Source organism: Musa acuminata, chromosome BXJ1-5, assembly GCF_036884655.1.
Source record: "Musa acuminata AAA Group cultivar baxijiao chromosome BXJ1-5, Cavendish_Baxijiao_AAA, whole genome shotgun sequence".
NCBI classification, from domain to species: Eukaryota; Viridiplantae; Streptophyta; class Magnoliopsida; order Zingiberales; family Musaceae; genus Musa; species Musa acuminata.
Genome location: NC_088331.1, coordinates 39,472,524 through 39,615,468, shown reverse-complemented (window position 1 = coordinate 39,615,468; position 142,945 = coordinate 39,472,524). Strand labels below are relative to the sequence as shown.

The following is a 142,945-nucleotide window of genomic DNA, read 5'->3' as shown; positions in this document are numbered from 1 at the left end:
TTTTTTAATTATGCTCTTTAGAAATCGAATATTTGTATTATATATCTCATAAAAAAAATTATAGTTTTACAATTCAAAAATTAAAGATTTATGACTTATGTTCTCATTTATAAAATTAATTAATTTAATTGATTTTCATCAAATATTTTTATCGGACTAAATCGTGACTATATCTTGACAGCTTGATTAGATTTAGATTAAGTTTTAATATGATTAAAAAAAATTAAATTTTGATCAATCTTAATTTTTTGACTAACTTAATTGATATGATGTTTAGTTTAATTTGAGTATACCCAATTAAATAGGTTTGGCTAGTCTAAGGGTTTCATGCGAAATTTTAAAAATATAAATTATAATATTCTTTTATAGATTTTTTATATGACATATTGATAAAATCTTGCATGTGATAATTAAAAATATAATAATTATTTTTAATATTTATTTGATTATTCACATAAATATGTTTAAAATTATTAAATAATATTTATTTTTTTATATAAGGGTACAATTTATGTTTCATAATGATTGCAATTATCATATGAGTTATTATTTTGTATACCTGAATCAATGTAATGAGAAGTTCTAAGGATGGTTATATATATCTTGAACATGATTTTTAGTAAGTCAATTCTATCAAACTTTTTTTGAGTTATGGATTGGTAGGAAACTCAACTTAAGATATTTACATATTTATGATTATCCTAAAGAGGTAAAGGTTTTCAATTCATATAAAATTAATTTGGATTCAAGGACTATTTTTGAATATTCTATAATCTATCTAGAAAATTTTAAAGAGGTATATATTTGATTGTCATAATCATAAGGATAATTGAATATGGTAATAGAAGATTCTTAGAAAATAATAAATCAGTGAAATTTAAAATCTCGAAAGTTAATCTTGATATTGAGAAAATATAAGTTGATACTCCTTTATCATTTATATTCGAGAGATTATTGTTCCTTAAGTCACCACAAGAATTGATGAGGGTGAATAATAAAATAATTTTGATGAACTCATATATTATATTGTTGTCATCGCTAATAATCTTATAGAATAAACATAATTGATAGTTTTGATAATATCTCAAAACGAAAAGAGATATGTCATTTTTTATTATTATGTGGTATATTTATAAGAATTAGATTGTGATATATGAATTAAAAGATCTCTTATTATTTTCATAATTAATGAAAAATAATGATTCTGAAAATTAATATGATGCAATAAAAATAGAGCTGAAATTAATGAATCAAAATATTTGAGAACTCATTGAATTACGTGTGCCATTGGTGAGACTCGTGCGCATACGCAAAGTGGAACACAATGATGGTGACAACTGCGATGACGTTCTAGAGTTTTTTTTTTTATTAACCTAAAAGAATATTTTTACCCCTTAGAAATAAGATAATTTCAATCTGTGTCCTTTAAATATATTTTTTAATTATGCTCTTTAGAAATCGAATATTTGTATTATATATCTCATAAAAAAAATTATAGTTTTACAATTCAAAAATTAAAGATTTATGACTTATGTTCTCATTTATAAAATTAATTAATTTAATTGATTTTCATCAAATATTTTTATCGGACTAAATCGTGACTATATCTTGACAGCTTGATTAGATTTAGATTAAGTTTTAATATGATTAAAAAAAATTAAATTTTGATCAATCTTAATTTTTTGACTAACTTAATTGATATGATGTTTAGTTTAATTTGAGTATACCCAATTAAATAGGTTTGGCTAGTCTAAGGGTTTCATGCGAAATTTTAAAAATATAAATTATAATATTCTTTTATAGATTTTTTATATGACATATTGATAAAATCTTGCATGTGATAATTAAAAATATAATAATTATTTTTAATATTTATTTGATTATTCACATAAATATGTTTAAAATTATTAAATAATATTTATTTTTTTTATATAAGGGTACAATTTATGTTTCATAATGATTGCAATTATCATATGAGTTTTTCCTTATGTTTATTAATATTTAATAATTATTATAATTATTATTTTATTATTTAATTATTTTAGTATATGTTAGATTGAAGAATTTTAGTGAATATTATTTATAACTCATATCTAGGCTTATGAGATATGAATTATAATAAATAATTTATCATATATAAGATATTTTAAATTATATTTTAAATTATTACATTAATCTTATAGTCCACAAGTGGTCTAGACTAATAAATTATAAAATTATATTAAAGAATTAATCTTAAATAATATTAAAAATAATATTTTTAATGATATATAATTAAGAGATTTAAATAATTAAAAAAATATAATCTAAATTATTAGGCAATGAGGCAGGATGATATTGTTTTAGATATTGTTGTAGTTTAAAATTAAATACTCTAAGTTAGCAATATTATTCCATAAGGATGACATCAATGTTCCACAAATAATTTTGTGTGAACATTAGATATATTAATATTTCACCCAAAAATAAAATAGAGGTGATATCAATAGTTTAATATTTATTTAAAATCTCAAAATATTAATATTATATTATTTTATTATAGTGATACTTCTTCCATGACGTTCTTATAAATATCCATATATTTTCTAGATTAAATTATTATAAATGGCTTAATCATATATAATTGACAAGGTTTGTTAGACCTTAATCAATCTAGTTGAAAAGATCATGAACATAACTACTAAAATTTCTATGGAATAAATAATTGAGATAAATGAAAAAATCTAAAAGAACTTAATTTTATGATAATTGCTAATATTATTTAGACTTCATTATAACTTACAACTAGAACACTACAATATTTAATAATTAATTTAAATATATTAATAATTCATTAGCTGACATATTAATGAAAGAACCGATTGAAATTCAAGATTATATCATCAATATGACTAATAAAGTTATAAAGTTAAGTGCATTGGGCATGAATGTAATTGAGTTCTTTTTTATATATTTTTTAATTTTATTTATTCTAATTTGATTTATTTAAAGTTTATTATAATAAAATTAAGAATAAGTAAAACTTAAATGATGTGACTAGTACTACCTAGGGAATAGGTAACAATAAAAGACTAAAGCATAATTTATCAAATAAATTTATTAAATTTATAAATATTATATAAACTCATAAAAAAAATTTCATATAAAAATATTACTTCTATGACAAGAAATGCTATAAGAAGAACAATTATAAGATTTGATATAAAAGGGAAAAATATAAGTCTGACTTTTATATATTACAAATCAAACATTTTAGAAGTCTTTTTCTAACGTATGTTAGATTAATACTAACATTTCAATTTATGTTACTAATAATAAAGATTTATTCTAATATGAGAATCAAAAGAGTATGAAATATTTATCATTACAAGAATCATCTTAAAGTAAAAGTAATAGTAGTTGATACTTACTTATGTCTAAAGATAATTCATTTGATGGATCTTATGGATGCATGTTATGTTTTTATAATTCTAAAAGATTGGGTTCTTTATCTAGAATTATCAAGATATTATTATTTTTTAGTTATGTACTCAATATATTTAGGATTCAATAAAAATTAACTTTTGAATTATGTATAATGGTTTGTATAGAATTAATATGAATATTAAGTTTATAATGATCCTATAGTCAAATATTAGAATAAAGCATAATTTCATAAACTCTTTGAGATTATACATGTTTCTATATATAGGTCACTCAATATTTTCTGTTTTAGTGAAGAGAGATATTTTATTATATTTATAGATAATCGATTGAGATATGACTATATATCTAATTCATGTATGATTTCATACTATTGACACATTTTGGTATATATAAATAAAATTAAAATATAATTAAATATAAAAGTTCAAATTATCATATCTAATATGTGATAAATTTAATGGTAATAATAATGAACCTAATTAAAATTTTATTTCTTTTGCTAGATTCCTAAAAAATAGATATTCAATTTATATTGTCATATGCTCCATAACAAAATAAGATTGTTGAAATATAAAATCATATTCTTATAGATATTGTTACGAGTATGATGAGTTATTATTTTGTATACCTGAATCAATGTAATGAGAAGTTTTAAGGATGATTATATATATCTTGAACATGATTTTTAGTAAGTCAATTCTATCAAACTTTTTTTGAGTTATGGATTGGTAGGAAACTCAACTTAAGATATTTACATATTTATGATTATCCTAAAGAGGTAAAGGTTTTCAATTCATATAAAATTAATTTGGATTCAAGGACTATTTTTGAATATTCTATAATCTATCTAGAAAATTTTAAAGAGGTATATATTTGATTGTCATAATCATAAGGATAATTGAATATGGTAATAGAAGATTCTTAGAAAATAATAAATCAGTGAAATTTAAAATCTCGAAAGTTAATCTTGATATTGAGAAAATATAAGTTGATACTCCTTTATCATTTATATTCGAGAGATTATTGTTCCTTAAGTCACCACAAGAATTGATGAGGGTGAATAATAAAATAATTTTGATGAACTCATATATTATATTGTTGTCATCGCTAATAATCTTATAGAATAAACATAATTGATAGTTTTGATAATATCTCAAAACGAAAAGAGATATGTCATTTTTTATTATTATGTGGTATATTTATAAGAATTAGATTGTGATATATGAATTAAAAGATCTCTTATTATTTTCATAATTAATGAAAAATAATGATTCTGAAAATTAATATGATGCAATAAAAATAGAGCTGAAATTAATGAATCAAAATATTTGAGAACTCATTGAATTACGTAATAATTATATAAGAGTCAATTTTTAATGGATCTTTAGGACAAAATGTGACCCAAAGGATAAAATCGAATGATATAAAAGTAAAATTTGTATTCAAATATTTTACTCATAAAGAATATATTGATTATTATAAGATATTTTCTCTATTTTTTTAAAAATAAACTCATTAAGAATTGTTATAACATTAGTATTTTATTATGATTGTAAGTTACATCATATGAATGTAAAAATAAATTTTTTGAATGGGGATCTAGATTTATATGGATTAACCTAAATGATTTATAGAGAAAATAAAAAATATAAAATTTAATATATAAATTTAGGAAATCAATTTATGACTATAAATAATATTTTAGGCAATGATATATAAAATCTTGATATTATTACTTTTTTTAAAATTTAAAAAAATATTATTAATCAATATTTATATATGATGATAAATAAGAGAAAGCTTGTTATATTAGTTTTGTATGTGGATAATATTTTTAGTTGTTAACATTGATCTTGATTTATTATATAAAATTAAGAAAATTTTCACTAAAAATTTTAAGATGATTGATATGAATGAGGTATATGTTATTAGCATTGAAATATTAAGGGATAAATCTTTAGGACTATCTCAAAAAAGATATAATAATTAAAATTTTGAGAGATTTAGTATATAGCTTTTCTAAGCTAATAATAAAAGTAAAAATTTTAGTAAAAAATAATTTTAAAATGACTTGAAAGAGAATAAAAAACTTGAGTTTTATTGTATTGTTTGTTAATTTATTTACTTAAGACTTATAACCTAAAGTGTTTGAAAAAAATATGTTCTTATTATTGGTTTTGTGAATAACCCATAAAAGATATAATGATATATGTTTGAGAGGATATTATAATTGATATTCTTGTTTACATAATTAAAGTCATTTATTTTTATTATTTTATTCATATTTATGTATGTATATATTATGGTTGGATGTGTATAATATGATTGTTCTGATAAGATAAACTACAGTAGTTATTTTAAATTATACTAGGAATGGCTAATAATATTATGATAGATAAAAAAAATATGATATTTATGATATTTAACTGCTATGACTCATATTGCTAGTAAGACTTATTATGATATTATGTTTATTAGACTTAATTGACTTGCTTTATAAAATTTGTGTGCACATATAAATTTTTTGCAAAGCTTTTGAATCTAATTAAATAAATTTATTTTTAAATAATTTTTTTATTTTATTTATTTTGATTTTATTTTTTATATTTTATCAATTAATAAGGTAAGTGAGGGAATGTTAGATTATATAACTCTATTTAATTAAATAAGATATATTATAGATTTGATTAGATTCTAATTATAGTTATCGATAAATAGAATAAAAATTTAATTACGATAGATTCCTTATAAGATGATTTTAATAGGAGAGGCTCTTATAATTATAATATTATATTTTTTTTATTTTTGCCTTAAAAGGACATACCATAAATTTAATCAATCATTATTGTATTGTGAAAGATAAAAAGAGATAAAATAAAAAAAATTAATTTTCTTTATAGATTGACATCATTATAATTTTCAAATCCAACTACAATATATCTATATATTAGATAAAAACTTTATGCATAGCATCAAAAGTAGATGTCACAAATTTAATCAATTATTATTTAATTTTAAATTTTAATATTATTTTTTAAAAATAATAATAATATAATCAAGATTATTTGATATTACTTTTTAGAACGTCACACTCCACTACTTATCACCATCGTGGTTTCGGTCGTCTGCCGGCATCAGTTTGTGATGTTTTGCGTCAGATAACAGATTCCATCCAAAAGGATAGATATCTGATCTATTCTTCTCTCCCTTTTGTTCTTGGTTGTTCATAGACACAAACAGCGCTACTTTTCACCATCTTGGCATCGGTGGTCTGCTGGCAACCATTCCCATCAGTTTCAGGTGATGTTTTACGTCAGATAACTGATTCCATCCAAAAGGATAGATATCTGATCTTTTCTTCTCTCCCTTTTGTTCTTGGTCGTTCATAGACACATACAACGCTACTGATTCTTTCCTCCGCAGAGACCGAGGAGAGACATGGAGATTAAGGCTACTGCTTCGGCCATGGTGCTGCTCCTCCTCCTTGCTTGGTGCTGCAACGTTCATGTTGAAGCACAGGTGCCGATCCCAGCTAAGATTGATGGGTTTGTGTACAGAGGAGCTCCTGTTTGGGGGCACTCAGTGGTGGTGGAAGCCTTCTTTGATCCTTTATGCCCTGACAGCAGAGACTCATGGCCGCCACTGAAGAAAGCCCTGCGCCACTACTCTGATCGCCTCTCGGTCGTGGTCCACCCCTTCGCACTGCCGTAACTGTTCCCTGCTTCTTCTATCTTCTGCTCTTGTTGGGGTTTCGTTCTTGTTCTGCCTTCTTTGTAGCCATGGTGAAATCAAAGACGAGCAAATTTAGCCAAATGGTTTAGCTTTTCTTGGGTTGATTCTGTAAACCAGCTAACTAAATCATGATTTAATGACCATTAATTGATTTAGCTGTCATGAGTGTGACAACAGTGTCATCTCCAAGACATGGAATGGGATCTTGGAATCATCAATCTTTTGCTTCCTTTTTCTTCTTCCCCCTTTATTCCTTGCATAAAAGACCTTTGTATTCTGACTTGTTTTGGGTGTTGCAGTTACCACAGCAATGCTTTTATTGCTTGTCGCGCACTTCACATTGCCAATAAGCTCAACGCATCCTCAACATACCCACTGCTGGAGCTCTTCTTCAAGTTTCAGGTAAAAGTCTTCGATACACAATCTTATATAAGAAAACATTTCTTCTCTGTTCATCATCAAAGTAAATGAGGGATTTGGATTCTCTTCTCGAATTTAATGGTTAATCAATGTATGCTGCTGTGATCAAAACCTGCAATTAAGCAGCATATTCATGGAAGTCCAGTACTTCACTATTTGGAGAATTTTCATTAGTGGTGAATGATCTTAATAAATATTTAATTCTCAATATATTCGTTGAAGGTGGAATATGATGGTTCAGAGTTGGCTGTTCTTTGCTGCTCTCTTCGGTTGAGCCTCCGTGACTTCTTTCACATAACAAAAATTAACTCATCTACAAAGCCTCCCCTTTTCGGTTTTGGATTCGAATCAAAATTGAATCTCAAGAACATTAAAGTCAATGTTGTTTGTATTAGCTTAACTTGTATTATGAACAACTCATTCTTAGATACTTGAAATTTGTTATTTCAGTAGCCTTACCATCTTAGCAAAGTTGGAATTTTTTGTCTTGTCAGGCTTAATGCATGTTTCAGATGACAAATCAGCATTTGTGCTGCTCAGCTTATTGAATTCCTATGCTAATCAAGTGTATGAAAACAGGAAAAGTACTATAACCAGCCAACTTATAATCTGCCAAGAGCTTCCATAATCAAAGACATGGCTCGGCTAGCGGTTGCAGCTATCGGCAAGAACTCATTGTCGACATTCCTATCTGGTTTTAATGACACAAGAACTGACTCTGCAACAAGGATTTCCTTCAAGGTGAGTATACATAAGGTTGTGTGAGTGTGCGTATGTGTTTCATTATTTCCAGGCATCTGATGTCCATTGTCCTTTCTTTTTCTTTGTCCTTCCAGTATGGATGCTCAAGGGGAGTGACGGGCACACCTTTCTTCTTTGTCAATGGAATGCCTCTATCTCAGTCTGGCTCAGAACTGGCTTACAAGGAATGGAGAAGCATTATTGATCCACTTCTAGAGAGGCAAATTTAGATGGTGAAGGAAATTCAACTTGTTTCAAGATTCAATAAGATGTTGGCAAGGAAAGGTGGAATAATCTTTCTAATTTTTGCAATAAGAGCTTGATGATGAACTACTTGTAGAACATACCAATATGTGATTTTGTGGGTTATTGTTTTAGTGGAGTAGTGTGATTTATCAGATTTGTATTACAAATTGAGATTAATTAACTCATTATGACATCGTGACATATCCCATCTTATAGTCGAAAATTTATTGTTTATTGTGTCAATATAAAAGAATTGAGATGTTCATGTTTTAATATTTGACTAGTGCTGCATATTCTTCCCCTATTATCTTTATCAGTGTTATTAGTATTATCATGAACAATTTTATAATTTTCAATATTTATATTATCATTTTCATGGTCATAACAAACATCATTTGCATGATTATTATTATTATTGTAACGTTATGAGACCTTAACTTTTTACTAAGAGTAAAATCTCGACTTCAAGATCCATTATCACAAACATAAATTAATATTCATTGTAATTACAATAATAATTTTTATAAAAAAAAAACTAGAAACAATTTCTAGTACTTATAGGAAAAGTTTTTCCCATCCAAGTCTCATGTCTTATGACAAGTCAAGAGGTTATTCTAAAATTAGATTATATATATATATATATATAAACAGTATGCTGTGTATAAACCTTCAAAAAATTATAAAAATGAAATACTAATGCTTTCATATGAAATGAAAATAAATCAATTCTTCATGTAACTCATTATCTAACAAGAACTTATAAGTCATTATAAACAACAATAAAAACTCATTAAGCAATATATCTTAATCATATACATTAAGTGTCAAAAGACATCTTCATATAACATACGCATATATCAAACAAATGAACGAAGAAATATACTCCAAATGATATATTTTATATTAGCGAAGAAGAATGAAAACTCATATTATACTCTTAACAAGGAATATAGTAGTATTTATTCATCAGTCGACATTCTTTTGAATAATATATATATAAACTTCTTTTAGATACATATACAAGTCGTCACGTCTAGTAACCCATTAACTCTGAAAGGGAATTGCCTTATTAGTACTAACCTATATATCATTTGTAGGAAAACAAAATCTTCATACTTTATCTATCATAAATGTATTATACGAAAATAAACAAAATTATTCATTTTTATTTATTTATGTATGTATTCAAAATTATTTTATACTGGCTTAATCCAGTAGTGACTTCACATTCCTAATTAATTAATTTCATTCCTAATCTTTTCGAACAAACAAAGAAACAAGAATTAATTATTAATTATTATTTTTTTTCTTAATTACCTTGCATAATTAAAGAAATATATTATGTTAATTAAGGTAAACTCTATTTATGATCATTTAAACTTTTGAATGGGATGAAAAGAAATAAATTATGTCATCAATTTTGTCACCAACAGATCTTGATTCCTTATTATTACTGTTATTGTTCCTATCGACGATTATTATCACAACTTCTATCACCATTATCATAAAAATTGATGCTATTTCGTCATCAATTAAGCATGATTGCTTCCATTATCTATTTTTTATCGGCCATCACCACATAACTTCACCGTAATAATCACATTATAACTATTGTTATTACAGTAATTTCATTGGAATAAATACTAATAATATTCTTCAACAAAATTACTAAATATTTAATTGATCAACTCCCATCCTCGTTAGCATATCCAACCCAACCCAACCCAACCCAACCCGAATCTTATTTCTGCTCATCTCAATTCGGGCCAAACCAAACCAAACCAAACCAAACCAAACCACACAAAAACAGAGTCCAAATCTGGCTCGATCCAAGGTTTGGCTTGTTTCACCTTAACCCGACCCACTATCGACCCAGTCTAATAATGCGAACACCGAAGCCATAAATAAATAAATAAATGAAGATTTGCTGATAGTGAAAGTTATAATTAATTGAAATTGAATTCAGTGTTTTGATTAAAAAAACTATAAACTCCTTAAAAATATCACGACTAAGAATGTTTTTTATTATCATTTTTAAATGAATAATAAAAAAAATATTATAATATTTTACGTAAAAAATACCAGGATTTGTCAGCCTTTATTTTGATATATACCAAAGTATTTTGAACTTTAATTCAAAATGACTTAACTTATAATAAGGTTAATAATTAAGGTTCATAAGAATTTAAATTTATTAAGACCCAGTTACAATATTCTTAAATATGATTATAATATTTTTAATTTAGTTGAAAATAAGAATTTTCCGTTATTTTTCAATCGGTAATCTCTTTTATTTTTTCTAAATAGTATATCCTAATTTAAAAAATACTCAAAATATCCCTTTAAATTTTTTGCTATATTTTTCACCCCCCTTTTTTTTTATCAGGTTTAGATTGCTACAATATTTTTATTTAGCTTATTTATAGTATTTTTCAATAGTGCTTACGGTATTTTCAGAACTTGTAAGTGAAATCATATTATGTTTTTCTTATCATGATTACTCATATATTATCATGATATCATATTTTTAAATTTTTATTTAATTAATTTAATTAATGTTAGGAGTTTATTTGAATCATTTACGAATAGGTTTTATAATATTTTTATTATGATGCTCAAAATATTATAATAAACTAAATTTTAATTTTATTCGGATGATGTTATTCCTAAGTCATTATAAATATTTATTTGAATCGATATATCAAATAATTTTTAGTGTGTTTTGATTTTATTTGACTTATTCATATTATTTTTATTATGGTGATCAAAACAATGTAACAAGCAAAAAATTTCTAGGAATAATTTAGATATATTTTTTTTAATTAAAGGTATTATTTGAAAATAAAAATAAAAATGAGAGATATCGATTGAAAAAAGAAATCTAAAATATAAATATTTTCTAAAAAAAATCTAAAAATATTATAATTATATTAAAAATATTATAACTAATTTGAATAAGGTGATCTAACTACATTTATCTAGGAAACTCATATTTTTATCATTTTAGGATGTAGAGGCTCTCAGGTATATTTTGGAAAATAAGAGACGCTGTACATTAGAAACGGGTCTTTTCCGAAATATCGTCTTCAATTATATATATATATATATATAAACGTAAAAAAGAAAGGCGACAAATCAGGACGAGTTTTCCTTGGACGAGAGCGAAGACGCCGGTGACCAAACCCTAAGCCTAGCCTCGCCCTCTCCGCCTCATCGTGAGCTGATCTCTCTTTCCCAGATTCCACCTTCGTACCGTTTCCTTTCTGTGATTCCTGATCTGTTGCGCATTATTTTCTTGATATTTTCTAGCATTTTTAAAGTTTTTTCGAGAAGAAGAAGGAAAGATGACGGCCGATGTAGAGATGGAGGTCCAGGCGCCGTCCAGTTCTGTACCCTCCGCCACTGTTCCTTCCACTCTTCAACGTGCGAATCCGAGCCAAAAAGAGAAAAGAGATAACTCTGTTCGAATTCCCTACGGTTTATTCGTCTATTTCTGTTATTATTGATGTGGATTTGGTGCAGATTTGAAGGAGATCGCGTCCTTGATCGAGACTGGCGCGCAGGGCAAGGAGGTGCGACGGATCGTGCGGGCTGTGCGCCTGACGATGATGCTTCGCCGAAAGCTCAGGGCGTCTGTGTTGTCCGCGTTCCTCGGCCACGTCCTCCCCTCGGGCTCCGAGGCGTTTGCTAAGCTTTCTTCATTTCTTCCCAAGGTACTATTTCTTCTTCGTCATAGCTTCTTGTGTAAACTTTTCCTTTCTTTCTTCCTGTGGTTAGGCTACAGTGTTTCTGTTGATTTATTCTCTATGAATCCTTGGTCGTCCAATTGTTCGATTAAATTGAACGTGTTATCCCAGCAAAGATTTGGTTGTGCAAATCTGTCTTGCTGTTGATTTATTATCTCTTAGGTTATAATATCTCGACAGTGCCCCAAAAAAGGTTCTCTTGTGTTGTTTGTGTTCCAAGTTTATTCGCATATTCTACATGGGTATAGTCTTAGCCAGAGAAGGGTCGCTGTTGCCCGTCCTAGATAAACCCAGAGTAGAAGATTTTCCATGAGTTTTGGGAGGCACAATTTCGAAGAACCATATTTAAGTTGTAAGGAGGGCTTCGGTCTTCAACTGTTTATTTGTCTGTATAACTATGCACAGGTCTTCTTTCTTTTGTCTTCTGTTTCTTCTTCTGAATTTAAAGGGTATTGGGATTCGTCACTCTTTGTTGGTATTATTTCTTGTTCCTTATTAAATAAATTCGTAAATGAATATAACACTATCCTATAAATTTTTGTGTTGGTCTTGGTATGCATATACCTATTAATTATTTAAAATTTACTGTACAAGTCTTCATTTCTACTCGCTTAATATTTAATTTGAATATTTTAACTGAACTGTATATGTGATCGCGAATGCTTCTGGGTTTTACATATGTTCTATGTAGTACCTTGACCGCTTGCATACGGATGCTTTTATATGACTTGCCCTTCTGGTAATGCTTAATTTCAATTTGGAGATATGATCTCTTATGACCTTTTTTCTGTTTCAAATGACACTTGGTTTGCAAAATGCTAACTGCATTGGAGTAGAAAACACCTATCTGCTTTTCAATTAGTAGGAAAATGATGAAAAAGTGTCGATAACTACTCATTTGCTTGTACAAGAGATTTTGTTCTTATATTCTTATTTTGTATAGATCTCATTAGATAAATATGCTCTGTGATGCATGAAATCCATTCATGATGCATTGAGCGTGACATCTCTATCTCATCAAGAAAGTTTGACCAATTTAGTTGTTTTTTCCTCTTCAAAGGATGATGAGCATGACATGGATGTGGATACAGCAGCATCAGCTGTACAAGGTCCTGCTAAGCATTGTATACCGGAGCTGGAAATTTTTTGCTACTTGATTGTTCTCATATATCTGATTGACCAACAGAGATACAATGAGGTGACTCTTCATTTCCTTGTTGAAATTGAAGTTATGTCCTTTCTTAAATCTTTCTACACCTGTTGTGTACCAGGCTAAAGCATGTTCTTCTGCTAGCATTGCTCGCTTAAGGAACATAAACCGAAGAACCGTGGATGTTATAGCTTCCCGTTTGTACTTCTATTATTCATTCAGTTATGAACTCACAAATAGTCTTGCCGAGATTCGTGGGTATGTACAATCACCTTATATGTCTTCGTTGCACAATATTTTAGTTGATTTTTATAGGACAGTTGTGAGTTGGATCTTTTTACTGATGTCTTTTAGCTTTGATAACATTATTTTTCCATTAGGACTCTTCTTGCATTGCATAGGATGGCGACCTTACGACATGATGAGTTGGGTCAGGTTTGTTGGTTGTCAAGCAGGAGGGTTGTATACTCTTATGAAAGTTCATACTGGCTAATCATAATGGTTGGTTGCAGGAAACCCTTCTGAACCTTCTACTTCGCAATTATCTCCATTACAACTTGTATGACCAGGCAGAGAAGCTAAGGTCGAAAGCACCACGTTTTGAGGCACACTCGAATCAACAGGTAAAATCTCTAAGAACTTTCTGTTTCAACGTTAAATCTGAACAATTTGCCATAAATTTCATTGTCTTTTCTCTAAGGTTTATATTTTTTTTCTTCTTTTAAATAATTCTTGTGAGTTATGACATTTATTTATGTAGCTGTATCACAATGTTTATCATTCTAGGAGCATAATGGTTTCCTGGATTCTTTCTGTGGTTTTCCTGTAGTTCTGTCGGTATCTCTTTTACCTTGGAAAAATAAGAACCATTCAGTTGGAATATACTGATGCTAAAGAGAGCCTTCTGCAAGCTGCTCGGAAAGCTCCAGTTGTGGCCCGTGGATTTCAAATCCAGTGCAACAAGTGGGCAGTCATTGTCCGTTTACTTCTTGGCGAGATCCCTGAAAGAACTGTTTTCATGCAGAAAGGCATGAAGAAGGCTTTGACACCATACTTTGAGCTAACTAATGTGAGTTGTCAGTGACAGATAAACATTACTGGATTGCAATCTTAGTTATTGAGATGCTTATTTTTGTGGTTTTAGGCTGTGCGGATTGGAGACTTGGAGCTATTTAAAATTGTTGCAGACAAGTTTTCAGGGACTTTCAGTTCAGACAGGACCCATAATCTGATTGTCAGGCTACGCCACAATGTGATAAGGACTGGACTCCGCAATATTAGCATTGCATACTCTCGGATTTCCCTTGCTGATGTAGCTAGAAAACTGAGATTGGACTCACCGAATCCTGTGGCTGATGCAGAGAGCATAGTAGCCAAAGCCATTAGAGATGGGGCAATAGATGCAACTATAGATCATTCTAACGGATGGGTGGTCTCCAAGGAGACCGGGGATGTCTACTCCACCAATGAACCACAGATTGCATTCAATTCGAGGATTGCCTTCTGCCTCAACATGCATAATGAAGCTGTGAGAGCACTGAGGTTCCCACCAAACTCCAACAAGGAGAAAGAAAGTGAAGAGACGAGACGGGAGAGGCAACAGCAAGAGCAGGAGCTTGCTAAGCATATTGCAGAGGAAGATGATGATGATTTTTAGTTGTCTTTAAAAAACGTAAATCAGGTTATTATGTGCTTCTCCTACTTTGGAGCTGTTGCAAAAGATTGTGATGATACTCAGCAAAAGATTGTGGAATATAAAACTAGTGATGCTGTTGTCTTTGCTTCTTATCAGACCTCGAGGTTTTGGCATCTGTGGTGGTTCGAACTGAACCCTATCGGTAAACTGCTGAATTAATTATTGCATTTTCTTTATCCATGTTGTATTTAGTGATGTATGAACCCTATCAGAAAACTGCTGAATTAATGATTGCATTTTCTTTATCCAACTTGTATTTATGATGCTTTCTGTCGCTGATACGGCGAAGCCATTATGTTATTTTAGGTTGCTTGAAGCAACAGTGATGGTTTGAACCGAATCCTATTAGGTTGTTTGTTATCGGAGTTGTGTTCGATGATGCATGTTAATTTAGGTTGCCCTATGCAATGCCTATTTCACTTATATAAGGGGTGGCTGTACCTATGTTGTCTCATTTTGAATTGAAATCGTAGAAAATCTTATGATTAAGGGATTTGAATCCTATAATCAAGGGATTTTATAATCTTATAATTAAAGAAATTTATTTTTTGTTTTAGATCACTCAGTTAATATCAAATCAGTCCAAAAAATAAATTAAAATTAAATTATATAGAATCAATTTTTTTTAGTTAAACAGGTTGTAATCACTCTCTCTCTATATATATATTTTTTTATATATAAAAGATTAATGAATAAAAAAATATATTTTATTATGTTCATGGTATCCTGGTTCTTATACAAAGAGTTTTTCTTCTTTCTTTCGGCCATAAATGCTGAAAGTCTCTTTCTCTATTCTTCTATTTTATCATTCTTCAGATTAGTCCCAATTACTTCTTTCTTGTCAGAACTACTTCTTCTTTTCTTGTCCCAATTACTTCTTCTTTCTTGTTTACTTATGTGAAACCTATTCTATTAGTGTGGAGGAGAGAAGATGAAACCAATGATTTTATCTCTACCAAATAGTTTACATGATTATTCATTCTTGATTATAATGCATAAACTCAACTGATAAAACTTTTTTCATTTGTCTCAATCTATAAAATTGTATATTTGAGAAAGAGAAAATATTAATTATTTGATTGTATATTTGAGAAAGAGAAAAGATTAATTATTGGATTGGATTAACAATAACACCTGTAGTGGATTATCCCAAGTTCAAAGTATAAGATTCTTAAAATTATATGATCAAAGCATTGATCCATAAACTCTATGGAACTAGAAATTGACCAAATATATATATTTTTATTAACAATAAAGGAGTTTTGAAATGATGTGGCTGAGACATATGAAAAATTCAATCCAAGTAATTGAGATTACAAACAAGATTAGAGAGCTTAAACAAAGGTAATATTAGTATTATAAATATTTAGACATAGATAGAAAAATAGATTGACAATATAGATTAATCGTTTATGTATCGTAAATAAAAATCAATTAATATCTTTTCGTAAGCAAAAGACGCAAACAAATATAAAGTATTTGATTTCACAATCATCGCTTTGATACTAATTGCAAGCATAAAAATCATAATATATTATTATTTTATAAAAAAAATTAATGTTAAAATCTAAAATCAAATAATAAGATATCTAACTTTACGATGCGTATCTTTGGTGCCAGTCAAAAAGTTTTTATCTGATCTATGAACGCACTGTTGTTGGATCCGAAAGCTATAGTTATATCGATCTACAAAGAGAACTAGACTCGTCTTCTCTTTTTTTTTTTTTTTTTTTCTTTCATAAGATTGCTGATTTATTTTGGGACAATAGGGATTCGAGAGAAGATATATAATATTTCATAAGATTGCTGATTTATTTTGGGACAATAGGGATTCGAGAGAAGATATATAATATTTTGGGACAATAGGGACTCGTCTTCGCGAATTCACAACTCCACATATCCAATTATTATGTGTATAGTTTCTATGAGGTTATGTCTATTATAAATGAGAGTAGAGGATATAAGATAAGTATTTATGAGATTTTCTCTCGTCAAAATAATCTCCTAAGAAATCCTAAACTTTTTTATTAATCAATAACTATAATCAGAATTTAATCATATTCATAATATATTTTACTTAATTAGATAAGATCATATAATCTAATTACATCATTACATATTCTCAAAGTTAGATCAAAGTCGGAGAGCCAACTTAAAATCAACATTGAGTTCTCACATATATGCATACAAGTAATTTTTTTATTTTTATGACAACGATAGGAAGAATTAATATTTAGTCTCATCATCAGTGACTTCCCAACTTTGTTTCAGCTAATCAAGTTCAAGTGCCATTTCTGTTTTGTGTAGGTGTTTAGCGAGAACACATTCAGCATTCCTACATGTTTAATGGTGTCAAATTATCCACTAATCCAATGAATATACCACTTATAACTCCCCATACGCAGGCTTAGCATCTCCAAATGATATTTCTTTTGTAAAACTAATGTTTAGCCATTTTCTAGAAAAAACAAAAAAAAATAATTGTCAATTGGTGAAAAAAAGATTTCATGTGGGATTAGGGAATTTAATCCATTTATGATAAGCAATTACAAAAACAGAAAAATATCAAAAAGAATACATTATATTTATTTCTTTTCATAAGTTTATATGATAAGTAAGCTCAAGACTTACGTTAATCTTTGTAACAGTTGAGATAAATACAATGATATTATGTATTAATGCACTTAAAAAGTTTCTTTTTTATGATAATAAGGTTATTCAAGATAATAATATATATTTAATTCAAACTTGTTATTGGTAATTATGTGGTTAACCTAAGTTTCTCAGACGATGTTAATGAAACTATTATTTAGGGAGACTATATTCTACACCATAATTAATAGCGATAAATAAGCTATTTCAAAAAGCATGAAGGCTTTGTAAGGGTTAATGTGTAAAATAGCCGAAAAAAGTAAAAATAAAAATGATTTTGGTTCTGTTATGTCACTGTCATTATTATATAGTTTTGAAGGTGAGAGAGAAAATTGAGTGAGAGAGAGAGAGAGAGAGAGAGAGCGCAACAAGGACGGCGTGAAGGAGGTCCTTGTTGCTCTCCCACGCTCCTTCGTGCTGCTGCTGGGATCTTGCGATCCCTCGTTCGAGAAGGAAACTATGAGTCATTGAGTGTCCACTTCTACGTCTTCGCCTTCCCCGCCCCTTCGATCGCCGAAAGCTCCCCTGATCGCAACCCTAGCCCTAACATCTCACCTCTCCACCTGTCCTTCCATGGCCACCGCCGCCGCCGCCGCATCGTCCTCATCCTCCGTTGACGCTGATCCCTCGTCAACCTCCGCCTCCCCACGCGCCGCACGGACCGTTCGCCAACCCTGGTCCCACGTCGTCCGCGGCGAGTCTGAAACTTCTGCGGCCGCCGCCCTACCTCCCCCCTCCTCTCCTCCGCCTCAGCCGCAGGCTGCCACAATCCCCTCTCCGGATCCCTCCGATCGGTCACCTCGGAAGTCGCCGCCGGAGGACGTGGCTCCGTCGTCATCGGAAGCTGCCCGCGGGAAGAAGCCGGCGTGGAAGCGGCCAATAAATGGGGAGATCGAGGCGGGCGCCGCCGTGATGGGGGGCGCCGCCTCCTGGCCTGCCCTCTCTGAATCCGCCAAGTCCGCTTCCGGTACCAGATCATCGTCGTCCGATGCTTCGAAACCCCTTTCCGATGGACCCCTCGCTGTGCCCCCGGTGAGAATTTCGAAATCTTGATCAAGAACCCTTATGTTTTAGATGGAAGTGGTCTGAATCTATGCATGCTGTTCTGGTTATTTATTATTATGGTTCTATCAACTTCGTTACCAAAATTTGCATGAACTTTTAGATTGAAGTGATCTAAATCTATGCATGCTGTTCTGATTATCTATTATTTAGGAGCCTGCAATTTCAACTGCTTCACCAAAGCCTAACTCGAATCCATCTTTGACCCCGAAGCCTAACTTGAATCCATCTTCAACCCCAAACCATGTGGCATCTGAACGCCATCAATCAATGAATCAAGGTGGCGGTAGTGGAAATGGTGCCCTTGCCGTTCGTGAAGCGGCATTGCCCTCACCACCACCGACTTCAGCACCACTGCCTCAGGTTAACCTGGCCATCCAGACACCCCAAGCACCCCCAGAACTCTCGACTCAAGATCAAGCTGCTTCCAGTTTGGACCATGGTTCCTGGGGACTTGGATTGGGATCACAGACATACAATGGTGGTGACCACCATAGAAGCTATGGTGGCAACAGGCGGTGGAACAATGGTGGTGGTTCTGGGTCTCATAACAGCAATTATGGCAATCGCCGTGATCAGGAGCGTGGTGGCTATGATGGATATCGTAGGAATACTGGTGGGAGGGACTTCAACATGCAGCAGCGAGGTGCCCGGCCTTACTTTAGGCCACCACATGTTGTGAACCCATACCTCAGACCGCTCCCACAGGTTCGACCTTTTGGGAATCCCATGATGTACCCTGGTAAGCTCTATTTTCTCAACAGTTGGTCCTTCTTTATATTGCTGATATGGTTCTTCCATTTGTCATGATGGTGTTCTTGATTTGCCTGCAGATATGTCTTCTCCTGTCATTTATGTTGCCACTCAGCCACCTCCTGGGGTTCCTTTTGTTCCTCATCCAGTGGTGCCCCCTGCAATGTATATCCCTGCCATTGATCCGCAGCGTGCTGCTTTATTGAAGCAGATAGATTATTATTTCAGGTGACTATCTGGTTCACCACGAAATTGTTATATTGACATAATTGAAGGCTTGTTTAGGTTACTGTATTCTTTATTTTTAAACAATTTTCAGCTCGGACAATTTGTGCAAAGATATTTATTTGCGGCAGAATATGGATGATCAGGGATGGGTCCCAGTATCCGTGATTGCTCAATTTAATAGAGTGAGTCAACTTGACAAATATTAATACCATGTTTTTATTTTTCCTATCTTCATCCAAAATGTTCTTCTGACATCTGCTGATATATTAACTTGGTTGCATTATTTTTTTGGTGTGGATAAACAATGTGTACTTTCTTATTTGATCTAGAGAGTGGATGTTTTGTCTGCATGTCAAAATTCCAAATTCTCTGCATTTGACTTTTAATCCATAATGTACGTATGTATGTATATCCAGGCATTTACTGTTCATGCTCATATTTGACAAAACAGTTATTGTTTTAACAAAATTGTATTTTCACTATATAATGTAGTTCCTTTAGTTGTTTTATAAAACATTTTTTGGACAGATTGCTTCTTATAGAGGAACACAACTAAGCTACTGAAATGTTGACACTTATGCAAATTGTTTTTTTCTGAAATATGGAATGGAAGATTGTTGCTAACGTGACAATTACGTTAGGGATCCATATGGGTTCATGTTAGTTCTTTCAAGGCTATTTGTTTTCATCATCATTGGACTTGTGCAATATGGACTTTCTGGTTTAGATTTTCTGCTGGAGCTGTGATCATGAGGTTCTAGTATGTTTTTTGCAAGGAACATTATCCTTGATGGTGTTATCTCTATAAGTTTGGATAGCATGAAGCATATATTAACCTGCTATTGGCCACAGGGTTTGAAGGCTATTGTGAAATGTTGATAATATGGAATGTAAAGTTTATTCCATTACTTGTTTGGAGTCTCGACAGTTTTGATGTCATTGCCTAGAGTACTTTTACAAACACAAGTAATAAAAAAAATGAACAATCATAATAATATTTATGACTCAAAATCTTCTTCCAGTATACTTGAATACAATTTATAAGCAGGCCTCAATGGAACTTTCATAGTAAAGATAAGTTCAATTACATGTTCAAATATATATTCAAGTCATGGCACATTTTTATATTATAATTCTACTACAATCATACACACTTGTTAATAGTTGACCTAGCTAAATTTGTCCTAAAAGAACCTAAAACGTGAAAAGAGAAACCTTCACTAGAGCAACACCACTCTTGGATCATCAAGTGATCAATATATCAGAGAAATATTCAAGTAAAATGATTTACATGGCCTATCAACTTGTCATTCTTGGCTTATCCCTTTGTTTAATCTCTCCTTCAATTTCTTTAATAATTTAATATCTTCCTATAGCCTAAGTAAGTTTATCATAATCTTTGGTTTCCTTTATATGGTATTTATATTCTTTTTATTTTTCCAATGCAATGTAAGTACACTTATTCTATGAAATCATTAGATAAAGTACATGTTTAACTTTAAGACTTATTTCTTGTTTAAGTGATTGTACCATTGGCCAATAAGTCATTTTACAACATCTTTGGCATTGCGTTAACCTTTGATTATAGTTTGGCTCTATATTCTCAGAGCAGTTCATTGTCAAGCTTTAAGCTCCTTATTGCAACATTAGAGTTTTTATGAACATGGATAGAGTATCTCTGACCCTGTTTGGATGTAAATGTGGATATTTCTAAATCTTTTAGTCATGGATGAGACCTGTGAACATTCAATAATGCATGGAATATTTTTTTGATTTCCTTTGTTGCGATCTTGTTATATATTTTTATACTTTGTCTTGTACTTATCAGAACCTTGCCCCATAGTTATTAGTACTGGCCTGGCCAGGCCAGCAAAATCAGGAAACAGACCTCTAATCGGATCAGCTTCGCTTAAAACCAGTTTCAAGCTGACCTGGTTGGTTTTTTGTTGCTTCATAGGAATTGATTGAGTTGAACAAAACCATCCTGGTTTTCGTAATTTGATTAGCAATGACTAGATACCCTCTACACTAGGTATCACTTTATTTTATATTGAGGATGTTTTAGTTAAGGATCACTGTCTCATTCTGACTAGCAGTGTTCGTCCTAGCTTGGACGGGTATGTACCAGTTTTCAGGAAATTGGGAAAAAATGGCCGAAAATGGCTGAAAAATTATTAAAAAAACATATATAATCCTAATTTAATGCAATTGCAATTCAATTTCAATAAAAATAAATTGCAAATGAGTCATAAATGGTCAGTAATTATAGGTTTTTAGAATGAGATAGCAAATTTAATGTTTTTGGATTGTTGAGGAGTAATTTGAATGAGTGAGGAAGAGAGGGAATGATGTAGGATGAGAAGCAACAATTTTTTTTTTATGATAGAATCATAAAAAGAGAGAAAAAAGAGATAATAAATGGAAGATACTAAAAAAAAGATAACTACCAGATTTGCTCTGGCTCAATATGCGAACTTCTAAGATGAAGGTCTCGCACCTCTACACGTCTCATATGTGGACGATGGAATCATTCCATCGGAAAACAAATGTGGTCTTACACCACATACACACAAGGTGGGAAAGAACTCAATTCACTGATTCATGTTTGATTGATTTGCATTGCAATGGTCTTGCCCTTTTTTATAGGCTCTAGTACAAGAATAAAAAGGAAAATAAAAGAATAAAAAAATTACAATTGCATCAAATTAAATATTTGATATCCTCTTTCATTTGAGGAAGGTATGAGAAATAATTTTTCTCTCTTGATGTTCTTGATTGATAGATTTTCATCTTTACAAAGATGAATCTTCAATTAAGATTCATAATCTTTAATCAAAAACAAGTTTGATTTCTTTCATCTTTTCTGCATTTGCTTTCTTTTTCTTTGCCTTAAGTAGATGTTTCCATCTGACAACTTATGACATGCAAAATGTCTCTAACTAATAAAATTTATTCAAATAATATATAAACTAAATTGCTCCTGCATCAGGGAGAAATAGTATGTGGAGTGAAAGAGGGGAGGGAGAGGGTTTTAAAAGAGGGGAAAGAGGCTAAACCAGGGGTCCAACGGTCAAATTGACTATTCAACCCGCATGATTTGACAAAACATATTCATACGAATTTGACCGTTATGACCTATATCTCTTGGTAAAGGTTGAGTTTCTATTGTTTCACCTTATACACTCCCACTTGATGCGTGCCCATCGTTGGGTGGACCGGTACTTATTGCCCATATTGTATTGGGGATACGACGAACCTTGATTTTGATTTCTTAATTATTTTGAGGATAAAGAAAAAGTATCTTCAGTTACTGACTCTCCAACCACCCTCTTTCTTTCCGATCATTCATTCCCTTTCTCTAAGGGACAACATTGTTTCTCCCTCTATCCAGAGCCCTTCTCCCCCACTCATTTTATATCGTCAACTACCCTCTCTCCCTCTCTCTTTACCTTTGCTCCTGGTGTCTCTCTTCAATGATCCTCTCTCTCTCCCTCTCTGACTGGCCTTTGTTCCTTTCTTTTCTCTAGTCACTCTTTCTCCCTTTTCATTCGTCCTCTCTTTAGGTGGAGCTTGCCCTAATTTTCCATGAATTTTAGTAGTATGATCGGTCGATCGGATTGAATTTGGAGCAGATCATTGTCCAATCCAGGTCTGATAAATATGTTTTTTTGCCACTCTAAATATTTTTTGTTTATTTCTGTTGGAATTTGAATGAGATTTGATGTTTGAAGTTATTATATTCCAAAAAATATGGTGCAATGGATCAATACTTGCATGGTCCAGGATATTCAAGTGCAGGTTATTAGTAAGCCCATCTTGCCTTGTATACATACCATGATAACTGTATTGCAATTCTGAAATGGAACTACTTGAGGCATTTCAATATCTCATCAGTCTCATCAATGTGTAACACATAGACCATAATTATTTTCTAGATCCACCCATTGTTCCATGTGTACATCTCTTGCACCATGTACATGTAGTCATATATTTTACTGGAGTGATTGGCCTTACATACATAGTACTAGGTCTGCACTATTACCACTTGACAAAGTCTGAAAATTATGTGGGTGAAGCCTTGACAAAGAAAGATTACCCACTGATATACAAACCTGAATCATAGCCTACCTCCAGTGTGGGTCTTTTTTGGGTGACACAACTGGTTTTGATAATACTGTTCTGCTGTTGAAAACATAATTGCTGATGCAAATATTTAATTCTGGCATCACGGCTATTTTAATATTGGTACCCTTTTTGTTTCTGAGTAAACCACAATTCATGCAACAACTGGATCTGGTCTTTGTATTTTAAGTGAATGGCTCAAGTTATCACTCAAAACAACTACTGATTAATACTCATATGAACTTAAGATCAAGCATACTTCTACCAAGGTTTCCCTGGGGAGTTACTTTGAAAATTATTCAAGCAGTCCTTGTCTATGATGCTCTTATTAGATCAGATAACAAGCCATTATATATATTGGTTTCTGTCACGGAAGTGCTTATGAAGTTGGGTTATTGTTCAGAGTTGTAACTTTATTTGGAAGATGTACCTGATTCTTACAATGTGAAAGGCATACACCATGGTTATTTTTTCTCCCTGACATACATTAGATGGTGTTTATTATGATTTCTTCTTTTATATAAATTGACCCTCTTTATATCCTGGATTGCTGGAAGCCTTGTGCACTAGACTGAATCAATTATTTGTGCCATTTTTTTTGTTTTTCCTTTGTTGATAATTTAGTCATTTTTGTGATCCAGTTGGTCAATGTGATCTACAAATCATGTACTAGGCACAACTTTTATGGTTAATCATCACTAAGTCATTTTTGTAATCCAGTTGGTCAATGTGATCGGTGTATCATCTGCTAGGCACAACTTTTATGGTCCACAGTGGCTCTAATTGATAAATAGTCATTCTCCTATGTATGGTTTGAAATGCTCTCATGTTGGTTCCCTTGATCCTAATGAAATTATCTTGGTAGTCTTTTGTCATTTTAATAAATTTTGATTTAATAGTCTGTCATGAATTGTTTTGTTTGCTAGTTTTTGCATGAAACTACTGTTTTATGATCTGTGAATCATAGACCATATGTTTTTTCTGACTTAAGCTTTATTATGAAGAATTATGTCTGAAACCTCTACTTTATATATCTAAATATTGTCAACTTCCTCTTGTAGCTAAAAATTGCTAATATGTTATTTGGTGGGTCCTTAAAACAATCATAGAAGGGACATAATATGTTACGAATGCCTAAATAACTGATATGCTTATGGTATTAGTTTTTATATCTTAATTATATATATATATATTTTCTGGATGTTTTGGTTCTTTCGAGGGTGGGCCTTAGTACAATGGTAAAGTTACTCCTTTGTGACCCAGGGAGATCAAGGTTCGAGTCACAGAAATATGGCCTCTTTAAATATTTAAAAGTAAGGTTGCAAATATTAACCCTCCCCAGATCCAGCATTGGGGGGAGCCTCATGCATTGTGTATGTCCTTTATGTTTTGGTTCTTTTGATCTTTCGGGTTTTGGCTTCTCGAATCTTTTAATCTCATTAAACTTTTAGGATATTCTTTTCTTAGCATGGGAAATTGCTTTTCCAATTGTTTACAGGTCAGGCAATTAACAAACAGCACAGAGTATATATTGGATACAGTGCGGTTGTCAACTGAAGTGGAAGTGCAGGTACCTCACATAAATTTCATTTTTCTTGCCATCAGCTTTTGTAATGCTTTTTGAAAGACAAATAAATGATGGGCTTGCTCACTGTGACCATCTTTAAATCACCTTTCCGATTTTGTCCTTTCAAGCCACTTCTTCAGAAAAGTAGAACCTGCTAGAATGAGAGTTATGAACTTGGTAAACATGACATCATCCTGTGCCTGCATTCTGTACATTTCTTGCTTTTTACAAGCCTAATGAAGATTTACACTCTCTTTGACACACACCATGGACTTATGCAGATGCAACTATTATATCTCATCCTTTTTTGGCACATGGTTATTGCAGGGTGAGAAAATAAGAAAGCGTAATGACTGGATGAATTGGATTCTGCCTTCCGGTCAGTCTACAGGAACATTGAACTCTGATAATTTGTCAGCGCGCCTGCGAACTGTTGACCTAGAGGGGAACTCTCTTCGGGGTAACACGGGAGTACCAAATTATAGTGAGGTAGTTCTTAGTAGATCGGCATCTGGGAACTTGAGGAATCAGTTACAAATGGCAGTAAATCGAAATGATGCCAATAGACGAGCCACTGGACTAGCAGATTCACATCCGACCAATTCTGGAAGAAGTTTAGGCAGGAGTGACACGTTTTGAAGTTTACTCTTCACAAATGGATAAGCATTATTGGTTGTCTGATGAGGGTTATGTTTCTGCAACAGAACTTGGACTTTTTTTTTTTTTTGTGTCAGTTTGAAGAGGAAATCAAAACAACAAAAAACAACAGAAAAATCTAAAAGAAAGAAAAGAAAAGAAAAGAAGCAAAAATGGGAAGTACAGATTGAATTTAGAATTATGAGGTTCTATAGTGCATTTCTGAGCTGTTGGTCAGTTATTTTTTGGCTACCAACCTTTTCTTTCTTCTTGAAGAGGGGTCTAAACTATTCTCTTTTTTGGGTTCTGAGGATGGAATTGGTCATGGTCACTCTAAACTTCTTCAACTAGATATTTATTTCTTGATTTGTTTATTCTCTTTCATTAAACAAGAAACATAGTATTCTTAACAGTACTCGTTCTTTGTTACCATTTGAAGATTTTGTTTAAACTCCGATCTTTTGAGGATTAAAAGTTGTTTCACTTGTTAGTATATAAAATAGTTGCCTGGTTGGTACATACTATCGGTTCATGGAATCTGCTATTGCTGGTGAAGACCGACTGGTATGTGCCTTCCCTTTAATTTTCTTGGCAAATCATCGTTGTTGCCCCACTCAGTGAATCAAATTATCAGGTCATGTGGTATTCAGATAAGCTTTTAAGATTGACTGTATGCAGTTTAATGTTCGATCCCCCCACATGAGAAGAAGGTGAGGGCATTCACCAAAGCTTGCACCTTTTTTCCGACGGACTGGCTACGAACAGAATCGTGACATCACCATCGTGCAAGGGTCTTTGCTACCGTCAGATCGTTGATCGACAGACCTGGTTCCATCTGATTCCGTTTGGCCAGAGTTTGCATGGGCACTTTGGGTACATCGCTCCCTTATCTCGCCTTGCTTCGTGGAACGAGCGGTGCAAATAACAGTGGAACGAAGCTTCTTCCATCGAGGGACCCGCAGTTTGCCCTTTCTCTCCCTCCTCTTATCAGTTCATCCGGCCATGAATCGATATGAACCAAGCAACATTACTCGATGAGCTTGTAAAATAAGAAGATAAGAGATCGATCGCAAATTCTCAAGACCTCCCCTTACCGAGCTATATAATTAAGAAGCCAAACAAAATACAGTAGCAGTTCCACTCTCCCCACTTCTCAAGTCTCAACCGAAGATGGCGAAGCCGATATCGATCGAAGTCTGGAATCCCAGTGGCAAGTACAGAGTTGTCAGCACCAAATCCATGCCCGGAACTCGTTGGATTCGCCTCTTGACAGACCAAGACTGCCGCGTCGAGGTAAACCCTCCTCCTCCTCCTCCTCCCAGGTCTCGATTCTTGTTCTGATCTTGATACAGAGCTCGCTGTTGTCCTCTGTGCTTGTAGATATGCACTGAGAAGAAAACTATACTGCCCGTGGAGGACATTCTCGCACTCATCGGCAACCGATGCGACGGAGTAATTGGACAGGCAAGTAGATAGTTGCTTGTTGTATGTATGTGTGCGTGTGGAGAAATATTTGTGCTGCTTTCTGTGGTTTGGTTAGCTCTGCTGTCTCTGTGCCGCAGTTAACAGAGGACTGGGGAGAGGTGCTGTTCTCGGCGCTGAAGAGAGCTGGAGGATCTGCGTTCAGCAACATGGCAGTCGGGTACAATAATGTCGATATCAATGCTGCTAACAAGTACGGTATTGCCGTCGGGAACACCCCAGTAAGTTTCATATGGACAGACTTCACAGTCTTTGTCTTCTTGGCCATGTTGTTTCTGATCTGGTTAGTAGAAAAGGTTATACTGGAGGCACGATTGGAGTAACAAAGAACTTGGTCGTTTAAATATTAATCACCATAATATCCTTTAGATTTTCTTTTGCTTTGTGTTCACTGTCATGTGGGATTGATATGGTGTACGCAGGGTGTTCTTACAGAAACAACGGCTGAATTAGCTGCTTCACTTTCACTGGCAGCTGCCAGAAGAATAGTGGAAGCAGATCAGTTCATGAGGGCGGGCTTGTACGACGGATGGCTTCCCCACTTGTATGATCTTGGTCATTCTTCTTAATTTTTCAGCAGTTATAATGAACTCTGTTATCCACAGATGAAAAATATATCTTTTTTTGATCAAATGGCTCCCAACAGGTTCGTCGGAAACTTGCTGAAGGGGCAGACAGTGGGAGTAATCGGAGCTGGCCGTATTGGTTCTGCATATGCCAGGATGATGGTACTAATCCCATTTTGCTTCTCTGTAAATTTCACTTGATTCTGTGCTATTAAGTAATGAAACAAATGATATCCTACACACACACACACACAGAGGCAAGGACAAGATTTGTTTAGAAAGCAAAATTAAAGGCTATTCAATAAAAAGCCACAGTACCAGAAGGAAAAGATCAATTATAAAGTGCAGTATTACATTATGAAGTTTTGAATTGCATCAACAATGAAAATATGCATAAAGTGTTTTGATTTGAAAAGCATATAACATGGCAATGACAGATTGAGGGCTTCAAGATGAACCTGATATACTACGATCTGTATCAAGCCACACGGCTAGAGAAGTTCGTCACAGGCATGTTATCATCGGCACCTCTTTCTTTGATAACATCCCCATGAGTTGAACTTGTAGTTAAGCATTCATCGTTCTTTGTTATCTCCTGTTCAGCATATGGACAGTTCTTGGAGGCAAATGGTGAACAACCTGTTACATGGAAAAGAGCTGCATCCATGGAGGAAGTTCTCAGAGAAGCTGATGTGGTTAGATATATTTCTGTATTAGAAACATGTTCAAGCTGTAGTTTGTATTGTTCACAATTTTAAGAAAATTAGCTCTACTACTGGAATAAGCTGAATTAATTAACTATATGCAATTTACAGATAAGTCTTCATCCGGTTTTGGATAAGACTACATATCATCTTGTAAACAAAGAGAGTCTGGCCATTATGAAGAAGGTGAATCTTCCTGCTCTTTCTTCTATCAATATAATGAACAGAAACATCACAGTTCAGGTCTTTAATTTTCTTAAAATTAATGGTCTATTACAGGAAGCAATCCTTGTGAATGCAAGCAGAGGACCAGTGATTGATGAAGCTGCTTTGGTTGAACATCTGAAGGCAAATCCAATGTTCCGAGTTGGGCTCGATGTTTTCGAGGTAATGATATTCCTAATTTTTTGATGGAAAAAAGAGAGGAGAAAACAGATCCTAACTGCTTTCATGTTTAAAATTCACTGGAGAACAATGACACAATGTACTGATCAGTAATGTGTTCTCAACAGGATGAACCTTTCATGAAACCTGGACTTGCTGAACAGAAGAATGCTGTTGTTGTGCCACATATTGCCTCTGCCTCCAAGGTGAGAACACAAAGAGACAGAATTAACATATACATTGCAGTTTTCTTTGTTCTCAACTTGGTCTTAGCTACTAATCCAACCTTTTCATCATCGGTTCAGTGGACGCGTGAAGGAATGGCAACACTTGCTGCTTTAAATGTTCTTGTAAGTTCAATACACCTAAAATATATATATTCTTTCTTCTTATTTGATCAAATAAATGTTGTTGCAAGTTCAGTACACCTAAAATGTATTTTCTTCCTTCATAATTGATCAAATAACTTATCGATCCACATGCTTATAATAAAAAATGTAACTGAAGAGACTGTTTTTTTTCCTCTTGCTTGCATGTGAGTAGGGAAAGATAAAAGGATACCCAATTTGGGGTGATCCGAACCGGGTTGAACCATTCTTGGATGAGAACTCTCCAGCTCCTACCGCATGTCCAAGCATTGTCAACGCGAAACAACTTGGTATTTGAGTGAGTTTTAGTTGGATTTGTTATCTGCTGCCCTCTGATTCGTAGGCTTCTTCCTAAACTGCTAGTTTATCTTTGTAGGCCTGCCCAGTTCCAAACTTTGATGGCAGAAGAACATGCGAATTGAGATGAAGACTGTGTGTGTCACATAGAGCAATGCATAAATATGAAATCTTGTGGATGCTTACAATCCTATGATGTATAATTTGCATTCGCTGACTAAGTCTTGCTTACTTGCATATACGCTTAAAAATCCTTCTTGGCCATGAAATGCTTGTTAAACATTATAATAACAATGACAAAGTCACAAGTCTCTTTTAGATCTTTCTCTATTTCTTCTCGTACCATTAATATTAATCATTTTACCTCTTCTAACTATCGCATCCGGAGATCTCTAAAGCACATGCCCATAGTTGTTTATGAATAAAAGTATTTTTTTTTCTTTCTCGATTGGGAATATATAATCAACCAACAATGCACGCGTCATGTAAGGCCCATGGGGAAAAAGATCTAGATGACTTGACACTCGATTGCCTATGTGGATAGAAGTCTAAGGGGCAGCGGGTCGATTATTAACTATCTCCCTTATGAAATATTCATAAGAATATACTTGAGAGTCCAAGGGCCAGCTCGGGTCGATTACAAACTGCTTCCCTTACAAAATATTCATATGAATATTCTCGGGAGTCTAGAGACAACTTGGGTCGATTACGAATCGCCTCTTTTGCAGAATATTCATAGGAATATTCCCGAGAGTCTAGGGGCAACTCGAGTCGGTTATGAACTACCTTCCCTACGAAATATTTCTAGAATATTTCATATCTTTAAGGTCATGTATAAAAACATAACCTCAACTTTAGGTAAAAGGAGAGAAAATCGAGAACTTAGACCTAGAGAAATTAACCTCGGGTCTAACTTCAAGTGTTAGAGAGACCAACTCGGGAAGCCTCTCCTGACTTCGATCTTTATGCAGGTGATAACTCAGGAGAAGACACTTTTCATCTAGGATGACTCCACATATACGAACTAGGGCCATGTTGGGTTGATAAGGATATCAACAACATTTTCCTCCAATACCTAATAACTTCGCACATCCATCTCAATATTCTCATCTTGGCATCATAAACTTTTTGTATATATTATTTCTTAAATTGCTCAACACTCATATCTATAAAATATTATTGGTTTCATAATTATTTTACAAAATATTTTTTAATCTCAAATGTATCCGATGATCATACAAGACTTTTGATGTCACGAGCTAGAATTGCCTAAGTCATAAGATACTATTGCGTTACGCATCCATAAAGGGTTAGCCTAATTACAACCTCACTCAGGTCTCGGAGAACTTGTAAAAGAAATAGTTTCGAAAATAGGTGATGAATAAGTCCCGATGTCTCACAAAGAGGGTAATTTTATGACCAATTCAACAAACACTTGGTATACAAGAAAGAAAAAAGAGGAAGGAGAAAATAAGGACTTTAGCGAACAAGTTCCTATAGGCTTTACGTGTGATATGGCAAAAAATGGTAAACCCCACTCCCGGCGACGCCCCCTGCACGTGGACAGGCGCGGCGCCCCAGGGAGAGCAACGAGGGCAACGGTCTGCGTCCGGGCGTTAGCCTCACGGAGCCCGCAGCCCCTTCAGTTGACCCAGCACAGTAGGACGAGACAGAAGTGGGTAGCGGTTGAAGCTCGCCCATACCCTGTGATCCCCCGTTCCCATACGCAACGTCCTCAGCGATGTCGGACACCATCAGAGATACGGCCCCGACCGACGGGATGGCGCAGCCGAGGATGCCGGGTTCCCCTATAAACGTCCTCAAGCCAGAAGGAAGAGGTAAGGCTGAATTCCCCAAACAACCGCCATCGCATCTCTCTAACTTGATCGTCGGAGGGGTCGGGTCGAGCAGACCCGACCATTGTGCAGGTATCAAGCCGAGGTCTCCCGTCCGGGACGTGCCGGCGATCCCCGCTCGGGAAGAGTCGCCGCATCGCCCCGAGTCCGAGGCCGCACCCGACCACCCCGGTGGAGACGAGTACCGCCCCAGGGAGATCCCCGCCATTCGGACCCCCGAACGAGCCGAGACGACCTCCCGGGTCACGGCTAAGAAAAAAAGGGTGTTTATACTAACTAAAAAAAGGTGTTTACACTAACATAATGGCGCTAGAAGGAGGGCCGGTCCGAATGTCAAGCGATCCACAGGCTCACTCCGACGAACCCCCAGCCATCCGGTCGCACACGACCGACGCGACGGAGGAGCACCCCCAACAGGAGGGAATTCGGGACGAGCGCCCCGCCGCGACCTCGGAGCGCTATTGGCGATTATTCAACGATCCGGGCCTATCGCCTCCCGTCGCCAATCCCGGTGGCCCGTCACCCGTGCCACCCGAAGCCCTCTACGACCTCACGCACCAGGTTCGGGCCCTTACGGGAGTAATGCAGACCATCATCCCGCTGGTCTCTCCCCCGACGTCTTCACACTCAACCTTACCCCCACCGCGGCAACGGCCCGCCGGCGCTCAAAACGCCGCACCGCTCCTCGAGTCTCCCGCTTCGCCTCCGCGCCGATCGACCCGACCCGGGAGCCGAGGAGCGGAGGAACCAGCGGCGCACCCGACGCCCGTAGCCCCACTTTCAGACTCAGCGGAGGGCCTGTGGGCCCAGCTACGCCTCGTAGGCCGCCGGCTGGACGAGGTGCAGCGCGAGGTTCGCCGGACCGGGGGAGACCCGGGGGCCGAACAACACCAGGGGTCCCCCTTCATCCCCGAGATTCAAGAGCAGGCCATCCCGCCGCATTTTCGGCTCCCGTCACTAGATGCTTATGAAGGTGCCACCGATCCGGCAGACCACGTGGCTGCTTTCCGCGCCCAAATGGCGCTATACGGGACGTCCGATGCCCTGATGTGTAGGGCGTTCCCGACAACCCTGCGGGGCCCAGCCCGAGCGTGGTATAGCAATATGAAGACCGCGACCATCGCCTCTTTCGACCAGCTGGCCAGGGACTTTGAGCTTAACTTCCTGGCTCATGCCAAGCCGAAACCGTCGGTGGCGATGCTCCTCGGGCTCAACCAGAGGGAGGATGAGCCCCTTTCTCACTTTGTGAACCGCTTCACCACACAAATCCGCGGGCTATCTGATGCTCACCCTTCTTTGATGATGCAGGCATTCATGATGGGCCTGCGCCCTACCCGATTCTTTTGGTCTCTGGTGGAGCGACCCCCTACTTCGGTACCCGAAATGTTGCAGCGTGTGAACCAGTACATCGCTGCCGAGGCATGGATGGTCGGGAAGCGTGACGAGCGCAAAAGGGTCAAGCCAGAGCAGTCCCAACAGCAACAGCCCGCCACCTCCCGGCGCAGGGCCGGCGGCCTCAACGATGCGGTACCTAGGTCCCCTCCTCCGGGCCTGAACTCCTCTCGGACCGAGATATTTCTCCATATTAAGGAGAAAGGCCTTCTCAAAGACCCCTACCCGATGAGGAGTCCGCACGAGCTCGCGGACCGCTCCAAATACTGCCGTTTCCACCGACAGCCCGGTCACGACACCGAGGAGTGTCGGGAATTAAAAAGGCAAATTGAGGAGCTCATCCGCCGAGGACACCTCGGTTCATACCTCCGACCAGACAAGGAGCTCTCGCCACACCCGGAGGGCCCCATCGAGCGACACATAGATGTCATAACCGGCGGGCCGGCGTCCGGAGGGAGTTCCACGGCGGGTGGAAGGGCATACGCCAGGGCCTCCCGGGCTGAGGATTCCAAACCCAAAAAAGGTCCCGAAGTCACCTTCCCGACCGAGGGATCTGAACTAGCCGAGCATGATGACGCACTGGTGATATCAGCCAGAATCGCCAACGCGCAAGTGAGAAGAATCATGGTCGACACTGGAAGCTCGGCCGATATACTTTATTGGGACGCCTTCCAAAAGCTCGGCCTGGTAAAGGAGAACATGAAGCCGGTATGCTCAACACTCACGGGGTTCACCGGCGCCTCAACCTTGTCACTAGGGGTCATCACCCTGCCCCTAACTTTGGGAGCCTTCCCGAAGGCAAAAACTGTGATGACCTCCTTTCTGGTGGTCGACCTCCCCACGGCATACAACGCCATCCTAGGACGGCCAACCCTCAACAAGACCCGAGCCGTCATCTCAACTTACTATCAAACCATCAAGTTCCCGACCCACGATGGGGTCGGGGAAGTGGCGGGGAACTCCTGGGAGTCCAGGCGCTGCTACTTGACCGCTGTGTCATTCAACAAGAGAGCAAGGATCCAATCCCCGCTGGAAGACCCCCGGGAGGGAAAAAAACCAACCCCCCGCCCCGAGCCAAAGGAATCCACTGTCGACTTGCCACTGGTCGAAGGAAGGCCCGATCAAACAGTCAAAATCGGGTCGGGACTCCCCGAAAAGGAACGACAGCAGCTCGTCGGCCTTCTGCGAGTCAACGCCGACATCTTCGCTTGGACGCCAGCTGACCTAGCAGGAGTCCACCCGGAAGTCGCGCTGCACCACCTGAACATCTCGTCCGACGCCCGGCCGGTGAAACAGAGGCCCAGGCGGCAGGCCCCGGATCGGCAACTGGCCATCCGAGAAGAAGTAAACCGGCTTCTGGCGGCCGGTTTCATAGAAGAGGCAAGGTACCTGTTAGTGTAAGTAACTTTTTTAGCCATGGCCTCAGGGTCGTCGCGGCTTGGTTCGGGTCCGGAAGGCGGTGATCTCCTTGGGGGCGCTCCTCGAGGTCTCCCGGCGGCCGAGCTCGGTGGTTCGGGTCGGGAGGTCGGTTCGGCAGCTCGGGTCACCCGGTCGGGTCGGCGGCTCGGGTCGGGAGGCAGCTCCGCCGCAGCTTCGGGAAGAGGCAACACCGTCTTGCACCTGCACACAGGTCGGGCCGGGAGCTCGGCCCGACCCCTCCGACGATCAAGTTAGAGAAGGATGTGGAGGGGATTGTGGATGAGGCAGAAGAAGAGCCTCTGAGGGTTGTGTTTGAGTGAGTTCCTCCCACAAGCTCGGCGGTTCGGGTCGGGAGGTCGGGTCGTCCCGGTCGGGAAGAAGCTCCGCCACAGCGCCAGGAAGAGGCGACACCGTCTCGCACCTCCGTCTGTTGAGTGTGTCCTCCCCCTCTTTGCCAAGGGCTCGGGGGTATTTATAGAGGAGGTTTGATGTTACCGCTGGGGTTGTGTGGGAGGCCGAGCTGCTGCAGGGTACGGAGAGACTCGGGCAGTGTGTTGCTCAGGGGGTTGCGTGGGAGATCGGGGGATCGCAGGGTATGGGCGAGCTTCAACCATTACCTGCTTTTGTCCCGTCCGGCTGTGCTGGGTCTGCCATTTTTTGCCATATCATATGCCCCGCCGAAAGGAGCTATGCGTCGGTTTTTGCATGCAGGGAGTCCGATGCATGGCTTCTTACTTTAGGTAGGCTGTTCATGCGGATCTGAGGGGAATGACGCAGAAGGGCCGGTCGCGCGAGCGCGTCTCGAGAAGCATGACGCAGGCGGGCAGACCGCGCAGGCGTGGTCTCGGGTGGCGTAAAGCCGAAGAGACGAGGAGCACGACGCAGGTGGGCAGGCCGCGCAGGCGTGGTCTCGGGTGGCGTAAAGCCGAAGAGCCGAGGAGCACGACGCAGGCGGGCAGGCCGCGCAGGCGTGGTCTCGGGTGGCGTAAAGCCGAAGAGCCGAGGAGCACGACGCAGGCGGGCAGGCCGCGCAGGCGTGGTCTCGGGTGGCGTAAAGCCGAAGAGCCGAGGAGCACGACGCAGGCGGGCAGGCCGCGCAGGCGTGGTCTCGGGCGGCGTAAAGCCAAAGAGCCGAGGAGCACGACGCAGGCGGGCAGGCCGCGCAGGCGTGGTCTCGGGTGGCGTAGAGCCGAAGAGCCGAGGAGCACGACGCAGACGGGCAGGCCGCGCAGGCGTGGTCTCGGGTGGCGTAAAGCCGAAGAGACGAGGAGCACGACGCAGGCGGGCAGGCCGCGCAGGCGTGGTCTCGGGTGGCGTAAAGCCGAAGAGCCGAGGAGCACGACGCAGGCGGGCAGGCCGCGCAGGCGTGGTCTCGGGTGGCGTAAAGCCGAAGAGCCGAGGAGCACGACGCAGGCGGGCAGGCCGCGCAGGCGTGGTCTCGGGTGGCGTAAAGCCGAAGAGCCGAGGAGCACGACGCAGGCGGGCAGGCCGCGCAGGCGTGATCTCGGGCAGCGTAAAGCCAAAGAGCCGAGGAGCACGACGCAGGCGGGCAGGCCGCGCAGGCGTGGTCTCGGGTGGCGTAGAGCCGAAGAGCCGAGGAGCACGACGCAGGCGGGCAGGCCGCGCAGGCGTGGTCTCGGGTGGCGTAGAGCCGAAGAGCCGAGGAGCACGACGCAGGCGGGCAGGCCGCGCAGGCGTGGTCTCGGGTGGCGTAAAGCCGAAGAGCCAAGGAGCATGACGCAAGCGGGCAGGCCGCGCAGGCGTGGTCTCGGGTGGCGTAAAGCCGAAGAGCCGAGGAGCACGACGCAGGCGGGCAGGCCGCGCAGGCGTGGTCTCGGGCGGCGTAAAGCCAAAGAGCCGAGGAGCACGACGCAGGCGGGCAGGCCGCGCAGGCGTGGTCTCGGGTGGCGTAGAGCCGAAGAGCCGAGGAGCACGACGCAGGCGGGCAGGCCGCGCAGGAGTGGTCTCGGGTGGCGTAAGGCCGAAGAGCCGAGGAGCACGGCGCAGGCGGGCAGGCCGCGCAGGCGTGGTCTCGGGTGGCGTAGAGCCGAAGAGCCGAGGAGCACGACGCAGGCGGGCAGGCCGCGCAGGCGTGGTCTCGGGTGGCGTAGAGCCGAAGAGCCGAGGAGCACGACGCAGGCGGGCAGGCCGCGCAGGCGTGGTCTCGGGTGGCGTAAAGCCGAAGAGCCGAGGAGCACGACGCAGGCGGGCAGGCCGCGCAGGCTTGTCCCGGGTGGTGTAAAGCTAGAGGGCCGAGGAGTTCGGCGCGGGCAGGCTGGCCGTGCAGACGTGTCTCGGGGTTTATGGAGCCGAGGGGCACGACGCGGGCGTACTGGCGGCACTGGTCTGTCTCGGGAACATGGAGCCAAGGAGCACGACGCAGGCAGCTGGCGGCGCAGGTGTGGTCTCGGGCATTACGCGACCGAGGAGCACGACGCAGGCGGGCAGACCGCGCAGGCGTGGTCGCAAGGGCCATGCGACCGAGTAGCACAATCAGGCGGGCAGGACGCGAGGACGTGGCCTCGGGCACCACGCGGCCGAGGAACACGACAGGCGGTCGGGCCGCGCCGAGGTGGGTCTCGGCAGAGATTGGCCGAGGTGCTCGGTGCAGGCAGGCTGCGACCGAGGGACGCCGCTTAGGCGGGCAGGCCGCGCCGAGGTGGGATTTCGACAGAGAGTCGCCGAGGTGCTCGGTGCAGGCAGGCTGCGACCGAGGTGGTGGGCTTGGCAAGCATGGAGCTGCGGTGTTCGGCGCAGGCAAGCCGCGGCCGAGGGGCGTGAACCAGGTGGATATGGCCGTGGAGGTCGGCGCGGGCAGGCTGGCCGTGCAGACGTGGCTCGGGGTTTATGGAGCCGAGGGGCACGACGCTGGCGTACTGGCGGCACTGGTCTGTCTCGGGAACATGGGGCCAAGGAGCACGACGCAGGCGGGGTGACCGCGCAGGCGTGGTCGCGAGGGTCATGCGACCGAGTAGCACGATCAGGCGGGTAGGACGCGAGGACATGGCCTCGGGCACCACGCGGCCGAGGAACACGACAGGCGGTCGGGCCGCGCCGAGGTGGATCTCGGTAGTGATTGGCCTAGGTGCTCGGTGTGGGCGGATAGACCGCGCATGGGGCCGAGGCAGCGTGCAGCACGTTGGCTGCGCATGTGGCCGAGGCAGCGATGCTGCTTGCCGGCTGCGCATGTGGCCGAGTGGCCGAGGCAGCGAGGCAGCAAGGCAGCATGTTTGCATGAGGCCGCTCGCTGGCTGCGAACGAGGCCGAGGGGCCGAGGCAGCGTGCTGGCCGCGCATGAGGTCGAGGCAGCGAGGCTGCGCGCTGGCTGCGCACGAGGCCGAGGCAGCGAGGCAGCGTGCTGGCTGCGCACGAGGCCGAGTGGCCGAGGCAGCGTGCTGGCTGCGCCCGAGGCCGAGTGGCCGAGGCAGCGAGGCAGCGTGCTGGCCGCGCATGAGGCCGAGGGGCCGAGGTAGCGAGGCAGCATGTTGGCTGCGCATGAGGCCGAGGCAGCGAGGCTGCGTGCTGGCTGCGCACGAGGCCGAGTGGCCGAGGCAGCGTGCTGGCTGCGCCCGAGGCCGAGTGACCGAGGCAGCGAGGCAGCGTGTTGGCCGCGCATGAGGCCGAGGGGCCGAGGCAGCGAGGCAGCGTGTTGGCCGCGCATGAGCCAAGTCTCTCAGGCGATGCCATATCTCTCCTCATGCATGCCGCGGCCGAGGAGCTACTTGCGCGCGCATAGAGGAAGTCTCGGGCAAGCCGTGGCCGTGGAGCTCTCGGGCATACAATGGCCGAGGAGCTACTTAGGCCGCGTAGAGGAAGTCTCGGGTAAGCCGTGGCCGAGGAGGTCTCGGGTAGGCTGTGGCCGAGGAGCTCTCGGGTAGGCTGTGGCCGAGGAGGTCTCGGGCACGCTATGGCCGAGGAGGTCTCGGGTAGGCTGTGGCCGAGGAGGTCTCGGGTAGGCTGTGGCCGAGGAGGTCTCGGGCACGCTATGGCCGAGGAGGTCTCGGGTAGGCTGTGGCCGAGGAGGTCTCGGGCACGCTATGGCCGAGGTGGTCTCGAGTAGGCTGTGGCCGAGGAGGTCTCGGGCACGCTATGGCCGAGGTGGTCTCGGGTAGGCTGTGGCCGAGGAGGTCTCGGGCACGCTATGGCCGAGGTGGTCTCGGGTAGGCTGTGGCCGAGGTGGTCTCGGGTAGGCTGTGGCCGAGGAGGTCTCGGGCACGCTATGGCCGAGGTGGTCTCGGGCACGCTATGGCCGAGGTGGTCTCGGGTAGGCTGTGGCCGAGGTGGTCTCGGGTAGGCTGTGGCCGAGGAGGTCTCGGGCACGCTATGGCCGAGGTGTTCGGCGCGGTCGGGCTGGCCGCGCGCATGGGACGCGGGCGGTTTGGCCGGTGCGTGAGATCGAGGGGTCCGAGGCGCGCGGGCTGGTCGCGCGCGTGAGGCCGACGCGGACGGGTTGGCCGCGCGTGTGGGGCCGAGTGGCTGAGACGCGCGGGTTGGCCGCGCGCGTGCGGCCGAGTGGCCGAGACGCGCGGGCTGGTCGCGCGCGTGCGGCCGACGCGGGCGGGCTGGCCGCGCGCGTGGGGGCCGACGCGGGCGGGTTGGCCGCGCGTGTGGGGCCGAGCCGCGCGCGTGGCCGAGGAGCTCGGGACGCACGGGGTGGTTGCGCGCGTGGCCGAGGAGCTCGGGACGCGCGGGCTGGTCGCGCGCGTGGCCGAGGAGCTCGGGACGCGCGAGCTGGTCGCGCGTGGCCGAGGAACTCGGGACGCGCGAGCTGGTCGCGCGTGTGGCCGAGGAGCTCGGGACGCACGGGCTGGTCGCGCGTGGCCGAGGAACTCGGGACGCGCGAGCTGGTCGCGCGTGTGGCCGAGGAGCTCGGGACGCACGGGCTGGTCGCGCGCGTGGCCGAGGAGCTCGGGACGCACGGGCTGGTCGCGCGTGTGGCCGAGGAACTCGGGACGCGCAAGCTGGTCGCGCGTGTGGCCGAGGAGCTCGGGACGCACGGGCTGGTCACGCGCGTGGGGCCGACGCGGGCGGGCTGGCCGCGCGCGTGGGACCGAGGGGCCCGAGGAGCCGAGACCGGCCCCAGAAGTCGCTGCTGCTGCTGGTGTAGGTCGGCTGCAGCGGAGCAACCAAGGAGAAAGCTAACGTACCATCATTTCGGGCCCTCCTTCTAGCGCCATTATGTTAGTGTAAGTAACTTTTTTAGCCATGGCCTCGGGGCCGTCGCGGCTTGGTTCGGGTCCGGAAGGCGGTGATCTCCTTGGGGGCGCTCCTCGAGGTCTCCCGGCGGCCGAGCTCGGTGGTTCGGGTCGGGAGGTCGGTTCGGCAGCTCGGGTCACCCGGTCGGGTCGGCGGCTCGGGTCGGGAGGCAGCTCCGCCGCAGCTTCGGGAAGAGGCAACACCGTCTTGCACCTGCACACAGGTCGGGCCGGGAGCTCGGCCCGACCCCTCCGACGATCAAGTTAGAGAAGGATGTGGAGGGGATTATGGATGAGGCAGAAGAAGAGCCTCTGAGTGTTGTGTTTGAGTGAGTTCCTCCCACAAGCTCGGCGGTTCGGGTCGGGAGGTCGGGTCGTCCCGGTCGGGAAGAAGCTCCGCCACAGCGCCAGGAAGAGGCGACACCGTCTCGCACCTCCGTCTGTTGAGTGTGTCCTCCCCCTCTTTGCCAAGGGCTCGGGGGTATTTATAGAGGAGGTTTGATGTTACCGCTGGGGTTGTGTGGGAGGCCGAGCTGCTGCAGGGTACGGAGAGACTCGGGCAGTGTGTTGCTCAGGGGGTTGCGTGGGAGATCGGGGGATCGCAGGGTATGGGCGAGCTTCAACCATTACCTGCTTTTGTCCCGTCCGGCTGTGCTGGGTCTGCCATTTTTTGCCATATCAGTACCCACAGTGGCTCTCCAATGTAGTCCTTGTCAAAAAACCTAATGGAAGCTGGCGGATGTGCGTTGACTACACTAGTCTCAACAATGCTTGCCCAAAAGATTGCTACCCCCTGCCAAAGATCGACCAGCTGGTCGACGCCACGGCCGGCCACGCCCGACTCTCGTTTATGGACGCCTTCTCCGGGTACAACCAGATCAGGATGGCACCCGAAGATCAAAAACATACAACCTTCCTCACCGAGCAAGGGATATATTTTTACAAAGTTATGCCGTTCAGGTTAAAAAACGCCGGGGCAACCTACCAGAGGACGGTGAACAAGATGTTCGCCCGCCAGATCGGACGAAACATGGAGGTATATGTCGACGACATGATCGTAAAGAGCCGAACGGCGGAGGCTCATCCCTCCGACCTGGCAGAAACATTCGACACTCTGCGGAGGTTCGGCCTGCGCCTCAACCCCACCAAGTGCGCCTTCGGTGTGACCTCGGGAAAATTCCTCGGATTCATCGTACACGAGAGAGGGATTGACGCAAACCCGGAAAAGATACAGGCCATCAGTGACATGCGGCCTCCTCGGACGATCAGAGACCTGCAGCGCCTTAACGGGAGGCTAGTCGCTTTATCGCGTTTCCTCTCCCGATCGGGAGATCGCTGCCACTCTTTTTTCCGGGCCCTGAAGGATCCGAAGAACTTCCGATGGACGGCGGAATGCGAGACGGCCTTCGAGCAGATGAAGCTACACCTGGCCAGCCTCCCTCGACTCGCTTCGGTCTCCCCAGGGGAGAAGCTGAGTCTCTACCTTGCCGTCTCTCGGCACGCGGTCAGCTCGGTTCTAGTCAAAGAAATTTCCGGCGATCAACTACCGGTCTACTACGTCAGCCACATGCTGAGCGGGCCAGAAGAACGCTACCCGCCGATCGAAAAGCTGGCGCTGGCGCTCGTCCTGTCGGCGCGGAAACTCCGCCCCTACTTCCAGGCCCACCCGATAGAGGTAATAACCGATCAGCCGCTTCGGCTTGTCCTGTCCAAATTCGATGTTGCAGGGCGTCTCCTCAAATGGGCAGTGGAGCTCGGCGAGCACGACATACAATACATACCTCGGACCGCCATCAAAGCCCAATCCGTGGCAGACTTCATTGCGGAGCTGACCCCGAATACCGGCGAAGAACTCGAGCCGCTGCGCGATACCTGGACCCTCCACGTAGATGGCTCGGCCAACGCGAAAGGCGCCGGCGCGGGTCTGGTACTGACAACACCTGACGGCCGCTCGATCGAGCGCTCCTTCCGCTTCGGGTTCAGAGCCACCAACAACGAGGCAGAATACGAGGCTCTCCTGGCGGGGCTCCAGTTGGCACTGGAAATGCAGGTGACCGACATACGCGTCATCACCGACTCGCAGCTGGTGGCTAGGTAGCTCGACGGCGAATACGAGGCCCGGGACCCGACTATGGCGAAATACCTAGCGCAGGTAAGAAGCCTGGCCGCCAAGTTCGCCCATTTTGAACTGTCGAATGTTCCCAGGAGCGAGAACCAGCGAGCCGACACCCTGGCTAAACTGGCGTCCGGCCCGTCCCCCTGGGCTCGACCCGAGACCGAAGAACTCCCCCGCCGAGCCATAGAGGTCGTCGCCACCGTCGCTCACGGCGCGCCGGCCACTTGGGTACAGGAGATGTTACGCTTCAAGCAGGACGGGACCCTGCCCGACAATACAACTACAGCTCGGCGCTTGCGTCGGACGCAGGCGTGGTACACCGAGGAAGGAGGACGGCTGTACAAACGGTCTTTCTCGCGCCCCCTGTTGCGCTGCCTGGAGCCGAGCGAAGCCTGGACGGTTCTGTCCGACATGCACGAAGGGGCTTGCGGGGAACACATAGGCGAGCGAGCCCTGGCGCACAAGGTACTCCGACAGGGGTACTACTGGCCGACCATGCGCCAGGACGCAAAAGCTCTCGTGCGGCGATGCAGCTCGTGCCAGGAGCACGCCCGTACCGCCCGACGGCCGGCGGTCCTGTTCACCCCCGTCGACTGTGCCTGGCCATTCGCGCAATGGGGACTGGACATACTCGGGCCTCTCCCGCCCGCCTCCGGCCAGCGGAAGTACATAATCGTGGGAGTGGACTACTTTACCAGATGGGTCGAAGCCGAGCCCCTAGCAACCATCACGGAGTCGCAAGTGAAAAGGTTCGTATGGAGAAACCTCATAACCCGTTTCGGCCTGCCCCAGTCCATCGTCGCCGACAATGGACCGCAGTTCGCCGGCAGGAAATTCCAAGAGTTTTGCGCCAAGCACAAAATTCAACTGAGGTTCAGCTCGGTGGCTTACCCCCAGGCGAATGGGCTAGCTGAAGTAACCAACCGGGCCATCGTCGACGGACTCAAGAGAAGGGTATCCGCTACCCGATCGGCTTGGATTGACGAGCTCCCGAGCGTCCTGTGGGCGCTTCGCACTACCCCCAAGACCTCGACCGGGGAGTCTCCCTATAGCCTCACGTTCGGGACCGAGGCCGTGTTGCCACCCGAGGTAGCCGTCTCGACTCCGCGGACGGCAGACTACAGCGAAGAAGCCTCGGGCGAAGGGCTCCGATCAAACCTGGACCTGCTCGAGGAAAGACGGGCCGACGCACACCAGAAAGCCCTTTCTTACAAAAGAGCCGTAGTGAGGGTCTACAACCGGAGCGTGCGACCCCGGTCGATAAAGTTAGAGGACCTGGTCCTGCGCAAAATCGAGGTCAGCCACCCCACCCGAGTAAGGGGGAAACTGGCCCCAAAGTGGGAGGGACCCTATCGGGTCATCGGAGTATCCCGAACGGGGACATTCAGGCTCGCAACAATGGATGGCGACCCCGTGCCCCGGACTTGGAACATACAGAACCTTAGGAAATATTTCGTCTGAAGAAATAGACAATACGCAAACACAGAAAATCGGAGGAAAAGATCATCTTATTAAAAAGGAGGGGATACAGAAGCCAAAACCCATACACAAAACCCTCACACCCTCGTCCCCGACATACAAAAACGACCCTCACTCCTCTCCCGGAGTCTTCGGGCGGTCGTCGAACGGCACGTCCTCCGGCATGTCCACCTCCAGGTCCACGGGGTGAGAGGCGAACGGATCCCTTTCCACCTCGGAGCCGGGAGGGCACGAACCGAAGCGACCCAGGGCGATCCTGTATCCGTACTCGTAGGATACTCGCCCCATTCGGGTCAGTCCGAGCTCAAAGTTCTCGGACTTCTTGTAAGCTTCGATCGCCTCCTTGTCCTTTGACGGGCGGAGGCGAACCTCCTCAGCCAACGCCTCGGAAGCAGCGCGGGCTTCAGCCTCGGCCTTCTCCGCCCTCTTGGAGAGACCAAGCGCCTCTGACTTCGACTGGCGGAGCTCGGCCCGATCCAAACGAAGGAACTCCTGGAGCTCCTTGACCGAATCGCCCGACCGCTCGAGCTCTGCTCGTAAACGCGCCACTTCTTCCTCGGAACCGGTCGCGCGTTTTTCCGCAGCCGCTACCGCCTCGGGGCCCGACCCAGTCCGAATCTCCTCTAGCTGACGACACAACTCGGAGTTGCGCTCGCTGAAGTCCCAGATTATCTGGCCAGCGTCGCGCACTCGGTCCATCAGCGCCGTCGAATAATGGAGGCCCTGCCACAAGAAAATAAGGGTCAGCGCACAGTCGCAGGGATGCCCGGAGTTAGCGAAACGCTTACCAATGTCAGAAACCTCCCCGCCTTGCTGAGCATGGTCTCCGAGGGCAGGGTGTATAGGTCCCGAGCCAGGTCGGGGTGGAGCACGCCTCGAAGGAAGGCGGCCGAGGGATCTCCCCCGGCCCATACCTGGTCCCCTCGGGACAGCCCCTTCCATCGGGCGACCAGCGGGTCGGAAGCCTCCCCTGTCGGAAGCTCGCCCATCACCGCTGCCCATAGGGGCTCGTCGGCCCCCGCGCGTAGCCCGCACAGATCATCCACCGTGGGCAGGTTCGCCCTCTTCCCGGCCGCCCCCTGGCTAGGCCCTTCAAATCGGGAAGGCCCCTCCTCCCGAGTGGTCCGCTTGGCACCCACGATTGTTGGAGGAGTGGTCCCCGCCTTGGTTTTCCCCGGACCCGTCGTCCTCGCCTTCTTTGACGGACGTCCCTCGGGGATCTCCAATGGGGCACCCGCCGAACCGGGCAACGGGTCGGCTGGGGAACGCGGAGGGGAAGCAGCGGACTGGCGCGGGGAAGAAGCCGACGAAGAGCGACCACCACGGAGGGACAGGAGCTTCATTCCTGCGAAGAAGACAAGCGAAACCGTCACAAACTGTGGAAACAAATAAAACGTGGAGAACACCCTCTATAAACATACCCCCGAAAGCCGGGCTAAGACCCGCCTCGGCTAGCCACTCCTCGGTCATAGCTCGGATGGCCTGAGAGCCGGGAAGGATTGCCCGAAGCCTCTTCAAATCCCGACACTCCTCGTCGTTCAAGTCCGGGACTATGTTATCTATCACCCTCACCGCCCACCGAACCCCGAAGCCCCAATCCCTCGGCCAGCTGACGTAAAAAAACCGCCCCTTCCACCCTTTATTACTCGAAGGGGCTCCCCCGACGCGAAAGCCAGCCCGGGCCGACACGAAATAGCCCCCCGGCCCCTTGAGAAGGCGGAAACATGAAAGAAAGAGGTTTCGGGTAGGGGTGATGTTAGCATAGTAACACTCCCCCAAGAACGCTACCAGGTACCGCCATGAGTTAGGCGTCACCTGGGAAGGCGAAATCCGCCAGAGAGATAGGCAGGAAACAATGAGAGGGTGAAGGGGAAGGCGCAACCCAGCCTCTAGGGCATCTTGGGTCAGCGCAAAACCTCGGGGGATCGGGTCGTATGACCGCTGCCCCGGATCAGGGGCAACCAGGACAAACTCCTCCGGGATGTAATAACGCTCCTGGAGCTTTTCCAGCGACGACCCGCTCACCACCGAGTCGAGGTCGTGCGGCCACATTAGCGCCTCAAGGGCTCGCGCCGCCTCCTCGTCCGGGGAAGACGGAGGCATGCTCTCCCGGACTCTGTCGAGGGACGAAGGCGAAGAGACAGGTGAGAAGGACATTCCTTACCGGCTTTTGGAGCGAACAAGAGAGACGACGAGGGAGCGACTGTGGGATAGTGGCGTGGGAGAGGAGAAGGTGCGATGGCAGAAAGAAACGACGAGGTCCAAGACTCAGCAGCAGAAATCATAAAACGGGCAGGATACGCCATTCATGTAAGGAAAAACCCGCCGAAAGAGACGTCCCTTCGTCTCCCCCTAGCGGCCGACAGCTCATCCGCACACCCGCTCGCATCAGGGAAGACCAACGAACACCCCATCATAAATGCGGACCCAAAGCCGCTGCAAGGAACGACGTGGAGAACGGCCACTACGACTTCTCAACGCCTAAAAAGAACGACGATCTTGCCTCACGCTCCCCGAGACCACCTCCTCGGCGCGGCCAGCCCGCCCGAGACGTGCTCCTCGGCCGCATGTTTCCCGAGACCACCTCCTCGGCGCGGCCCGCCCGCCCGAGACGTGCTCCTCGGCCACATTTTCCCGAGACCACCTCCTCGGCGCGGCCAGCCTGCCCGAGACGTGCTCCTCGACCGCATGTTTCCCGAGACCACCTCCTCGGCGCGGCCAGCCCGCCCAAGACGTGCTCCTCGGCCGCATGTTTCCCGAGACCACCTCCTCGGCGCGGCCAGCCCGCCCGAGACGTGCTCCTCGGCCACATGTTCCCGAGACCACCTCCTCGGCGCGGCCAGCCCGCCCGAGACGTGCTCCTCGGCCGCATTTTTCCCGAGACCACCTCCTCGGCGCGGCCAGCCCGCCCGAGACGTGCTCCTCGGCCGCATGTTTCCCGAGACCACCTCCTCGGGGCGGCCAGCCCGCCCGAGACGTGCTCCTCGGCCGCATGTTTCCCGAGACCACCTCCTCGGCGCGGCCAGCCCGCCCGAGACGTGCTCCTCGGCCGCATATTTCCCGAGACCACCTCCTCGGCGCGGCCAGCCCGCCCGAGACGTGCTCCTCGGCCGCATGTTTCCCGAGACCACCTCCTCGGCGCGGCCAGCCCGCCCGAGACGTGCTCCTCGGCCGCATGTTTCCCGAGACCACCTCCTCGGCGCGGCCCGCCCGCCCGAGACGTGCTCCTCGGCCACATTTTCCCGAGACCACCTCCTCGGCGCGGCCAGCCCGCCCGAGACGTGCTCCTCGGCCGCATGTTTCCCGAGACCACCTCCTCGGCGCGGCCAGCCCGCCCGAGACGTGCTCCTCGGCCGCATGTTTCCCGAGACCACCTCCTCGGCGCGGCCAGCCCGCCTGAGACGTGCTCCTCGGCCACATGTTCCCGAGACCACCTCCTCGGCGCGGCCAGCCCGCCCGAGACGTGCTCCTCGGCCGCATGTTTCCCGAGACCACCTCCTCGGCGCGGCCAGCCCGCCCGAGACGTGCTCCTCGGCCGCATGTTTCCCGAGACCACCTCCTCGGCGCGGCCAGCCCGCCCGAGACGTGCTCCTCGGCCGCATGTTTCCCGAGACCACCTCCTCGGCGCGGCCAGCCCGCCCGAGACGTGCTCCTCGGCCACATGTTCCCGAGACCACCTCCTCGGCGCGGCCAGCCCGCCCGAGACGTGCTCCTCGGCCGCATGTTTCCCGAGACCACCTCCTCGGCGCGGCCAGCCCGCCCGAGACGTGCTCCTCGGCCACATGTTCCCGAGACCACCTCCTCGGCGTGGCCAGCCCGCCCGAGACGTGCTCCTCGGCCGCATGTTTTCCCGAGACCACCTCCTCGGCGCGGCCAGCCCGTCCGAGTGGTGCTCCTCGGCCGCATGTTTCCCGAGACCACCTCCTCGGCGCGGCCAGCCCGTCCGAGTGGTGCTCCTCGGCCGCATATTTCCCGAGACCACCTCCTCGGCGCGGCCAGCCCGCCCGAGACGTGCTCCTCGGCCGCATGCTTCCCGAGACCACCTCCTCGGCGCGGCCCGCCCGCCCGAGACGTGCTCCTCGGCCACATGTTCCCGAGACCACCTCCTCGGCGCGGCCAGCCCGTCCGAGACGTGCTCCTCGACCGCATATTTCCCGAGACCACCTCCTCGGCGCGGCCAGCCCGTCCGAGACGTGCTCCTCGGCCGCATATTTCCCGAGACCACCTCCTCGGCGCGGCCAGCCCGCCCGAGACGTGCTCCCCGACCAAAGCACCTACGCAGCGCGGCCTGCTCGCCCCGGACATGAGTCCTAATCGCGACCCACGAAAAGAACCGTCGCTTACCGATCAAAAGCCATGCCTCGAATCCCCACCGTCCGATGCCGAGTCATGGCTTCCTTGGGGGGGGGGATATGATATGGCAAAAAATGGTAAACCCCACTCCCGGCGACGCCCCCCGCACGTGGACAGGCGCGGCGCCCCAGGGAGAGCAACGAGGGCAACGGTCTGCGTCCGGGCGTTAGCCTCACGGAGCCCGCAGCCCCTTCAGTTGACCCAGCACAGTAGGACGAGACAGAAGTGGGTAGCGGTTGAAGCTCGCCCATACCCTGCGATCCCCCGTTCCCATACGCAACGTCCTCAGCGATGTCGGACGCCATCAGAGATACGGCCCCGACCGACGGGATGGCGCAGCCGAGGATGCCGGGTTCCCCTATAAACGTCCTCAAGCCAGAAGGAAGAGGTAAGGCTGAATTCCCCAAACAACCGCCATCGCATCTCTCTAACTTGATCGTCGGAGGGGTCGGGTCGAGCGGACCCGACTATTGTGCAGGTATCAAGCCGAGGTCTCCCGTCCGGGACGTGCCGGCGATCCCCGCTCGGGAAGAGTCGCCGCATCGCCCCGAGTCCGAGGCCGCACCCGACCACCCCGGTGGAGACGAGTACCGCCCCAGGGAGATCCCCGCCATTCGAACCCCCGAACGAGCCGAGACGACCTCCCGGGTCACGGCTAAGAAAAAAAGGGTGTTTATACTAACTAAAAAAAGGTGTTTACACTAACAACGTGCAAACTTATAAATCTAATCAACACTTAACACTATCCCAAACCCTCGTTAAGTCCTATGCCACCTGAGTAGTTTTAGGGTGCTGAGATAGCTAACGTTTCGCATCACATTATAGCCTATAAAAAATAAGTCATGACATGTGAAAACTAAACCATTCTAAGATATAAACCATTCTAAGTAAAAACATATAAAAACAAGGCAAAACATATTATCAAACATATGTACAAACAAATAAAAACGATGAACAGTCCATAGACAAAGGTGATGCTAGTACGCAATGACCGTTCATGACATTCTCTCTCATTTAAACTATCAACACCCTCAACGACTCTTGTTGGTAGGCTTTGATGATTACTTCTTCGTGTCGCAAGACATCTTAAGGCTCCCAACTGGCTTTCGTTCAGAGAAATTTTTATCACTTCACTAGGTACTCAATTTGCTCTTCTCCATTGGATAGCTTTGTCTTGTAATATGGTAAAATGACTTCAACTCATTTTTCATAGGAGGCTCTAGAGGGGGATATCCGAACTTGAGTACTTTATGAAACATCTTGTGGATTTGAGTGTTATGCTTTCAAATTGCTCACGTGAAGGACATTATGAATTTTGAGCTAGACTGGTAGTTGCAATTTGTATGAGACAATGCCTACACTGCTGATAATTGAGAAGGACCTTCATACTTGCGCATCAATCCCTTGTGCACTTTATGCCTAAATAACTAGAGTGATGCTGGTTGGAGCCTCACTAGCACTAAGTCACCGACTTTGAACTCCTGTGATCGCCTTCTTAGATCTGCCAACTTCTTCATATTTTTGGTAGCCTTCTCCAAGCATACCCGGGTAATATCTATGTTTCAGTGTCATTCTTTTACAAAGTGATACGATGATGGGCTACTCCAAGTATAACTAATCACCAAGTTTTGAGGAGCTAACGGTTGCTATCTAGTAATGATCTCAAAGGGGCTCTTGTTTAACACAGAGCTCCACTGTAAATTATAGGAGAATTAGTCTATATCTAACAATTTCACCCAATTCTGTTGGTTGGCACTAACATGGTGCCAAAGATATTACTCAAGGAGCAATTTTATTCTTTCAGTATGGCCATCTATTTGAGGGTGGACGCTTGTGGAGAAATATAACTTAGATCCCTATAATTTAAATAGCTCGATCCATAATTGTCTTAAGAATCACACGTCTTGATCATTGATAATATTGTTTGGGGCTACTTAATGCTTCATCACCTTCTTTATCATCAACTTAGTTATCTCATTTGCTAAGCAAAGTAGGGGTGCGACAATAAATGTTACATACTTTAAAAATTGATCGACCACCATGAATATCAATCCAAGTCTCCCTATCATCAGGAAGATTGATATAAAGTCCAAGGAGATGCTCTCCCATGACTTTTTTTGGTATGGACAATAGCTTTAAAAGTCTCATCGGCTTCTGTTGCTCTACCTTATCTTGTTGGTAAATAAGGAACGTCCAAACATATATCTCTATATTATTCTCCATCTTTGGCTAAAAGAAGACCCTTTGTATGAGAGCTAACATTTGGTGAATACCTAGTTGTCCTACCCATAAGGAAACGTGATGCTCTCTCAAGAGTTTACGTTTTAAATTGTCTACTCGGAAATATAAACTCTATTCCCTTTGGTTTAGACGAGTCATTCTTGGATCCAAAATCATCGTGACTTGCCTTTTTTGATTAGTTGCATCAAGGTTATTGTCCGGGGATCATTTTACATTCCATTCCTAATCCTGGAAAGGAAACTAGAGTGCAGCTAACTTACTTGACCTCCGCCTTCTAATTGTATAGCATTCATCAACTCCACTTTCTTACTTAATGCATCAATCATGACATTTACTCTTACGGGCTTATACTTTACTACTATATCAAATTCAGCTAGGAAATCCTACTATTATGCTTATTTTGAGCAGAATTTCTTTTGAGTTTGGAAGTAACTTAACATGATATTATCCATTCTTAGCACAAATTGCATTCTGAGAAGGCAGTGTTGATATACTCATAGGCAGTGAACCACCGCTGTTATCTCCTTCTCGTGTATCAAAAATCACTACTCGATCTCATTGAGCTTGTAGCTCTTGTAGGCCACCAAGTAACCCTCCCGCATAAGTACTCCTTCAATAGCAAAGTCTAAAGCATCTGTATAAACTTCGGAAGACTTCCCATAGTCTAATTATTTGAGTATTGGTTCTTCTAACATAGTAGGTCTTGGAATGTTGTTTTATATTTATCTGACCATCACTAAGGATGCTCCTTCTTTAGCAACTTTGTCAGCAGAGTTACACGCTTCAAGTATCCAACTTTAAAGTGTCGATAATAGTTAACGAAACCAAGGAAGAATCTCAGCTCTAGGGCCTCCTTTGGTGTTCGCCACTCTGTGTAGCTTGTACCTTTAATTTGTCTATCTAAATCGACCAGTCACTAATTTGATGCCCTAAGAAGAAAATCTTCATTTGGGTAAAGTAGTACTTCTTTTTTTTCATGAACAAAGTGTTCTCCCTTATAATCTTAAAAACTATTCGAAGGTACCATTTCTTCCTTTTCATGAATATGTTCCTTGATCGTTTGGTTGTAGACAATAATATCATTTAAGTAGACGATCATAAACTTGTCCAAATACTTTTTGAATAGTTAGTTCATGAGGGTGTAGAAAGTTATCGAAGCATTAGTTAAGCCGAAAGGCATCACCAATATCTCAAATGCTCCGTACTTGGTCATATAGGTAGTCTTCGCTTTATCGCCTTCAAGTCCTCCCATATTCACTCAACACTAGCCTTGTTGGATCTCTTCCCAATGTGTTCTCTATCAAAGTTTTATATTCCCATTCAGATATATGGTTGCTATCAAAACTTTAGTTTCTTCAAAATCGGAACTTCTATTTTATGTTAAAAAAAATTCTTGAACTCTTTCGCATCCCTGACACCCTCGTAGCAATGCAACTTGGGTGTCATTAAGTTTTGTGGTGAAGCAATATGGTTGTTGCTCCCTCCCGCATTAAGAGCCCCCTTGAAGAATGAAATTCTGGATGTGAGTTCTACCACAACTTTGTGTAAGTGTTGCACAGAGTCTTTGGTGTCTTTCGTCAATCAATCTACTTCGGGTTCAACCTTGTCAATAAGCGAGTCTGCCTCCTCTTGCAAGTTCTCTATCTAAAAAAACCTTTGGCCTTAGTAGAGTACTTTTAGACTCATTTCTAAAATATCAAGGTGGGTTTCCATAGTTATAAGCCTCTTCTTATGGCTTCTCTTTTCAGTTGGCTTTTTGGATTACATTTCCTCTGCTCGCAAAGAGTATCTAACCTCACAATCGTTATTTTTACTATTGTGCTCCTCTTGAGTAGCTCTAACAACTTGAGAGCGAGTTTGTACTTGCAACCCACCGGTGATTACTTGGGATAATGATTCGACTTACCTCGTCTTGCTCAATTCACCATCGTGCTCATTTTGCCATGATGAGATTATAAATTTTAATTATTTGCTTGAACTGCTTGCCCGCTTTAATACTCCAATATCATGGACTTAGCTGGAATTGTCTAAGTTATAAGGCACCTTTATATTATAGGTCCACAAAGGGTCAGCTTAGTTGCAACCTCGCTCAAAGTCCTGAAAAACCTGTAAAAGAGCAAATTGATTAGTTCCAAAAACGAGCGATGAACAAGGCCCAATGTCTTGTAAAGAGGACAGCTTTACAAGCAATTTCGTAAACACTAGGTGCACAAAGGAGATAAGAGAGGAAGAAAAAAATAAAGACTTTAAAATATAAATCAATAGTTGTAAGTCCACAAATGATTGCTAATCGGGTATATGAATACAATCAATGCCCGAAGGCCTCGAACTACCCCATACCCTTATCAATCCTGTGCCACTTAGGTGGTTCTAGAGTACTAAGATGGCTGACATTTTCCACCATGTTATAGCTTGTAGAAAATAAGCTGTCACATGAAAAATAGATCATTTTAGAGTAGTTTTGCCTATTCTGATGAGCGATCACTATGTAGTCTTGCAAATTATTCTTGCTTATAGTTTTCAGATAAAAACACATAAAAATAAGAAAAAATATACTGTTAAAAATATGTATAAACAAATAAAAATGACGAACGATCCATAGATAAATGTACTGTGGGTGTGAAATGATCATATGTGATACCTTGCCATTTTAATCATCTTATTTTTACTTTATGAATAATATATTCATTGTTCTCTCTATCTTATTGAATAATTGATTCAAGATACCTAAAACTTTTATTTAAGATGACTTCTTATCTATTCAACTTAATTATATTCTTTTATCTATTTCTAAAATTATTAAAATTATATCTCACGACATATATTCGATTTTAGTTCTACTTAATCTAAAATCTTTAGTTTCTAAAGATTATCTCCATAACTTAAGTTTATAATTAATTATACTTACGCTCTCATCAAACAAGATAAAATCAATAGATAACATACACCAAGAAGGTTTATCATATAAATAATTAATAAATTTATCTATTATTAATGTGAAAAAATAAAAATTTAATATAGAACTTCGATGAAATCTTATACTAATAGGAAACTCACTGAACATACTCCTCATTAAAAACTACATTATCATATATATCTTACATAACATCAATATAATTAATGAATATATTTTAAAAAAAAATCCATTATAATAAATCTCTAGCGACGCTTTCAAATAAATAATCTAAGAAGCATACATGCAATGTGCAAATATCCTGTTCATGTATGAAGTCGATTGTAAAATCCCATTTATATTTAAACACATAATACTTTTCAATCATAAAAAGAAGCGGGATGTTACATGCTCAAGAACTGGGCAGAGAGTTCTTAAATAGGCAGTGGACAACTCTGTGCATGTTCTTATGCACCTATAAAAATGCTTTCAAGAAATAGATTTTTTTTTCATAATATTTAGACATGTAACCGTGTTACAAATTGACTCTCTGTGTAGGTATTTCATCAGTTATTATATATATATATTCATATACATAGATAGTGCTTGTAATATTTTCTGCAAGTAAAATAAATATTATTAATCAGACAATAGAAAAGAGAGATGGATACAAGATTTGGGTTTCTGATATGCTTTTATACCACGAAAAATATTTTGATTGGCAAATCTCGAATGTTTTAAGTTGTCACGAAAGGGTATTGATGAGCTAACAACATAATATGCAAACTGGTAGCAGCAATGCGTACAGGCACCTGTCCAAACACTACACCCCCCTATGAACATTGGCAGAGCTATCATCTTAAAGATTGTCTTCAAAATATTTTTTTTTTTTATGAAAACTTTCCTGGAATCTTTCTACCCACATCAAGTTTCATCTCCAATATCATCCATCATCAGTGGGATGCATATTTTGTTTGCCACTTACGCTTGGACTCTTCTCCTCACATTCTATTTGACTGCAACTTCGCCCAATCCTAATGGGTGGGGGTAGCCTTCCTTAGGATAACACTAAATACTTTTGTTTTCAGCATTTCACTTTTTGTTTCAAGGAGCTTTGGATTGATGAGGGATCCTCTATAGAAAATATACCTTCCCGTGAGAGACTCCTTGGCATCATTGCCATCTCTCTTTGGTTTTTTAGAACAATCGATACTATGTTATACAATCGTTTCAGCCAAAGTTTGCTCCCTTTCAAGGAAAGCTCTATTTATACAATTGATACGATCTTGTATGAGGATCCTAAGGGCTTCATTGAGATCTTGGGGCATATTTTGGTATCACCCCCGCGGTAACAATTAGCAGCCACGACAGTGCCAACGTGGAGCCTCAAGGGCGATATAATGCACTACGTTAATGCGACATCTCGGACTCGGATAGGATGGCCGCCTGCTCTCCTACCATTCAAGACCATACAAGACGTCGTCGCATGGTACAGAGCCACCTCGAAAAGCTCAGAACGATGTCGTTTAGTGCACGGACATCTATTGTCATCCTGTCACGAACAAAGTTCTAAACAGGATGTTTGATATAATACTTATGTATGTCCGTATCTTTCTATTTGTTTATGCTTTGCATAACATGTAGAGGAACAATCAAAGGTTTAACAGCCTCATTTTAGTTGGATTTGGTGGCCTTTTTAAGCTTGTAAATAAAAATTGTGTCATGTGGACACTTGTAAGAGATACTCGATCTGTAGTAGACCATTTTGACCCTTTGTTGTGCAACCGTTCAAAGCTTGTAAAGTTTGTTTGTAATTTGCATTGTCTATGAAGTGTTTTCGAAAATGTTTGCTTGTGGATCCCGAGTGAGACATTTTCTCTAACCTGTTTTCTCTTTTATACGTCTTAAAGGACCATGGGAGGCTGACCTTTACGGACGAACACGCAAGGGTGCCGCACGACTTAGGCAAAACTAACTAAGTCCGTGACGGCCCGCACGAAAGATACAAGCCGACTGCCCAAGGAGCCAACGGCCATTAACAAGCCATGTACGACCGACCTTCGTCCACAAGTATAAAAGCCAACCTTCTGACTAGCATCTGGAGGGAACAAAAAACCCTCAAGCTCTCCCTAATATCACCCAACACTGACTTGAGCTTCAGAAGGATCGAATCGAAAATCTCCCTTCCAACTTCGACCTATTTTGTAAGAACCCAACGCGAAAGGACGAAGTGACTCCCGGCTCTGCCTCCCCCTTCCGACATACATTGTAAGACCAGCAGTTTTTTTATTAATCACAAAAGGAAAGATTTATTAATTAAAGAAGGCAATTATAAGATCACTCCCCCCCCTCCCCAAAAACATATAAACATAGTTTGGCCAACCAATTCACCACTCTATTGATTCCCTCCCCTCTCTTTATTAACGGTGTAAGCCTCAAAATTATCCAACAAACACCAAATGTCTATTCCCCTCTCTTTAACAGTATAAGCCTCAAAATTATCCATCAAAAACCAAATGTCATGCAAAACATTGTATTTAAGAGTGAATAAAATTACGAAATTAGCCATACCAAGAAGAAACTTTGAAAAATAGATTGGAACATATCTTTTCAACCTTTGAAAGGGAATGATTCCTGTAATTTCATATAAAAAAATCTCTTGCTATGTTGTAAATATTAAATAAAATGCACAGCAACAAGATAATCCTGCTGACCTTTTTTTTTTCTCACTCGTTTGAGGAGCTGTGTCCTCGTTAGGATCCCTCCAGCCAACAATTCGACTCCAGTGTCTGAGCATTTGACTACATGAGTTTTCCCACAAATCAGAGCTGCAATGAGTCCTCCTTCTAAACTTGTTTTCTTTTACTTCTTGTTCCCAAGCAGAATTCAGCAAACAAATAAGAGAATGGAAGCCAATGGATATAACCAAATGACAGACTCCTGTGTATCCACACCTAAAATTTATGATCAGAGTTGGGCAACAACAGCAGTGGCTTGATCGATGCTTATAGTGGATTATAGTGCTTTTGATGAGATTCTCAATTCCATAATATTTAGCAACATTCTGCTCCTCTCTATTGGACTTCAAGCTATATAAGCTTCGTCAGACTGCCTATGCAGAGATTTCACCAGTAACATAAACAGCATAAAAATCTGTGTGATTAGAGCATCAAACGTGTTATCATATCTCAAAGAGAAAAACAGCACAAGGGAGATATATCGATAAGCTTTTTACTGCTTAAAATTCTACAACATTTGAGACGGGTAGCCTCCAATACCTGTATAAACCAAATCTACTTCTCTTCTGTAAATCAATGGTTGGCAAGTTTATTGGTACAGCCTTCGTATCTACGTAGCAGGCTTAGCTGACCAAGCATGATAGGATTACGGAACCATCAAGCCTGTCGCATCTGAAAGTTAGCAGAAAAAGTAAACACTAAATGTGTAGCAAGGTAAGCATTCATGTGGAAGTCCATACCATCATCTGAGGCCACAGACCAATTGATGGGATTTGCATCAGTCTCCATGTATGCCACGGATCTCTGCTTACTCCCAGAAACTCTACTGGCATGACCACAGAAAAGAAAGAAAATGACAACACAAATACATTCAGCTGTGGGCCAAACCTCGTCTGACGCTCCATCTTTGCCTCCATCATCTGCAGCAGCCTCAAGCTGCTGTGGGCCAAACCAGCCATGCCACCTGCGGCGCCACCGATGCACCAGTAACATAAACAGCATAAACATCTGTGTGGTTAGAGCATCAAACGTGTTATCATATCTCAAAGAGAAAAACAGCACAAGGGAGATATATCGATAAGCTTTTTACTGCTTAAAATTCTACAACATTTGAGACGGGTAGCCTCCAATACCTGTATAAACCAAATCTACTTCTCTTCTGTAAATCAATGGTTGGCAAGTTTATTGGTACAGCCTTCGTATCTACGTAGCAGGCTTAGCTGACCAAGCATGATAGGATTACGGAACCATCAAGCCTGTCGCATCTGAAAGTTAGCAGAAAAAGTAAACACTAAATGTGTAGCAAGGTAAGCATTCATGTGGAAGTCCATACCATCATCTGAGGCCACAGACCAATTGATGGGATTTGCATCAGTCTCCATGTATGCCACGGATCTCTGCTTACTCCCAGAAACTCTACTGGCATGACCACAGAAAAGAAAGAAAATGACAACACAAATACATTCAGCTGTGGGCCAAACCTCGTCTGACGCTCCATCTTTGCCTCCATCATCTGCAGCAGCCTCAAGCTGCTGTGGGCCAAACCAGCCATGCCACCTGCGGCGCCACCGATGCACCAGTAACATAAACAGCATAAACATCTGTGTGGTTAGAGCATCAAACGTGTTATCATATCTCAAAGAGAAAAACAGCACAAGGGAGATATATCGATAAGCTTTTTACTGCTTAAAATTCTACAACATTTGAGACGGGTAGCCTCCAATACCTGTATAAACCAAATCTACTTCTCTTCTGTAAATCAATGGTTGGCAAGTTTATTGGTACAGCCTTCGTATCTACGTAGCAGGCTTAGCTGACCAAGCATGATAGGATTACGGAACCATCAAGCCTGTCGCATCTGAAAGTTAGCAGAAAAAGTAAACACTAAATGTGTAGCAAGGTAAGCATTCATGTGGAAGTCCATACCATCATCTGAGGCCACAGACCAATTGATGGGATTTGCATCAGTCTCCATGTATGCCACGGATCTCTGCTTACTCCCAGAAACTCTACTGGCATGACCACAGAAAAGAAAGAAAATGACAACACAAATACATTCAGCTGTGGGCCAAACCTCGTCTGACGCTCCATCTTTGCCTCCATCATCTGCAGCAGCCTCAAGCTGCTGTGGGCCAAACCAGCCATGCCACCTGCGGCGCCACCGATGCACCAGTAACATAAACAGCATAAACATCTGTGTGGTTAGAGCATCAAACGTGTTATCATATCTCAAAGAGAAAAACAGCACAAGGGAGATATATCGATAAGCTTTTTACTGCTTAAAATTCTACAACATTTGAGACGGGTAGCCTCCAATACCTGTATAAACCAAATCTACTTCTCTTCTGTAAATCAATGGTTGGCAAGTTTATTGGTACAGCCTTCGTATCTACGTAGCAGGCTTAGCTGACCAAGCATGATAGGATTACGGAACCATCAAGCCTGTCGCATCTGAAAGTTAGCAGAAAAAGTAAACACTAAATGTGTAGCAAGGTAAGCATTCATGTGGAAGTCCATACCATCATCTGAGGCCACAGACCAATTGATGGGATTTGCATCAGTCTCCATGTATGCCACGGATCTCTGCTTACTCCCAGAAACTCTACTGGCATGACCACAGAAAAGAAAGAAAATGACAACACAAATACATTCAGCTGTGGGCCAAACCTCGTCTGACGCTCCATCTTTGCCTCCATCATCTGCAGCAGCCTCAAGCTGCTGTGGGCCAAACCAGCCATGCCACCTGCGGCGCCACCGATGCACCAGTAACATAAACAGCATAAACATCTGTGTGGTTAGAGCATCAAACGTGTTATCATATTTCAAAGAGAAAAACAGCACAAGGGAGATATATCGATAAGCTTTTTACTGCTTAAAATTCTACAACATTTGAGACGGGTAGCCTCCAATACCTGTATAAACCAAATCTACTTCTCTTCTGTAAATCAATGGTTGGCAAGTTTATTGGTACAGCCTTCGTATCTACGTAGCAGGCTTAGCTGACCAAGCATGATAGGATTACGGAACCATCAAGCCTGTCGCATCTGAAAGTTAGCAGAAAAAGTAAACACTAAATGTGTAGCAAGGTAAGCATTCATGTGGAAGTCCATACCATCATCTGAGGCCACAGACCAATTGATGGGATTTGCATCAGTCTCCATGTATGCCACGGATCTCTGCTTACTCCCAGAAACTCTACTGGCATGACCACAGAAAAGAAAGAAAATGACAACACAAATACATTCAGCTGTGGGCCAAACCTCGTCTGACGCTCCATCTTTGCCTCCATCATCTGCAGCAGCCTCAAGCTGCTGTGGGCCAAACCAGCCATGCCACCTGCGGCGCCACCGATGCACCAGTAACATAAACAGCATAAACATCTGTGTGGTTAGAGCATCAAACGTGTTATCATATCTCAAAGAGAAAAACAGCACAAGGGAGATATATCGATAAGCTTTTTACTGCTTAAAATTCTACAACATTTGAGACGGGTAGCCTCCAATACCTGTATAAACCAAATCTACTTCTCTTCTGTAAATCAATGGTTGGCAAGTTTATTGGTACAGCCTTCGTATCTACGTAGCAGGCTTAGCTGACCAAGCATGATAGGATTACGGAACCATCAAGCCTGTCGCATCTGAAAGTTAGCAGAAAAAGTAAACACTAAATGTGTAGCAAGGTAAGCATTCATGTGGAAGTCCATACCATCATCTGAGGCCACAGACCAATTGATGGGATTTGCATCAGTCTCCATGTATGCCACGGATCTCTGCTTACTCCCAGAAACTCTACTGGCATGACCACAGAAAAGAAAGAAAATGACAACACAAATACATTCAGCTGTGGGCCAAACCTCGTCTGACGCTCCATCTTTGCCTCCATCATCTGCAGCAGCCTCAAGCTGCTGTGGGCCAAACCAGCCATGCCACCTGCGGCGCCACCGATGCACTTGGACCAAGTGAAATGATCGAGGGCAAAGAGTGCAAGAAACTTCTACATTCTTAATTCTTTTGTTCTCGTACTGTTAATGGTGAAGCATCTCAAATTATACGGATCAGATGACCAGTTTAATGTTTTATCTGCAACATGTAATCTATCAATTGGTTAGTCTTATTCCTCCAAGTGAATGTAGGAACTTATAATATTTGGATGGTGTTTTTCCTTTGTGATTCCTGTAATTAAAACTTCTTGATATGTATTGTTTTAATAAGTAGGCATACACTTCGTACAATACCTATCAGCAAGTTGATGCTGGCCTTATATAACACAGTGAGAAGCATATACAGATGGCCTGCAGTAGTCCCTTTATGAACATATCCAAACATTCGGAAGCATAACCTCCAGTCCAGTACCTTGCTATTTGTAATTCATGGCCACAAAAGTGAAATTTGTAAGCACGATGGTTCAATTTGACACATACAAATAAATACTTAGCCAAGAAATTACACAGGTACATACCTCTAAATTTAAACTGCAACGTGTTTGACCATGAGATCATAAAAGCTACCTGCAATATTATGGGTGATGATCCATAAGATAACATTAACAAGCCATCATGACCAATTCCCTAAATACAAGAAGCTACATCCTACAGGCTCAAGTGGATGCTTCTCTTGAAATATAGCAGAGTTAGTTTCTTAGAACATAACATAATTTTCAGGTCAAGGAGAAGCTAAAAAGAGATTTTGGCATCATGTTCGATGCTTGTTATCATTATGATATGGACAAACAAACATGGTGAACTTCTACATGCCAATCAGTCAATTGTCAGTTCATGTAGTGTTTCGGAATAGGACATACTTCAGCCATCGGAAGTGACTTTGGAACCAGGATAAGAGAATAAAAGCATGTAGCATTCTGAAAAATCAACTCAGCCAGTTCCTTCTCAGGTACTAAAAGCAATGTTGTGACAGTTCAAACCTGAAAAAGAGATCAATGTTCTTATGGTACTTCAGAAATTGGTTTAGTGGTACTCAGCATTGTGCAAGAGAACATGATAATTTTGTTCTCTTTGTAACATGTGCAACAATTTGTGAACTGTAGCCTTAACTTGAAAATGATCGACACAGAAAATATAGTCTTCAGAATAACAATTTCAAATGCATGAATTATTAAGATTGGGAGTTAGTCATGAAACAACAATAGAGTGCGACATATAATCACCAAATCCTCGCCCAAATAAAAAAGGTTTAGGATGTCCCCGATGTAGTTTAGCAAAAAAAACCAATAAGCAATAAAATGTGAATGATTTAAATAAATTTATAATTCTTGTCATCATGATACAGTATTCAACTAAAAGTCGGCTATCAGCCGATGTGGGCTCAGAGGTATACTGCTCTAGAAAAGATGATCTATTGTGCAGACTCCACTAGAAGCTAGACACAGGGTTGTCTTCACATGGGAACAATCTTAGTCTCTAAAAGACCTGCAGAGTTGGCACTCAGATAAGAAAAGCTCATCTCTTTAAGCTTCAAGGTTAACTACGTAACTGTCAATCCTCAATCCTCTGACCATCTGAGATGTCAAAGTAGTCTTACCATAATGGCAAACACAAGCTATAGAATCCTTTTATGAAAACTAACTCTTCTTGCAACACAATGCAATTCAAGGGGTAAAATTCAACTATTGTACTGGGAACAGTGGTCCAGTTTGCACAAGGGTAATTAGATTAATAACACAGTAGTAGTAAAGCAGATAGGTAAAGGGCCATATAGTACATACTTTTCAGTGAATTAATGTACATCCCTCTATAACAGCATATTTATATACGACAAAAGGAGTTGTTTACTATCTAAAGTGTAAGGCATCCATGTTCCAAACCAAACACATATTGCCATCAACGAAGGTAATCAAATTCATCAAAAATTATCCTCTCAAAAACTAAGCAAATTGTACACAAAGAATATCTTGAAATTAAGGTCACTCTGAAGTTGATCTCAAACTGAACCTGTCAGGTCAACAGACAATATCTGTTCCTGAAATATTTAGAATGACCAACTGGTTTCACTGGTTTTGTTCAAGTCAAATTTATATGACCTTACTGAGTCAGGTTGGGTTCAGGTCATGCTACCTTAACCCATCACGTCATGATGGCCCTTAACCTGTCCAAGCACCATGGGTCGGTTCAAAAGCAGTTCATTCAGAACACAGGCCCACAGCTTATATGGTTGAGCCCAAAACTCTAAACCACAGGATAATTTAAATAGCCAGGTTGTTGTTACTTGTCATTCACTTGCTTCAAACACTAGAAGTATTGAACACCTATGCTGCCTCTCCCTTCTCCACGATCTATTTCTTCCTCTCCATTGACTCCCGTAGCTAGCCTCTAGGTCTCTACCTTATTCTCTCTTCCTATATCCTCTCACCGTGGCTACCGCCTTCGAATGTTCAGGACTTTTAAGTTTGAAAATCATCATAATAACTCCATTTATGGTAGCATGCAGCTCCAAAAGGCCAACGATGTCAAATCTCATGTCATGTGCTGCAACCAGCAGTGACATGTGCTACATCCAGAGAGGGATGGGTTGGCATTTTAAGAGTAGCAGTTGAGAATAGTGTGTACTTGGGGAAGCTATCCAGTGTCCGCTTTCATGTCTGTTGGTGGAGACTGGAGAGAGAGGAGCTTCTGCCTATTGCACTCCCCTGTACGTCAATGTGTGGGCCAACTGACTAAGAAGGTTAAGTTGGGTCGACCAATCACCTTGATCCATCAGGTACATGATAGCATAAAAATCTGTAATTACGCTATGTCAATAATGCGGAAATAACCTATATGCCAGGATTGAAATCAATGCATAGATCTATAATAATTTGATGCGTACCTTTTGATGCCATATGTTCAGAGATCCCGTAGATCTGCTAAGCACCGTCTTTAATCCAAGATTGTTGCAGGCTCCGTCTTTAATCCGATCGCGCTGCGGGATCTGCAGGGAGTGCGGAGAGTAGACCCTTTCTCCTCTCTTCCTATCCTTTCACAGAACTCACACAAATTGATGGATTTGGGGAGAGGGTTTTTGGGGAGAGAGTCGAAGAGAATAACTGAATCCTCAACGTCTATACGTGACGCTCTAACACACATAACCACCCTCAACCCCTAGAGATCCTGTCCTTTTATAGGCGAGAGCAGAGGGTCTACGATAAGATCTCAGAAGATTTCCTCCCATCAAGGATATCTCCGAGGAATCGTTCCGTAGTGGACTTAGTCTTGGCTAAAATATCTGAACGGAACCCAATTAGTTATTCTATTATATATCTTATTCAATTATAAAAGGGTCACATATTTCAACATTCTCCCACTTGGCCCATTAATTGATAAGATATAAAAGAGATACAAAATCAAAACAAACAAAACAAAAATTTGTTTGAAAACAATTTTACCTAATTGGATTCCAAGAAATTTTAAAAAATATTTTATACATGGCCATGTTTTAAAAATAAGCCAATAAGTCCAATAAACACAATAATACTATATTAAGTCCAACTATCAATACGAGTCATAGCGGTTGTATTTCATCAATGTCATACTCCCTTCTATATACCACAATATTGTTAGTCTTTCCTAACATAGTTCATAATGACCCATGTAATTTGTCTTGTCAAGACAATCCTGTTATTACATTCAACCATAATATGCATAAACATAAATGTAAACAGGATAGCAGAAACATATAACTTTAATTAAGTAAAATGTCAATAATAGCATCCACATAAACATGCATCACCATATCCTTTATGACTTGCTCACAAGCCCCATTCTAAGAACATGTTCTTTGAATATTTTGCACTGTAAGGCTTTTGTCAATGGATCAGCAATCATCATAGTGGTGCTCAAGTTCTCAATTGACACTTGCTATTTCTGGACTCTTTCTCTAACCACCAAGTACTTTATCTCAATGTGCTTGGAACCACTAGAGTACTTGTCATTCTTAGAGAAGAAAACTGCTGCGGTGTTATCACAAAATATCTTCAGCGGCTTGGCAATTGAGTCGACCACACCAAGTCCTGAGATAAAATTTCGCAGCCATAAAGCTTGATTTGTGGCCTCAAAGCATGCTACAAATTCAGCTTTCATTGTTGATGATGCAATAAGCGATTGCTTTACACTTTTCCAAGAAATTGCCCCACCAGCTAATATAAATACAAACCCTGAAGTGGATTTCCTGCTGTCGAGGCAATTTGCAAAATCAACATCTGAATATCCAGTTACTTTAAGCTGATCATATCTCCTGTATGTGAGCATATAATCTTTTGTCCCTTGTAAATATCTCATTACTTTCTTAGCAGCTTTCCAATGTTCCATTCCTGGGTTGCTTTGATATCTTCCCAGCATTGCAACTGTAAAACTGATATCTGGTCTTGTACAGGTTTGAGCATATAATAGACTTTCAACTGCGCATCCATAAGGAATATTCTTCATTTGATTCTTATCTAAGTCATTTCTTGGGCACTGGTTTTGACTGAATTTTTCACCTTTAGTAATAGGTACATCATTGGTTGAGCAAAGCTGCATATTAAATCTCTCCAAGATACGGTCAATATATCCTTTCTGAGACAATCCTAATAATCCTTGAGATCTATCTCTGAATATCTCAATGCCAATAACATAGGATGCCTCATTCATATCAACCATCTTAAAGTTCTTGTTGAGAAATATCTTTGTTTCGTGCAATAAACCAAGATCACTACTGGCAAGTAAAATATCATCCACATATAAGACCAATATAATAAACTTGTTCCCACTTACCTTCAGGTATATACACTGATCAACAGTATTTTCCTTAAATCCGAAGGAAGTAATGGTATTATGAAACTTTATATACCATTGTCTGGAAGCTTGTTTAAGGCCATAAATGGATTTCTTAAGTTTACAAGCCCAACTTTCTTTTCCCTTTTCTATGAATCCTTCAGGTTGTTCCATATAGATTTCCTCATCCAGATCCCCGTTCAGAAATGTCGTTTTCACATCCATCTGATGCAACTCAAGATCATAATGAGCTACTAATGCCATAACGATTCTCAATGAGTCCTTTTTAGAAACAGGAGAAAAAGTCTCATTATAGTCGATGCCTTCCTTCTGAGAAAAACCTTTGGCCACAAGTCTGGCTTTATATCGTTCGATATTGCCCGTTGAGTCGCATTTTATCTTAAAGACCCACTTACAACCGACTCTTTTACAATCATTGGGCAATTCAACGAGATCCCAGACATCATTCTGTACCATTGATTTTAACTCTTCTTTCATTGCATCATATCATTTTTCAGAATCGTTACTTTCTATGGCTTGTGAAAATGATAAGGGGTCTCTTTTTATTCCTATATCATAATCTGATTCTTGTAGATATACAACATAATCATCAGAAATGACATGTTTCCTTTTCCTTTGAGATCTTCTCAAATCTGTCAATTGTAATTGTTCTATAAGATCATCAGCGGTGACATCAACATCATGTGAGAGTTCTTAGATGTTATTTTGTTATTCACCCTCATCAATACTCTCATTGATTTGAGGAACAACAATCTCTCGGACAGGAGATGATATGGGAGAATTAACCTGAATCTCCTCAATATCAAAATTAACCCTTCGAGATTTTTCACTCCCACTGATTTCGCCATTTTCTAGGAATTTTGCATTACCAGATTCTACTATTCTCATACTATGATTAGGGCAATAAAATCTGTATCCCTTGGATTTTTCTGGATAACCAATAAAATATCCTGAAATAGTTCTTGGATCCAATTTCTTTTCATGTGGATTGAATACTCTTATCTCTGCAGGACATCCCCAAATATGTAAATGTCTCAGACTGGGCTTCCTACCAGTCCATAACTCAAATGGAGTCGATGAAACTGACTTACTAGGAACCCTGTTCAAGATGTACATAGCTGTCCTAAGAGCTTCACCCCACATCGACTCAGGTACAGAGGAATAACTCATCATGCTCCTAACCATATCCATCAGAGTACGATTTCGTCTTTCAGCAACACCGTTCTGCTGTGGCACACCTGGTAATGCATATTGAGCACAAATACCCCGTTGTTCTAGGAATCTAGCAAAAAGACCAATATTCTGACCAGATCCATCATATCTGCCATAAAATTCACCACCTCTGTCATATCTGACAATTTTAACTTTTCTATCTAATTGTCTCTCAACCTCATTTATGTATACTTCAAGAGTATCAATGGCTTGAGACTTTTCATGTATTAGATAAACTTTGCCATATCTGGACAGATCATCTATAAATGTGATGAAATATTTTTCTCCATTAAAACAAGGAATATGGAGTGGTCCGCAGATATCAGTATGAATAATCTCAATGAGTTCTTTACTTCTTGTGGCATTTTTCTTTATTTGTTTAGTTTGCTTTCCCTTTATGCAATCTATACAGATATCAAAATCAGTGAAGTCTAAATGTTCCAAAATATCATCCTTCATTAATCTTTCAATTCTTTCCTGGGAGATATGCCCCAATCGTCTATGCTACAATATAGAAGATCTTTCATTATTGAAACTACGTTTCAATCCAACATTTGATTGCAGGGTCATTAGTGTCTTTGCAAACTCAAGATCCAAATTAATTCTGTACAAACCATCACACAAAATTCCAGAACCAACTTTTATTGAATCGTAAAATATGTTGAGTTTGCCACTACCAAAAGAAATACAATATCCTAACTCATCAATTCTAGAAAGAGAAATCAAATTTCTAGAAATTGTAGGAACATAACATGTGTCAACAAGATCCATCAAGTGACCCGTCTCTAAGCGTAGACGATAAGTTCCCATTGATATCACTTTTGCTTTAAGACGATTTCCCATAATGATGAATCTTTCATGTTCTTTTGGTTTCCGAATTGAAAGGAATCCCTGCATATTATTTGTAACATGAGTTGAAGCACCGGAATCAATCCACCAAGTGTTAGAAGGAACTTCTGTAATGTTTGATTCGAAACATACAAAGGTCAAGTTAATACCTTTATTTTCGAACCAAGTCTTGCGTTTAATGCAATCCTTCTTCACATGTCCTTTCTTGCCACAAAAGAAGCACTTTACAGTAAAGGCTTTCTTTTCATTAGTCTGTTTAACATTTCCAGACTTAGCAAATCTCTTTGATGGATGATGCTTCAACTTTCTTTTCTTATTACCACCTCCTTGAGTAGTCGTCATGACATTATATGAATTTTCCTGCCTTAATCTCAATTCTTCCTGAACACACATGCTAGTCAACTCATTCAAGTCTCACTTATCTTTATTTGTATTGTAATGAATCTTGAATGGGCCAAACTGAGAAGGAAGAGAATTGAGAATAAATTGCACAAGGAAGGATTCATCAACATTCATGCCTAATGTTTTAAGTTTTGCAGCTTTGTCAGCCATATTGAGGATATGATCCTGAATTCCTCGAGTACCATCATACTGAGTTGTAGTCAGTTCTTTCATCAATGTGCCAGCCAATGACTTATCAGCAGATTTAAATCTGTCTTCAATAACCTTTAAATATTCCTTTGCGCTAGTTGCAATCGGTAATGAAGTCTTTATGTTATTTGCAATTGTCATTCTTATGAACATTAAACTAAGCCTATCAGATCTTTCCCAAGACTTCATTTCATTAACTTGTTCTGCAGTACTTTCATCAGTCAAGTCTACAGGCTTTTCAACAAGTAATGCTAGATCAAGATCTAATACACCCAGTGTGAATTGCACATGCTCTAACCATTCTGAATAATTTGATCCAGATAGTACAGGGACACTTGAAGCATATGAATGTATATGCGGAAGTACCACTGCAAAAGATACATAACAACATTAATGCTTTGAGTTTATCAAAAATGATAAACTATTGATATCATCTATATTACACCTTTGGGTGAAATATTGACATATCTAGTGTTCACTCAAGAATATTTTGGAGGACCGATACCATCCTTGAAGAATAGGTATTGTTACCTTTAGGTATACAACCCTAAACTGCAAGGATATCTAAAATAATATCATCCTACCCCATCACATAATTATTTGAATTAGATTCTTCTTTGGGATTATCTAAATCTCCTAATTATATGTGTCATTATGAATATTATTTCCTTAATGTCATTTAGGACTAATTCCTTAATATTATTTTATAAGTCATTAATCTAGGTCACTTTGATGGCTACAAGACTAATGCAATAACATAAAATAAAAATGTCCTATAAAATGACAAAACTTTTATTGTAATTTATATCACAAAAGTTTATCATCCCAGGCCACTTTGGTAGCTACTGGTCAGATAAAACTTAGGAAAATAAATTACAAATAATATTCATAAATTTCTTCAATTTTTGCTAAGCAATTCAATAATAAAACAAATGACCATAATAATTATTGAATATAAATGCAAAGCAATTCAATAATAAAACAATAATAATTATTGAATATTAATTCAAAACAGTTCAATAATAAATAACCATAATAATTATTGAACAAAAAACAATTCAATAATAAAATAACCATAATAATTATTGAACATTTATATAAAGCAGTTCAATAATAAATAACCATAACAATTATTGAACTTTAATAAAACTCATATGATAATTTCAAGCATATACATGTGAATAAATAAATGAAAATTCCAAAAAACAATAATTGGATTTTTTTTTTATTTACCACATATATAATGAATAATTCATATGAGAAAACCATAAAATAAACTATAATTTATAGTTTTTTTTTTAATCAAAATTAAATCCAATCAAATAATCAAAAATATAATCATGATTAAAATTAATCATAATTATAATAAATGATTTTTATCAATTTTTATAATTGAGAATATAACCTAAATTTCTCAATTTCATAATGATAAAAACCGAAAATATTTGATAGGATATAAATCGAAAAATATGCGAATGGCAGAACTGTAATTTGGCAAAAATTAAATCCGAGGGTAAAACCGTAAATATGTTGACAGAACATTAACTGTAATTACGATATTTGAAAAGGGTAAAATTGTAATTTTTCAAAAACCCTAGCCTCGACGGCAAAAACGTAAATATGCCAAAAACCCTAATCTGCCATCGCCGCCGCCGCCTGCGCGGGCGGCACTGCCGCTGCTGCCTGCGACTCGACCGCTTGTACGCGGCTGCGGGTTGCCGCCTGTACGCGACTGCCGCTTGTACGCGGCTGCGGGCTGCCGCCTGCGGGTGGCTGCTGCCTGCACGCGGCCGCCGCCTGTGCACGGCCAACTCACGCATGGCCACCACCTGGGCTGCCTGCCTGCGTGCGGCCGACCGTCACATGGACGGATTCTGGCCGTGTGCGACCGGGGTTCTGTGATGCCGTCGCACGGACGGAGTTCTGTGATGCCGTCGCACGGACGGAGTTCTGTGATGCCGTCGCACGGATGGAGTTCTGTAATGCCATCGCGTGGACGAGGGGGGTTCTGTAATGCCGTCGCACGGACGGATTCTGTAATGTCCGCATATGGGATGGGTTCTGTGATGTCCGCATATGGGACGAGTTCTGTGATGTCCGCATATGGGACGAGTTCTGTGATGCGTACGCTACTCGGCATAATCGCAGATTCGCAGCGAGGTCGACGGTGACCATTACTGCTTAGCAGTCCTTGGAAGATAAAGGTAATTAAGCATCGTAAATTAATTTACAAATCTAATGCATGATTTCAAAACCGGGCTCTGATACCAATTGATAGCATAAAAATATGTAATTACGCTATGTCAATAATGCGGAAATAACCTATATGCCAGGATTGAAATCAATGCATAGATCTATAATAATTTGATGCGTACCTTTTGATGCCATATGTTCAGAGATCCCGTAGATCTGCTAAGCACCGTCTTTAATCCAAGATTGTTGCAGGCTCCGTCTTTAATCCGATCGCACTGCGGGATCTGCAGGGAGTGCGGAGAGTAGACCCTTTCTCCTCTCTTCCTATCCTTTCACAGAACCCACACAAATTGATAGATTTGGGGAGAGAGTCGAGGAGAATAACTGAATCCTCAACGTCTATACGTGACGCTCTAACACACATAACCACCCTCAACTCCTAGAGATCCTGACCTTTTATAGGCGAGAGCAGAGGGTCTACGATGAGATCTCAAAAGATTTCCTCCCATCGAGGATATCTCCGAGGAATCGTTCCGGAACGGAACCCAATTAGTTATTCTATTATATATCTTATTCAATTATAAAAGGATCACATATTCCAACCCCACTGGACCCAGAACTACTCGTACCCAGGCCAGCTAATCAGTTGGGCTTTTTGAATCAAATCAACTCAGTAATTACCTTGCCTAATCCTCGTCTTATGTCTACCACTTACGGTGGTTGCTAGTTCGTTCTAGTGTTCGCTTGGCCCTGCAGAAGGAACCAAGATCAGGAGGTAAAAAGATGCTTGTTTGGCGATGCAAAAGCCCTATAGCAACCAGCAGTTGCATCTCTTAATGTTAGTCTAATAATATTAACTGGCTAAAGTGTTTTCTATGCTTTCTGTGGCTTCATGGATGTAAGAAACCCAGAAAATGATAAATAAGAGCCCAATTTGGCAAAACCAGAGATCAACTCAGCAGATGCCATATATGATGCAAAATACCAACTGCTGGGAAAGGTCCTGTGCATCTGGTGACAAAAAATTAAATGCTATTACCAGATATATCAAGATTACTGAAGGATGTAGATGATCAAAGAATCATATTACTTGAATTTTGTTACAGGCTTACAGCTATCTGCTATCATCAAAGAGACGAGCGTTGTATTACATTTAACAGCAAAATACTGAATGCTTCTTCAAATCAATTCTATTGAAGACCATTAAAGTAAAGAAAGATCTGTGGTGTTCCAAGATTATTAGTTTGCATCTTGGTTTATCATCAACTCATCACGCTATAAACCTAACCAACAACAGATATATAAGTTACATGCTCAGGTAGAGGTACCGATAGATGGATTCCAATCAAATAGGGACTCCGAACCAAGATCCCGTCCAAATAAAACCTTCCCATGAATCTCACCAAAACCAACAGAACTCAAGCAACCAATATCCAGTAAAAGAGAAATAGAAGAGCTAACCTGAGCTGAAACGTTATTGGGGGCAGATTGGAACCCTGAAAGAACGCGACCGCCTCGGCGCCGCTAATCTTTCCATTCCGAACAAAATCCGCAACACGTCCATCGCCGCCGCAGACGACGCTACCCCACCGAGAATACCCGGATAAGAGGTCCGTCCCGAAGCAACCCAAGAACGTCGATTTAAGCGAGGGACCGATCGAGAGCAGGGGTTGGGAGGGCACCAGAGAGGGCGCACGGATGAGGGATCGGAGATCAGAGCTATTAGATTCAAGAGGGGTTTAATCCTCGGGAGGGGTGGAGAATCCGTTTGGCTGTTGATCAATGTGTGTTCTTTGTTTTGTTTCTTTCTTTCTTCTTCTTTGGTGACGCCTTATAGAAATGTCTTTTCGTCTTCCTTTTTCGTTTTCACTTTTTTTTTTTCCTTCGTTTTCGAAGTCCATTCAATTGCAAGTCCAAAATAATAATAATCAGGGGAATTAAACAATATATATAGAAATATAAAATTAAGGGTGATTTTCTTGAAAAACCTCTTTTTTTCAAAAAAATATATCCTAACTTTTATTATCCAACAGTCTCTGCTTGTGATTTTCGTTATCGTACTCATCGCCTCTGCCCCTAAGGTCCCCTCTCTTATTCTTGTTATCCCATTATCTTCACCCCGACTCTCTGTGTGTGTCTTCCCCATCCATCTCAATATCATCCTCCTCTCATATAACTCTGTCTATTTTCTCATTGTCTCTCTTGTTTTTATGTCTCTTAGTATCAACCTAATGGTTAAAAAATGCATAACGAGATCTATTGACAGTGACAAGCTACTTCTACTATGATGGGGAGTCGGTGATGATGAGATCCAATGGGAAGTGGAGGGGGAGGATGAGAGTGGAGATAGAGATGGAGGTAGTGGGGCGAGGAGGACGCTCTAGGGGATCCCAAGGGTGGTGGCACGAAGGTGGCAGGGTAGAGGCGACAAATGACATATAATGATGAGATTTATTTTCGAGATTATAAAAAATATGATATCATTTGGAAAAATTAAAAACATCGGGCGAGAAGAGTTAAAAAAATACCTTTTTTTGAAAATCACTCTAAAATTTATATAAATATAAATATTATAAAAAGAACAAGATAATGATAAAATAATCAATAAAATAATATTATTGGATATACAATAAAACATAGCATAACAGTATCTTTTAAATATATTAAATAAAATAAATAAGAAATTAAAAAAAACCACTAATAGAAAAATATTAAATATTAATTAGGCCTAATATAATTATAGCGACACATAAAATAATAAAATATGACTTTTATAACTAATATTTTAAATGTCTAACTAAAAATAATACGTACGATAAATTAAAACTTAAGAATAAAAGAAATATTATTTAAGGTGAATTTATGATAAAAACTTATCTTTTTCTGTTTTTCTTGATAGGTGTCTTGTTTCCATATTTTCCAAAGGGCACTCCTTATTTATTTGTCATAATTTATGAAAATATTAGAGTAGTAGGTGATTATACCATAAGGATTGGTCCACAAGATGAATCGATGTACTGATTTAGATTGGTTGTCACTATGATACAAACTGATCCCAATTCCCCTATCTATAAGATTATAATATTAAATACAGTATTTTTAAACAGACTTATAATATTAATTATTTTATTTTTATTAGTTATAAATAAAATAAATAAATATATTCCTTTGGATTCAGTTGAAAAATGGAAGAGAAGAAGGAGAAAAAGACAATCTTTCATCGTATTGAAAAGTAAGGACGGTGGGCAAAAAATAACCAAAAAAAAATACTTTTATAAAGAATTAGTCAATTATTTTTTTAAGGAAGGAATTGCGTTGAGATTCGGGCTACCGTTTCGTGTTGCGATGGACTGAGCGTCCAAAACAGCGCGAGTCAAAAGCCTGCATCATTACCATTGCAAGGCAGGAATTGCGTCGAGATTCGGGCGACCGCTTCGTGTTGCGATGGAGTGAGCCTCCAAAACAACGCGAGTCAAAAGGTTGCGTCATCTCCATTACTTTCGACTGCATTATGCTAATCTCAACTCCGAATTTGGTATATTTCGACGAAAGAATCAAACTTTATATCATGACTCGGATAATAATATGAATTAAATCATCATTCTTATGTGAATCCATTAATTGCACTGTGAATGCAATTGGCCAGGTGACGTCTCCTGCACGTCACGATTCGTGCTCCTCCACCATTGACATCAAACAAGACAAGAATCCAAACGTGGGTTGACCTCGTAAAGTGGTCGGCGCTCACCCGCTCTTTCTCCGCTTGTTTCTCTTAACACATGTTTCGGATGGCACACTGATACTTTCCGCGTGTCCCAATCAGAAGCTTGAGAACCGTCACTTCATGATCGGACGGTCCACACCAAAAGGTCGGCTGCCGCCCCTGACCTACGTGAGTGCCGGCCTGAAGTAAGAGAGAGATACATATCTATATATAGATATATATCCCTCTCATCATTCCTCGTCCTATTTAAACTTGTTGTTTGGGAGGAGATGGTATGAGCATATAATTCCATGTCCCTGTTGTAGTAGGGGGCTCGGAGGAGAGTTGAGGAGGTCACGAGAGGAAGAAGCCTTCTTTGCATCTTATTTGTCGTAGGAAGAGATCATACTGTTCTGTGTTGATTTGGAGGAACTCCATGGACAGCTTCCTCGTAGATCGATCACAGTTGAGTCCAAGAAAGGTTGGTCTCGCTGATACCGGAGGAGGATTTGTGATGAGATCCAGACACAGTTCTGTGAACCCTTATTCTTCCTTGCCATTCTTTAGCCAGCTTTCACCAAACCATGATGGTTTTAGGTCACAGCTTTGCTCCTTTCTTCCTTCTTCATTTTGCACTGATCGGGCGTTAATTCCTCCTCCTCCTCCTCCTCCTCCTCGGCCTCTTCCACTCCGTCAACCTCCTCTTCTCCCCCTTCCACCACCAACTCCGGGACTGAAGCTAAGCAAAACGAACAGCGATACTGGCATGTTTAGGTCGAGAGATCACAGGATGAAGACGAAGCCTTCCGTGAAGATAACAAGAAAGGAGCCACCGCCGAAGGCTGCTCACAAATTCCGCGATCCCAAAGGAGAGCGTAAGATGACAGTAGAGAAGGTAACTGCGGTTAACAACGAGGAAGGAGAAGAGGTGGCTGAGTCGATTTACTCCCTCTCACCACCTCCCAGCAACCTACCTTTGCCAAGTTTCCTCCTTAGCAGCCACAGAGACACAGCCACCCGTTGCTGATGCATAACAATTACTCCCTCTCTAAAGATCATGTACTCATGCACTTTCTTTTACCTTTTCTTTTCGGATTCTACTCTCTTGCTTCTTCGCCGGAGGGAAGATGAAGAAGTATAATGTATAGTTATGGATGCTTTGTTTGCTGAAAAGTATCACATCACTACTAAGGAGGAGAGGGAATTTTTTTGTGAGGGCTTTTCTTTTCTGTGAAAGTGTGAGCTGAGATTATACTTCTAAATATCAGCTTCGAGTCAGTCCGCACTTATCTTTTAGATCAAGAAAGGAAAGAGAAAAACTATGACTCTTATTGTTGGGATCACTAACACCTTCCAGCTTCGTAATCTTGTAGAACATCAAGAGGGCATCACTTTTTCTTATGCCATGCACTTCATAATCTTTCTCGGACTTAACATAAAATATATGATATGAAAATTTTTTATGCTAAGATTAAAATCAAATAATATTATATTAATTTTTACGATACGTACATTTCGATGTCATAAAAAAAAATCTCAATCATCGTCTTTAGATCCAAAAAATCATTATCAATATATAAGGAGAATTAGACTCTCGTTCTCCCACATAATCTAATCTAACACATGTAATCTACTCATGTTTCTTAAAACTGCATTTGGTTTAGTGCTATATTCATGTTTCATGTGTAAAAACTATAATCTCATGATCTTTTGATTTAATGATTTTTTTATGAAATAAATTTTAATTTAAAAAAAAACCTTATACATCAATAAATAACTCAGACAAACAAAATTCTGATTTATCTTTCTTACCCTTTTACTAAGAGCCAAATATTATAGTACACTGTGAGTGAGGTGCATAAACACTAATTCAGAATTAATATCTGTCCATTACAAAGATGCATCTTTATCATTAATAGATATGAAGATTAAAATCAAATTTATTTTTCTTATTGACATTTAATTAATTATCATTAAATTTCTACTTCATGCACACGGGATTGTAGCTTGACTTCTAATGATCTCTCAGCTTAGCTCCAATCTACAAGTTCAAGTCATCCCAAGATATGCCGTGATCCTCACAAGAAAGCGTGATATATACATAGATCCATCCATACTTCAAGCTTCCACTTTGTTTCTACTTCCTTCACGCTGTAAACTTACAGCCGTATGACATCTATAAGCATATAAATACATCATATACAAAATACATACATACACCATTGTTAAGCTATAGACGTCTGCTTCGATCTCACTGCAGTACGTTTCCTGTCGTGTAGTTCAATTCTGCATTGATGTGATGAAGCTAATTAAAAGTTTACGCTAAAATGCCTCTTCCATCCGACATCATTACTCCATCCTCGCCGCCTACACCAACAATTGCGCCCACCAAAAACTTTCTCACCAATTTTCTATTTTGAGTTAATTTCAGCATTCTAATTCTTATACTTTCAAAGATTATATTATGATTCATATACTTATAAAAATAGAATATTTAGTTTTATTTCACCATCCTCGTCGACTCTATTGATAAAAATACTATACGTACTCAATGATAAATTGAAGTAAGACAGAATCAATATGTACTTAGTGATAATTCCTACAATATTTCCATCAACAAAATCGATGACGTAAGAAGAAACATATTTAAATATTTCACTTCGATAAGTATAAGAATCTCAATGTAATTTTTGAAAGTATAATGATTGAAATACTAATAATAGTTAATTACATGAGATGACCTATAATTAACCCAAAAAAAATGTACACGATATCTTACCAATTTAATTTTTTGAGGCCAACAAATATAATATTCGATGAGGATAATAATTCATATGATGAATATTCTACACTAACTCGCTATCAAGTTCTAATGAAATATTCTTAGAATCGATAACCTTCTAATTATATATGATAGGACTATAATATTATAAAAATAAACCTCACTAAATATGATATAATTATTCTCTCATGTAGATATTTTTTCATAGAAAATTAATGATAACTTAAGTATCAGAGGCATGTTGATGAACATACACCATTGAAGCTATTTTTTTGTAAAACGTATACATATTAAAATCGAATATACTAACAAGCTCATCAAGATCTTTCGTTTGGTGAGGAGAACCTACGATGTTGTCTCTTCCAAAAAGTGAGTCAGATCATATCAAACTGTCAAATAATTATAATTGACATTTATTCCTATTAAATGAAGAATCATATATCCGTATATTATTTGTATTCAATTCATATAAATATATTTTTAAGGAAGAAAAATGAATATCTTATTAAAAAACATTCCTTCGATTATTATATATTATTATTATATTATTATAAAATATTCTTTCAAAAAAGAGAATATTTTTTTCTAAAAAAATGAGTTTAGCCTCAGCATATAAATAAGATCTACTAATGCACGAGATTCCGACGAATATGGAGTTTAAGAAGGATGTATAATTTTATCTTTAAATATTTTTTAAAAATATTTCTATATCTCATACTATTGTCTCAAATATATATATATATATATATATATATATATATATATATATATATATATATATATATATATATAATTTTTTGTTGTTGTCAATTTTAGTTCTTCTGTTACCCACCTAATAATATAAAGCAACAGATATCAGCATCAAGTAATCGGACAGTTGATATCCAATAGGCGTTTAGCAGCAGTTAAGCAGCTCCCATCACCGTAATACCTCTCCTGCACGTTATTGCCGCATCTATCCGTTGCATTGGTCGCTATGGGTGGCCGGTCATCTCGTGTTTCCCGCGACAAAGGTGGCGGGTACTCTCAACCGAAGCGCGCGCGTTCTCTCTCTCTCTCTCTTACGTTGGAGTCTGGTGATCGTCCTCAAGTCGCGGGGGCACTCTGTTTCTTCTTCTTCTCCTCCTCCTCCTGTCCTTTTTTGGTTGTTGTCCAATGGCTGCTTCTGTACTCGCTTCCTAATTCTTTCTTGATCTCTCCTAAATCTCCTTTTCCTTTCCGGTACTAGAAAACTGCGGCTCAACTAAGCTCCGTCATCATCATCGTGTGGCGGTAGATCCATATGTCGAAGGGAATGCTCATCCTGGGATGCGACAAATAGGTTGAGGGAGAGACTGGTGGCCTCTGCTCTTTCTTCCACATTTTTGCGGCATACATTGAACCATCTGAAAGAGTGCTTTCTGGGAATCCAATTGGAAGGCAGCGCATGGCCGTGCTCGAGGGAGAGAAGCAGGGGGAATCCCGGTGTATAATGGTGGGTCTTCAAATGAACGCCAAGGGCAAGGAATTGCTCGATTGGGCAATCCACAAAGTCGCCGAGCAAGGAGACCGTGTCATGGCCGTCCATGTCTGCCGTGATTCAGGTACTTCGATCTGACGAGCACACCTTGTCTTTGATTGCTTGCCGATGACGAGCTTCTCTTTCAGATCTGAAGAAAACGACCACACTGTCTTTGGCAAGCACGTTAGATGACCATCTGGCATCCTATCAAGGCATTTGCAGTCTCAAGCAGGTGAGTTTGTGGGCATTCTCATCATGAATTCGACGAAGAAATAGCGTGATCTTTTACCGATGCGTGGCCTCCAGGTTGTTCTTGTGGGACGGATCGCTCGGGGAAGTTCTATTAGGAGAGCGCTGGTGAAGGAGGCCAAGCAATGTGCAGCCATCAAAGTGGTGGTTGGAATGAAGAAGAAGAGCTCATTTTTGTAGGTGATAGAAAGCCTCTGTTGTGGAACTCATTGTTCTGTTTGCTCTCCTTCTCTGTGGAAATCTGATACAGTTTCCTTCAGTCGCTCAGCTCCACTCGCCAAGTATTGTGCTAAGAATCTCCCTCCGACCACTGCCTTGATCGCCGTTCGAAAAGGAAAGGTCGTCTTCGAAAGAGGAGCTGCCAAGCCATCTCCAGGTGAGGTCCTCCAGATTCTCTGTCCTAACGAAATCTCTCGCTGGATTCGGAACTCATGGAGTGTTGTCTCTCAAGAATTACAACGCCGTCAAAGTCTACGGAATCTTCTGTATCCATCTGAAGCACTCGCGATACGGAAGCATGAGGAGAAGACTGTTGTAGAGGCCTCGAGATCATCTGACAGCAACCATGTCAAAGGGGAAAAGGTGGAAGCGGTTCTGAGCTCTGTTACGGTGCTGATGAGACAGCTGCCGGAGCCGGTGTTCGGGTGTCCTCTGCTGAAGAAGAAAGCAGCACTAAGAAGCATCGAGGTGAAGCGGGCCAACCGTGCTTGGAGACTGTCGCTTGTCCGGCGGGTGATGAACTTACCGGCTCGAACTCTGTCGTCGGCTCAACCATTGTTGCTGCTAATCGAGGAGTTGAACACGGTTCTCAGTGGCAGCAACTCGAGCTGCAGATGGTTTCAGTATGAGGAGCTCCAGAATTCAACGAATCGGTTCTCTTCAGGTTCTCCTTCTAAAGCACAGACATCCTTATCTAAGATGTGCGATCGGTGAGTAAACATCAAATTGTTGCAGAGAATTTGATTGGGAATGGAGGATGCAGCCGAGTGTACAGAGGCCGGCTTGGGAATGGACAGCAGGTTGCTATAAAGTTGTCAAAGCTATCCGCAGAAGCATCAAAAGATTTCCTTTCGGAGGTCGATATCATCACCAAGCTGAGGCACCTGCGCGTGGTTCCATTACTGGGCATCTGCGTTGGGGAGCACGCTCTCATTTCTGTGTACAGATACTTCCCCAATGGAAGCTTGGAGCAAAATCTACACGGTTAAGTTACCACAGTTCTCGTGTTACGGCTTCATGGCTTTCTTCTGCTGATGTGCATTAGACGAAACACAGGTGACAAGGTGAAGCATCTGCTCCCGTGGGACAGGAGATTTAGAGTGGCGACGGAGATTGCTGAGGCTCTCAGCTACCTTCACCATGGCTGTCGTCGACCAGTGATCCACAGAGACGTCAAGTCTTCCAACATTCTTCTCAATGACGAATTTGAGCCTCAGGTAATGTTGGTCATCGTGTTTGCAGCTCCAAATTCTTGTACTGACAAAGCCTGCTCAACAGTTATCGGATTTTGGGTTAGCTATGTGGGCGCCGACAACCGCGACCAACCTGACACAAAGTGATGTTGTTGGGACCTTTGGGTGAGTTCCTTTCGATCTCAGCCGTGTGCCAAAATTACAACGACAAATGCATGCTTGAGTTGTAAATGAGATGATTGCTTTGCAGATACCTTGCACCCGAGTACCTCATGTATGGGAAGGTCAGCAACAAGAATGACGTCTATGCCTTCGGCGTGGTTCTATTGGAGCTGTTAACAGGAAGAAAGCCGATAGATGATGGGAATCCTAAAGGCGAAGAAAGTTTGGTGATGTGGGTAAGGACCTTCTCCCCCTCGATACCATTGCATGTCTCGATTGCTAACCAAGCACGCAAATGTTTCCAGGCGACGCGAATTCTGGAGAGAGGGGAGCTCATAGATCTGCTGGATCCCAATCTCGGTACGAATCATGATAAAGGTGAGGTGAGCAGAATGATATTAGCTGCATCTCTTTGTATCACGAGGGTACCTCGTATCCGACCTCAAATCGACAAGGCAAGTGAACCATAATACTTTTTTTGGTTAGGAACTGGATCTGCTGATGACCATTTGTTGTGGGTTATAGATTTGCAGCCTGTTGAAAGGGGAAGAGGACATGGAGACATGGATAAGCAGCCAAGCGGATGGGATGTCGGAGGTGGTAGATTGTCCAGACGACGAAGCCTATCCGACTCCGAGCCTCGCATTGCTTGACGTGGACGACGATGCATCCGTCGCCAGCGTCGAGCAGAGTCACTGTGGTTCCTGGGAGGCGTACCTGCGAAGTCGATGGAGCCGTTCTTCGAGCTTTAATTAGTTGCTATATACAAACATAAATCTATTATATATGTATATATATTGTGGATTTGTGCGTGCGCATCAGCATGCCGGTAAAAGCATAAAGCGAGAGATTTTTATTAGTACGAGAAAAAGAGGTCAAAAGAAATAATAACTATTGAAATGTCAACCACAAAAGTGTTGATCACTCGACGCCATCATCCGTACTCGTTGCCTAAGAGGATAAGAATACATACACGAATTCGACTTCGTCCTCAATCAAAACCCGTTTGCGGTTAGGCAGGGGTCCAAACATTTTGGATCAGGACAAGAACTCTGAAGGGAACTGCAAGCATACAGCCAATCCCAAAGAAAATAGATGACACCTTTTTTGCTCGGCCTTACAATGCAGCATATTCTCCCGATCTTTTAAAATGTTGGCTAGGCTACAGAACATGTTTCTGACTGCATCGATTCATGTCCCTTGAATTTAAAACGGGACTGTATAAGGCAGCTGATACATGTCGAATTCAGGCAAGTAGCGGGCTCGGGACTGCGGAGAAGAAATGGCATTACTTCCACTTCCATTGCTGGATTTGCTCTCAGCAGCAAACGAACTGGCGCCCCGCTGCTTTGGAGCCCCAAACAACCAGTCGTCGCTGCCTGCGTCTGAAGACTCCAACTCCAACTGCAATGGCGATGGATTCCAATTCACTATTAATTCATCAAACTTTTCCTGTTGCCGTGTTCTGCTGCCAATCCTTTTCGAACTAGTAGTTCTATGCGAAGGTGCAGCTGCTTCTCGATCAAGACCCGTTTCCACAGCCGTGCCTGAAAAACATGGCTGTTCATCAACTGCAGGACGTTCATCAGCTATCTGCTTTGATTTGTTGTTGACTACCACATTCACTTGCGCAGCTGTTTGAGTGTCCCGTGGCTCTGGACCTCTTTGCTTCAGCGATGGAAATGGCACCTGTGCATCTGCTTGCCTCACGGACGGTAATGGTGGCTTTGGCTCTCTTTGCTTCAACGATGGCACTGGTAGTCGTGCATCTGCTTGCCTCAACGATGGTAATGGTGGTTTCGACTCTCTTTTTGTCAATGATGGCAATGGTAGCTTTGTGTCTGCTTGCCTCACCAATGGTAATAGTGGCTTTGGCTCTCTTTGCTCCAACGATGGCAATGGTAGCTTTGTGTCTGCTTGCCTCAACGATGGTAATGGTGGCTTCAACTCTCTTTGCTTCAACAATGGCAATGGTAGCTTTGTGTCTGCTTGCCTCAACGATGGTAATGGTGGCTTTGGCTCTCTTTGCTTCAACGATGGTAATGGTGGCTTCAACTCTCTTTGCTTCAACGATGGCAATGGTAGCTGTGCATCTGCTTGCCTCACCGATGGTAATAGTGGCTTAGGCTCACTTTTCTTCAAGGATGCCAATGGTAGCTGTGCATCTTCTTGACTCACCGATAGTAATGGTGGCTTTGAGTCTCTTTGCTTCAATGTTGGCAACTTAATGCGAATGATAATTCCTTCATGAAGAAGAGAAGAAAACATAAGTGTCATTGTTTAAAATTATGCAAAGCTCAAAAAGAGGGAACACTACTTGAAGAAAAAGCTAAAATGTACCATGCTTGTTATGACCGGAATCAGAGGGCAGAAGTTTTCTCCTCTTATTGCTGTCCTGAGAGCTCTCCGGGGAGTCGTGGGAATACTGAATGGAACATGGAAGCTCATGTTCTTCTGTAATGCCACTTCTCTCCAGCTGCTGGATAACATCATTGCTGGTCTTTTGGCTGAACAAATTCTGATCCAACTTCTTCTCTTCACGCTTTCTCTTGATATGGTTCTCCTCGTGCTGAGAGTTCACAAGCTTTTCATTGGTCTTCTCCCTCTCCTTTCTCTCCCTCTTTTTTTCTTTCTTCTTTGCCTTTTGGCTTTCTTTTTGGAGCTTCAGTGCACCAGAAGAATAGTCAACCCCAGCAAAGAATATACAGTGGGGAAGCAAAGTAGAGAGGCACACCGGAGAATGTATTACACAGGTACGAGTCAATATAATAGGACACTCTTTAGGCTTCAATAGCATGATATTTCACATTGAGCAGAAAAGTCCAAATAGAATAACATTCTTCCAAAACCAGTTCTTACAACTCAATCTCCTAGTAAGATATATTAGAGATTCTTCCTGAAATCCCAAACCAATTACCAGCAGTAAAATCTATTATAAGTTTGCATACAACAATTGTATCCCCCAATTATAGGATCGAGATGCCTATCTCAGAATGTTTCATATTTTATATTTTGACACATCTATCTTACACAAAACACCCAATCGCACAGCTGCTAAAAAAATCATTTTTGAGAAAAAAAACACTCCAGGTAGAAAGGGCCGAACGGTAATGTAATGAGGAGAGGAAAACAGGAAACACAATCACTATAGCAATATATAGCCAATCATTTAACTAATATTTAGTTTACCAATAAGAACTTAGGAACCTTTGCATCTTTGATACGTTCACCCTGATTACTAAAGAAAATAGTAAACCAAAAATTTTCTACGCACTATCATTCATTCCCCTAAGACTCAATTTGCATTAGCAGTCAAACTATGAAGAAGTCCTGTCAAGAGAGTGACCAAGAATATTATAATTACAAGGATCTTTTTTTTTTCTTTTTGGTCATAAATCCGTTGCCGGGATTTGAACCCGGATATCTGTTCAAGCTCAGATATTCCAAAAAAAAGTAACAACGGATATGAACTTCAACCAAACAAGAATTTTCAACGATACAGATTGTTAACATTAATGTTTAGAACTAGAGAAAAAGCTTTACTGTTAATAAATTGCCAATCCTCTTAGATCTGACTGCATTTCTCAATCTCTAAACAAAATTCTAACATAATAATCTGATAGCATTCAAAACTCAGATGCTATGCTTGAGACATAAGATGGAGTTGTTTGCTAATAAACTTTATTAGGAGACTAATATAATTAGACCTCTCATGATAATTAATATAAACAACCATTTCACTTTAAGTGCAAATACATTGATGAGAATCCAATGGAATCAAGTCGTTCATCTTTGCCTTGAAATTACTATGCCACAACCGGAACATCTAAAAAGAGAATACAAAGAAAGTGCAACTACTACAAGGGTTCTTGATAGTATCCATGATTTCCATCAAATGACTTCCACCAAAATACTGGTCCGACAATTAAAAGAAAGCGCAAAAATAACAGGATCTGTTGCAAATGTGAATTGCTTTTTCATAGTATACCTACAAATCAACTCCTAAGGATTTCTTTTAATCGACCACATCAATCATATCAAGATCCAATTCGGAATTTCTTAATCTGACATCAGAGTGCTCCCCATACCTGTACCACATCTAACCTTGGCAGATCCACTTTTAATTGCTTTTTCATAGGAGATCTATAAACTCAAAGCTCAAGACTCGTGTAGAGAACCGCTTAATAGTCTTGTAATTGACCTGAGCATCTCATCTACCAACCAACAACTCATCTTCATAAGAACTCCATAGCCATCCACCAGAAGAATAACAAAAAACCAATTTCCTAAACAATACTATCTACGGAATAAAATCCAATCATATTGTGGTCGATTACAATTCCTCTATCCATTTGACATATGATTACAAACTTATGAACTCCAACTTCGCAAGAATTCGTTCGATCTAAGACTAAAGTGACCAAGAGATCGTGGCGACGAACGGATCGCGAATAAAGGAAGTCGAGCAAGAATGCAAGAAATCAATCGCAGCGGCATTGATGCTCAACAAACCTTGATTGATTCGATCAAGGACTCTTCGATGTGCGGCGGATGGTACGGAAAGCACCGCGACATCGTGCTCCCACTGTCTCTTCCTCGCTCTCGATCGAGGGGCACACGGATCAAGGCCAGAGATCGATCGAGGGGCAATCGAATCAAGCGACTCAAAGCAAGCGGGATCGAAGGCGAGTGGGCCGCAGATCAGAATCAGGACGGGGAAAGCGGCGGAGACAGAAATAAAAGAAAACTAGGGTTAGAGCTCCGCCGACGGAGGAAAGAGCAGCCTCAATTCGGGGCGCGGAGGCCATATTTATAGAGGGAGGAGAGTCGTGCCGGTTTCGGATTCGCGGTACTCTGTCCCGCGGGTCTTATAAGGATCACAGTTGCGCTCGCTTCTATTGGCCATTTCGGGTGGGTCCAACACGGGATTCGCCTTCCGAAGCTTCGCGGCACGCGGTAGCGCTGGTCCGGCGAGGCCCACGTGGAATGACCAACCGCCTCCGTGGGCGGTCTCACGTGCTTGCCACGTGAACGATAGGAGGGCCTCTCCCGTCTCGATGAGACAGGAAACACATAGCAGGCTGTGGCCTCCCCACCAGAGCGCTGTACCAGGCTGCTGAACTCGGGGGCATCGATGTACCCTGTCTTGGCCAAAAACTCCCTGAACCCCGCACCAGTCTCCGTGCGTCGCACGTAAGGAGACGATGGGGGTTCTCCCGTCTCAATGGAGACAGGAAACATACCATAACCTCTAATTGAAGCTTTGGGTCGCGCACCAGCTCTGTGTGCCAGGCGGCTGAACTCCGTGCGCGTCGTTGTACCCTGTCTTGGCTGAGACAGGTGAGTCGCACGCCATGTCAGAATTCAAATCCTCATGGCCTCGACGTCGAGTTCGTGACGACCCATCGCGGCTAATCGATCACATCACACACAACCTTCCCTATATATATATATAGAAATTTAGGCTATTATTATTCTCTCTCCACTTCCTTGAATAATAAAAGATAAGATACAAATGTCATTATTTATTAGGATTAAAAAAACGATTACAAAAATAACTCTCTACATCCAAAAAAAGGTGAATTTGAAAGTCTTAGCAAGATTACAACTGTCTTTCTATAGAAGTCAGAAATGCATATAACTTTAAACAAGTTCATCAATTAGAAAATACCTATATAAGCATTAAGTGATGAACTCTCTTGCTTTGAGGATGTCTCCTAAGTTAAGTGAATCACTTTCTACTAAAATTGATTATATGATATCATCTTAAATTTTTTTATTAACTAACTTGATCAAGAAAAAAAAAATTTAAACTTATATATAAGATAGTATCGTATCATTCGAATTATAACATTCAAGAGATGTGACCCTAAGTTAAATCAATAGTAATATAATTCATCAACAATCTAATCTAGAATCCAAACTAACATTCGATGACACAGAGAAATCTTAGTCAAAATTCATATTTATAAAATATGTGTAATTTATAATCATACACCACATCACTTAAATATTTTTAAAAAATTATAAGCTAACTTAATAAAACATTAACCATACTATTAAAACCATAAGCATAAGAATTTATATAATCAAAACTCCAACCATTTATCATAAGTGTATATCGTTAAAAAACTAAACTTAACATTTACCATAAGTGTGAGAGGTTTGTTTGAAATTTTTACATGATATATCATTCCAAAATTATCGAACATTTTACTATATGCAAAATATACTTATATAACAACAACATATCAACTAATAGGATTTGTCCAAAATCTAGATAGCTTTTCACTACCTCGGCCTAATTTTAACTTTTCAATTAGTGACAAGCTAATTTAAAAATTTTATATAGCGACAAAGTGAGCATATAAAGCTCAATAAGCGACTAACATATTTATGGTGAAAAAAAATAATTTTTAAAAAAAATTAGTATCAAAATACAAGGCATGATACAAAAATTTATAGATATCTACTCAGAATATAGAATTACAATATTATTTCATTCAAAGCATGTTTTGTTCATAATAAGGGGGTAAAGAGTAATTAGAGCATATCAATAATATAAGAATTATTTCAAAGTATATCAATGACATATGAAACATTTCAGAGTATATCAAAAGAATAAATATAAAACAGAAGCTTAAATGTCATATTAGACGTTGCATTCATTTTATTCTCATCTAAATCGCACGTAGAAACATATAACCAAAGCTTTGAATATCATATCAAATATATAGAAGGTGAAGTAGGATATCAAATATAATCTTCAACATCTGGGAGTGTCATTTATCCACGGATGGATGAAGCCAAAGGGGGCCGATAAAACATTATGAGTTTGAAGTATATACCATTTATCATTTCTAGCAAAGGTCCAAATAATCCTTTTACTATTTTTAGTAAAGGTCCAAATAATCCCACAAATATTAGAGTATAAAAAGATATTGTGAACAATACAATTAGCATATATCGGAAGTATATGTGAAATAACGAAACATACATGTTCATATACGAAACAATACGATGCAAACATAATTTTACATAATAGATTCATATATGCAAATAACTTAAGGATGAGTATACAAGAATTCAAAGTAATAATATAAAACTTAATTGAAAAAAAGATTTTAGCTGAAATCAATTTCCAAAAGGATGAAACAAGAATAGGAAAAATCGATAAAAGCTTAATTTTGGTCGAATTTGAGAGACACATTTCATGAATTATTTAAATAATCAATTATACTTCAAATTACTCGAAATGATTGCATTTGAAATATATATTAATCTACTTTCACAAAAATTAAGTTTTATATGAATTGAAGTTTCCAACAAAGAGTTACAAATAATTTAGTGACAAAAGGTCAAAAAATATTATCTCTATTTTACCGAATCCATAATGTTAATTAAAATAAATATTTTAGTAGGCATTTATACTCCAAAATTTTCAAACCAGATATACATAGAGATATTTATGAGTCTAGTTTTTAATAAAGTATATTTTACATAAATTAAAATTTTTTAATAAAAAGTTATAAGTAGTTTAGTATTAAAAGGTTAGAAATTATGACCTTTGTTTTACATAATCTATAAGGTCAATTAAAATAGAAGTTTGGATTGACACTTACATGTATGAGTTTATTTTCACATAAATTAGGTTTACCTAAATTAGAGTTTAGTACAAAAAGTTAGGTCTAAAATAATAATTATCAAAAAATTTTAGATTCATGATTTTATATTAAACGAGAGAAATATCTTGTGCTAAACTGAAATCTTTTAAATTATTTAGAATTAAAATAAAAATAAAGATTAAGATTTTTATAAAATAGGGTTAGAATACTTATCTTTGAGAATTTTTTATCTCAAATGAGAAGATTTGAGAAAAAAAACCCTATGCTCTAAATTTTCTTCTCTTATTCTTCTTTTTTCTTCTACTTCTTTCTCTCTTCCTCTAGCACACATCATTAATTAATTATATATATATATATATATGTATATGTATATATATATATATGTATGTATATATATGTATATGTATTTATATATATGTATATGTATTTATATGTATGTATATGTATATGTATGTATGTATATGTATATACATACATATATACATATACATATACATACATACATATATATATATATATATATATATATTATTTATTTATTTATATTGGCCAAAAGGCACGTAAATGAGCCGAAAACATTGAGAAGAAAGTGAGCGACGGATATCTTCTTCGTGAAGCTGTCCCTTCTCCACTCCACGAATTCAATTCCTTCTCTCCCATCCTCGTTCTCCTCTCCTTTATTCCCGTCTTTTGCTGCTACTGCTTCTTCTTCGTGTCCTCCTCCGTGTTTATATAACAGCAGACCAAACGAGAAGCCGTCAGGCTCCCATCACCTCCTCCACTCGTTGTTTTGCTGCATCTCTCTGTTCTTTGCGAGAGCTTTCTTAGGGTAACACAATGGCTGATCCGGTGGTGAACGCAGAGTACCTCAAGGAGATCGAGAAGGCCCGCAGAGACCTCCGAGCTCTCATCTCCAGCAAGAACTGTGCTCCTATCATCCTCCGCCTCGCGTGAGTTAGTTTCGCTTGATTCTGCAGCTAAATCTGTGCCTCTCGAACTCCATTTGTTTGCCTGTGCTCCTCCATCTTTATCTCCTCCACTATACTGCGTGTTAAATGCAGGACATTTCTGTTGGGTAAAAGGCAGAGTCTTCAAGATTAAATAAAATATTAGAATGATGAAATATGAGAATGAAGTTTAGAAATAATAAAAATATATTTAAAGAATAAGAGGAATTATATTTGTCTCTAAATTTTTATTAATTTAGGGTTTGCAACTCTATTTATAGGGCCTGGAAATACCCCAATGGTCTTCATAAAATGACATATTTTGAAGGAACATGTTCATAAAGAAAAATTAATTACAGTAATTGATGCTTCCTTAGAGTAGAATTAGGGGATTAGTGTTGTTGTTACCCAGAGGAAGGGATCTACCAACTGCATCAACCATTCAACACAAGCAGGGATTTTTTGGTAACTCAATTTATGCTCTTGATAGTGTCTATGGGTATTTAATTTCTATATTTTGGAATGCAAGATCATAAAGTTCTTGAAGTTAGCTTGGTATATCTTAAGACTCTCATGGCTTCTCACATCTGCTGCTTTCTGCAGATGGCATGATGCTGGTACTTATGATGTGAAAACAAAAACTGGTGGCCCTAATGGTTCCATAAGGTTTGAGGAAGAGTACTCTCATGGTTCAAATGCAGGACTTGAAATAGCTATTGATCTTTTAGGTAGCCATTTGCATCTTAACACACCAACAATACATGTCCAGATTACAATCTAATGTCATCTGCTCTCTGTTCTTTGCGATCTCAGAGCCAGTGAAGGTCAAACATCCAAAAATCACATATGCAGACCTTTACCAGGTACTGATTCATTACAGAATAGCAAGCAAGATAGCATTTTTCTTCTAGCATTTGGATACATAAGTCATCTTTCATCCTATCTGAAACAAGATTTGGTTCTTCAAGGGAATCAATAATCTTTTACTACTAGATTTATGTTATAAGTACTGGAGAGTAAAGTGAGGAGGACGAATGAATGCATCTGTATGCTGAACATGATGTTATTAGCAGCTTGCTGGAGTAGTTGCTGTGGAGATTACTGGCGGACCGACTGTTCCATTTGCTCCAGGTAGAAAGGTAAGGTTTAGGTATTTGACAGTGCTCTTCTTCTTCCAGGAACTGCAAGCTCAATAACATCCACTGCTTCTTGTGCCAGGACTTATCAGTTTGTCCAGAAGAAGGCCGTCTTCCAGATGCAAACCAAGGTAATCATCTCCAGCATCTCTGCAATTGGTTCTTGTATTTTCGAGTTTTCTATCAGGTAGCATGTACGGGTCAAAAAGTATTATCGTCGATCTCATTTTACTTTGTCAAAGGTGTTTTTATTTCATATTTCTGTCATGCCAAACTCGAAAATTTTTCTGCTTGTATGGCATCGTGCAAAAACAATACCATTCTCGTGTGTCATCGGTTGATTTTTGGCTAACGCTCTTACGGTGCAAAACGGCACGGGGTGAGACATTGGTTATATGTCGGAGGGGCGATGCAATATCTTTAGTCTATCTATTTTTTTTTTTATGAAAATACTAAATTAATATTAAGTTTATATCGATCTTCGATACCAATACTTTTGATGCAGGTGTTTCGCATTTGAGGGACGTCTTCTATCGCATGGGTTTGTCAGATAAGGATATTGTGGCACTCTCCGGTGGCCACACACTGGTAATTGTCTCAAGCCATTCTGCTTTGTACCCATATACTACTGTATCACCATCCTCGAATGAAAGGAAGTTTCTTGTGCTTGGTGATAAAGGGAAGAGCTCATCGAGAGAGATCAGGATTTCTAGGCGCGTGGACAAAGGATCCTCTCAAATTCGACAACTCCTACTTTGCGTAATGGTTATCTCACTGTCATCAAGTTCACATCAAGCAGCCTGATCACTGTTCTTCGTCCTGTATCAGGGAATTGGTGAAAGGGGAAAAGGAGGGGCTCCTTCAGCTTCCGACAGATAAGGCTCTGTTAGACGATCCTGTCTTGAGAGACTACGTCGTGCTATACGCCGTGGTAGCTTCGATGCTTGGTTTCGTTGTGACCTTCCCCATGCAACATTGATCTCAACATTGACGTAGTTTGATTTCTTTTGGTAGGACGAGGATAAATTCTTCGAAGATTACGCAGAATCACACAAGAAACTATCAGAGCTGGGCTTCACTCCACCTCGGACTTGCCTCACGAGGGGGAAGACAAGAAGCATACTACAGCAAGGCGCACTTGGCGTTGCAGTTGCTGCTCTGCTGCTCGTTCTAAGCTACTTTTATGAGATCAACAGGAAAACCAAATAATCTACTAAGGTTTTAAGTTGGTGGGATGGAGTTGATGCTTCACAAACGCATATTGTAATGATCTATATGTTGATGATGAATCATATCGTTTGCCTTTGTTCTCCAATCACATCATCGTCTTCTCCCCTGATCTTGATCGGAGGAACGCATCAGCTGCAGTGGAGGCCATTCCGCTGCTCATTTGGCCCTCTCTTTGATCACATCGAAGCCCATCTCGGTAGGATCAGTGGCTTGCACTTCGTAGTGGATCCCTTCGAGCAGCCTCCTCAGCCCTTGCTTTGAGGTAGCGTACAGTATCTTCGACCTGATCCTTGATGCCGTTGGAGACCTGAAAGAGTAGCAGAACTCTGTAGATACAGATCTGAGTCTCAGCATCAAAAGCAGATGATCTTTGCAGTACATTGTTAGCAGACATGAATCACATAATAGGTAGTGATGTTGCACGCAGTTCATCCATGTTTCTTGCAGCTTTCTCTCAGCAGATCCGTGAGAGAGAGAGAGAGAGAGAGAGAGAGAGAGAGAGAGGAGCAGACCATGTGATGAAGAAGATCTTGCTCTTCTGGCAGTTGTCGACGCTGAGGAAGTCGAAGTCGAAGACGGCGTAGCGGCAGTCGTCGTTGGGGAGGGAGGCTGCGAGGCCTTCGTAGCCTTCGCCGGGACGGCCCACCTTGTCCACCATCACCTCCCTCGACTTCTCGTCGATCTTGTACACCACGTACCGGCTCACCTTCTTCCACTTCATCTCCATGAAGGAGCTCAGGCACTCCTGCTTCACCCTCATCCCCTCCGTCGCCTGCCACCCACAAGCCACATTCGTTAAGGCAACAACACCCAGGAAAGCTGGTCACCGCTCGTGACGTCGGCGTCGATCGGAATTACCATCTTGAAAGCCATGGCCATGGTCTCAGAACCTTCCGTCCCAACCTCGCCGCTGGTCGCTGCTGATCCGGGCTTCAGACGTTGATTTATAGGCTGAAGGTTGAAGATGATGGCTTTGTCGGATTGTTGTCATCAAAATACTATAGTATTTGGTGAGGAACTCGAAGAACATTAATGAACTCTTCCGATGACTCTCAAGACAAATTGGTGAGCAGGAACGGTGGGCTCTCGAGGATCATTGCGGTGCACAATTCCGGGGTCAAACATGACGCGCTTAAAGAACAGGGAAAGATGTTCTCGTCCTAATCACGAATGCACGAAAAGTGTTTTTCATGTTGTCCAAACGCTAATCAAATGGGAGAAAAAGAAAGGAAAGAGGTACAAAAGCAAGAGAATCTTACAAGAGACTTACTGTTCAAAGATCATAATATCAACTCAATTATTTTGTGGTTCTCTGATGGTCTGTCTACAGGTCTTCGAGATCCATGAATCGACTTTGTGCAAAGCCTTCAAAGGGTCTCCATCAACAGCCAAGTCTTTGAATGATTATTCTTCGATCATATTAATTATGGGAATCCAAAGATAGTTACCAGTTTGACAGAAACAGGAGTTCATATCATCTGATGCAGTCCTCACACTAGAATTCGGAGTTCATATCAACTGAGACCTATAAAACTGGAACATAAGCGTATGATTCCACTGAAATCAACAGCAAATAGATTTAGGTTGAACAGGACCAGTGGGAGTACGGGCTCAGCATTGGATCCACCAAACGTACCACATAGGGTGCTTTCTGTTCATGCTTTGCTTGAAAGCCAAGGCAGCCGATGGGGTGGGGGGAGAAAGAGGGGCCCATGTCCCCCATCCACTGACAGTAAAATCTTGAGCATCAAAGTGGACACTCACAGTGTACCACACCCAGCACGAGACGATAACAACAGCCACTGCTCATCAAGTTGATGCTACTTGGAAGAACTGCTGTGTCATGGGGAAGGCTTTTGCACTGTGTTCCAAAAGTGCTACTGTGACATGGGTAAGGCCTTTGCTCTAGTTTTGTTAGAAATATTTGTGTCTCTCTCTATCTTTCAAATTTAAATTAGATTAAGAGGTTAGGGATTATGAATTCAAGTATGAAATTTTTTTTGTGATTTAAGATTTATTTGTTTTATAAATAATCTTATGTATCTTTAGTGAGGATGAGAAAACATACTTAAAAAGTTTGAAATTTATGAGATAAGATGTTTAAAGAGAATTGTGCTGTGCTTGAATTAATTTAATTTGTTCTCATGAAGAATTCAATTTTTAAAAGATGTAACTAAGAAATATTAAATCATGTAAATTTTATATATATTTTCAAATATATTTTTAAATTATTGATCCATGTTTTCGTTATGCAAAGCTTCCTCACCTTCTTTGTTGATTGAGATGATGAGTTTTATATCACTAAAATACTTTTATATGGATATTACTAATCTTCTAAATGTAGAATGATATGGGTATGTATAATAACAACTCCTCATCACTACTTTTACTAATCCTGAGGTTGGTTTAATAGAGGATAGATAAATGAAATATGAAGCAAGTTTATAATTCTCGAATTCAACAATTCACTATCGAAGAAGTTATACATTCAATTCACTCAATCACTATTGAAAAAATCATACATATAAACTCATTATTGAAGAAATCATACATATAAACTCATTTACTAACTCTCAAGCATAGGAGAAACATATCCACAATCATATATTCGATTCACCCAATATAAGTGACACATCTGAACCTATTTACTAACTCGAGCATAGAAGGAACATATCCACAACCATACATTCGATTCACCCAATCAATATCGGAGAAGTCACACATCTGAACTCATTTACTAACTCAAGCATAGGAGATCACTCCAAAGTCACTAAAACTCATTGGATAACTCAAGCATAGCAAAAACTTTGTAACATCATCGATACAATTTTGTAGATTTCATGAGTCGATTTATGATTCCACCTAGTGAAATAGATTAAATTCATCTTTTTATAAAAACAAGGCTTCAAATTAGTGATATCACTTATTTGTATATTGCAAGATAAGAATTCAAACAAATTGTGATTCACAAAAGAACAATCTCATCCAACTCATTGTTATTGGTTTCGTTACTACATTTTAACGTATTGTGATTTATAATACAACACCATTTTTCAGATCACATCACTTACATACAGAGAATGTTTAAATTGACAGAGCAACTACAACTCTTCTTGAAGAGCCTTCACGAGGAACCCATTCTCCAACCAGGCAACATAACCCCCTCCCATATTCTTTACATGCTTGAAACCCTGCAACACAAAAACGAGCTTAATTTATCAAGATACAATGACATGCATCAACTCGATTTAGCAGCTAAACTGGCGACAAATGAGTCATTTATTAAGATTAATATATGTAAGATTGGACATCAATTCAACTTAAAAAATTTAAACTTAATTGTACCGAAGAATAAACTCAATATATATCATCCGACTTTCTTAATCATTAGCGATATGAATTTACTCATAGTCCTTTCGATCTTCACCGAACGCTAATGATTAAGAAAGTCGGATAATATATATTGAGTTTATTCTTTGATACAATTAAGTTTAAATTTTTTAAGTTGAAATGATGTACCAAAGAATAAACTCAATATAAATCATCTGACTTTCTTAATCATTAGCGATATGAATCAAGTGGTTTAACATTTCGTGTCTAATGGTACTTGGACTTCAATGGATATGGCTTTTATACATAGAATTTGGGGAATGTTTGATAAGTCTGATTTGTGATCTAAAATGTCGCATAATGCCCTCGTAAACTGCATTGCAAGTTAAAACCCAAAAGAGGAGAGGAGAAATTCAAAACCCAAAAGAGAAACCTAGAGATCAACAAATAAAGGACATACTTATAAAGTCAACACAAACATTTAATATAACTCGGTAACTCATTGTCTCTCTTCACGAAAAAAATCAAAATTTTCACTATATGAAAAAAATCAATACAAGGAATCACTCTCCTTGAGTAAAAGCCTAAACCCAACCCTGAAACCCCTAGATACCCCTCTCACATAAACCCAAAATAAATCTTCTCTCAACTTTTTTTGGATCCATCGAAAAGAAACCCTAAGGAGCACCCAAAGTGTCTTTACCTCTCCCTCTCACCAAAACCTTAAAACTCGATGTATATTTAAAAGAATAAATTCTAATTCTCTAACGACTCTTTTTACTTGAATCCCTGATCTAAATTTTAATCCTAATTCACTAAGAAATTTGAATATACTTAAGATTCCAAAAATGCTTACCAACTCGAACTTTAGTCCTCTCTTTCTCCACCGTAGTCCACAAAATTGTCCCCACCTCTTTCCTCTTTAATTTTCACAGTCTTATGAATACATTGTCTTGGAGAAATAATGAATTTTTATTTATGTTTTATTGGATTATAAATAGACAAGTGCACAATATTTCAGTAATACATAGCCTGATACTTTATGCTAACAAAAAAATCTCAATCAGACAATAGTTGATGATCACTATTGATTTTTGGAATTATAACATGTTGAGGGGCATCATCTCAATCAATCAAGAGAATTCAGAATGTGGAGAGAGTTATGTTAGACCATTCATTCATTATACATGCAAATTGTCTAACTGCATTTTGCATCTACCATATGGAACATTTCAGTTTAGTCTCACATCAGACAAGAATTTGAATTGATTTACAAGCTCTGTTCCCTGCTACTATTTGACCTCTACCCCTCTCATTGATATAAAGATCACAATCCTAAGATTCTATCTGACAAAAAAAAAGGGGGATAAAACCCATCCTTAATGCTTCAATTTATGACCTCATTGAGTTCAATCCCTTTCCCAAATCACAAATTGATAGCAAAACAAATATGAGAGCTACTTACAGCTTTGATAAGTTCCTCTGTAGCTTGCAGAGATCGCACTCCACTTTGACATCCCTTCAAGATACCAAAAAGTAAGACGCACAAAGAGAGAGAGAATGAGAGAGGTGAAACATCTTGAGCTTTTGCAAATCAGAGGATGTCAAAGGGAATTACCACGACTATGTGATCATCCTTGTCGCAGATCGAGGACACTTGTCCCAAAAACTCAGGGTTCTTCTCCCTCCCTGATCCACGATGACCAAAACAATCCTTCAAAAGACTGCTACGATGCCAGAAAGAATCCTATGAACCAAGAACCAAGAGCTTGCCTTGTGGGGTGAAGAACACATAAGGAACGTTTAGGGCGTTCCATGGATGCCCCTTCTTGAATTCCTCAGCCGTCCTATAAGTTGCACCACGCAGAACAGGAACAAGATTACAACAGGAAGGAGCCCCAAATTAGCCAATGAAACGAGCAGAGGTGGGCGGGCGGGCATGCACCTGACGTCCAAGTACTTGTGGCCGGAGTCCACGAAGCCTTTCGCGGCGTGCACGTCGACGGTCACCGCTGATTCCGAGCTGAGCGCCGGCAGCACAAAGAGAAGAAGAAGAACCATCACAGTCAGATGACACACACAACACCCCATTCCTCCCCAATCTTCCCTTCCGAGGCAGATCAAATGGCACAGAACCGAAGGGGGTTGTAGGGAGCCGCTTACCTCAGAATCGGTGCCATCTATTGCCTTATATCCTGCGATGAATCAGCGGGCGGAGCAGAGAAGCTGCTGCCGGGTTTGCAGGCTATGGTTTCTGCAATAATGTGTGCGGGTGAGTACCGTACGGTGAAACAAACACGAATGCTGCGATCTAATCGAGAAAGATAGGGAGGAGTGAGCCGACGCTGTTTCTGGTTTGGTCGACACGTGACGTGGGATCGACGTCCTTGTCATCTCCGCTTGTTGTTCGGGACGTGGATGAAACGATCGTCAGCGGCCCATGTCATCCCACCCTACGTTTTGGACTACTTCGGTAATGGGCCTTTAAATGGGCCGAGTTTTGGGCTAAGCGCCTCACAGTGGGCTCGTCATGAGGCAGCATTGACTGTTATTGGATAGCTGAGCTCTATCTCCTATTCAATCTTTTATCCTTTTCTTAAATAAATTATATATATATATATATATATATATATATATATATATATATATATATATATATATATGAAGATTAACTTTTTCACCTTATGATATAATGATGTGGGATGGACAAGTTTGGATAGATAATTAAGTAGAATAGATAGAAGGTAGATAAACAAGTTAATCACTTAAATAAAATATTCAAGGAATATGGATATTACCATCCAAGAAATCTACCTAAAGATATAGGATTTATGAACTCACCAGTCTAAGAAATCTACCAAAGAGAAATAGTATTGTAGGAGAATGATAATACCTCTAAAAAAAAAAAGACTTGTATTGAATGTAGGTTATACCCTTGAAGTTTAGGTATATATAGTGATAGATTTGGAACAATCGTTTAAGCCGGGGGTGATTTTTTTTTAATTATTTTTATGATTTAAAATAAATAAAACCTAATTAAAAACCATAAAGGAAAACTCTAAAAGTGAGAACAACCTTCTTCCAATCTTGGGAGAGCTATAGATAGAACTGAGCATAACTTTTTATTAAAATGTTAAATTGAATTCTATAGAATGTCTTAGATTTCTATCTCAATAAGCTTTGTAATGATATAATTCATGTGATAAAATATTTTTAAAATAATATAGAATCTAACAAGAAATGGGAATTCCTGATTTATTAAAAATAATAATAATAATAATAATAATGTAATTATTTTGATTTCTCGGTATTCATAGCTTGAAAATATTCATATAATTTTGCTGGGTCATGAGTTTTCAAATGGGGCTAAAAGAACGCTCTGGGCTTTGATTTCATTGATGCTTGAGTAAGAATAAAGTTAACACCACCATATGTAATTTGCATCCTTAACCAATGACATATCTTTTGAAAGATGTTTAGAGAGCATGCACTATTGTATATTTGATTTCAATAATGCATGAGTATGAATGAATTTAATCATGTACTATTATATATTTAGATTATATATGGTATACATATACATATATATATACATACATATATATATATAACCATATATATATACATATATACATATATATATATACATATATACATATATATATATATATGTTATTTGAACTAGAATATTATGAATTCTTAATAAATTATTGAATTTATTGAATAGGTTATGAAAGTTTTATAAGTAAATTGATTATGGATCGAAATATATAATAAATATATTATGTAAGTTAATTATTTATATTTTGGCATTGCATTCCTACATAAAAACTTATTAGATTGTGGTGTTGTATTATCCCTGACTTTCCATTCGAATCAAAATGTTATAATTAGATCGGATTGAAAATTTAAAATTAAAATTTAATTTTAATATTTTTAATAAAAATTAAACTAATTGATTTAATACTTTAACATGAAATATAGGAGAGAATACAAGATTAAATAGGAACCATTTAATCAATAATTAAATTTTGTAATTGTTTATTTAAACAATAAAAAATCCTAGACTCAAAATATCATAAATTTGTATCTAAAACATGAATATTATGATATTTACTTAGAAAAGCCATGTAAAGACAGTAATATAGATAATAAAAAATAAAAAATACATGTTAAACATGAACAAACAAAGAATCAAAAATATTAAAAATAAATAAAAGAAGATAAAGGATGATCGGATAACCTATCTCTCGTCTCTACGAAAATCATTCTCTCTCATAATATCCTTAGGATGAATAGGAAACTTACTCATCCTCAAATAGAAGACGAGAGAAGAAAGAGTTTGCTAGATGGGAAAGATTTAATTATTTTTTGAATTTTATAAATTAATTGATTTATATTATTTAATTCCTAACTTGGAATTAGGAATTAGTTTTTCTAGTTAGGCTACACATACAAGGAAAACAATTCACAGGAAATCAATATATAATTTCAGTTTTTGTTCCCATATAGGTTTTCTCAATGTTTGATGATCTGTAAGAAAAAGCATTGGCAAGGAGGTTGTAATGTTGTACATGAGAGGATTCTTTTTACAATGTTTTGCTCCTAATCATATGTGGTTAGCCATATTAGTCTATTGAGGAAATAGTTCTTTGTCATGATTTGACACCTAAGCAGATAGTCAACTGACCAATTTTGTTGAAATTTGACTGATTTAATGTTCACATTGATTACCATGGTGGAATTAAAATAGAATATTTCACATCATAATTTGTGGATTTTTCTCTCAACTCCCATTTCACATCATGATTTCGTGAACCGTTCACATTTAGTGTTAATATTAGAGAAGAATACTTAAAGTTATAAGTTTTAAATATCTTAAATATTTAGGATCGATTATATGAATCTTTTATCGTTATTGTCATCGAGATATGTAAAAAATATATATTTTAAATAAATTTAAAATATTAAATTTTAAATTTAATAAATATATACCACCATATGTAATTAGCATCCTTAACCAATGACATATCTTTTGAAAGATGTTTAGAGAGCATGCACTATTATGTTTGTGTGCGCACGCGCTCTCTGAACTAGAATATTATGAATTCTTAATAAATTATTGAATTTATTGAATAGGTTATGAAAGTTTTATAAGTAGATTGATTATGGAACGACATATATAATAAATATATTATATAAGTTAATTATTTAGATTTTGACATTGCATTTCTACATAAAAAAACTTATTAGATTGTGGTGTTGTATTATCCCTTATTTTCCATTCGAATCAAAATGTTATAATTAGATAGGATTGAAAATTTTAAATTAAAATTTAATTTTAATATTTTTTAATAAAAATTTAAACTAATTGATTTAAGACTTTAATATGAAATATAGGAGAGAATACAAGATTAAATATGAACCATTTAATCAATAATTAAATTTTGTAATTGTTTATTTAAATATTAAAAAAATCCTAGACTCATAATATTATAAATTTGTATCTAAAACATGAATATTATGATATTTACTTAGAAAAGCCATGTAAAAACAGTAATATATATAATAAAAAATAAAAAAAATACATGTTCAACATGAACAAATAATGAATAAAAAATATTTAAAATTAAAAAAAAATGATAAAGGATGGTCGGACAACCTATCTCTCGTCTCTACGAAGATCTTTCTATCTCACAATATCATGAGGAGGATGAATAAGAAACCTACCCATCATTAAATAGAAGAGGAGAGAAGCTGGTTAGAAAATATTTAATTATTTTTTTAGTTTTAAAAATTAATTGATTTATATTATTTTATTCCTAACTTGGAATTAGGAATTAGTTTTTCTAATTAGGCTACACATATAAGGAAAACAATTCACAGGAAACCTCTATATAATTTTAGTTTTTGTTCCCATATAGGTTTTCTCAATGTTTGATGATCCTTTCATGTAAGAAAAAGCATCGGCAAAGAGGTTGTAATGTTGTACAAGAGATGATTCTTTTTACAATGTTTTGCCCATAATCACATGTGGTTAGCCTCTTGAGGAAATAGTTCTTTGTCATGATTTGACACCTAAGCAGATAGTCAACTGACCAATTTTGTTGGAATTTGACTGATTTAATGTTCACATTGATTGTCATGGTGCAATTAAAGTAGAATATTTCACATCATAATTTGTGGATTTTTCTCTCAACTCCCATTTCACATCATTATTTTGTGAAATGTTCACATTTAGTGTTAATATTAGAGAAGAATACTTAAAGTTATAAGTTTCAAATATCTTAAATATTTAGGATCAATTATATGAATCTTTTATCGTTATTGTCATCGAGATATGTAAAAAATATATATTTTAATTAAATTTTAAATTTTAAATTTTAAATTTAATAAATATATACCACCATATGTAATTAACATCCTTAACCAATGACATATCTTTTGAAAGATGTTTAGAGAGCATGCACTATTGTGTTTGTGTGCGCACGCGCTCTGAACTAGAATATTATGAATTCTTAATAAATTATTGAATTTATTGAATAGGTTATGAAAGTTTTATAAGTAAATTGATTATGGATCGAAATATATAATAAATATATTATGTAAGTTAATTATTTAGATTTTGACATTGCATTCCTACATAAAAAAAACTTATTAGATTGTGGTGTTGTATTATCCCTCACTTTCCATTCCAATCAAAATGTTATAATTAGATCGGATTGAAAATTTTAAATTAAAATTTAATTTTAATATTTTTTAATAAAAATTTAAACTAATTGATTTAAGACTTTAATATGAAATATAGGAGAGAATACAAGATTAAATATGAACCATTTAATCAATAATAAATTTTATAATTGTTTATTTAAACAATAAAAAAATCCTAGACTCATAATATCATAAATTTGTATTTAAAACATGAATATTATGATATTTACTTAGAAAAGCCATGTAAAAACAATAATATATATAATAAAAAATAAAAAAAATACATGTTCAACATGAACAAATAATGAATAAAAAATATTTAAAATTAAAAAAAATTGATAAAGGATGGTCGGACAACCTATCTCTCGTCTCTACGAAGATCTTTCTATCTCACAATATCATGAGGAGGATGAATAAGAAACCTACCCATCATTAAATAGAAGAGGAGAGAAGCTGGTTAGAAAATATTTAATTATTTTTTTAGTTTTAAAAATTAATTGATTTATATTATTTTATTCCTAACTTGGAATTAGGAATTAGTTTTTCTAATTAGGCTACACATACAAGGAAAACAATTCACAGGAAACCTCTATATAATTTTAGTTTTTGTTCCCATATAGGTTTTCTCAATGTTTGATGATCCTTTCATGTAAGAAAAAGCATTGGCAAAGAGGTTGTAATGTTGTACAAGAGAGGATTCTTTTTACAATGTTTTGCCCCTAATCACATGTGGTTAGCCTCTTGAGGAAATAGTTCTTTGTCATGATTTGACACCTAAGCAGATAGTCTACTGACCAATTTTGTTGGAATTTGACTGATTTAATGTTCACATTGATTGCCATGGTGCAATTAAAGTAGAATATTTCACATCATAATTTGTGGATTTTTCTCTCAACTCCCATTTCACATCAATATTTTGTGAACTGTTCACATTTAGTATTAATATTAGAGAAGAATACTTAAAGTTATAAGTTTCAAATATCTTAAATATTTAGGATCGATTATATGAATCTTTTATCGTTATTGTCATCGAGATATGTAAAAAATATATATTTTAATTAAATTTTAAATTTTAAATTTAATAATATATATACCACCATATGTAATTAACATCCTTAACCAATGACATATCTTTTGAAAGATGTTTAGAGAGCATGCACTATTGTGTTTGTGTGCGCACGCGCTCTGAACTAGAATATTATGAATTCTTAATAAATTATTGAATTTATTGAATAGGTTATGAAAGTTTTATAAGTAAATTGATTATGGATCGAAATATATAATAAATATATTATGTAAGTTAATTATTTAGATTTTGACATTGCATTCCTACATAAAAAAAACTTATTAGATTGTGGTGTTGTATTATCCCTCACTTTCCATTCCAATCAAAATGTTATAATTAGATCGGATTGAAAATTTTAAATTAAAATTTAATTTTAATATTTTTTAATAAAAAATTAAACTAATTGATTTAAGACTTTAATATGAAATATAGGAGAGAATACAAGATTAAATATGAACCATTTAATCAATAATAAATTTTATAATTGTTTATTTAAACAATAAAAAAATCCTAGACTCATAATATCATAAATTTGTATTTAAAACATGAATATTATGATATTTACTTAGAAAAGCCATGTAAAAACAATAATATATATAATAAAAAATAAAAAAAATACATGTTCAACATGAACAAATAATGAATAAAAAATATTTAAAATTAAAAAAAAATTGATAAAGGATGGTCGGACAACCTATCTCTCGTCTCTACGAAGATCTTTCTATCTCACAATATCATGAGGAGGATGAATAAGAAACCTACCCATCATTAAATAGAAGAGGAGAGAAGCTGGTTAGAAAATATTTAATTATTTTTTTAGTTTTAAAATTTAATTGAATTATATTATTTTATTCCTAACTTGGAATTAGGAATTAGTTTTTCTAATTAGGCTACAAATACAAGGAAAACAATTCACAGGAAACCTCTATATAATTTTAGTTTTTGTTCCCATATAGGTTTTCTCAATGTTTGATGATCCTTTCATGTAAGAAAAAGCATTGGCAAAGAGGTTGTAATGTTGTACAAGAGAGGATTCTTTTTACAATGTTTTGCCCCTAATCACATGTGGTTAGCCTCTCGAGGAAATAGTTCTTTGTCATGATTTGACACCTAAGCAGATAGTCAACTGACCAATTTTGTTGGAATTTGACTGATTTAATGTTCACATTGATTGCCATGGTGCAATTAAAGTAGAATATTTCACATCATAATTTGTGGATTTTTCTCTCAACTCCCATTTCACATCATTATTTTGTGAACTGTTCACATTTAGTATTAATATTAGAGAAGAATACTTAAAGTTATAAGTTTCAAATATCTTAAATATTTAGGATCGATTATATGAATCTTTTATCGTTATTGTCATCGAGATATGTAAAAAATATATATTTTAATTAAATTTTAAATTTTAAATTTAATAATATATATACCACCATATGTAATTAACATCCTTAACCAATGACATATCTTTTGAAAGATGTTTAGAGAGCATGCACTATTGTGTTTGTGTGCGCACGCGCTCTGAACTAGAATATTATGAATTCTTAATAAATTATTGAATTTATTGAATAGGTTATGAAAGTTTTATAAGTAAATTGATTATGGATCGAAATATATAATAAATATATTATGTAAGTTAATTATTTAGATTTTGACATTGCATTCCTACATAAAAAAAACTTATTAGATTGTGGTGTTGTATTATCCCTCACTTTCCATTCCAATCAAAATGTTATAATTAGATCGGATTGAAAATTTTAAATTAAAATTTAATTTTAATATTTTTTAATAAAAAATTAAACTAATTGATTTAAGACTTTAATATGAAATATAGGAGAGAATACAAGATTAAATATGAACCATTTAATCAATAATAAATTTTATAATTGTTTATTTAAACAATAAAAAAATCCTAGACTCATAATATCATAAATTTGTATTTAAAACATGAATATTATGATATTTACTTAGAAAAGCCATGTAAAAACAATAATATATATAATAAAAAATAAAAAAAATACATGTTCAACATGAACAAATAATGAATAAAAAATATTTAAAATTAAAAAAAAATTGATAAAGGATGGTCGGACAACCTATCTCTCGTCTCTACGAAGATCTTTCTATCTCACAATATCATGAGGAGGATGAATAAGAAACCTACCCATCATTAAATAGAAGAGGAGAGAAGCTGGTTAGAAAATATTTAATTATTTTTTTAGTTTTAAAATTTAATTGAATTATATTATTTTATTCCTAACTTGGAATTAGGAATTAGTTTTTCTAATTAGGCTACACATACAAGGAAAACAATTCACAGGAAACCTCTATATAATTTTAGTTTTTGTTCCCATATAGGTTTTCTCAATGTTTGATGATCCTTTCATGTAAGAAAAAGCATCGGTAAAGAGGTTGTAATGTTGTACAAGAGATGATTCTTTTTACAATGTTTTGCCCCAAATCACATGTGGTTAGCCTCTTGAGGAAATAGTTCTTTGTCATGATTTGACACCTAAGCAGATAGTCAATTGATCAATTTTGTTGGAATTTGACTGATTTAATGTTCACATTGATTGTCATGGTGCAATTAAAGTAGAATATTTCACATCATAATTTGTGGATTTTTCTCTCAACTCCCATTTCACATCATTATTTTGTGAACTGTTCACATTTAGTGTTAATATTAGAGAAGAATACTTAAAGTTATAAGTTTCAAATATCTTAAATATTTAGGATCGATTATATGAATCTTTTATCGTTATTGTCATCGAGATATGTAAAAAATATATATTTTAATTAAATTTTAAATTTTAAATTTTAAATTTAATAAATATATACCACCATATGTAATTAACGTCCTTAACCAATGACATATCTTTTGAAAGATGTTTAGAGAGCATGCACTATTGTGTTTGTGTGCGCACGCGCTCTGAACTAGAATATTATGAATTCTTAATAAATTATTGAATTTATTGAATAGGTTATGAAAGTTTTATAAGTAAATTGATTATGGATCGAAATATATAATAAATATATTATGTAAGTTAATTATTTAGATTTTGACATTGCATTCCTACATAAAAAAAACTTATTAGATTGTGGTGTTGTATTATCCCTCACTTTCCATTCCAATCAAAATGTTATAATTAGATCGGATTGAAAATTTTAAATTAAAATTTAATTTTAATATTTTTTAATAAAAAATTAAACTAATTGATTTAAGACTTTAATATGAAATATAGGAGAGAATACAAGATTAAATATGAACCATTTAATCAATAATAAATTTTATAATTGTTTATTTAAACAATAAAAAAATCCTAGACTCATAATATCATAAATTTGTATTTAAAACATGAATATTATGATATTTACTTAGAAAAGCCATGTAAAAACAATAATATATATAATAAAAAATACAAAAAATACATGTTCAACATGAACAAATAATGAATAAAAAATATTTAAAATTAAAAAAAAATTGATAAAGGATGGTCGGACAACCTATCTCTCGTCTCTACGAAGATCTTTCTATCTCACAATATCATGAGGAGGATGAATAAGAAACCTACCCATCATTAAATAGAAGAGGAGAGAAGCTGGTTAGAAAATATTTAATTATTTTTTTAGTTTTAAAATTTAATTGAATTATATTATTTTATTCCTAACTTGGAATTAGGAATTAGTTTTTCTAATTAGGCTACAAATACAAGGAAAACAATTCACAGGAAACCTCTATATAATTTTAGTTTTTGTTCCCATATAGGTTTTCTCAATGTTTGATGATCCTTTCATGTAAGAAAAAGCATTGGCAAAGAGGTTGTAATGTTGTACAAGAGAGGATTCTTTTTACAATGTTTTGCCCCTAATCACATGTGGTTAGCCTCTCGAGGAAATAGTTCTTTGTCATGATTTGACACCTAAGCAGATAGTCAACTGACCAATTTTGTTGGAATTTGACTGATTTAATGTTCACATTGATTGCCATGGTGCAATTAAAGTAGAATATTTCACATCATAATTTGTGGATTTTTCTCTCAACTCCCATTTCACATCATTATTTTGTGAACTGTTCACATTTAGTGTTAATATTAGAGAAGAATACTTAAAGTTATAAGTTTCAAATATCTTAAATATTTAGGATCGATTATATGAATCTTTTATCGTTATTGTCATCGAGATATGTAAAAAATATATATTTTAATTAAATTTTAAATTTTAAATTTAATAATATATATACCACCATATGTAATTAACATCCTTAACCAATGACATATCTTTTGAAAGATGTTTAGAGAGCATGCACTATTGTGTTTGTGTGCGCACGCGCTCTGAACTAGAATATTATGAATTCTTAATAAATTATTGAATTTATTGAATAGGTTATGAAAGTTTTATAAGTAAATTGATTATGGATCGAAATATATAATAAATATATTATGTAAGTTAATTATTTAGATTTTGACATTGCATTCCTACATAAAAAAAACTTATTAGATTGTGGTGTTGTATTATCCCTCACTTTCCATTCCAATCAAAATGTTATAATTAGATCGGATTGAAAATTTTAAATTAAAATTTAATTTTAATATTTTTTAATAAAAATTTAAACTAATTGATTTAAGACTTTAATATGAAATATAGGAGAGAATACAAGATTAAATATGAACCATTTAATCAATAATTAAATTTTATAATTGTTTATTTAAACAATAAAAAAATCCTAGACTCATATTATCATAAATTTGTATTTAAAACATGAATATTATGATATTTACTTAGAAAAGCCATGTAAAAACAATAATATATATAATAAAAAATAAAAAAAAATACATGTTCAACATGAACAAATAATGAATAAAAAATATTTAAAATTAAAAAAAAAATTGATAAAGGATGGTCGGACAACCTATCTCTGTCTCTACGAAGATCTTTCTATCTCACAATATCATGAGGAGGATGAATAAGAAACCTACCCATCATTAAATAGAATAGTGATTAAATTTTATAATTGTTTATTTAAATAATAAAAAAATCCTAGACTCATAATATCATAAATTTGTATTTAAAAAATTAATATTATGATATTTACTTAGAAAAGCCATGTAAAAACAATAATATAGATAAAAAATAAATAAAAAAATACATGTTCAACATGAACAAATAATGAATAAAATATTTAAAATTAAAAAAAAATTGATAAAGGATGGTTAGACAACCTATCTCTCGTCTCTATGAAGATCTTTCTATCTCACAATATCCCGAGGATGATGAATAAGAAACCTACCCGTCATTAAATAGAAGAGAGAAGAGAGAGTCTGCTAATTAGGAAAGATTTAATTATTCTTTTAGTTTTAAAATTTAATTGATTTATATTATTTTATTCCTAACTTGGAATTAGGAATTAGTTTTTCTAGTTAGACTACACATACCAGGAAAACAATTCACAGGAAACCTCTATATAATTTTAGTTTTTGTTCCCATATGGGTTTTCTCAATGTTTGATGATCCTTTCATGTAAGAAAAAGCATTGGCAAAGAGGTTGTAATGTTGTACATGAGAGGATTCTTTTTACAATATTTTGCCCATAATCACATGTGGTTAGCCATATCAGTCTATCGAGGAAATAGTTTTTTGTCATGATTTGACACCTAAGCAGATAGTCAACTGAACAATTTTGTTGGAATTTGACTGATTTAGTGTTCACATTGATTGCCATGGTGCAATTAAAATAGAATATTTCACATCATAATTTGTGGATTTTTCTCTTAACTCCCATTACATCATGATTTTGTGAATCGTTCACATTTAGTGTTAATATTAGAGAAGAATACTTAAAGTATAAGTTTCAAATATCTTAAATATTTAGGATCGATTATATGAATCTTTTATCGTTATTTTCATCGAGATATAAAAAATATTTTTTTAATTAAATTTAAAATATTAAAATTTTTATCTATAATTTATACTAAAGTTATTTTTTAAGTCTTCTTCAGTCTCTTTTCATTTCACTAATGGTAATCATCTTATATCTTCGACTATTGCATATATTTATGTTTATGTATTTTCACAAACTTCTTCGTCCTATAATTTAATTATGCTACGGATGTCCAAAAAAACAAAAAAAAGAACTTTGAGCTTTAATTGTATGTTCTAAGATACTTGACCAATGACCTGTCTTCTTAAACATGTTGAGGAAGCATCCACAAGTTTTCCGAGGTAGAGCTATTATTCCTTGTTCTTTCCTTGAGCTTGTGTGAACCTCCATGACCGTTGACTAGAATCCTCTCACAACACAACCCAACCAGCGTGTTGACTTCAACTCCGGGGTTTGACTTCAAACGAGCATAAAAATTGAAGTCAACTCACCAACTAGTTATCGAAGTCTTCAAGCTTGAAAACTTGAATTCATAATGTAATCCTTCGCAGGTCAATTTCTATAGCCATGAAATGAAACTTCCTCCTCCTTCCCAGGCAAACTAAGTCTACACTCTCTTCCTTCACTTCTTCCAGGTTATCCCAAATCCAACTACTAGAACAAAGAACATATATTATAATAGGAATCCGTGTTTCCTCGTTACTTTGATTCACACTGTTACACCTAATCCTTAGAGATCATGATTCAACAAGTAATTATAATTGACAGAGAACATATATTAAGTGTAGCAAGGAAAGCATGGATAGAAACATCAATGGCTGCTGAGGTAGCAATCATTGGCATGCAAACTGTAGTATCCTTTAGTGTTTTAATTGAGGGGTGCAAATTTAATTGAGCTTCCACCGTTCAGCATATTTACTTGTAATGCAGCAAAAGATTAACCAGTGGACACTGTTCTTTTCTCTCTCAAAAGCTTGGCATTGATGCCACCAGCCCGAATGGATTGGTCGTCCTGCTACTGTGTTGGAAATAAGTGCAGCGATGCCTCAAATCATTGATTCCTCTTTAGGAACGATGGTCTTCTGCCATCCTCCGTTGATGGCCAGTGCATCAGATAAAGGTGAGCAGATCTCTCCATGGTCTAGCCGGAGGGAGTCACGCCTTATCTTTGTGGGGAGGACTGGATTCCACCAGTCTTTTCAGTCCAAAAGCCATTGCTGAAAGCTATCACGAAAGCGGATGACCAAACTAAGTGAAGAAGAAGAAGAAGAAGAAGAAGAAGACGAAGAAGATGGATGGGAGAACCTTGAAAGATTCCAGGGGTGATGTGGCCTCACGCTTGCGAGATGTCCATGATCCCTGAAAATTTTCAGTGCTGAATCAGTCAGTCAGTTGTCGTACCACATGCGGTGTACAGCATCGTTGGTCAACAGTCCACGGTCAATCCCTTACGATGCACTATGGTTTCGCATGTACTTCCCCTCCAATTTCGCTACAAGTTCCCTGCGTCGTTGCCTATATAAAGGCCTCATCGACTCCTCGTGTGCTCACTATTCCCTTTTCTTCCCCAGGAATCGGAGCCCTTTGCGTCCGTCTCTAACCTCTGCCACCTCCCCCCCTCTCTCACTCCTGAGATCTAAAACAGAGTGATGGATCGCCTGCAGAAGTGCCCGGCTAACTATGTCGCCCTCAGCCCCGTTACCTTCCTAGAAAGGGCAGCTGGCGTCTACGCCGACCGCACCTCGGTCGTCTACCAGCGCACACGCTTCACGTGGAAGCAGACCTACGAGCGTTGCCGCCGTCTCGCCTCCTCCCTCCGGTTGCTGAACATCTCCAAGAATGATGTGGTAAGTTTATGTGATCATCTCCTTACGTTTTCTTCTCGTGCTAAAGCTGCAGGAAGTTTCTGACTTGGTATACATGAACAGGTCTCGGTTTTGGCACCTAACGTTCCGGCCATGTATGAGATGCACTTCGCCGTGCCCATGGCTGGCGCCGTGCTCAACACCATAAACACTCGTCTCGACTGCAAGAACCTCGCCACCATCCTTAAGCACTCCGAGGCCAAGGTCTTCTTCGTCGACTACCAGTACGTCCCCCTTGCCGTAGACGCCCTCAAGCTTCTTATGGCCGACCCCGACACTCCCCAGATGCCGCTGGTCGTCGTCATCGACGACGTCGACACACCGACCGGCACTCGGCTCGGAGAGCTGGAGTACGAGCAGCTCGTCGCTAGCGGGAACCCGACTGAGGAACTCCCCCAGCTCGAGGACGAGTGGGATCCTATCGCCCTTAACTACACCTCCGGCACCACGTCCGCCCCCAAGGGGGTGGTCTACAGCCACCGCGGCGCGTACCTAAGCACCATCAGCCTCCTTCTCCAGTGGGGGGTCGGAAGTGAGCCTGTCTACCTCTGGTCACTCCCCATGTTCCATTGCAACGGGTGGACGTTCACGTGGGGCGTCGCCGCCCGCGGAGGCGTCAACGTGTGCATCCGCAACACGTCGGCCGGCGAGATGTATCAAGCCATCGCCGACCACCGTGTCACCCACATGTGCTGTGCTCCCATCGTCTTCACCATCCTCCTTGAGGCCGGTCTGTCCGAGCGTCGTCCCATCGCCTCCCCCGTTCAGGTGCTCACCGGCGGAGCCCCACCCCCGGCGCCGCTGCTCGAGAAGATCGAGCGCATGGGGTTCAAGGTGACGCACGCTTACGGGCTGACAGAAGCGACCGGGCCGGCGCTCGTCTGCGAGTGGCGGTCGGAGTGGGACCAGAGACCGTCCGAGGACCGGGCGCGGCTCAAGGCGCGGCAAGGGATCAGCGTGCTCACACTCGCGGACGTCGACGTCAAGAACGCCAAGACGATGGCGAGCGTCCCTCGCGACGGCCGGTCCGTCGGGGAGATCGTCCTCCGCGGCAGCAGCATCATGAAGGGCTACTTCAAGAACACCAAAGACACGGCCGAGGCGTTGAGGGACGGGTGGTTCTTCACCGGAGACGTCGCGGTGGTGCACCCGGACGGGTATCTAGAGATCAAGGACCGGTCCAAGGACGTGATCATCTCAGGAGGCGAGAACATCAGCAGCGTGGAGGTGGAGACTGTGCTGTACAAGCACCCCATGGTGGTGGAGGCAGCGGTGGTGGCGATGCCTCACCCGCGCTGGGGCGAGACCCCGTGCGCCTTCGTGACGCTGAAGAAGAAATGCGGCGGTGGAGATAACACCGCAACGGAGGAAGCCATCATAACATACTGCAGGGCGAACATGTCACGCTTCATGGTGCCAAAGAAGGTGGTGTTCGTGGAGGAGCTGCCCAAGACTTCCACCGGAAAGATCCAAAAGTTTCAGCTAAGGGAGATGGCTAAGCGCTTCAAGGTGGCGGAGAGGCAGCCGCATGGGAGCAGCAAAACCCATCTTCCCAACCACGGTACGCGCCAGGTTGAGCCGCAGCAGGAGCATGTCTTGGCCATGTCGCGCCTCTGAACACATACATGTATGTTAATGATTGAATTGGTCTCTACATATAAATAGTCTATGTAATATTATTGACTGAAGTCTCCTATATAGGAGCATCCTATGCAAAATTAAACGAGTCACTGCACAAGCTTATTGAGTGCTTGCCTTTTCCTCTCATCACCATCATATTTTAGTATCATGCGTAAAACAAGGAAATGTTTTGACTCTCCTCCTCCACGACAAATGCTCAGTAGTTAGGGAAAAATTTACGTTGACTATTGACCTTTGACAAGGTCAGGTTGATCGTCCTGGTCAATGCAGCGTCGCATGGTCAACCTCGATCGATGCAGCCCGATCCGTTTAGTCCAGGCAGTGAGCTCCGCCAAAGCGCCAACCCGAATCCAGGCTTCGGGTCCCCGAGCTGTATCGGGCCCGAACCGATTGCAATCAACCCGATCCGCATCATACATCCGCCAGCAAATTTGTAGGGATGACAGAGCAGTATCAACCTCGATCGATGTAGCCCGATCCGTTTAGTCCAGGCAGTGAGCTCCGCCAAAGCGCCAACCCGAATCCAGGCTTCGGGTCCCCGAGCTGTATCGGGCCCGAACCGATTGCAATCAACCCGATCCGCATCATACATCCGCCAGCAAATTTGTAGGGATGACAGAGCAGTATCTAATGCATGCCACGCACACATCAATTCATGTAAATATGTGTACAAACAAGTGGGCGATAGAGCAGCCTGACACCGACGACGAACACCAGCTGAATCATTCTTTGTCCCCGTCGCTAACGACAAGAGATGGATGGAAGGCTCAGCAAATCAGCCACCATGACAAGAGATGTAGGGAGGTAAGAGCTCCGAGCGAAACGGTGGCAAGCGCGGCCTCGCGTGCCGCCCTCGGTGAGGCTTGGCCGAACTCGTATCCGCCTAGAATCACCATGGCTCCGCCGTCGTTGGATGGCAGCCCCTCGTTCCTCGGCAAGCCGCCGGTCGCATCAGGATTGTCGTCAGTGGACTTGTGGCTGTGAAACATAATAACAAACACCTCATCGGCATTATCAATGCATCACTCGAAAGGAATATAGTATGGGAAGCAGCTGAGGAGAAACAAACGCGTTACGTGGGTAATGTGGCCTGTCCATTTCGACTGACATGACGGCCTACTATCTACTGTTCTTTATGCTTGCATGTGTTCGTTGTAATGTCGCATCAACCTAACGTGTAATATCTATTGGTAAAGACCCCCCCCCCCCCCCCCATTTGCTGTTGTCTCACAGCTCAAAGGCCCATAAGACGATCGATCTCACGTCATGCTTAAAAGGCAAAGGGGTGAAGACAAATCATTGGTTGTTGATCGATCGGCCACGCCCACCGCGTTGTCTTGCGGAAAAGAGCCATGAATTCCAATTCCGAACTGCATCATTTTGCTCATCTCGTCTTTAATTCGACTGTTTACCTGGTGGAGGCCGTGCCGGGGCAGAAGGTGATGAGGTAGTCGGCGGAGGAGCAGGTGAAGGTGGAGGTGGCGTCGTCGAAGGCGTAGCTGTAGGCCTTGGGGCAGGCGTTCTTGAAGAACTGGGAGTAGGACGACGGCTTGCAGGTGTTGGGGTTACTGTACGCGCCGCTGCAGCAGTACTGCGCCGACCCGAAGGCGTCGCACGCGCTCTTGCACGCCACGCTCTCGCTCGCGCCTGTTCCCGACCGCAGCACCACCCGCAGGTCCGACGGGCACACCCCGTTGAGGTCCGCCACGCAGCCCGTGGAGCCGCACCCGCCGCCCCCCGACCCGCCCTGCGGCGCCACCAGCATGGCCAAGTTGTAGCCGTCCACCAGGCTCACGTCGTAGTAGTCCGTCCCATTCCCTCCACCTCCCAGGGTGAACTCCGCCAGCGTGGCGGGAGGGGCCGCCCCGCGGCCGGAGCACTCCACCTTGCCCGACCCGCAGTCGCCGGTCCCGCAGCTGAACTTGCCGGTGGAGTCAGTGGCGCAAAGGGTGCGGCCCCAGAAGCGGCCCGACCACGCTGCCGGCGCTTCTATACTCCTCGACTGGCCTGCCTCGACGGCGAACCCCGTCGTCGAGAGCGCCGCGTTGCCGGCGTTCGACAACACGCCAGGCCACACAGTGTACTGGCAGTTGTTGACGAACGTGAACGAGGCCGCCAAGCAACCTGAAATCAAAATCAAACACAGGCGTGACCAATTCCAAACCACAGAAGCAAAACAGAGACAGATGACACAGCTCCAACTGATACTTCAATACCTCGAGCAGAGAAGAAGACCAACACAAGAACAGACAAAGGAGCCATGAATCCAAACATCATTAGAGAGCACAGTTCTTGAGAAGAAGTGGAAGAGAAATGGTGGGAACCCTCCTATCCTCCTGTAGATGTCGGCAGCGCCACTCCGAGCTCTGTCACGCGACAGGAGAAGGAGAAGTTAGGCAACGCAAGACGATGGAGCACACGGATTCACCAACAGTGGAAGGTGCCTTACAAGAACAAAACTGTTAGAACCTACTCATTGACCCTTGCAATTGATGTTCTAAGTGTGCTAAGAGGGAGATGGCCATATATAGTGAACGAGATGAAGGAGCAAAGAAGCACCGGTGTGTTAGTTGTACCTATCCGTGACAGCGATCGACGTTAGCTAAACAGGCAGAGAAATTTGGGGAGAGTGGTTTGAATCGAGTGAAGAGATGGATTATATTTTGTGGATAACGTGGAGTGGCAAATCATACGATTACAAGTACTGATTGGATAAGGCGGCCGAAACGATGCAACAGTGGTTTGGAGGGGATGTGAACGTCCACAATGATCAGCTCCATCCTACGAACGTGCTAACAAGTGGACTAATTACATGTTATACATTATATTTTTAATTGTATTAATATCATAATTATAATTATTTTTTATTTATTATTTTCATATCGATCTAACATATTTTATTTTTCGTGCAACTGACAACATTAAAACAAATAAAGTTATTAATTTTATTTTTTAATTATAAAAAAATTAATATAAATTTTTTAAATATAAAAATTACGATACTAATAGGATTCAAATGACAAAACAGGTTAATGTAACAAATTTAATACATGTCCGATTTATTGTTGCTTTCATGTGATATAAAGATAGAAACAAACTTTTGTATACGAAAAAATACAAGCAAATCGTAACACACAATGAAATTAAATGAAAATCACAATCAAACAAGACACCAAGATTTACGTGGAGAACCTTTTTAACGTGAAAGGTAAAAATCACGGGCAAACCAGTGATAATCTACTGTAAGAATAATAAACATATAAATCTCAGAGTCTTTTGCTCAAAACCGAAACAACAATCTCAAGAGAATAATTAGGCTACAAGGATTACGTTACTATGCACAATATCCAAAATCTATCAAGTAGTGACAGCAAGAATCTATTATAGACCTAATCTAACTTGAGACGAGAACACTGCCTGGATGATTGAGAGCAATCTTTCTGTGTTGTCATTGTCTTCTTTCCTTTCATTATCTTGTTTTTTTACTCTTTTTTGAATAAGTTGCTGTTACAGTTTTCTGCCTTGTTACTGTAGTTTTTCTCTTAATTTTTCACAATCACCGCATCCCTTTATTATATCTAGGGTTGGATTAAAAAAGAGGTGGGCTATTGACCGTTAAAGCCTATAGAGTGAACTCGTGGACTGTTAAAGCACACCGTTAACATACCATCTATATTATCTCTGATTGATTTAGAAGGCCAAAATGAAATTGACTTCTAAGTAAGATCCCTTTTTGTTTCCATTATTTACATGACTTCGTCTTATTTGGAGAGTTGTAAAGTCATATTATAATCAACTGGATATAGGTAATGATGGCTGTTTTAAGATGCAAGAGGATGACGGAGAAGCTTATATTGTCCTTCGATCCGCCGGTGGAAACTGCGAGAAAGCTTTTAGCGATCAAAATAGAGATAGAACAGTCTATTAAACTGGGAGTATCAATTTGATGTTCGGCTGCTGGTTAATATTATAAATAAGGAGGAGAAACATCCCTTTAGGCTTTTGAATTGTTTCGAGAATATTCTAAACCTAATTCGAATGATTTATTGATTGTAAATTGGACGATTTCCCTAAAAACATACTCATATTTTGAGGATTTTCCCAAATATACTTCATCTTTTTTTTTTCAAATAATATCTCTAATTTGAAAAGTACCTAAAATACCTCTCAAAAAATTCTGTCAATTTTTTTTACTTATTTTTTAAATCAATTTTTAACTATTATAATATTTTTTAAAAATAATATTTATAGTGTTCGATTGATATACTAAAAATAAATTATAAATATTAATTAAAAAATACTATAAAAGATATTATATGGTACCTCGATGATGTTCCTGGCGAGCTGCCACGGGCCTTCGCCGCCAAGGCATTCATGTTGGTCTCAGTGCTCGGGGCCTCCATGTTCCTGGAGCAAGTTACAGAACCTTCAGCTTATCCTACACTTCATGGCCATGATCCAGATGCACAGAAGCTCATCGCCACTTCCTTCCCGATCACCCCCAAGCAAAAGAACCCACCCCTCTCAGCTGAGAACCGAAGCAAAGCGTGGCCCCTCTTCGTCTTCCTCGTGTTCCTAACACCAAAGTCCACCATGTGCTGAGATTGAAAGGACCAAGTCTCCAAATCCTCTTTCACCCCGTCACATTCACTACTCGTCTTTGTTTCTCGTTGCTTTATAGGGAGGATATGACTTCTTCCAAGCACACGCCGGGTGCTTCCTTGTCAATCCTTCCGGCTTTAGGAAAATGGAGTCCCTCCACACTCGTTTTCCAGACCTTTAGTGGATATGCTTCCTGGCTCCAAATACCGACGTGTAGATTTTGGAAGACTCGGTCGAGGATTAAATAATGATATATAGTCACTGGAGTCAGAAGACCTGATACATCAATAATCTTGACATGTTCCAAGTAAATCTGAGTTAGATTCTTACTGCAGCTGATTAGAATGTCAGGCAGTGATGCTATCAATCGGACTACTGTTGCAATTTTTCAGTTTAGAACAATATACTTAACTGCAATTGAAGTAATGATATGTAGTTCTGAAGCAAACTAAAATCATTGAAGTGGCAATCTCAGCAAACAATTGTTAACTTTTAGCATAGAGGTTGAACCCTCCTAATAACAGGGAACTGTATGTCCAGTTAGCTTGATTTCTATGAGGCAATTCATATGATTTAGTTAAACATGATCAGAGTCAGGGAAATTTTCAGAAATTTAGAACTGAATTAGATCTTGTTGCATGCACACATGGCAGCCAAAATGAAAGCTATTATTATGCAACATTTAAAATTATGGACCAAATTATTGTAGAGTTCACTTGTCCCTTTCATGTCCATTAAAAGCATACACCACACAATTCTGACCCAACATCAACAATTATCAACTGCTGTCCAGTTATTAACCATTTCCACATAAGAATTCTATTTCATTAAGAATAAGGATTTAGCTAGCATCTAAAGTCTTAACATATTGCATCAACTTTAGCACACATCATTAAATCTCCTTCTAATAAGAGAGGGGGTTCAAAGGCTGCAATACAAGATAAATTAATTCAGGAAGGCACTGCCCCAGATGCAGTTTTGTTTTGCCTTTCTTCTTGTGTAACAAATGCAGCTTGGTTGACAAATGAATTAATTATCTACAACAAAACCAAAGACTGTTTCCTAGATCATCAGAATATGATGTTGTATTTCTTTAAGCAAAAAATGCTACTTGTATGTTGGATAAAGTCCATGGCTATAATGGAAAACCTGTTGCAGAATTGGAGGTCAAAGAGATGCCACACTTAAAGAACCAATAAGGTGGGATAAACCTCAACTTGCATCCATTTATTCCAAGGAACTTGTGGCTCCTCTTCGCTCACCATTAGTAGCTTAGTCTTATCTTTGACGATCCAATACTGAAAATTGTAGAGAGAGCTGAATCTGAAATCAGAAAAAGGAACATAAGCCTATAAATCTTGTAACAAAAGAATTCAGGTGAAATGAAACTGTTTTGCCTTAGCATCCCACTGGCACTCAATCATCTATATGTAACATGTCATAGTTCCTACTCCAGAAGAAAGGCTCTCTCATGTCCTGTTCTTTTGCATGCCCACTAATAAACACACTGATCTTTTCAGTTCATTGATTTTCCCAAAAATCTATCTCCTTATCAATTGAAGCTGTCTTTGTTTCTAACTAATCAAATGATGCGTATTCAAACACTACTTGCAAAACCTTGCTTGGATAAAGAATGTTTTCTAAGGTGAAGATAGCATGTCTCTTGCAAGCTCCAAGCAGACATAGCACTCCTTTAGATGGACACTAACCATTTAAAGAGACAAGCTTTGCTAACTCTGACCAGAATTTCTTGGGTATGTCAGTCAAAGAATATAACTTTACAGAGATGGAGAACAGCTCAGCAAATCCAAGGTGCAAAGTCACAAGCTGACAATCATATGCCACCAACAACAACAGAGATCGAGATCTCTAATTTTCCTCTTCTCTTTTACTATCACTAAGTATTGATATCAAAGAGATGAGGAGGTAGCAAAATCTGAACTTTTTACAAGCAGCAGCAGATCAGGAACAAGCAAATCAGTAGGTGCAGCCATGGAAGCTTGGATGATACCTCAAGCTCCATTTACAAGCTGAAAGTGAGGATTTTAGCTTAAAGATCGGATCTGGCCTCCAGATTCTGTGGGACGATCACCTTATTCGGGATCAAACCGATCGCCGGGAGCTTGGGGCCTTGACTTCTACCAGCACTGGTCGGTCTCCCAGGTCCGGCGGCCGTATCGGGGAAACGACGTGGACCGGGCGTAGGTCCGCGCCGCTGGCCAGCGATGGCGCACGAGCATCGCCGCCGCCGCCAGCTCGCGGTCGTAGTTGGCGCGCTTGCCGGGGTCGGACAGGGTGGCGTAGGCTGCATGGACCCGCATGAACTTTTCAGCGGACGCGCCCTTGCGTCCGGTAGCGATGACGTCCGGGTGGCACGCGAGCGCCAGCTGCCGGTACGCGGCCTTGATCTCCTGGCCACTGGCCACGGGGGAGACGCCAAGGACGTCGTAGAGAGAGGAGGGGTTGGCGACGGCAGCGGGAACAGGAGCGTGGGCGGCGCGCGGGCACTCGGCCGCGGCGGCGTAGGCGGCGGATACCCTAGGGGAGCGGAGGGAGGAGGGGGACCGGGGGGAGAGGGAGGCGGCGGTGGTGTTGGGAGGCGGGGCGATGCGGAGTCCGAGAAATTGGGAAGAGGAGAGGGAGGAAGGGGACATGATGAGGAGCGGAACTGATTAGGTTAGTCTAATACAAGCGGAGGCAACTGCGATGCGATCGGAGCGAAAGAAGGCGGAAGCCGCACATTTATAGGAAGGGGAAAGGGTGGCGGTATGCTACACCGCCGGTATACGTTATCCTGGATTTGGATAATGCGTGTGTGGGTTGGCTGAGTCAGCCGCAAAGGAGGTATCAATGTTTGATTGTTTCCAACACAGTTGGAAGATAATTAATGCTATATATATATATATATATATATTAAATTTCTCAAAACACCGTAAATTATTATTATTATTTTTTCATAGAATGCTTGTTTTTTATTTTATTCTCGGAGAATGTTTTTTCATGGCATTTTTATCGTTTTATTTTTAGTCTCCATCTCATAATTAGTGAATGAGATGAGAGGATGGCGATAGACTTCAACTTCTTCTTGGATGCCACCACCACTTGCTCGCTCTTAATCTGAATGCTTGACCATAAATACCGCAAAGGGGGAAGAGCTATTCGACACTAGTCTCATTGCAAAACTTGATGACAGGTTTGAGGACAAGAGAAGCATGAAAATATCAAATAAGGGTACGGAAGTCACGTGAGAAGTCATGAGGTGAGGGGTTGGCAATAGAGGTGTCACAAGATAGCAAAGGGGCCTTATCGAGGTTCATGAAGAAAAGGGTGGGTAGACCTTATGAGTCTTCAAGGTGACGATGGGGGTAGGATTCATCAAAGACGAGGGTCAGGTGGATTTGTGCTTATGAGGGTGACCGTGAGAGAAAGATATTTCATGACAAAAGAGTGACCGTGAGAGAAAGATATTTCATGACAAAAGAGCCAACGATGCTTATGAGGGTGAAGTAGCAGATGGATTTGTTCGAGCAACATTTGACATAATGAATCATACCGAGAGGACAAAGGAAAGCCCTGTCATGGTAACATCCTTCTCCTTTATCGAGGTCAACAACTTTAATGCACGAAGAAAGTCCAATAATAAGTATGACTAAAGGCAATAGTGTAGAGGCAACGAAGGTCGATCGTAAAAATGTAATCTTATCTTTTAGAAAACAATGATTGCTTTATGAGAAAAAAATATAATTATTTTAAAAATATTTTGTTTATATTGTTACAAGATATTTATGTGTAAGGAGAGATAAACAAAATTAGAAAAATATTAAGAGAGTCAAATGATTTATATATGAGTTTAGCTAATAATTTTTAAACTTAAGTTTTTGGATTGCATTAGTCTAGTATGAAAAATATTTACATCAGATTGACAATAATAGTTCAATCAACATTTAATATCATCGAATATTTACATCTTATTCTCTTGCATACTAAATAGAAAACTCCCATTTGTAGCATCAAAATTTAATATACAAACAAGTTAGAAGATTCTACAAAATGATTAATTCGATCACTTTGACTCAATAGTCAAGATTTCCTATAAACTCTTTTTGGAAGATTATATCTTTTTTCAACATCAAGGATACAAATTCTACGGATCCTTCCTTTTCATCGTGGAAAAGATAATAATGGTCTCTTCAAAATTAGTAATTTAAATTATTTGATTTCAAATATCTATTTATTTTTATTAAAAAAATAAATGGTTGATATTAAAAAAGTGAGATAAATAGCTTTTAGGAATATACTAGAATACTCCAGAAAAAGATTAATTTAATGACTTTGGCTCGGTAAAGAATTTCCATATACTTTTTGGAAGCTTATATCATTCCAAAAATTATAAAGGATTCGTTTAACTCGTTCATTTAATTTCAATAGTCTATCTTATTTTATTATTTTAATTCGAAAAATAAATGGTTGAAATTAAAAGAAAATAAAAATAAATAGTTTTTTAGGAACCTTTTAACGTCTAAAGCATAGAGGACTCCAAACAAATTTAGTCGAGTCAAACTCGAATTAATGTCTATTTTGATATGTTACAAAAAAAATAAAAAAATATTTTTACACATATAATTAGAATTAGGAAATCTATGGATTAAAATTTATTATTACACATATAATTATTACATATATAATCCCCAGTGACATGTCAACCTCTCACATGCATTGTTCAACCCCTATCATATAGAGGCTCTTACATTGCCTACCAATGGGGGACACAAAACTCCAACTCATGTGTTACAGTTTGGTCAAACTTGGATCTCCATATGACACTTGGAGGATGATGTGTCACTGTTAACCATTCATTCAATATTTATGTATATTTATTTAGACATGTACACATTCCAGTTTTGTTTATGATATCCTATCACATATATTATAAAAGGGTGAGGACTAATCAGATGGCCTTCACCTTAGTGTAGAGCCAGTTTATACTGATCAGATGTGTATGCTCATCCTGTCAGTGTATGAAATTTGATATTTGTGTTGTATAATTTAAATTTCTATGCAAAATGGAGTTTTTAATTGCATTGCAGTGATTTCTTAAATAAACCTGGGGAGGGATCTCTTCCTAAATCAAGAAAAAATATATTCTTTCTTTGAGAAGGGATTCATTGCATCATCATGCCAGCTGACCTCTTGAATTAAGTTCTTTCTTTGGGAAGGGAAGTCTCTGTTTATAAGCCAAAGGGTTTCTCTCCCAGGAAGTAATGTTAGATGATATACAAATCAGAAATGCATTCTATGTTGTTCAAACTGACTGTTTTCTTCTTCTTCTTCTTCTTTTGTTCTTCCTCATTAGATGCATATGTTTGAATGTCTTTCGTTTTCTGGACTTCTTATCATTTGTAGATCACATCAACAAGAATTGATTTCATAATTAATTTTGAGGTGATAGGGATGAAAACTTCAGTTTATATCAGCAAATTACAGGTGATTTAAGGAATACAAAAAAGTAGAGATACAGGGAAAAGATGTTGGCCCAACCTTCTTCTCATAGTCCTCTGCCTATTAAATCGCATGAGACAAGATGTGGTGAGAAAGATCACACATGAGAATTGGGATTTGTCGACAACATATTTCCTTCTAGAAGCTGAAGGAAAAAATGGATTTAGATCGAGGACAGCAGCCAAGTCAAAGATTACAACGAATCTTGTGGCTGCTGAGAAGCTTCCAAATCAGTAGGTTGGCAACTCACCATCATATTTGGTGAGCTAATCTGCACTAGTGCAGGACATTAGATCACTTCCATGCTTCTCAGTTGAGTTGCTGTGGTAACACCCAACAGGTCAACTTTATTAAGCATTCCTGAATGCAGTGGCAATGTAGACGCAGAGATCTTACATAGGAGAAGAAACGTTGGGCTGAGAGTCCACGAGTTCAGTCTAGTTTTAATGACCCATAGCTCAATCTCTTTTTTAATATAATCCTATATCTAATAAGAAAAATATGATGGTTGTGAAAATAGGCTGTGAAAGTAAGAAGAAAAACTACAGTAACAAGACATATGACTACAGTAGCAATTTGATTAAAAAAATAAAGAAAAAGATAGAAAAACAAGTGAAGAAAAGGGAAAAAGATAAGGACATTGATATTACCTTGGAAGTGTTTTCAATCATCCAGACAGTATTCTCATATCATATTAGATCAGATTTACAGTAGATTCTTGCTGTGATTACTTTGGAAGAATTTGGATATTATATATAGTGACGTAATCTCTCTTGAGATCGTTGCTTGGGTTTTGGACAAAAGAATTTGAGATTTGTATATTCATTATTCTTATAGTGGATTATCTCTAGTATGCCCCATGATTTTTATCCTTCATGTTGGAAAGATTTTTCACATAAATTTTGGTGTCATATTTGATTGTGATTTTTATTTAATTTCATTACGTACTATGGCGTACTAGTATTTGTTCGTATACAAAAGTTTATTTCTCTTTTTATCCCATCAACTAGTATCAGAACGAGGTTTTGGTGATTTAATTTTTTGTGTTCGAATATGGAGGTTGGTATTGTTTCTCGTATGATTAGCTTAAATAGAAACAATTGGATGATATAAAAACCAAGAATGAACGATTTCTTATATTGCAAAGATTTGTTTTGACCTTTGTAGGGGGATAGTGCAAAACCCACAACTATGACAGATGATGAGTGGAAGAGGTTAGACCGAAAAACAATTAAGTTTATTCGATAGTGACTCGATGACAGTGTCTTTCACCATGTTTATATTGAAAATTATACATATTCTCTTTGAAAAAAGTTGAAATGTCTCTATGAAAGAAAAACAGTTAGCAACAAAACTTTCTTGATAAATAACTTATGAACTTAAAATATAAATATGATGTTTCTATTATTGAGCATCTGAATGAAATGCAGTGTATCACTAACCAGTTATCCTCAATGAAAATATCTCTTGATAATGAGTTATAGGCATTGTTACTTCTCAATTCTGTATCAGAGCCTTTGCTTGCCCTTCCTATTCTCCTCTCCCTCTCCCCTCAGAGTAGGCTTGGAGTTTTGAGGAGCGTCGTCGCAACCCTGCTGTGTGGATCACCGCTAGAGAGGAGGACGCTTGACCTCCTTCACCCTCTCCTAAGGATCTGCAAGGAAACAGGGATATACGATCTCCCTAGGTAACACAATCTCTATACGCAGTTTGTGTTTTTTGCGGATTTTGCGCACCAATCTTCGCACGACGATGAACATCTTTTTGGGAATCGGGGATTTTTGTTTTCTTGTTCTTCCGTTGCGCATATGATGTCGCCCCCTATGATTTCCCAACAGTGGTATCAGAGCCAGGTAAGTTCGTGCGAATGATTGGTTTTGAACTGCGTGTGTTGTGTTTAGGAAGAATATTGACGTCAAAATCGTTGACGCAAAAGCGAGGAAGGGCAGCAACAGTTGCTGCCCTCGATCTGCATACCTGCAGCCACCTGCAGCGGCAGCCGCAGCTGCAGCCGCAGCCAGGCAGCACAGCGCCGGCGCATGCGCAAGCGCTGTGCCTGCAGCAGCCGGCCGGCGGTCTGCTTGCAGCAGGCTTGCTGCTGGCGGGGCTGGCAACCCACGGGCAGAGGCGCCGCAGGGAAGCGGCGCCTGCCGCCGAAAGGAAGCGACGCCTGCCGCCGCTGCTCCCGCGGGCGAAACTCCCCCACAGGGGCGGCCGCCCGGCGGTACAGCACCGTCTGCGGAGGCAGCGGCGCCCGAAGGGGGCGCCCACCCGCAGCGGCATCGCCGCCAGCGGGCGTGCCGCCTGCAGGCGAGGGCAGTGCCCTCGCCCCGCCGCACGGGCCGCCGCCGGTAGGGTGGCGGCGGCGGCAGCAGCAAAGGGGAGAAGGGCATTAGGGTTTTCTGGGCAAAAAGACAGTTTTGCCCCCTCGGAATTTGAGAAATTCCAGTTTTTGTCTTTTGTCCAAATTACGAAAATACCCTTAGGAATTGATAAATTCCCTATATATCCCTGATTTCAGAAAATATTAATTAATTAAAAGGTTTAGTTGATTATTATTTTTATTATTATCTAGTAGTCCTACATGATGATGATTATTTATACATGTGATGTATGATGAGTGGACGGATGATCATGGACCGTGTGATGTGTGTACTTGTGATTATTATTATTGAGGTCTGCGAACCTCCATTATATTTCTCGTTTATTGTCGGGCCTGCGTGCCTATGATTAAGTTGTAATCACATGAGGAGGCGCAGCGGGAGCGTGGATGCCATAGCGGGACCCACGAGACGGACGATCGTGATGCATGGAGATGCATCAAGATGTCGACGGAACCGACGAGGACGAGATGGACGATCACAAGGCATGGAGATGCACCGTTGCACACATAGATCTTGATGTGAGTGATTAGGCCTACTGGCTCGGGCCTAATCATATTAGGTTGTGGTCCATGATCATCTGGTGTGATTGCTTATACACATACTAGATATGTATATATATTTGCATGCGATGTAGATATATATTAAATATGTATATGTGTGACATGTCATATTAGGAGACCAAATCATAGAAACATCTCTCGATAAAATTAAGTCGGTAAACGTGAGGCAATTAGATTGACCCACGTGGCCTTCCATCGTTATGAGTAGGAACCGAATCCCGGTGTAGGTTGAGTTGGTCGAGTCCCTCGAGACTCACCTATATCGCGATTCGCTATCTTGCTTACGACATAGAGATGTCACCGGTGACCTGAGGGCATGATATGCTTGGTCGAGTCCCTCGAGGGTATATCATCAAATCAGACTCATCTTGTAACGAAGGTGTTGACTTAACCGAGCATCATGGTTGGTCGAGTCCCTCGAGGCCATGGTGATTCGGAGGCCGAACAGGACGGGAATCACAAGGAGTTGTGATCGGCAAGAGTTGTCTACCTTTTAGGCTTAGTGTGATTGGTCGAGTCCCTCGAGGTTACACTAAGACGCTGATTGGATCCTGATCCCCACTAGAAGTCTGCCGGAGACTTCCGTTTCACGTGCTGAGGGTGTCGCGTGACTCGTTAGTAAAATAGTGGGAGCATATTAAGATAGAAGTCCATATCTTGATAGTTTATTTCTTGCAAAATCTGCATGTTATTCATTTTTGCTACATCTTTATTTTCAGAAAATGTCGTTTTCAAATCCCTTACGTGGCATACTTGATGTCAACCGCCTCACTGGTCCAAATTATACGGATTGGCTCCGTAACTTGAGAATTGTTCTCACAGCGGAGAAAATCGTGTACGTCCTTGATACAGTGATGCCTACGCCCGAAGAAGGGGCAAGCGAGGATGAGATCGCTCGCTACGTGAAGTACATTGATGACTCCACTCTTGCTCAGTGCTATATGTTGGGCTATATGACTCCAGAGTTACAGAGACAACATGAAAAGATGGATGCCAGATCCATTCTCCTACATGTCCGTAAATTGTTTGAGGAACAGGAGTACTATTAAGAAAGAGAAGCCAGTTCTCTACACTGGTGAGACCAGAAAGAAAAGGAAAGCAGAAAGGTCCCTTAAGAAGGGAAAGGGCAAGGGCAAACAAGGTAAAGCAAAGGTTGCTAAGAAAGACCCAACAAAGGACAAAGGCTAGTGCTTCCACTGTGGTAAAGATGGGCACTGGAAGAGAAACTGCAAAGAGTACCTTGCAGAAAGGGCGAAACAAAAGCTTGATGAAGCTTCAGGTACATTCATGATCAGTCTCCATTTGTCAGACTCTTATGATAACACATGGGTATTAGATACCGGTAGTGCTTATCATATATGTAATTCGTTGCAGGTTCTGGCAAGGCCTAGGAGACTAGAGAGAGGCGAGATGGACCTCAAGATGGGTAATGGAGCAAAAGTTGCTGTATTAGCTGTTGGCGAGGTCGCCCTACATCTGCCTAGTGGAGCTTTTATTGCATTAGATGCATGTTATTTTGTTCCTTCTATTATCAAAAACATTATCTCCATTTCATGTTTAACAGTTAGTGGATATAAATTTGTTTTTGAGAACAATGGTTGTTCGATATTATTAGATGATAAGATCATCACGAAAGGAACATTGCATAATGGTTTATTTATGTTAGACACCACTCCACATATCATGAATATAAATGTGTCCAAAAGGAAACGAGATGAGTTGAACAGTGCATACCTGTGGCATTGTAGGCTAGGTCACATCCATGAAAGAAGGATTCAAAAGTTGCTAAATGATGGATATCTAGATCCATTCGACTATGTGTCATATGCAACTTGTGAGCCTTGCATTCGTGGAAAACTGACCAACTCTCCATTTAGTGGAACTGGAGAGAGAGCCACTGAGTTGTTGGAACTCATACATAGTGATGTATGTGGACCCATGTCAACTCATGCCATTGGAGGTTACTCCTACTTCATTACATTTACTGATGATTTCTCAAGGTATGGATATGTGTACTTAATGAAGTACAAGTCCGAGGCCTTTGAGAAATTCAGAGAGTATAAGAATGAGGTGGAGAACCAGACTGGAAAGAGTATCAAAACTCTTCGATCAGATCGAGGAGGTGAGTACTTAAGTACAGAGTTTACTCACTTCCTCAATGACCATGGGATATTATCCCAATGGACACCTCCTTATACACCTCAGCTCAATGGTGTCTCTGAAAGGAGAAATCGTACATTATTAGATATGGTACGGTCCATGATGAGTTTCGCTGACCTACCCATCTCATTCTGGGGATATGCCCTAGAAACCGCAGCTTACCTTCTGAACAGAGTTCCAACTAAGTCGGTGGTGTCTACACCATATGAGATATGGAAAGGGAAGAAGCCTGATCTTAAAGTAGTTAAGATTTGGGGCTGCTCTGCCCATGTTAAAAGACACAACCCCGATAAGTTAGAATCAAGGACAGGGCGATGTAAATTTGTGGGATACCCCAAGGAAACTTGTGGGTATTACTTCTATCATCTCGAGGACCAAAAGGTCTTTGTAGCTAAGAGAGCAGTGTTCCTTGAGAAGGAACTCATTCTTGACGGAGACAGTGGGAGAATGATAGAATTGAGCGAGGTTGGAGAACCAAGCTCAAGCACCACTCTACAGCCCGAGTCTGTTCAGGTATCTAATACACAAGTTTCAACTTTACGCAGGTCTGATAGAGTATCCCATCCTCCTGAGAGATATGTGGGACATATTAGAGCAGAGGATGTAGAGGATATTGATCCTCAGACCTACGAGGAGGCTATTATGAGTATAGACTCCGGGAAGTGGAAAGAAGCCATGAATTCTGAGATGGATTCTATGTACTCCAATAAGGTTTGGAACCTAGTTGATGCACCCGAAGGTATTGTACCCATCGGTTGCAAGTGGATCTTTAAGAAAAAGATCGGAGTAGATGGAAAGGTAGAGACCTATAAAGCAAGGCTAGTGGCTAAGGGGTATCGTCAAAGGCAAGGTGTTGACTACGACGAAACTTTCTCACCCGTAGCAATGCTAAAATCCATCAGAATTGTTGGGAAATCATAGGGGGCGACATCATATGCGCAGCGGAAGAACAAGAAAACAAAAATCCCCGATTCCCAAAAGGATGTTCATCGTCATGCGAAGATTGGTGCGCAAAATCCGTAAAACTCAAAACTGCGTATAAGGATTGTGTTACCTAGGGAGATCGTATATCCCTGTTTCCTTGCAGATCCTTAGGAGAGGGTGAAGGAGGTCAAGCGTCCTCCTCTCTAGCGGTGATCCACACAGCAGGGTTGCGACGACGCTCCTCAAAACTCCAGGCCTACTCTGAGGGGGAGAGGGAGAGGAGAATAGGAAGGGCAAGCAAAGACTCTAGCCTATGAGGCTGTGAATCCCTCCTATTTATAGAGATCCCGTGTCAAAACCCTAATGGGTCCTTTCCCTAGTGGGTATTGGATCTGCATCCAATAAGACAAGGGCTCCGTCGGATATCTCATATCCGAACCTCTACTCATCGCAATGCCTACCATATGTGTGTGACCCTCTAGGCCCAATATCGAGCTGGCCGTGAGTCATACCTGTCAGAACTCCTTCTAACTCAGTGAATTATTATCTCTGTAATAATTCACTCGACTCATCGACTACGGAAGTACTAGGCCACTACGCCGTAGTCCCCAGACGATACAGGGGAATCCAATCCATTGGACCTGTCTGTCCTCAGTTACCATGTACCTATAGTCCCTCATCCATCTAATATCCCAGAGACCGTATATCGAGCATGGTGCTGTCAGACCCATACGGTTTCTACTCGAGTCTCGCTCTAATCGGATTCTCCCGGAGAACTCTTTCTCTCTCAACCCGAATGACCCTGGCCAGGGATTTGTCTGAGCAAGAACACATGGGATATTCCTCTCATGATACCGAGAGTGGATGATCCTCTATCGACACTCAATAGCCCTCGTAAGGTCGACTACCACTCCCAATGACCAGCTGTACTAGATCTGGGAACAGCCAAACCTATAAGTCTGGTATTAAAGAGTGGAGCACTCATACAGGACATCCTTGGTGTCTCAAGTCTAAGAACCAGATACACCACTAGGACTACGGAATCGTTGTCTGACAATAAGGCATCATCAACCATCCAGCATTCCGTAAGCGGATCAATCAGTGAACTCATTCTCCAATGAGCACCTGTACTGTATCCCTAGTGTCCCTACACGAGCAGCTATGAGACCAGCTGCATCCATCATATGGACGGGTATACAGCACACCAGTCTATCCGGTTATCACGATGTCCCTCTCGAGTAACCTATGACCGGGATTATTTAGGATATGTGTTTAAAGGTGAATCGATCTCATTATCGTGATCTCATCACGATCCGATTCCCATTGCACAAATCCAAGGACATCACAATATATATGCATTTATGCAATAGTTATAAAGTGATATACGCCAAAATATAATAAGCAAAAAGATTCTGTATCAAGTCACACGTGCCATCACTCACGTGATTGGCTTGCTGGGCACTTATGACTAGCAATCTCCCACTTGACCTAAAGCCAATCACCTATGTGTCTGATCCCCATCAGACCCCTGTGACGCTCAAAGACAATCTGAGACAATGGCTTTGTTAGTGGATCTGCAATGTTATCTTCGGATGTAACTCTTTCCACTGCTACATCTCCTCGGGTCACGATCTCTCTGATAAGGTGGAACCTCCTCAGAACATGCTTAGATTTCTGATGAGACCTAGGTTCCTTCGCTTGAGCAATTGCCCCGTTGTTGTCGCAATATAGGGAAATCTGCTCCTCACTATCCGGCACGACTCCCAAATCTGTGATGAACTTCTTCAACCAGACTCCCTCCTTTGCTGCATCTGATGCAGCAATGTACTCCGCCTCTGTGGTCGAGTCAGCAGTGGTATCTTGCTTGGAACTCTTCCAGCACACTGCTCCTCCATTCAAGGTGTACACATACCCTGAATTCGACTTGCTATCATCGACATCAGACTGAAAACTTGAGTCAGTGTAGCCTTCAACCTTAAGGCTATTACCTCCATATACTAGTAAAAGATCCTTAGTCCTTCTCAAGTACTTAAGAATACACTTTACTGCTTTCCAGTGCTCCAAGCCTGGATCCGCCTGATACCTGCTCGTGACACTCAGAGCATGCGCTATATCAGGCCTAGTACATAGCATGACATACATGATAGACCCTATTGCTGAGGCATAAGGTATCATATCCATGTTCGCCCTTTCTTCTGGAGTCTTTGGGGACATACTCGTAGAAAGCGATATCCCATGTCTCATCGGTATGAGACCTCTTTTGGAATTTTCCATGCCAAACCTTTTGACAATAGTTTCTATGTACCTGGACTGGGACAAGCCAAGCATCCTTTTGGATCTATCTCTATAGATTCTAATCCCCAAGATATAAGATGCTTCTCCTAAGTCCTTCATGGAGAAGTGTCTAGATAACCAAGCCTTTATTGTGGATAGCATTCCTATGTCATTCCCAATGATGAGGATGTCATCCACATATAACACCAAAAAAGCTAATAGCGCTCCCACTTACCTTTCTGTATACACAAGGCTCATCTTCGTTCTTAACGAAGTCATAAGATCTGATTGCCTCATCAAATCTTATGTTCCAACTTCGGGAAGCTTGCTTTAGTCCATAAATGGATCTAAGCAACCTACACACCTTATCTGGGCAGTTCTTGGACACGAATCCCTCAGGTTGCATCATATACACCTCCTCCTCCAGGTTCCCGTTGAGGAATGCGGTTTTCACATCCATCTGCCAGATCTCATAATCATAGTGTGCTGCAATAGCCAATAGAATTCTGATGGATTTTAGCATTGCTACGGGTGAGAAAGTTTCGTCGTAGTCAACACCTTGCCTTTGACGATACCCCTTAGCCACTAGCCTTGCTTTATAGGTCTCTACCTTTCCATCTACTCCGATCTTTTTCTTAAAGATCCACTTGCAACCGATGGGTACAATACCTTCGGGTGCATCAACTAGGTTCCAAACCTTATTGGAGTATATAGAATCCATCTCAGAATTCATGGCTTCTTTCCACTTCCCGGAGTCTATACTCATAATAGCCTCCTCGTAGGTCTGAGGATCAATATCCTCTACATCCTCTGCTCTAATATGTCCCACATATCTCTCAGGAGGATGGGATACTCTATCAGACCTGCGTAAAGTTGAAACTTGTGTATTAGATACCTGAACAGACTCGGGCTGTAGAGTGGTGCTTGAGCTTGGTTCTCCAACCTCGCTCAATTCTATCATTCTCCCACTGTCTCCGTCAAGAATGTGTTCCTTCTCAAGGAACACTGCTCTCTTAGCTACAAAGACCTTTTGGTCCTCGAGATGATAGAAGTAATACCCACAAGTTTCCTTGGGGTATCCCACAAATTTACATCGCCCTGTCCTTGATTCTAACTTATCGGGGTTGTGTCTTTTAACATGGGCAGAGCAGCCCCAAATCTTAACTACTTTAAGATCAGGCTTCTTCCCTTTCCATATCTCATATGGTGTAGACACCACCGACTTAGTTGGAACTCTGTTCAGAAGGTAAGCTGCGGTTTCTAGGGCATATCCCCAGAATGAGATGGGTAGGTCAGCGAAACTCATCATGGACCGTACCATATCTAATAATGTACGATTTCTCCTTTCAGAGACACCATTGAGCTGAGGTGTATAAGGAGGTGTCTATTGGGATAATATCCCATGGTCCTTGAGGAAGTGAGTAAACTCTGTACTTAAGTACTCACCTCCTCGATCTGATCGAAGAGTTTTGATACTCTTTCCAGTCTAGTTCTCCACCTCATTCTTATACTCTCTGAATTTCTCAAAGGCCTCGGACTTGTACTTCATTAAGTACACATATCCATACCTTGAGAAATCATCAGTAAATGTAATGAAGTAGGAGTAACCTCCAATGGCATGAGTTGACATGGGTCCACATACATCACTATGTATGAGTTCCAACAACTCAGTGGCTCTCTCTCCAGTTCCACTAAATGGAGAGTTGGTCAGTTTTCCACGAATGCAAGGCTCACAAGTTGCATATGACACATAGTCGAATGGATCTAGATATCCATCATTTAGCAACTTTTGAATCCTTCTTTCATGGATGTGACCTAGCCTACAATGCCACAGGTAGGCACTGTTCAACTCATCTCGTTTCCTTTTGGACACATTTATATTCATGATATGTGGAGTGATGTCTAACATAAATAAACCATTATGCAATGTTCCTTTCGTGATGATCTTATCATCTAATAATATCGAACAACCATTGTTCTCAAAAACAAATTTATATCCACTAACTGTTAAACATGAAATGGAGATAATGTTTTTGATAATAGAAGGAACAAAATAACATGCATCTAATGCAATAAAAGCTCCACTAGGCAGATGTAGGGCGACCTCGCCAACAGCTAATACAGCAACTTTTGCTCCATTACCCATCTTGAGGTCCATCTCGCCTCTCTCTAGTCTCCTAGGCCTTGCCAGAACCTGCAACGAATTACATATATGATAAGCACTACCGGTATCTAATACCCATGTGTTATCATAAGAGTCTGACAAATGAAGACTGATCATGAATGTACCTGAAGCTTCATCAAGCTTTTGTTTCGCCCTTTCTGCAAGGTACTCTTTGCAGTTTCTCTTCCAGTGCCCATCTTTACCACAGTGGAAGCACTGGCCTTTGTCCTTTGTTGGGTCTTTCTTAGCAACCTTTGCTTTACCTTGTTTGCCCTTGCCCTTTCCCTTCTTAAGGGACCTTTCTGCTTTCCTTTTCTTTCTGGTCTCACCAGTGTAGAGAACTGGCTTCTCTTTCTTAATAGTACTCTCTGCCTCCCTCAACATATTGAGGAGCTCTGGGAGAGTCACCTCAAGCTTGTTCATATTAAAGTTCATTATGAACTGTGAAAAGGAATCTGGTAGGGACTGAAGCACAATGTCCACACACAAGTTATCCTCTAGGACCATTCCTAGACCTGTGAGTTTCTCTATCCACTCAATCATCTTTAGGACATGGTTCTGAACCGGTGTCCCCTCAGTCATCCTAGCGCGGAAAAGGCTCTTGGATATCTCATATCGTTGAGTCCTTCCCTGTTCCTCAAACAATTTACGGACATGTAGGAGAATGGATCTGGCATCCATCTTTTCATGTTGTCTCTGTAACTCTGGAGTCATAGAGCCCAACATATAGCACTGAGCAAGAGTGGAGTCATCAATGTACTTCACGTAGCGAGCGATCTCATCCTCGCTTGCCCCTTCTTCGGGCGTAGGCATCACTGTATCAAGGACGTACACGATTTTCTCCGCTGTGAGAACAATTCTCAAGTTACGGAGCCAATCCGTATAATTTGGACCAGTGAGGCGGTTGACATCAAGTATGCCACGTAAGGGATTTGAAAGCGACATTTTCTGAAAATAAAGATGTAGCAAAAATGAATAACATGCAGATTTTGCAAGAAATAAACTATCAAGATATGGACTTCTATCTTAATATGCTCCCACTATTTTACTAACGAGTCACGCGACACCCTCAGCACGTGAAACGGAAGTCTCCGGCAGACTTCTAGTGGGGATCAGGATCCAATCAGCGTCTTAGTGTAACCTCGAGGGACTCGACCAATCACACTAAGCCTAAAAGGTAGACAACTCTTGCCGATCACAACTCCTTGTGATTCCCGTCCTGTTCGGCCTCCGAATCACCATGGCCTCGAGGGACTCGACCAACCATGATGCTCGGTTAAGTCAACACCTTCGTTACAAGATGAGTCTGATTTGATGATATACCCTCGAGGGACTCGACCAAGCATATCATGCCCTCAGGTCACCGGTGACATCTCTATGTCGTAAGCAAGATAGCGAATCGCGATATAGGTGAGTCTCGAGGGACTCGACCAACTCAACCTACACCGGGATTCGGTTCCTACTCATAACGATGGAAGGCCACGTGGGTCAATCTAATTGCCTCACGTTTACCGACTTAATTTTATCGAGAGATGTTTCTATGATTTGGTCTCCTAATATGACATGTCACACATATACATATTTAATATATATCTACATCGCATGCAAATATATATACATATCTAGTATGTGTATAAGCAATCACACCAGATGATCATAGACCACAACCTAATATGATTAGGCCCGAGCCAGTAGGCCTAATCACTCACATCAAGATCTATGTGTGCAACGGTGCATCTCTATGCCTTGTGATCGTCCATCTCGTCCTCGTCGGTTCCGTCGACATCTTGATGCATCTCCATGCATCACGATCGTCCGTCTCGTGGGTCCCGCTATGGCATCCACGCTCCCGCTGCGCCTCTGATGTGATTACAACTTAATCATAGGCACGCAGGCCCGACAATAAACGAGAAATATAATGGAGGTTCGCAGACCTCAATAATAATAATCACAAGTACACACATCACACGGTCCATGATCATCCGTCCACTCATCATACATCACATGTATAAATAATCATCATCATGTAGGACTACTAGATAATAATAAAAATAATAATCAACTAAACCTTTTAATTAATTAATATTTTCTGAAATCAGGGATATATAGGGAATTTCTCAATTCCTAAGGGTATTTTCGTAATTTGGACAAAAGACAGAAACTGGAATTTCTCAAATTCCGAGGGGGCAAAACTGTCTTTTTGCTCAGAAAACCCTAATGCCCTTCTCCCCCTTGCTGCTGCGCCGCCGCCGCCACCCTGCTGGCGGCGGCCTGTGCGGCGAGGGCGAGGGCACTGCCCTCGCCTGCAGGTGGCACGCCCGCTGGGGTCGCTGCCGCTACAGGTGGGCGCCCCCGCGGGCGCCGCCGCATTCGCGGGCGGTTCTGCCCGCGAGTCAGCGCCCGCAGGTGGTGCTGTCTCGCTGGCGGCCGCCCCTGCGGGGTTTTTGCCCATGGGAGCAGCGGCCACAGGCGCCGCTGCCCTGCGGTGCCTCAGCCCGCGCTGCTGCCCCGCGGCGCCTCTGCCCGCGGGCTCAGTGGCCGCAGGCGCTTCTACCGAGCGGGCTGCCAGCCCCGCCGGCCGCAAGCCTGCTGCAAGCAGACCGCCGGCCGGCTGCTGCAGGCACAGCGCTTGCGCATGCGCCGGCGCTGTGCTGCCTGGCTGCGGCTGCGGCTGGCTGCAGGCATGCAGATCGAGGGCAGCAACTGTTGCTGCCCTTCCTTGCTTTTGCGTCAACGATTTTGACGTCAATATTCTTCCTAAACACAACACACGCAGTTCAAAAACCAATCATTCGCACGAACAACCTGGCTCTGATACCACTGTTGGGAAATCATAGGGGGCGACATCATATGCGCAGCGGAAGAACAAGAAAACAAAAATCCCCGATTCCCAAAAAGATGTTCATCGTCGTGCGAAGATTGGTGCGCAAAATCCGCAAAAAACACAAAACTGCGTATAGAGATTGTGTTACCTAGGGAGATCGTATATCCCTGTTTCCTTGCAGATCCTTAGGAGAGGGTGAAGGAGGTCAAGCGTCCTCCTCTCTAGCGGTGATCCACACAGCAGGGTTGCGACGACGCTCCTCAAAACTCCAGGCCTACTCTGAGGGGGAGAGGGAGAGGAGAATAGGAAGGGCAAGCAAAGACTCTAGCCTATGAGGCTGTGAATCCCTCCTATTTATAGAGATCCCGTGTCAAAACCCTAATGGGTCCTTTCCCTAGTGGGTATTGGATCTGCATCCAATAAGACAAGGGCTCCGTCGGATATCTCATATCCGAACCTCTACTCATCGCAATGCCTACCATATGTGTGTGACCCTCTAGGCCCAATATCGAGTTGGCCGTGAGTCATACCTGTCAGAACTCCTTCTAACTCAGTGAATTATTATCTCTGTAATAATTCACTCGACTCATCGACTACGGAAGTACTAGGCCACTACGCCGTAGTCCCCAGACGATACAGGGGAATCCAATCCATTGGACCTGTCTGTCCTCAGTTACCATGTACCTATAGTCCCTCATCCATGTAATATCCCAGAGACCGTATATCGAGCATGGTGCTGTCAGACCCATACGGTTTCTACTCGAGTCTCGCTCTAATCGGATTCTCCCGGAGAACTCTTTCTCTCTCAACCCGAATGACCCTGGCCAGGGATTTGTCTGAGCAAGAACACATGGGATATTCCTCTCATGATACCGAGAGTGGATGATCCTCTATCGACACTCAATAGCCCTCGTAAGGTCGACTACCACTCCCAATGACCAACTGTACTAGATCTGGGAACAGCCAAACCTATAAGTCTGGTATCAAAGAGTGGAGCACTCATACAGGACATCCGTGGTGTCTCAAGTCTAAGAACCAGATACACCACTAGGACTACGGAATCGTTGTCTGACAATAAGGCATCATCAACCATCCAGCATTCCGTAAGCGGATCAATCAGTGAACTCATTCTCCAATGAGCACTTGTACTGTATCCCTAGTGTCCCTACACGAGCAGCTATGAGACCAGCTGCATCCATCATATGGACGGGTATACAACACACCAGTCTATCCGGTTATCACGATGTCCCTCTCGAGTAACCTATGACCGGGATTATTTAGGATATGTGTTTAAAGGTGAATCGATCTCATTATCGTGATCTCATCACGATCCGATTCCCATTGCACAAATCCAAGGACATCACAATATATATGCATTTATGCAATAGTTATAAAGTGATATACGCCAAAATATAATAAGCAAAAAGATTCTGTATCAAGTCACACGTGCCATCACTCACGTGATTGGCTTGCTGGGCACTTATGACTAGCAATCTCCCACTTGACCTAAAGCCAATCACCTATGTGTCTGATCCCCATCAGACCCTTGTGACGCTCAAAGACAATCTGAGACAATGGCTTTGTTAGTGGATCTGCAATGTTATCTTCGGATGGAACTCTTTCCACTGCTACATCTCCTCGGGTCACGATCTCTCTGATAAGGTGGAACCTCCTCAGAACACTTCTGATAAGACCCGGGTTCCCTTATTTGAGTAATCGCCCCATAGTTGTCGTAATATAAGGAAGTCGACTTGTCGCTATCTGTATCGACTCCCAAATCTGTGATGAACTTCTTCACCCAAACTCCCTCCTTTGCTGCATCTAATGCAGCAATGTACTCCGCCTCTGTGGTCGAGTCAACAGTGGTATCTTGCTGGAACTCTTCCAGCACACTGCTCCTCCATTCAAGATGTACACATACCTTGAATTCGACTTGCTATCATCGACATCAGACTGAAAACTTGAGTCAGTGTAGCCTTCAACCTTAAGGCTATTACCTCCATATACTAGTAAAAGATCCTTAGTCCTTCTCAAGTACTTAAGGATACACTTTACTGCTTTCCAGTGCTCCAAGCCTGGATCCGCCTGATACCTGCTCGTGACACTCAGAGCATGCGCTATATCAGGCCTAGTACATAGCATGGCATACATGATAGACCCTATTGCTGAGGCATAAGGTATCATATTCATGTTTGCCCTTTCTTGGAATTTTTCATGCCAAACCTTTTGACAATAGTTTCTATGTACCTGGACTGGGACAAGCCAAGCATCCTCTTGGATCTATCTCTATAGATTCTAATCCCCAAGATATAGGATGCTTCCCCTAAGTCCTTTATGGAGAAGTGTCTAAATAACCAAGTCTTTATTGTGGATAGCATTCCTATGTCATTCCCAATGATGAGGATGTCATCCACATATAACACCAAAAAGCTAATAGCGCTCCCACTTACCTTTCTGTATACACAAGGCTCATCTTCGTTCTTAACGAAGTCATAAGATCTGATTGCCTCATCAAATCTTATGTTCCAACTTCGGGAAGCTTGCTTTAGTCCATAAATGGATCTAAGCAACCTACACACCTTATCTGGGCAGTTCTTGGACACGAATCCCTCAGGTTGCATCATATACACCTCCTCCTCCAGGTTCTCGTTGAGGAATGCGGTTTTCACATCCATCTGCCAGATCTCATAATCATAGTGTGCTGCAATAGCCAATAGAATTCTGATGGATTTTAGCATTGCTACGGGTGAGAAAGTTTCGTCGTAGTCAACACCTTGCCTTTGACGATACCCCTTAGCCACTAGCCTTGCTTTATAGGTCTCTACCTTTCCATCTACTCCGATCTTTTTCTTAAAGATCCACTTGCAACCGATGGGTACAATACCTTCGGGTGCATCAACTAGGTTCCAAACCTTATTGGAGTACATAGAATCCATCTCAGAATTCATGGCTTCTTTCCACTTCTCGGAGTCTATACTCATAATAGCCTCCTCGTAGGTCTGAGGATCAATATCCTCTACATCCTCTGCTCTAATATGTCCCACATATCTCTCAGGAGGATGGGATACTCTATCAGACCTGCGTAAAGTTGAAACTTGTGTATTAGATACCTGAACAGACTCGGGCTGTAGAATGGTGTTTGAGCTTGGTTCTCCAACCTCGCTCAATTCTATCATTCTCCCACTGTCTCCGTCAAGAATACTGTCTAGATAAGGTGTGGTTTCCCTCAGTAATTTTGTGCCAGATGGTGTTATCACCATGATGTCACGACCTTAGCTGGTTTTGCCTAAGGCGTGCGGCACCCTCGCGCGTCCGTCCGCAAAGGTCAGGCTCCCCGAAGCCTCCTATTGTCCCTTAGGACCAACAAAAGAGAGAACGGGTTAAAGAGAACGCCTCAATCGGGATCCACAAGCAAACATGTCCGAAAAACACTTCAGAGACAATGCAAATTACAAACAGACTTTACAAGCTCTGAATAGTGGCACAACAAAGGGTAAAATGGTCAATTACAGACCGAAAAGCTCTCGCACGTGTCCACATGACACAACCTTTATTTACAAGCCTAAAGAGGCCACCAACCCAACTAACATGAGACTATTTAGCCTTCGGCCGCCCCTCTACCTGTTGTACAAGGCATGAACATGCCAAAAGACAACGGACAGACATAAGCATTACATCCAACATCTTGTTTAGAAGTTTGTCCATTACATTCTCCCCCACTTATCCCTTCGACGTCCTTGTCGAAGCCTTTGTGAACACTGCAACTCTTCGCCTTTGCTGAGTCTTCAATCTTCCGCTCCAACTGCAATGCGCCTCCTGGCTCCTAGCTGCACTCCGCTGTTTTTTTTTTTTTTTTTTTGAGTAGTCGAATCTTTGATCCGCCATGCTGCTTCAACTCACCAATGACTCTGACTCTGGTGTGGGGTTGGCTGAGTTGTGTTGATCCTTGTTGTTTCCTGCGGATCCGCCAAATGAAGGAAAAGACCATCCTTACTGCGCCAGTCTCTTAAAAATTCCACATGCTGCTTGAACTGGGTGGATGCTTGTTGGAGCTTTAACGAGCATCGTCTCGCAAACTTCTGAAGTTTTGGGTCCTTCCTCCACAAAATCTGCTCATTGACTCTTCTTTCAGTTAGTTGTCACATCCAAGTAGGTTCGCATCACTTCCGCTTTCGATTGGCATTTCGTTGGGAAATGAAGCGGACAATCTACTCTCAGTAGCACTGATCACCGTTGGTGAGGATTTGACAACTATTGTCTTCCATTATCTTCGAAGGGTCTTTGAACTTGTGCAGAGCTCCTCTGCTGGATAGATAAGAGAACTGGGGTACTCAGTTTCGCCCATTCTCTTAAGAGTTGAGAAGGCAAAGGTTACTTTGACTTCGCCCGCCTCCTCGAGGTTGTACTTCATGCATCGAGCTGGTTACTGGTCTTCGCCTGCTCTTTGCTCACACTTCTGAAGCACTTGAAGTGTTTGCACTCCTTGCGTTGAGTTAGCTACTGTGATTCACCTTCTCAATGCTATTGAACTTCTAGAATGCAGGAAGTTTTCACCCCAACTTGGAGTAATTCTCTGATAGATGAGGTCGCCTCTGGGATTGTACCGTCTTCTCCATCAACCCTGCCGCCTACTCCATTGAGTAGCAAAGGTACAGCACCACGTACTGCCTGCTTCGTTCCTTGGTCGTGCACTCTTGCATGACCCGAAGTCCTTCACTTACGGCTATCTTGATGAGAAACTTGTTGACACCGGTCTTACGAAGTTTCTTGGCCTCTGCCCTTCAGCCTTGTCTCGGTACTTGGAGATTGCCTCTGCATGCTCCACCTCCTCGGCCCCTTTCACGACCAAGTGCTCTCCCTCCGTGAGAGCAAGGGATCAATGACTTGCACGGAAGTCCCGCCTCTGCGGTACCATGGCGCTGCCATGCCCATGGCCCTACTATCCGTCGCCTCGCCTCTGTATCCCTTTTCTTCACAATCAGTAGAGATGTCTCCGTGGCACTCCTCTGAGTCCACCTCCATTCTAACTGATGCTTGATTTTGGGTAGCTAAGTCCCTCTGGACTCGTCGTCGCTTCCTCGCCCCTTTCGACCCCCTGCTTCAACACCTCTGTGTTCTCCAAGCAGTCTGTTTGGTCGATGGAAAGACAGACTGCAACTCCCATGCATGGCCTCTGCCATCACGTTGTAGAGTTTGCACCGATTCTGTTCTCCTTAGCTTCCTTGGTAGCAACGTTCGCTTACTCGACCTTCTCCTCTGACTTGTCGGGCTCCCTTAAGCGAATATGAGCTTTGGAGCAGTCCAACTCTCCAGTTGCTTCGATCATACCTCTGCATGATCAAGTCCCTCCCATGGAACTCACTGGTACTTGCATTCGAACTTTTCCCTTGGTGGAACCCAGCCCCCATATGCTGATGACCAAGGTTTTCATCCGATGCAAAATTCGGTGCACGCCCGGAAGACCCGCCTCTGCGGTACCATGGCCTTCACTCCTTGAATCCATAGCCCTTCCTGCCGTCGTGTTGTTCACCAAAGCGGAGCTCCCAGTAGCTCCCGATCATACCTCCATATGATCTCATCACTCACGGGACAGATTGTGTGTATCGCATTGCCACGAACTGTTCCACCACGATCCGCTGCACCATGTCGCCTCCTGGTGACATCTCCATTGCATTCTGATCCTTGTGGAATAAACTCGAATTGTGAACCCTCCATGTGTGGCCTCTGCCAATACATCGCAGGGTCCCTTCCACCTTCGATTTTGTTCGTTCCTCTGGCAATCGACCTTCATCCACCCACTCCTGGGTCACACCTAGATGAAGCACCGCTCTAGGACAGTCCGTCGCCTAGTAGCTCTCGAAGTCCACCGACTTCACTGTAATCTGTGTACCATTGTCTGGATCCTGGGCCTCTGCCCTTACCAGCACAATCTCCGCTGCGCACTGCTTCCTTCATAGCAACTCAAATGGCAACACTGTGGCATATTCTTCAAGAGTACCCGCCTCTGCGTCCTCTTGCCCCGTGCTAAGGCCCTTCTGAACCCAACTTCGCCTCCGCAAATTGAGTCGCCTTAGTTCCTCCATCAAATGCTTCTCCGAGTTAAGATGAGCCCGCTCCGTCAGAAAGAAGGACCCATGGAACAACATGATCCTACTTTTGCCTCTGCAAGAGTTCATGTCCTTGACCTCTGTCTAAGGAAAGCACTGTGCCTCTGCTCCATGTTCCAACTTCTATGCTGGCTCCCTTCATGCGGCTTGGGTACTTCGCCAAGTTACACCCAAGTTGCTCCGCTCCTCGTTTTTGCATTGAGTCGAAGGTGGCCCTCGCGCCCGCCATTCCACGAGTCAACCCTCCCTTGAGTTCGATCTCCACATCGACTCCAAGTGTGCCTTCATTTAAGTTGTTTTAGGCTGCTCCCCCACTTGATCTCGCAATGCATCCACCAATGCATTCTCTCGACGAGATCATGCGACAACTCCTCGCCGCCTGCTCAGTCCACCGAGCTTCGTGGAGTTGTTATTTGTTGAGGTACTCCTCCTCAACATGTGAGGTCCGTCTCACATGATTCTCCCTCTGGAGAGCCGGGACTTATCCCTCCTGGATAACTACCCCGTTGGAGCAACATCTCTCTTCATTTCGGAGGCCACCATCCCCTTGGACTACTCCGATCTACTGAACAAACTGTGCAATGTCTTGCCTCCTGCAAACGCACTTGCTAGATTGCGCCTCCACGTCAATACAGCCACCGCTGCACCCCTCAAGGCCTAGCAACATGCTGAACTCGTTGCACACTTCAGCCTCTTCCGGACGTATCCTTTGCATGCCGAAGAGAAAGTTTCAATGCTCCATGGCGCCGAGTCTCGGCCGCCTTGGGATGGCCATGAACATTCCATCGTCCGTATACAAGCCCATGCATGAGTACCAAATTCTTCGAGTTAGCAATTCCCCTCACCTCTGTGAGCTTTGCACAACTCTTTCGGTCGCTGAGCAACTCATTCCACTTTGCATGGTCTCATCCTTTGCCAAGCGCCTTGCTTGCCTTGAGCACCATCAAGTCAAGTTGCCAACGTTGAGCCGTAGCTCAAACTCAGCCATCCCAACCTTTGTGCGCTCCAAATTCTTCAAAGCTTGCCTGTTCTCGTGGTGCCTCTTGCGCGAAGGGTTGGCCATTCCTCTGAATGCCAATCTCAGATGCTCGCTCCTCTGAGCGACTCTTTTCCCTACAACTCCATGCCCGTTTTCCCTCAAACGGTCGCGCGTGTGCTGACTGCCCTCAACGCAGCCCCGCTAGGTCCCCCACGTTTGCATGTCAAGTGTTTCTATGAGTACTTGTCCCGCTCTGATACCATAATGTCACGACCTTAGCTGGTTTTGCCTAAGGCGTGCGGCACCCTCGCGCGTCCGTCCGCAAAGGTCAGCCTCCCCGAAGCCTCCCATTGTCCCTTAGGACCAACAAAAGAGAGAACGGGTTAAAGAGAATGCCTCAATCGGGATCCACAAGCAAACATGTCCGAAAAACACTTCATAGACAATGCAGATTACAAACAGACTTTACAAGCTCTGAATAGTGGCACAACAAAGGGTAAAATGGTCTATTATAGACTAAAAAGCTCTCGCACGTGTCCACATGATACAACCTTTATTTACAAGCCTAAAGAGGCCACAAACCCAACTAACATGGGACTATTTAGCCTTCGACCGCCCCTCTACCTGCTGTACAAGGCATGAACATGCCAAAAGACAACGGACAGACATAAGCATTACATCCAGCATCTTGTTTAGAAGTTTGTCCGTTACAATGAGTCAAGTAACAAGCAAATTGTTGAATGAGGAGTTGAGAAGAAAGAATTCAGTAATGTCTCAGAATGATTTACAGGCACTTATCTCATAGAACAAAGGAAAGTCAAAGTCCAAGAACAAAAGTAGTTCACTCATGAGTAGAAACATGTCAAGATCAAGAAAAGATATTATTTGCTATAACAGTAGTGAGAAAGGACATTATAAGAACCAATGCGAGCAACCAAAAAAGAGCGAAAAAAAATAAAAAAAAAGTAGAGTCGTTAGTGCTAGTCATAAGTGCCCAGCAAGCCAATCACGTGAGTGATGGCACGTGTGACTTGATACAGAATCTTTTTTGCTTATTATATTTTGGCGTATATCACTTTATAACTATTGCATAAATGCATATATATTGTGATGTCCTTGGATTTGTGCAATGGGAATCGGATCGTGATGAGATCACGATAATGAGATCGATTCACCTTTAAACACATATCCTAAATAATCCCGGTCATAGGTTACTCGAGAGGGACATCGTGATAACCGGATAGACTGGTGTGCTGTATACCCGTCCATATGATGGATGCAGCTGGTCTCATAGCTGCTCGTGTAGGGACACTAGGGATACAGTACAGGTGCTCATTGGAGAATGAGTTCACTGATTGATCCGCTTACGGAATGCTGGATGGTTGATGATGCCTTATTGTCAGACAACGATTCCGTAGTCCTAGTGGTGTATCTGGTTCTTAGACTTGAGACACCAAGGATGTCCTGTATGAGTGCTCCACTCTTTGATACCAGACTTATAGGTTTGGCTGTTCCCAGATCTAGTACAGCTGGTCATTGGGAGTGGTAGTCGACCTTACGAGGGCTATTGAGTGTCGATAGAGGATCATCCACTCTCGGTATCATGAGAGGAATATCCCATGTGTTCTTGCTCAGACAAATCCCTGGCCAGGGTCATTCGGGTTGAGAGAGAAAGAGTTCTCCGGGAGAATCCGATTAGAGCGAGACTCGAGTAGAAACCGTATGGGTCTGACAGCACCATGCTCGATATACGGTCTCTGGGATATTAGATGGATGAGGGACTATAGGTACATGGTAACTGAGGACAGACAGGTCCAATGGATTGGATTCCCCTGTATCGTCTGGGGACTACGGCGTAGTGGCCTAGTACTTCCGTAGTCGATGAGTCGAGTGAATTATTACAGAGATAATAATTCACTGAGTTAGAAGGAGTTCTGACAGGTATGACTCACGGCCAGCTC

The 142,945-nt window shown here is 41.0% G+C and overlaps 12 protein-coding genes across 17 annotated transcripts; 7 read left to right on the top strand and 5 right to left on the bottom strand.

The window, feature by feature from the left end:
- The first annotated feature begins 6,585 nt into the window (after nt 1-6,585).
- Nucleotides 6,586-8,766, top strand: LOC103975127 (uncharacterized). 2 transcript variants are annotated; one of them, XM_009390036.2, is made up of 5 exons: nt 6,586-6,726; nt 6,850-7,133; nt 7,458-7,560; nt 8,158-8,319; nt 8,415-8,766. In XM_009390036.2, exons 2-5 carry the CDS (start codon nt 6,865-6,867, stop codon nt 8,547-8,549), a joined length of 669 nt encoding a protein of 222 aa, XP_009388311.2. In that variant the 5' UTR covers nt 6,586-6,726; nt 6,850-6,864; the 3' UTR covers nt 8,550-8,766. The 2 variants fall into 2 exon arrangements, with proteins under 2 accessions (XP_009388311.2, XP_065039982.1); XM_065183910.1 differs by having other exon boundaries at nt 6,596-6,726; nt 6,816-7,133.
- A 2,884-nt stretch (nt 8,767-11,650) lies between these two features.
- LOC103985788 (probable 26S proteasome non-ATPase regulatory subunit 3) lies at nt 11,651-15,402 on the top strand. The gene is made up of 9 exons (XM_009403621.3): nt 11,651-11,780; nt 11,875-11,988; nt 12,088-12,278; nt 13,372-13,509; nt 13,583-13,719; nt 13,842-13,896; nt 13,974-14,084; nt 14,291-14,530; nt 14,606-15,402. The coding sequence occupies exons 2-9, from the start codon at nt 11,910-11,912 to the stop codon at nt 15,116-15,118; spliced, it is 1,464 nt and encodes a 487-aa protein (XP_009401896.2). The 5' UTR covers nt 11,651-11,780; nt 11,875-11,909; the 3' UTR covers nt 15,119-15,402.
- A 2,745-nt stretch (nt 15,403-18,147) lies between these two features.
- On the top strand, nt 18,148-26,667 carry LOC135674247 (la-related protein 1B-like). 2 transcript variants are annotated; one of them, XM_065183907.1, is made up of 6 exons: nt 18,148-18,841; nt 19,085-19,613; nt 19,705-19,852; nt 19,944-20,034; nt 25,473-25,544; nt 25,869-26,667. In XM_065183907.1, the coding sequence occupies exons 1-6, from the start codon at nt 18,383-18,385 to the stop codon at nt 26,178-26,180; spliced, it is 1,611 nt and encodes a 536-aa protein (XP_065039979.1). In that variant the 5' UTR covers nt 18,148-18,382; the 3' UTR covers nt 26,181-26,667. The 2 variants fall into 2 exon arrangements, with proteins under 2 accessions (XP_065039979.1, XP_065039978.1); XM_065183906.1 differs by having other exon boundaries at nt 19,025-19,613.
- A 527-nt stretch (nt 26,668-27,194) lies between these two features.
- On the top strand, nt 27,195-30,296 carry LOC135674248 (glycerate dehydrogenase-like). 2 transcript variants are annotated; one of them, XM_065183908.1, is made up of 13 exons: nt 27,195-27,470; nt 27,558-27,641; nt 27,740-27,880; nt 28,082-28,203; nt 28,306-28,387; nt 28,663-28,735; nt 28,829-28,920; nt 29,041-29,115; nt 29,209-29,316; nt 29,442-29,519; nt 29,619-29,663; nt 29,857-29,971; nt 30,058-30,296. In XM_065183908.1, the coding sequence occupies exons 1-13, from the start codon at nt 27,348-27,350 to the stop codon at nt 30,078-30,080; spliced, it is 1,161 nt and encodes a 386-aa protein (XP_065039980.1). In that variant the 5' UTR covers nt 27,195-27,347; the 3' UTR covers nt 30,081-30,296. The 2 variants fall into 2 exon arrangements, with proteins under 2 accessions (XP_065039980.1, XP_065039981.1); XM_065183909.1 differs by having other exon boundaries at nt 27,196-27,470; nt 29,857-29,979.
- A 42,954-nt stretch (nt 30,297-73,250) lies between these two features.
- On the top strand, nt 73,251-79,882 carry LOC103985969 (protein kinase STUNTED-like). Its single transcript, XM_065183899.1, has 12 exons — nt 73,251-73,876; nt 77,196-77,337; nt 77,402-77,487; nt 77,562-77,680; nt 77,765-77,880; nt 77,956-78,387; nt 78,459-78,707; nt 78,780-78,940; nt 79,002-79,081; nt 79,167-79,314; nt 79,384-79,533; nt 79,604-79,882. The coding sequence occupies exons 1-12, from the start codon at nt 73,409-73,411 to the stop codon at nt 79,832-79,834; spliced, it is 2,382 nt and encodes a 793-aa protein (XP_065039971.1). The 5' UTR covers nt 73,251-73,408; the 3' UTR covers nt 79,835-79,882.
- Nucleotides 79,883-79,951: 69 nt separating this feature from the next.
- Nucleotides 79,952-83,871, bottom strand: LOC135674243 (uncharacterized). 2 transcript variants are annotated; one of them, XM_065183901.1, is made up of 3 exons: nt 83,591-83,871; nt 81,419-81,740; nt 79,952-81,321 (listed from the first exon to the last, which is right to left on the bottom strand). In XM_065183901.1, the coding sequence occupies exons 1-3, from the start codon at nt 83,651-83,653 to the stop codon at nt 80,285-80,287; spliced, it is 1,422 nt and encodes a 473-aa protein (XP_065039973.1). In that variant the 5' UTR covers nt 83,654-83,871; the 3' UTR covers nt 79,952-80,284. The 2 variants fall into 2 exon arrangements, with proteins under 2 accessions (XP_065039973.1, XP_065039972.1); XM_065183900.1 differs by having other exon boundaries at nt 81,419-83,871.
- Nucleotides 83,872-87,363: 3,492 nt separating this feature from the next.
- LOC103985795 (probable L-ascorbate peroxidase 4, peroxisomal) lies at nt 87,364-90,101 on the top strand. The gene is made up of 9 exons (XM_009403631.3): nt 87,364-87,653; nt 88,254-88,378; nt 88,464-88,513; nt 88,724-88,789; nt 88,869-88,917; nt 89,292-89,374; nt 89,466-89,545; nt 89,615-89,717; nt 89,801-90,101. The coding sequence occupies exons 1-9, from the start codon at nt 87,541-87,543 to the stop codon at nt 89,993-89,995; spliced, it is 864 nt and encodes a 287-aa protein (XP_009401906.2). The 5' UTR covers nt 87,364-87,540; the 3' UTR covers nt 89,996-90,101.
- LOC135674244 (actin-depolymerizing factor 5-like) lies at nt 90,031-91,156 on the bottom strand. Its single transcript, XM_065183903.1, has 3 exons — nt 90,875-91,156; nt 90,529-90,788; nt 90,031-90,323 (listed from the first exon to the last, which is right to left on the bottom strand). Exons 1-3 carry the CDS (start codon nt 90,893-90,895, stop codon nt 90,173-90,175), a joined length of 432 nt encoding a protein of 143 aa, XP_065039975.1. The 5' UTR covers nt 90,896-91,156; the 3' UTR covers nt 90,031-90,172.
- Nucleotides 91,157-92,980: 1,824 nt separating this feature from the next.
- On the bottom strand, nt 92,981-95,668 carry LOC135674242 (rhodanese-like domain-containing protein 17). Of its 2 annotated transcripts, XM_065183898.1 has the most exons (6): nt 95,510-95,668; nt 95,292-95,369; nt 95,120-95,193; nt 94,965-95,035; nt 94,812-94,865; nt 92,981-93,207 (listed from the first exon to the last, which is right to left on the bottom strand). In XM_065183898.1, exons 1-6 carry the CDS (start codon nt 95,524-95,526, stop codon nt 93,118-93,120), a joined length of 384 nt encoding a protein of 127 aa, XP_065039970.1. In that variant the 5' UTR covers nt 95,527-95,668; the 3' UTR covers nt 92,981-93,117. The 2 variants fall into 2 exon arrangements, with proteins under 2 accessions (XP_065039970.1, XP_065039969.1); XM_065183897.1 differs by lacking the exon at nt 95,510-95,668 and having other exon boundaries at nt 95,292-95,502.
- Nucleotides 95,669-108,573: 12,905 nt separating this feature from the next.
- On the top strand, nt 108,574-110,882 carry LOC135674241 (trans-cinnamate:CoA ligase, peroxisomal-like). Its single transcript, XM_065183896.1, has 2 exons — nt 108,574-108,848; nt 108,930-110,882. The coding sequence occupies exons 1-2, from the start codon at nt 108,651-108,653 to the stop codon at nt 110,481-110,483; spliced, it is 1,752 nt and encodes a 583-aa protein (XP_065039968.1). The 5' UTR covers nt 108,574-108,650; the 3' UTR covers nt 110,484-110,882.
- Nucleotides 110,883-111,131: 249 nt separating this feature from the next.
- On the bottom strand, nt 111,132-113,095 carry LOC135584241 (thaumatin-like protein 1b). The gene is made up of 4 exons (XM_009403637.3): nt 112,957-113,095; nt 112,724-112,873; nt 111,920-112,631; nt 111,132-111,485 (listed from the first exon to the last, which is right to left on the bottom strand). The coding sequence occupies exons 2-4, from the start codon at nt 112,782-112,784 to the stop codon at nt 111,275-111,277; spliced, it is 984 nt and encodes a 327-aa protein (XP_009401912.2). The 5' UTR covers nt 112,785-112,873; nt 112,957-113,095; the 3' UTR covers nt 111,132-111,274.
- A 3,827-nt stretch (nt 113,096-116,922) lies between these two features.
- LOC135674240 (chaperone protein dnaJ 11, chloroplastic-like) lies at nt 116,923-117,827 on the bottom strand. Its single transcript, XM_065183893.1, has one exon. It carries the CDS (start codon nt 117,761-117,763, stop codon nt 117,248-117,250), a length of 516 nt encoding a protein of 171 aa, XP_065039965.1. The 5' UTR covers nt 117,764-117,827; the 3' UTR covers nt 116,923-117,247.
- Between the last annotated feature and the right edge of the window lie 25,118 nt (nt 117,828-142,945).

Coding starts and splice junctions, on each gene's coding strand:
- LOC103975127 (XM_009390036.2), top strand. CDS start 6,865: ATGGAGATTAAGGCTACTGCTTCGGCCATGGTGCTGCTCCTCCTCCTT. Junction 7,134..7,457: donor GTCCACCCCTTCGCACTGCC/GTAACTGTTCCC, acceptor TGGGTGTTGCAG/TTACCACAGCAATGCTTTTA. Junction 7,561..8,157: donor AGCTCTTCTTCAAGTTTCAG/GTAAAAGTCTTC, acceptor GTATGAAAACAG/GAAAAGTACTATAACCAGCC.
- LOC103985788 (XM_009403621.3), top strand. CDS start 11,910: ATGACGGCCGATGTAGAGATGGAGGTCCAGGCGCCGTCCAGTTCTGTA. Junction 11,989..12,087: donor TGTTCCTTCCACTCTTCAAC/GTGCGAATCCGA, acceptor GATTTGGTGCAG/ATTTGAAGGAGATCGCGTCC. Junction 13,720..13,841: donor AGTCTTGCCGAGATTCGTGG/GTATGTACAATC, acceptor TTTTTCCATTAG/GACTCTTCTTGCATTGCATA.
- LOC135674247 (XM_065183906.1), top strand. CDS start 18,383: ATGGCCACCGCCGCCGCCGCCGCATCGTCCTCATCCTCCGTTGACGCT. Junction 20,035..25,472: donor TGATTGCTCAATTTAATAGA/GTGAGTCAACTT, acceptor AATTGTTTACAG/GTCAGGCAATTAACAAACAG. Junction 25,545..25,868: donor CAACTGAAGTGGAAGTGCAG/GTACCTCACATA, acceptor TGGTTATTGCAG/GGTGAGAAAATAAGAAAGCG.
- LOC135674248 (XM_065183908.1), top strand. CDS start 27,348: ATGGCGAAGCCGATATCGATCGAAGTCTGGAATCCCAGTGGCAAGTAC. Junction 29,116..29,208: donor GTCTGGCCATTATGAAGAAG/GTGAATCTTCCT, acceptor GGTCTATTACAG/GAAGCAATCCTTGTGAATGC. Junction 29,972..30,057: donor TGTCAACGCGAAACAACTTG/GTATTTGAGTGA, acceptor TTATCTTTGTAG/GCCTGCCCAGTTCCAAACTT.
- LOC103985969 (XM_065183899.1), top strand. CDS start 73,409: ATGGACAGCTTCCTCGTAGATCGATCACAGTTGAGTCCAAGAAAGGTT. Junction 77,881..77,955: donor AGCTGCCAAGCCATCTCCAG/GTGAGGTCCTCC, acceptor TTGTCTCTCAAG/AATTACAACGCCGTCAAAGT. Junction 78,388..78,458: donor AACGAATCGGTTCTCTTCAG/GTTCTCCTTCTA, acceptor AAATTGTTGCAG/AGAATTTGATTGGGAATGGA.
- LOC135674243 (XM_065183900.1), bottom strand. CDS start 81,875: ATGCTATTGAAGCCTAAAGAGTGTCCTATTATATTGACTCGTACCTGT. Junction 81,322..81,418: donor TTCCGGTCATAACAAGCATG/GTACATTTTAGC, acceptor TTCTTCATGAAG/GAATTATCATTCGCATTAAG.
- LOC103985795 (XM_009403631.3), top strand. CDS start 87,541: ATGGCTGATCCGGTGGTGAACGCAGAGTACCTCAAGGAGATCGAGAAG. Junction 88,514..88,723: donor CATATGCAGACCTTTACCAG/GTACTGATTCAT, acceptor TGTTATTAGCAG/CTTGCTGGAGTAGTTGCTGT. Junction 89,546..89,614: donor TTCGACAACTCCTACTTTGC/GTAATGGTTATC, acceptor GTCCTGTATCAG/GGAATTGGTGAAAGGGGAAA.
- LOC135674244 (XM_065183903.1), bottom strand. CDS start 90,895: ATGGCCATGGCTTTCAAGATG. Junction 90,789..90,874: donor TGGCCATGGCTTTCAAGATG/GTAATTCCGATC, acceptor TGTGGGTGGCAG/GCGACGGAGGGGATGAGGGT. Junction 90,324..90,528: donor AAGATCTTCTTCATCACATG/GTCTGCTCCTCT, acceptor CTACTCTTTCAG/GTCTCCAACGGCATCAAGGA.
- LOC135674242 (XM_065183897.1), bottom strand. CDS start 95,437: ATGGGGTGTTGTGTGTGTCATCTGACTGTGATGGTTCTTCTTCTTCTC. Junction 95,194..95,291: donor CACAAGTACTTGGACGTCAG/GTGCATGCCCGC, acceptor TGCAACTTATAG/GACGGCTGAGGAATTCAAGA. Junction 95,036..95,119: donor TGTGTTCTTCACCCCACAAG/GCAAGCTCTTGG, acceptor ATCGTGGATCAG/GGAGGGAGAAGAACCCTGAG.
- LOC135674241 (XM_065183896.1), top strand. CDS start 108,651: ATGGATCGCCTGCAGAAGTGCCCGGCTAACTATGTCGCCCTCAGCCCC. Junction 108,849..108,929: donor ACATCTCCAAGAATGATGTG/GTAAGTTTATGT, acceptor ATACATGAACAG/GTCTCGGTTTTGGCACCTAA.
- LOC135584241 (XM_009403637.3), bottom strand. CDS start 112,784: ATGATGTTTGGATTCATGGCTCCTTTGTCTGTTCTTGTGTTGGTCTTC. Junction 112,632..112,723: donor GGTCTTCTTCTCTGCTCGAG/GTATTGAAGTAT, acceptor TTTTGATTTCAG/GTTGCTTGGCGGCCTCGTTC. Junction 111,486..111,919: donor CCCGGCACGGCCTCCACCAG/GTAAACAGTCGA, acceptor TATGTTTCACAG/CCACAAGTCCACTGACGACA.
- LOC135674240 (XM_065183893.1), bottom strand. CDS start 117,763: ATGTCCCCTTCCTCCCTCTCCTCTTCCCAATTTCTCGGACTCCGCATC.